The sequence below is a fragment of the Bos taurus genome, chromosome 3 (genome assembly GCF_002263795.3).
Source record: "Bos taurus isolate L1 Dominette 01449 registration number 42190680 breed Hereford chromosome 3, ARS-UCD2.0, whole genome shotgun sequence".
Lineage (NCBI taxonomy): Eukaryota > Metazoa > Chordata > Mammalia > Artiodactyla > Bovidae > Bos > Bos taurus.
Window position 1 is genome coordinate 105,597,917 of NC_037330.1, and position 111,689 is coordinate 105,709,605.

The 111,689-nt window shown below is 41.4% G+C and overlaps 4 protein-coding genes and 2 pseudogenes across 14 annotated transcripts; 1 reads left to right on the forward strand and 5 right to left on the reverse strand.

Moving 5' to 3' along the window:
- Window positions 1–16,430: 16,430 nt before the first annotated feature.
- ZNF684 (zinc finger protein 684) lies at window positions 16,431–46,476 on the reverse strand. Of its 7 annotated transcripts, none has more exons than XM_010803675.4 (6): window positions 46,354–46,476; window positions 45,455–45,512; window positions 24,324–24,360; window positions 19,508–19,634; window positions 19,090–19,185; window positions 16,431–17,995 (listed from the first exon to the last, which is right to left on the reverse strand). In XM_010803675.4, the coding sequence occupies exons 3-6, from the start codon at window positions 24,336–24,338 to the stop codon at window positions 17,091–17,093; spliced, it is 1,143 nt and encodes a 380-aa protein (XP_010801977.1). In that variant the 5' UTR covers window positions 24,339–24,360; window positions 45,455–45,512; window positions 46,354–46,476; the 3' UTR covers window positions 16,431–17,090. The 7 variants fall into 7 exon arrangements, with proteins under 7 accessions (XP_010801977.1, XP_059741169.1, XP_005204864.1 ...); XM_059885186.1 differs by lacking the exons at window positions 45,455–45,512; window positions 46,354–46,476 and adding exons at window positions 21,805–22,130; window positions 26,237–29,156 and having other exon boundaries at window positions 19,090–19,191; XM_005204807.5 differs by lacking the exons at window positions 45,455–45,512; window positions 46,354–46,476 and adding an exon at window positions 26,241–29,156 and having other exon boundaries at window positions 19,090–19,191.
- Window positions 31,152–32,026, reverse strand: LOC107132342 (large ribosomal subunit protein eL33-like; annotated as a pseudogene).
- On the reverse strand, window positions 34,612–46,476 carry EXO5 (exonuclease 5). Of its 3 annotated transcripts, none has more exons than XM_059884773.1 (3): window positions 46,385–46,476; window positions 45,455–45,512; window positions 34,612–36,569 (listed from the first exon to the last, which is right to left on the reverse strand). In XM_059884773.1, the coding sequence occupies exon 3, from the start codon at window positions 36,542–36,544 to the stop codon at window positions 35,432–35,434; it is 1,113 nt and encodes a 370-aa protein (XP_059740756.1). In that variant the 5' UTR covers window positions 36,545–36,569; window positions 45,455–45,512; window positions 46,385–46,476; the 3' UTR covers window positions 34,612–35,431.
- Window positions 46,477–60,091: 13,615 nt separating this feature from the next.
- Window positions 60,092–77,380, reverse strand: ZFP69 (ZFP69 zinc finger protein). 2 transcript variants are annotated; one of them, XM_015466300.3, is made up of 6 exons: window positions 76,788–77,380; window positions 75,109–75,588; window positions 73,120–73,205; window positions 65,780–65,906; window positions 65,334–65,429; window positions 60,092–61,457 (listed from the first exon to the last, which is right to left on the reverse strand). In XM_015466300.3, the coding sequence occupies exons 2-6, from the start codon at window positions 75,233–75,235 to the stop codon at window positions 60,322–60,324; spliced, it is 1,572 nt and encodes a 523-aa protein (XP_015321786.1). In that variant the 5' UTR covers window positions 75,236–75,588; window positions 76,788–77,380; the 3' UTR covers window positions 60,092–60,321. The 2 variants fall into 2 exon arrangements, with proteins under 2 accessions (XP_015321786.1, NP_001095533.1); NM_001102063.1 differs by lacking the exon at window positions 76,788–77,380 and having other exon boundaries at window positions 60,099–61,457; window positions 65,334–65,432; window positions 75,109–75,495.
- Window positions 77,381–77,607: 227 nt separating this feature from the next.
- ZFP69B (ZFP69 zinc finger protein B) lies at window positions 77,608–97,227 on the reverse strand. Of its 2 annotated transcripts, none has more exons than XM_059885189.1 (3): window positions 96,608–97,227; window positions 84,535–84,661; window positions 77,608–80,181 (listed from the first exon to the last, which is right to left on the reverse strand). In XM_059885189.1, exons 2-3 carry the CDS (start codon window positions 84,566–84,568, stop codon window positions 79,061–79,063), a joined length of 1,155 nt encoding a protein of 384 aa, XP_059741172.1. In that variant the 5' UTR covers window positions 84,569–84,661; window positions 96,608–97,227; the 3' UTR covers window positions 77,608–79,060. The 2 variants fall into 2 exon arrangements, with proteins under 2 accessions (XP_059741172.1, XP_059741171.1); XM_059885188.1 differs by lacking the exon at window positions 96,608–97,227 and adding an exon at window positions 92,852–93,867.
- Window positions 94,111–94,949, forward strand: LOC107132343 (60S ribosomal protein L37a-like; annotated as a pseudogene).
- Window positions 97,228–111,689: the final 14,462 nt, after the last annotated feature.

The window sequence follows — 111,689 nt, forward strand, 5'->3', positions numbered from 1 at the left end:
CCAGGTGTTAAATGTCTTAAAATGTCATCAGAACAGGATGGACAGCACGGTAGCTCTGTCCTTGACAAACGCTCAATCTTCCTGATCTCTTTGCCCCTCCTCAGCCTGTTTTCTGAAGTAGACACCTGCTCCTTATTGAATTCCATGGACTGTCTCTGACAACGTATCAGAGCCCCATATTAAGGTTTCTATAGAGAGCCTGGGAGTGGGGGCTCGGAGCCTGTGGGCTCACTCACTCCTATGGTACCATGTCCGAAAAGGGGGTGTACATATTACTTACAGAGCAGAGTGTTCCAGAACCAGAAACATACTTTCAGTGAGGAACTGCTAAGTGAAAATTAATTTTTATATTCTTTAAACAGTACTTGTCCACATATTCGATTGGCTCTGAGTAAGGGCGATCAGAGATGGCTTTAACAACTCAAACTGCAGAGCTCTCTTCTTGTGCGGTTCCTTAACTCCTCTTAATCATGACCTCAGGAAACTGTCAGCATCAGGACCTTAACAGGATGTTCCAGACCCCACTTTGCCATGACTGAGACTCCGAATCAGCCAACTTCGAGGAAGCCCAGATTCCATTTAGAAAAGGACAATAAAGTACAGCAGTTCCAAAAACCTGGAACTTAGATGCTTAGTCAGGCCTTCTCACAGAAATGCTGAATCTAAGCCTCCTGGAGTGGTACCCAAGATAACTATATTTTTAACAAGCTGCAGTTGATTCTGATGCCCACGCACATTTGGAAATCACTGATACGGATTCAGATTAGGCTATAAATTGCATGTTTATACCATTCCATATGACCATTTACAGTAAATAAGCTGATGCCAGAGACAGCACAAATTATTTCAGTGACAGACTGAATTTATGCTGATGTTTCTAATTTAATCATCATTGCTCTAAGGACAACTTAACCAGTATCTTACTTAACTACAGAAATTTCTCAATCTGTCTTTTTCCATATATAATAGACTCATACCAGACTCCCCTTATCAAGTTGTATGTTCCCATACCAAACCATGTTTAAAGCTTTAGAAATAACATCATTTAAAACTGAGTTGTGGCTGCTTGTCCCCATTACTTTTCATTTGTGGTCATCACCTATCTCATCTTGGGTGATGTCAGAGAATCCTTTGTTAATATTTCTTTTGGCAGCTGATGTGCATTTTCAAGTTTCTTAGATTTTACCTCCTACTTCAATCAATTTATTGGTAGAAATTTCTGTATTCAGTAGGTTCAGCACACTAGTAAAATGCCACCTAAGATTTTGTTTCTTTTTCTTAACCTTATGCAAACACTCCACAGAGCAGTAATTCTCCAACTTTGGTATACATAATAATCACCTACAAGGGGAGGAGGAGCTTTTATAAATGCAAATCCTTGGTCCCCCCACCTGTAGACTGATTAGATATGGTTGAAGCCCGATAAGATGATTATATACACTGACGTTTTCATGCACCAAATACTAAGGTATTATTTACACTTAAATGAAGCAGGGCAAAGGCTAATAGTTTTGCAAAGAGAATGCACTGGTCATATCAAACACTCTCTTCCAACAATACAAGAGAGACTCTACACATGGACAGCACCAGATGGTCAACACCGAAATCAGATTGATTATATTCTTTGCAGCCAAAGATGTAGAATCTCCATTCAGTCAGCAAAAACAAGATCAGGAGCTGACTTTGGCTCAGATCATGAACTCCTTATTGCCAAATTCAGACTTAAATGGAAGAAAGTAGGGAAACCACTAAGCCATTCAGGTATGACTAAATCAAATCCCTTACAATTATACAGTGGAAGTGATAAATAGATTAAAGGAATTAGATCTGATAGACATAGTTCTATGCACAGAGGTTCACAAGTTGCACAGAAGGTGATCAAAACTGTCCCCAGGAAAAAGAAATGCATAAATGCAAAATGGCTGTCTGAGGAGCCTTACAAATAGGTGAGAAAGGAAGAGACGTGAAAGGCAAAGGAGAAAAAGAAAGACGTACTCATCTGAATGCAGAGTTCTAAAGAACATTAAGGAGAGAGAAGAAAACCTTCCTAAGTGATCAAGGCAAATAAACAGAGGAAAACAACAGAATGGAAAAGACTAGAGACCACTTCAAGAAAATTAGATATACCAAGGGAATATTTTATGCAAAGATGGGCACAATAAAGGACAGAAATGGTATGAACCTAACAGAAGCAGAAGATATTAAGAAGAGGTGGCAAGAATACACAGAACAACTATACAAAAAAGATCTTAATGACCCAGATAACCACGATGGTGCAATCACTCACCTAGAGCCAGACATCTTGGAGTGCAAAGTCAAGTGGGCCTTAGGAAGCATCACTATGAACAAAGCTAATGGAGGTGATGGAATTCCAGTTGAGCTATTTCAAATCCTAAAAGATGATGCTGTGAAAGTGCTGCACTCAAGATGCCAGCAAATTTGGAAAACTCAGCAGTGGCCACAGGACTGGAAAAGGTCAGTTTTCATTCCAATCCCAAAGAAAGGCAGTGCCAAAGAATGCTCAAACTACCACACAATTGCACTCATCTCACACCCTAACAAAGTAATGCTCAAAATTCTTTAAGCTAGGCTTCAACAGTACATGAACCGAGAACTTCCAAATATTCAAGCTGGATTTAGAAAAGGCAGAGGAACCAGAGATCAAATTGCAAACATTTGTTGGATCATCGAAAAAGCAAGAGAGTTCCAGAAAAACATCTATTGCTTCATTGACTATGCCAAACCTTTTGACTGTGTGGATCACAACAAACTATGGAAAATTCTGAATGAGATGGGAATACCAGACCACCTTACCTGCCTCCTGAGAAATCTGTATGCAGGTCAGGAAACAACAGTTAGAACCAGACATGGAATAACGGATTAGTTCAAAATTGTGAAAGGAGACTTCCTGCTTGAAGTCTATTCAGAGTACATCATGTGAAATGCCAGGCTGGATGAAGCACAAGCTGAAATCAAGACTGCTAGGAGAAATATCAATAACCTCAGATATGCAGGTGACACCACCCTTATAGCAGAAAGCAAAGAGTAACTAAAGAGCCTCTTGATGAAAGTGAAAGAGGAGAGTGAAAAACCGGCTTAAAACTCAACATTGAAAAAACTAACATCATGGCATCCAGTGCCATCACTTCATGGCAAAAAGATGGGGAAAAAATGGAAACAGTGAAAGAGATTTTATTTTCTTGGGCTCCCAAATCACTGCAGATGGTGACTACAGTCATGAAATTCAAAGACGCTTGTTCCTTGGAAGAAAAGCTATGACAAACCTAGACGGTATGTTATAAAGCAGAGACATTACTTTGCCAACAAAGGTCTGTCTAGTAAAGCTATGGTTTTTCCAGTGGTCATGCATGGATGTGAGAGTTGGACCACAAATAAAGCTGAGAGCCAAAGAATTGATGCTTTTGAACTGTGGTGTTGGAGAAGACTCTTGAGTCCCTTGAACTGCAAGGAGATCAAAGCAGTCAATCCTAAAGGAAATCAGTCCTGAATATTCATTGGAAGGACTGATGCTGAAGCTGAAGCTCCAATATTTTGGCTACTTGATGCACAGAGCCGACTCTTTAGAAATAAGACCCTGATGCTGGGAAAGATCAAAGGCAGGAGGCAAAGGGGATGACAGAGGATGAGATGGTTGGATGGCATCACCGACTCAATGGACATGAGTTTGAGCAAGCTGCAGGAGATGGTGAAGGACAGGGAAGCCTGGCGTGCTGCAGCCCATGGGGTTGCAAAGAGTTGGACACGACTGAGCAACTGAACACCACACTCACCTTGGGTAATTCCAATATAGGTGATCTGCAAACCACACTGTAAGAAATAAGAATACTCACCTAAGAAATGTAAAAGTGGAAAGTTCACAAATATCAAGGCAAGGTTTTAGATATCATCACCCTGGAAAAGAAGCACTGTGGACCTACCTCCATGATTATTTGTATTCTTGGCAGAATCTTGTACCACTGGACAAGTCATGATATGAACGCAACTCTTTGTGAGGTTTTTTCATTCTCCTTATGGGTCCATGGTGTCCCATAGAAATAATTCTTTTCAGCGTTCTCTTTATTGCTTCTTCATAAACAGAACCTTAAGGTGACAGCTTCTGTATCTTGTAACATTAAAAAGCTTGACAAATAACACTTTCATTTAAATTTCACTTAGGCTATTAGTATGGTTTATTTTTTATGTGCAACTTCATTATGAGTGTATATCCATTATGAGTATATTCATTATGTATGTTCATTATGAATATAAATTCATTATGTGTAACTTCATTATGAGTGTTGAAGTTTTGGGTGAACTCTCCCCCTCTCCACAATTGTCATATTTGTAATAGGTGTCTCTGCTGCATGTCTGTAACTCACAGTTTTGACAGTCCTTATTATCACATCGATTATAAAGGATTTCTCTTCCATGTAGATTCTAATAAAGGTATTTCCTTTCTGACTGAAGTCCATATCACACTCATTAATATCAATTTTCTCTTGTGTGGTTTCTCAGATGAATATGAAGTGTTGAAGCCTCAGAGGAGCCTTACTGCACTCATCCCATTTATAGAGTCTCTCTCCCTATGGGCCCTCCCTCAAATGCCAAGTTTCACACTCCTAAAATTCTTACCATGCATACCACATCAATATACTTTCTCTCCTGAATGGGAATGGGGGGCATAATGGAGAAAAGTGGAGCATCTGGCGAAGCCCTTACTGTGCTCATCATGTGGATATGGTTTCTCTCCCATGTGGACTCTGAAGACATCTAAGGCAGGCAGCTCTTCAATAACTCTCACCACCTTTACGTTCTTCATAGGGTTTCCCTCCTCCACAGACATTTTCATGATTGCAAATATTTTTCTACTGGCTGATACCCTCAACCCACTCAGACCATTCACAAGGCCCTTCTACTATGTGAACTCCAAGACCGTCAAAAGCTTTAGGGTTCCCAGCTGGTGCTAGTGGTAAAGAACATGCCTGCCAATGCAGGAATCACAGGCAATGCAGGTTTGATCCTTGGGTTGGAAGATTCCCTGGAGGAGGAAACGGCAACCCACTCCAGTATTCTTGTCTGGGAAATCCCATGGAAAGAGAAGCCTACAGTCCATGGGATCGCAAAGAGTCAGACACGACTGTGCACGCACACACAATCACACAATCATCTAAAATGGGTGTATAGTAGGAAGCTTCTGACTTGGCTGCCACATTCATGCCTCCAGGTAAGTAATCACAGCCTTGGATAATCCCTTCATCTGGAGTTCGGGCTGGACCTTGCTTCTAACAAGTAGAATAAGAAATACTAGCAATGTTAATTTCCCTTTCATTTGCTTAAACTGAAATGGTTATGAATTAGGGTTGTTATTATACTTCTGTGACTAGGTTACAGAAGACTTCTGTCTTGCTGGTCATTTCTTTCTGGCTCTCCTTGTGTTTAGATGTGCAAACATCACAACCTAATTTTAGGACATTTTTATCCACCCACCCCTCTCAAGTAACTCCACACCATTAGCAGTAAATCCTCTTTTCCGCTTTTAGCCCTGAGCAACCACTGATTTACATTCTGTCTCTTCAAACTTGCCTATTTTAAGCATTTTATATAACTTGAATCAAGCAATATGTGATATTTTGTGACTGACTTCTTTCACTTAGCATATTTTCAAGGTCCATCCATGTCATTACATGTATCAGTACTTTATTTCTTTTTATAGCTGAATAATAGTTTCCAGGTGGTTCAGATGGTAAAGAATCTGCCTGCAATATGAGAGACCCAGGTTCGATCCCTGGGTTGGGAAGATCCCCTGGAGAAGGGCATGGCAACCCACTCCAGTATTCTTGCCTGGAGAATTCCATGGACAGAGGAGCCTGGGCCATAGTCCCTGGGGTCGCAGAGAGTCAGACATGACTGAGTGATTTAACAACAGAGTGATTTGGTGTGATTCCGATCTGATCCGATCCGATCAGTCGCTCAGTCGTGTCTGACTCTTTGCAACCCCATGAATCGCAGCACGCCAGGCCTCCCTGTCCATCACCAACTCCTGGAGTTCACTCAGATTCACGTCCATCGAGTCAGTGATGCCATCCAGCCATCTCATCCTCTGTCATCCCCTTCTCCTCCTGCCCCCAATCCCTCCCAGCATCAGAGTCTTTTCCAATGAGTCAACTCTTCGCATGAGGTGGCCAAAGTACTGGAGTTTCAGCTTTAGCATCATTCCTTCCAAAGAAATCCCAGGGCTGATCTCCTTCAGAATGGACTGGTTGGATCTCCTTGCAGTCCAAGGGACTCGCAAGAGTCTTCTCCAACACCACAGTCCAAAAGCATCAACTCTTCGGCGCTCAGCCTTCTTCACAGTCCAACTCTCACATCCATACATGACCACAGGAAAAACCATAGCCTTGACTAGAATGAACCTTTGTTGGCAAAGTAATGTCTCTGCTTTTGAATATGCTATCTAGGTTGGTCATAACTTTCCTTCCAAGGAGTAAGCGTCTTTTAATTTCACGGCTGCAGTCACCATCTGCAGTGATTTTGGAGCCCAGAAAAATAAGTCTGATACTGTTTCCACTGTTTCCCCATCTATTTCCCATGAAGTGATGGGACCAGATGCCATGATCTTCGTTTTCTGAATGTTGAGCTTTAAGCCAACTTTTTCACTCTCCACTTTCACTTTCATCAAGAGGCTTTTGAGTTCCTCTTCACTTTCTGCCATAAGGGTGGTGTCATCTGCATATCTGAGGTTATTGATATTTCTCCCAGCAACCTTGATTCCAGCTTGTGCTTCTTCCAGCCCAGTGTTTCTCATGATGTACTCTGTATATAGGCTAAATAAACAGGGTGACAATATATAGCCTTGACGTACTCCTTTTCCTATTTGGAACCAGTCTGTTGTTCCATGTCCAGTTCTAACTGTTGCTTCCTGACCTGCATACAAATTTCTCAAGAGGCAGATCAGGTAAGGTGGTCTGGTATTCCCATCTCTTTCAGAATTTTCCACAGTTTATTGTGACCCACATAGTCAAAGGCTTTGGCATAGTCAATAAAGCAGAAATAGATGTTTTTCTGGAACTCTCTTGCTTTTTCCATGATCCAGCATATGTTGGCAATTTGATCTCTGGTTCCTCTGCCTCTTCTAAAACCAGCTTGAACATCAGGAAGTTCACGGTTCACATATTGCTGAAGCCTGGCTTGGAGAATTTTGAGCATTACTTTACTAGTGTGTGAGATGAGTGCAATTGTGTGGTAGTTTGAGCATTCTTTGGCATTGCCTTTCTTTAGGATTGGAATGAAAACTGACCTTTTCCAGTCCTGTGGCCACTGCTGAGTTTTCCAAATTTGCTGGCATCTTGAGCGCAGCACTTCACAGCATCATCTTTCAGGATTTGAAATAGCTCAACTGGAATTCCATTACCTCCACTAGCTTTGTTCGTAGTGATGCTTTCTAAGGCCCACTTGATTTCACATTCCAGGATGTCTGGCTCTAGGTCAGTGATCACACCATCGTGATTATCTGGGTCGTGAAGATCTTTTTTGTACAGTTCTTCTGTGTTTTCTTGCCATCTCTTCTTAATATCTTCTGCTTCTGTTAGGTCCATACCATTTCTGTCCTTTATCGAGCCCATCTTTGCATGAAATGTTCCTTTGGTATCTCTGATTTTCTTGAAGAGATCTCTAGTCTTTCCCATTCTGTTGTTTTCCTCTATTTCTTCGCATTGATTGCTGAAGAAGGCTTTCTTATCTCTTCTTGCTATTCTTTGGAACTCTGCATTCAGATGTTTATACCTTTCCTTTTCTCCTTTGCTTTTAGCTTCTCTTCTTTTCACAGCTATTTGCAAGGCCTCCCCAGACAGCCATTTTGCTTTTTTGCATTTCTTTTCCATGGGGATGGTCTTGATCCCTGTCTCCTGTACAATATCACGAACCTCATTCCATTGTTCATCAGGCACTCTATCTATCATATCTAGGCCCTTAAATCTATTTCTCACTTCCACTGTATAATCATAAGGGATTTGATTTAGGTCATACCTGAATGGTTTAGTGGTTTTCCCTACTTTCTTCAATTTAAGTCTGAATTTGGCAATAAGGAGTTCATGGTCTGAGCCACAGTCAGCTCCTGGTCTTGTTTTTGCTGACTGTATAGAGCTTCTCCACCTTTGGCTGCACCTAAGTTTAATTAGCACATAGAATAAAAACTCTGTAAAACAAAGTTTCACTTAGATCTGATGGATATGCAGAAAATTACTCTCATTCACATGTCTTTGCTCATCATTACCCTGCAAGAATGCTAATGAGGATAAACAATCCCAAGCTCACATATTTAATCGAAAAACTTATGCTTCCAAGAAAAACCTGATTTTGCGAATATAGGTTTAAGCTCAACACTGTATCTAAGCTTCACAAAAATGTCTGAAGAAAGAGCTTAAGGACTCTACAAAAATTTCACTTAAAATCATTGTGAATTTTTAAAGGGAATACACAGAATGTATGTAATGTCAAATTATAAGAGTTGCTGAGTACTTCAAGGAAGCAGACAAGATCTCAAAATAGCTTGATATGATACCTATGCTAGTCACCTGGAAATTTCCAAATGTGTCTGAGATATCTCTGAATCGATTTCCTAAACAAAAAGGTAATGACTGATTTTAACAATAATACTGACAATTTAATTTTATTTTAATCAGTAATATTGATTTTTAAGAATCTTCTTCCAGAAGTGTTGCAAAATATTTTAACACCTAGCTTTTAAAAACTAGGTACTCCAGTTATATGCTGCTTCAGCTAGGCTCACTTCTACTTATGAAGTTGCTCCAGCAAAATAGGATGGCTTTTATTTATGACTATCTACTTGGAGAAATGCCTCTTTCCATGTACTAAGTGCTAGGAGTAATACAGAACACAGCTGCTTCCTTTCTTCATTGTCTGGTTAATCAGGATCAAATACATACACACACATATTTTGCATAGAGACAAAAACATATTACATGATGTGCTCAGCTGAGCAGAGCAGAAGACTTCATAACCGTCCCTGACTATTATTTAAGAGGAGGCTCAAGAAGGTTCAGGCTCAGGAACAACTGCTGCAACTATTCGCAAGTGCCCCAAAATGGTTAGAGATCAAGTTCATACTGCTGACCTTCATTTCCATAAGAAACCATATTATTTCACTTACGGTTGGCAGTTCTGTATATGGTGATTTTAGGCTTTGAAGAGACAATGATGGTGTTTACCAAAGATATTAATAGATATACTTTTTCTAGAAGGGGTTAAGTTTTATTTATATATTTTTTATTTTAGTAAAATATACATAACATAAAATTTACTGTACTTAAACCATTTTTAAGTGTATGATTCATTGGTATTAAGTATGTTCACAATGTTGTACAACCATTACAACAGATATAAATCAGTATAATATGAATAGCACATATGTCAAATCTATAGATATACAAATTTCTAAAGCAATGCAGACATTTGTATAATTTGTGTGAACATCACAAATCAGGGGGCAGAGTAGATATGCAATTACAGTCAGTTTGATGCATAATTATTCAATTTTTTCACAACTTACTCAATTTTACTGTACAGTAAAGTTGCCTATAGCTCAAAATTTTCCATAACTGTTTCCAAAAAATTAGTAATATCACTCATAGAACATGAATTTCAGACGTGCTCTTCCACATTTATTCAACAGATAGGGTTTTTCTCATAATGAATTCTTTGCTGCTTTAGTAAAGAATTTACTTTACTAAAAGGCTAATTTTAAGTTTTCCCACATTTACAAAGCTCTCTTGTTTTTATGACTTCTTTGAGAGTTGGACTGTGAAGAAAGCTGAGCGCCGAAGAATTGATGCTTTTGAACTGTGGTGTTGGAGAAGACTCTTGAAAGTCCCTTGGACTGCAAGGAGATCCAACCAGTCCATTCTGAAGGAGATCAGGCCTGGGATTTCTTTGGAAGGAATGATGCTAAAGCTGAAACTCCAGTACTTTGGCCATCTCATGCGAAGAGTTGACTCATTGGAAAAGACTCTGATGCTGGGAGGGATTGGGGGCAGGAGGAGAAGGGGACGACAGAGGATGAGATGGCTGGATGGCATCGCTGACTCGATGGACGTGAGTCTCAGTGAACTCCGGGAGTTGGTGATGGACAGGGAGGCCTGGTGTGCTGTGATTCATGGGGTCGCAGAGTCGGACACGACTGAGCGACTGATCTGACTGATCTGATCTGATGGATAACAAGATATGTCTTCTGGTTAAAAGATTTCCCACATGTGCTGCCTTTATTTTGTTGCTCTATGTGAGTTACATTAAAGAAGATGTGAGCTCCTGATGAAGGCTTTGTCATATTCAGTGCATTTGTGAGGTTTCTTGCCTGTGTGAATTCTCTGATGCAAGCTCAGCACTGACAAGTCTGCAAAGGCTTTGCCACATTGTCTGCCTTGGTACAGTTTCTTGCCTGTATGGATTCTGGAGTGTTTAGGGATGATCTGTACTTGAATGTTTTCCCACGTTCCTTACATTCATATGAGTTCTTGGGTGTGTGAGATTTCATATGTTCAATTTCATATGTTCATATGTTCAGTAAGGCCAGGTGAGTAATTTCCTGCACTGACCACATTCGTAAGGCTTCTCTCAGTGTGAACTCTCTGTTGGATCTTGAGCTGTGTTTCATGCATAAACACTTTCCCACAATCACTGCACACAAAGGGTCTCTCTCCACTATGAATTTTTTTGATGAGCTGTAAGATGTCCCTTTTCGGAGAAGGCAATGGCACCCCACTCCAGTACTCTTGCCTGGAAAATCCCATGGATGGAGGAGCCTGGTAGGCTGCAGTCCATGGGGTCGCTAAGAGTCGAATACGACTGAGCGACTTCACTTTCACTTTTCACTTTCATGCACTGGAGAAGGAAATGGCAACCCACTCCAGTGTTCTTGCCTGGAGAATCCCAAGGATGGGGGAGCCTGGTGGGCTGCCATCTGTGGGGTTGCACGGGGTCGGACACAACTCAAGTGACTTAGCAGCAGCAGCAGCAGCAAGATGTCCCTTTTTTACAGTTCATGAGGTTCTCACAGCAAGTACACTGGGGTGGTTTGCCATTCCCTCCTCCAGTGGATCACGTTTTGTCAGAACTCTCTGCTATGACCCATCTGTCTTGGGTGGCCCTGCACAGCATGACTCATAGCTTCATTGAGTTACATAAGCCCCTTCGCCACGACAAGGCAGTGATCCATGAAGGGGATTGGAATGCAAAAGTAGGCAGTCAAGATATACCTGGAGTAACAGGCAAGTTTGGCCTTGGAGAACAAAATGAAGCAGGGCAAAGGTTAACTGAATTCTGCCAAGAGAATACACTAGTCATAGCAAATACCCTTTTTCAATAACACAAGAAATGACTTTACACATGGACATCACCAAATGGTCAATACCAAAATCAAAACTGATTACATTCTTTGTAGCTGAAGATGGAGAAGCTGTATACAGTCAGCAAAAACAAGACCTGAAGCTGACTGTGGCTCAGATCATCAGCTTCTCATAGCAAAATTCACACTTAAACTAAAGAAAATTGGGAAAAACAATAGGCCAGCCAGGTATGACTTATATCAAATCCTGTGTGAATTTGCAGTAGAGGTAATGAATAGATTCAAGGGGCTAGATCTAGTTAACAGTGTGCCTGAAGAACAATGGATGAAGTCCATAACACTGTACAGGAGGCAGTGAACAAAACCATCCCAAAGAAAAAGAAAAGCAGGATAGCAAAGTGGTCATCTGAGGAGGCTTTACAAATAGCGGAAGAACAAAAAGAAGTGAAAAGCAAGGGAGAGAGAGAAAGGTACATCCAATTACATGCAGAGTTCCAAAATGAAACTAGAAGAGACAAGAAGGCCTTCTTCAATGAACAGTGCTTAATAATAGAAGAAAACAACAAAAAGGCAAAGACTAGAGATTCTTTTCAGGAAAACTGGAAACTTCAAGGGAGCATTCCACCCAAAGAGGGGCACAATAAAGGATAAAAATGGTAGAGACCTAGTAGATGCTGAAGAGATTAAGATGGAAAGCATACAGGGAAGAACTGTATAAAAAAGATCTTAATGAACTGGATTACTACAATGGTGTGGTTAGTCACCTAGAGGCAGACATTCTGGAGTACCAAGTCAAGTGGGTCTTAAGAAACACTGCTGTTAATAAAGCTAGTGGATGGAATGAAATTCCAGCAGAACTATTTCAGTCCCTAAAGGATGATGCCATCAAGGTTTTGTATTCATTATGTCAGCAAATCTGGAAGACCCAGCAGTGGCCACAGGACTGGAAAAGGTCAATCCTCATCCCAATCCCCAAGAAGGGTAATACCAAAGAATGTGCTAACCATTGGACAATTGCACTCATCTCCCATGATAGTAAGGTCATGCTTAAAATCTTGCATTCTAGGGTTCAGCAAAATGTGACATCAAGAACTTCCAGATGTCCAAGCTGGGTTTAGAAAAGGAAGAGGAATTAGAGATCAAATTGCCAACATTCGCTGGCTTATAGAGAAAGCAAGGGAACTTCAGAAAAACATCTATCTCTATTTCATTGACTATGCCAAAGCCTTTGTGTGGATCATGACAAACTGTGGAAAGCTCCCAGAGAGATGGGAATACCAGACCATCTTACTTATCTCCTGAGAAACCTGTATGCGGGTCAAGAAGCAACAGTAAGAACCCTGTATGGAACAACTGATTGGTTCAAGATTGAGAAAGGAGTATGACAGGGCTGTCTACTGTCACCCTATTTAATCTATACACTCAGCGCATCATGAGAAATGTCGGGCTAGATGAGTTACAAGCTGGAATCAAGATAGGCGGAAGAAACATCAACAACCTCAGATATGCGGATGATACATACCACTCTAATGGCACAAAGCGAAGAGGAACTGAAGAGTCTCTTGATGAGGGTGAAGAAGGGGAGTGAAAGAGCCTACTTAAGACTAAATATTAAAAACAGTAAGATCATGGCATCCACCCCCATCACTGCATGGCAAATAGAAGGGGAAAAGGTGGAAGTAGTGACAGATTTCCTCTTCTTGGGCTCCAAAATCTCTGCAGACATTGATTGCAGCCATGAAATCAGAAGACAATTGCTTCTTGGCAGGAAAGCAATGACAAACCTTGACAGCATATTGAAAAGCAGAGACATTACTTTGCCGTCAAAGGTCCGTGTATAGTCAAGGCAATGGTCTTCCCAGTGGTCACATACAGTTGTGAGAGTTGAACCATAAAGAAGTCAGAACACTAAAGAATTGATGCCTTCAAACTATGGTACTGGAGAAGACTCCTGAAAGTCCCTTGGACTGCAAGGAGATCAAATCAGTCAATCCTAAAGGAAATCAACCCTGAATACTCATTGGAAGGACTGATGCTTGAAGCTGAAGCTCCAATACTTTGGCCACCTGATAAGAAGAGCCAACTCATTGGAAAGACACTGATGCTGGGAAAGATTGAGGGCAGGAGGAGAAGTGGGCAGCAGAGGATGAAACGGTTGGATGGCATCACTGACTCAATCGACATAAGTTTGAGTAATCTCTGGGAGATAGTGAAGGAAGGGAAGCCTGGCACACTGCAGTCCATGGGGTTGCAAAGAGCTGGACATGACTTAGTGACTGAATGACAACAACAAAAAAACAAGAGACCATGGTTTCTTCCTCATTGTGGGTGAGTTTAACCCATTTTCAATTAATATTATTGATATGCTTTTGTTTCTACCTTTTTTTTTTGGCAGGGGGACTTTCTATTTATCATGCCTTTTTTTTGCAACTTTCACCTTTCCTGCTTTGTTGGATTTATGAAGTTTTCATTATTCCTCTCTTCAGATTTTTAAGTTATACACTTTATTTCTGTTCTTCTAGTTACCATTACATTTTTTCACCTTATAAGGCCTTATCCTTTTTCAGAACTCAAGGATTCCTAATTTCAGATCTCCCTTTTTCCACATTCTGTGTTTTCTTCTTTTCATTATCCTTTTCATATTTAATTCTTAAAAACTACCATGTATGATATACACAGAAAAAATGGAGCAGATTAACTGGCGGAAAAAAGGCCCTAAAAGAGAACGAAAGGATTTTTCAGTGATCTTTTTATAAAGTTAAACAAGAAAGAAAACCTCAATGTATGACAAACTCTTAGAGGTGGGAAAAATTGAGGGGTTTCTCCCTTAGACTGTGTATGGCTGTTTCAGCCAGAGAATACGGAGTAGGGAGTTCTGGGAATCTGAGATGTTTGGATGGAGCTGAGCATACTTTTGGTTTTCTTCTTGTCAAAATCTTGTACAGCTTGACAATGAGGTCAGTGACAAAAGCTTTCAAGGCGGCAGTTTATATTTGTCTAGTATTGGAAATATATTTTTAACTTGCTTATTGTATTCTCTCTTTCACTTATGCTGCTGCTGCTGCTGCTAAGTCCCTTCAGTATGGAAGGGAGCAAATTAGAGAACCTAGATCACAAGCTTGCTGATGTATTACAATTAAAACTCCCTTATTTTAGGGACTTCTCTGGTGGTCCAGTGGCTAATGTTTCATGTTCCCAAGGCAAGGGGCCCAGGTTCAATCCCTGGTCAGGGAACTAGATTCCACATGTCACAACTAAAGATCCCTTATTTCATTCACAGATCTTTACACACTTCTTGCCACATCTTTACACATTTCTTGCCTACACAGCTGCTCTTCCAAGGGGACCTCACATCATGCTGACAACAATAGAGCTCCCTGCTTGCTGCTGCCAAGTCGCTTCAGTCGTACCCAACTCTGCATGACCCCATAGACGACAGCCCACCAGGCTCCCCCGTCCCTGGGATTCTCCAGGCAAGAACACTGGAGTGGGTTGCCATTTCCTTCTCCAGTGCATGAAGGTGAAAAGTGAAAGTGAAGTCGCTCACTACTTCCTCTTAAAATGTGTCCTCCTCCTATAGTCTTAAGTAATTTGGAGTTTCTCAGATGAGAAGCATGGGCATGGGAAGGGGAGATAGGATGGGAAGGGGAAGCACTAAGCAGGGCAAAATGAGGATTTCATGTAGGAAATGAGAAAACTGTTAAGTTGAAAAAAGGCAAATTCCATGACTATAACTACTTAAAGAATTCCCAGTACTTCCCTGGTGATCCAATGGTTAAGACTCTGCACTTCCACTGCAGGGGGTACTGGTTTGATGCTGGGTGGGGAACTAAGATCCTCATGCCATGTGGCCAAACACAGAATTCCCTGTGTGGCTGGCAAACTGATTCTGAAGACAATTCCAAAATAAGGTAACAGAGATTTAGGGAACTTGAAAGAGTGTAAACAATATGTAGTCTCCTAAAATAACTGGCAAACTGTTAAAGAAAAAAAGGTATTTGATGACATTTGTTAAAGATGACAAATGACAAGGCAGACTTTCTTCAGGACCAGCGTGATAGGCAGAGGGACCAGTGCAATGGGGTTTTAGTCAGGCTCAACTCTGAATATACTGTGGACAAGTGGGTATTTACAGCCAAGGAGTAGGTAGGGGTCAGTGAATGGAAAATTATTAAGAGAAAACATTAGGGAAAAGAAGGGAAAACATTAGGGGTAAAGGAGGGTTCTGGCTAAATCATCCTTACAGGATTCTTGCCGAAACAGGCCAGGGTAATCAGACGTTACCTGAAGGATGATGGAGGATGAGAAATCTGATCAGACACTCAGGGTGGAGAGTTCTGTTTAAAATGACTAGCAGGGTTCTTGCTAAAAATAGATTTTTTTAAGGAAGCGTGCAGGTGAGCCTCAGAAAGTTTCAGGAACCTGACTAAAGTTTAGTCAAGCAAAAAAATATTCAGTAAAAGATTTAATTTAGATCCTTAAGTTCTAGTGTGCTTGTTCAAAACAGCACGAGTATTCATTTATAATCATCACTCAACGTTACTCTTCAAAACATGGTTAATGAAAGGAAAGCAATGTAAAAAAGTTGTGACTGAGCCTAAACTTGAAAAGGCCTGATTTCTGAATTTCGGATCAAGCTGTTTGGCCACAACTCAAAAAAAGGCATAAACATTTTTTGACATGATCAAGGAATATTGTGTACAATTATAAAAACTGTAGCTTCAATAAAGATTGGTTCATCCTTTTAAGGGAATATTTGGAATTTACCAAATGTCACGTTCCAAAGTGAAGTTGCTAAACTAAACATAACAAAAACAGTGCTCTTTTCAACTCAATTAAAGGGCCTATGGAAATTTTCCATGTGCTGTCACATGGAAAATGCCAGGCAGTTCTAAGAGTTAAACCTGTATCAATCTCTTAACAAGAAAACAAAAAATAGATCCAAAAATTTGCTCCCTGAAAGTTGCAAAGTATCACAACACCCTACCTTACTAAGATGAAATTCAGATGATACCCTAGGTGACTATGCTTACACCTCAGGTGGACACATCAATGAAAAAGAACAGGGGTATCTGAAGTGCAAATGTTTTATTTACATACTTCTTTAAATACTTCCTTTTCCACAACTGAGCACTTAGTGTATAGAATACAACTGCTTTCACCATCTCAACTGATATCTTGTTAAGTTATACACACATGTAATTCTATATATCTTTATAACAAGTTTCAGAATTAAAGAGGAGACTCTGAGATTCAGTAACACTGCCACACCCATTAAAAGCGCCAGTGGGTGGATGAAAATATTACTGAGATTCATACTATATCTTAAACCACATTTTTTCACTTGCATGTTACTATTCAGATTGGAAGAAAAAGTGATATTTACTTCAGAAACTCTTGATAGATATAATTTAACATATAAACTTTTTATATTCACACTTGCATAATTATATAATTTGTTATAAAAATAATCAGAGATGCTGAATGTAGTTTTCACTGATTCCTTGATTGTTTATGTTTTCCAAGCTCTAAGTTTTATCATTATAAATTAACGTTTTCTGTGATCTTTCCTCTAAAAACTTTATCACTTCCAGAACATGACTGGCATTGATTTTTTTTAATGGGAATTTATTCTTTCAGTTCCTTCAAATTGTTGCATTTCTCCTCACCATGAATTCTCTACTCAATAACTTATCAAATATTAAAGCTTTCTCATATTCATAAGTAAATATTACATATGAATTTTCTGATGTACAATAAGATTTGACTTCTGGGAAAATGGTTTCCCACATTTGCTACATTCATAGGGCCTTTCTCCTGTATGAGTTATCTGATGTCTAAGGAGATGAGACTTCTTGATGAAGGCTTTGCCACATTTAATACATCCATAAGGTTTCTCTCCTGTATGAATTCTTTGATGGGTAACAAGCACAGAACTGTTGCCAAAGGCTTTGCCACATACAATGCATTGATATGGTTTCTCTCCTGTATGAAATTTAGAGTGTTTATAAAGGGACGAACTATACCTAAATGTTTTCCCACATTCCTTACATTCAAATGAGTTCTCAAGTGTATGCGATTTCATGTGTTGATTAAAGGAAGAATTCCAAGTGAATGATTTTCCACACTGACTGCATTCATAAGGCTTCTCTCCAGTGTGGAGTCTCTGATGGACCACGAGTTGTGCTTTATGTGTAAACGCTTTTCCACAATCACTGCACACAAAGGGTCTCTCTCTGTTATGAATTTTCTGATGAGTCGCAAGGTGTGCCTTGCTGCTATAGGCTTTCCCACAGTTGTTGCATTCAAACAGTTTTTTTCTTGTATGATTTTTTTCACGTCTAATGAAATTAAATTTCTTTTTGAAGGCTTTCCCACATTCATTGCATTCATCAGCGTGTTCTCCATTATAACATCTATTATAATTATGAAAGTCCAAAGTAGGCTGCAAACTCTTCCCATATGACTTACATTTATATGATTTTTTTCTTGTAGGATTAAGACTTGTGCTCATATTATAACCATGAAGTCTCTCCACAGTCAGAATTTTATCAAACATGAACAAAATTGAATTTAAAAAATTGTCTTTGCTTTTCTGGTGCTTGTCTGATTCATCAACAAGTGGGCAGTCAGCTTCTAAAAAGGAGTACAATGAAATGTTCCTAGTTAATTTTTGCCATTGACAGTCATAGAAAGAAACTTGATTTCAAATCTAGTCTCATTCTGAAACAAGTATGCTTTCACCTTGCTCCTGAACTTTAAGAGTAAAACTGCTAGGGAGGAAAAAGGAGACAGAATGACAGTGAGCTTAACTTGTGACCTGGGGGGGAAAAAAAAAAACAACAACAGTAAAATAGCATAAGGTAGTGAGGAAAGTACAAAGAAAATCAAAAAGTTGCTTAACAGGATGTATGGTCAACTCACAGAACAAAGACAACCCACTACGGAGATGTGATCAATGGACAGGGAGAGGAACAAGAGACAATGGAGTTAAGGGGAAATTAGATTTGGAAGAGGGAGATCAGAATCAGAGTCCTCACTACATAATTCCTAGATCACCCTGGTAGAATACCTCCCTTTTTTTCTGCATTCATATCTCTTTTTTCCTCTTGGTCAGCTGGCACAATATCAGTTCCCTTCAGGAACATTTTTGTATCTACAGTCCTCTGCTGCTGCTGCTAAGTTGCTTCAGTCGTGTCCGACTTATGCGACCCCATAGACGGCAGCCCACCAGGCTCCTCCATCTCTGGGATTATCCAGGCAAGAATATTGGAGTGGGTTGCCATTTCCTTCTCCCTCTCCAGTCTTCTAACCTTATCCAAAAGAGGTTGGTGGAGTAAGACTGCAAATCCACATAAGCTGACTACATTATTAGAACTAGATGTATGGAAAGATCTGCCATTGTGTTGAGAAGGAAAGAACAATGAGGATTCTAGGAATTGAGAGAACCAAGCAAGCACTTCGATGCAATGGGCAGTGTGAGGAGTCAAAGTGGAGTGGCAGGACATCCTCCTACACAAGAGCTGAGGAAGAGAAAGAGCAGCCACGTGGGAGAGGGGAACTGAGGGTGTCATCTGGGGATCTGACGATGTCAGATGCATGTCAAATGCACCCAGTCACTTCCAAAGGTATGTGCTTCCTAAAAAGTGTTTCAAAGGTGCCAGTCCCTCACTCACCAACTGGGACCCCAATTTCAAAGACTCCCATCTTCCTGGGTTTCTCTGACTCACCTGGAGAGCTCCAACGTGAGTTCTCTCCCTCCACCATCCAAGGTCCTTGTCCTTGCTCCACCTTGAATATCACTGTTGTTTCAGTAACTGGACACCCTGTTCCTGGGAAACAACACAGAACTGGGGACAAAGTGCCAGGAACAACTACCTCATAATTCGGGTTTGCCTCTTGGTGTCTTAGGGCCTGTGAAGGCCGACAAATAGGCTTCAGAACAGAAAAGACCCTTCTTCACTTAGGAGACAGAAGCATAAACACAGCACCTGATCCCCAAAGGAGATGAAGAATCTTTGACTAATGAAGTTCAAGGCCAAACTTGCTAATGCTTCAGAATGTTCACAGCTTTCACAGGTCTTAAAGGAAGGGTACTGTTAAAACATTCTGAGTTACAACTAAAAAGTTACCACCCACTGTCCTTACCCACTGAGATGAGGTTTCTAAAGTTCTCCAACATCACATCCCAATACAAGGTTCTCTGATCACAGTCAAGCAGCTGCCACTCCTCTGGGGTGAATTCCACAGCCACATCCTGGAGTGTCACTGATCCCTGTAATAGTACATGGATCTTCAAACTAAAGTGTGCATCATTCGGGGACTTGTAAGAGTCATGGCAGCCTCTTAGGATCATATCATGTTCGTTGGTGAGTTTTCAAAGTTATGTATGAAAACTACTATACACCCGATTCAGAAATATACTTTGTGATAGAAACAAAAATTATATTAAAAATATTCAAATAGTATCAGAACAATTCAACAGCAGAAAGAATAGTTTTTTAAATGAATGGTGTTGGGACAGTTGGATATCCACATGCAGAAGAATGAAGTTGGACTCCCTCCAACCCACACACCTCATATCATAATAAAAGAAAGTGAAGTTGCTCAGTTGTGTCCAACTCTTTGTGACCCCATGGATTGTAGCCTACCAGGCTTCTCCGTCCAAGGGATTTTTCAGGCAAGAGTACTGGAGTGGGTTGCCATTTCCTTCTCCAGGGGATCTTCTCGACCCAGGGATTGAACCCGGGTCTCCTGCATTGTAGGCAGAAGCTTTTACCCTCTGAGCACCAGAGAAGTCATCATAATAAAAATAAACTAAAAATGGATCAGAGACCCAATGTAAGAGTTAAACTACAGGTAACTCTTGAACAACTTGGGGGTTAGGGTGCCAACCCTCCCCACAGTCAAAAATCCACATAAGTTTACAGACACCTCCATATCTGTGGTTCCACAACCATGAATTCAATGAACCAGAGGTCATGTAGTACTACAATATGTATTTACTGGAAAAAACCTGCACCTAAGTGGACCCACACAGTTCAAAGCTGTGTTATTCAAAGGTCAACTGTATATAATTCTTACATGAAAACAAGGGAGTAAATATTTATGACATAGGATTAGGTAACGGTTTCTTAGACATGACAGAGAAAGTGTGATAAAAGAAAAATAGATAAATTGGAATTCATCAAAATTAAGCATTTTTGTGCTTCAAAGGACACCATGAAGAATGTGAAAAAGACAACTCACAAAATAGCAGGAAATATTTGTAAATCATATATCTGAAAAGAGAATTGTCTCTAAAAGAAAAAGAATTCTTACAACAATAAAAAGAAAACTCAATTTAAAAATGGGCAAAGGATATGAACAGACATTTTTCAAAAGACAGATATGATCCAAAAGCACATGAAAAGATGTACAAATCAAAATCACAATGAGATATCACTTTACATCCAGCAGGATGGCTAAAATCAAAGGCAGACAATGACAAGTTTTTCACAAGGGTAGGGAGAAACTAGAACTCTCATACACTGCTGATGGAATTGTAAAATGGTGCAGCAACTATGGAAAACAATTTAGGAGTTTTTCAAAACATTAGAGTTACCATATACCCAGCAATTTTTCCTAGGTATATACCCAAAAGAGTTGGGAACATGCTGCTAAGTTGCTTCAGTCGTGTCTGACTCTGTGCGACCCCGTAGACAGCAGCCCACCAGGCTCTCCCGTCCCTGGGACTCTCCAGGCAAGAACACTGGAGTGGGTTGCCATTTCCTCCTCCAATGCATGAAAGTGAAAAGTGAAAGTCAAGTCACTCAGTCGTGTCAGACTCTTAGCGGCCCCCTGGACTGCAGCCTACCAGGCTCCTCCGTCCACGGGATTTTCCAGGCAAGAGTACTGGAGTGGGGTGCCATTGCCTTCTCCAAGGGAACATATGTCCACACAAAAATCATACACACATGTCCATGGCAGAATTATTCATAGCAGGCAAAAGTGGTAACAATATGGGTATTGAGCAAGTAATAAATGAATAAACAAAATGAGGTATATCCACATGATCCAATATTATTCAGAACTAAAAAGGACTCTATGACATAGATGATCCCTGAAAATATTGTGCTAGGTAAAAGAAGCCAGTCACAAGAGATCACATATTGTACAGTTCAATTTGTATGAAATTTTCAGAATAGGCAAATCCATAAAAACATAAAGTAATTCAGGGCTGGGGGAAGGAAGGAATGGGGAGTAGCTGTTAATGGGTATCGGGTTTCTTTTGAGGATATGAAAATGTTCTTAGATTAGTGATGACAGTTTCAGAATTGAGCTAATACACTAATTTTAAGGTGGTCAACTTATAATAAGTGAATTAAGTCTTAATAAAATTATTTTAAAATACTGCTTATATGTTCTTCACTCATTCACTCACATAATATTTAATGAGGACATACCAAGTATAGTACCGCTGCTGCTGCTGCTAAGTTGCTTCAGTCGTGTCCGACTCTGTGTGACCCCATAGACGGCAGCCCACCAGGCTCCGCCGTCCTTGGGATTCTCCAGGCAAGAACACTGGAGTGGGTTGCCATTTCCTTCTCCAGTGCATGGAAGTGAAAAGTGGAAGTGAAAAGTGAAAGTGAAGTCGCTCAGTCGTGTCCGACTCTGTGCAACCCCATGGACTGCAGCCCACCAGGCTCCTCCATCCATGGGATTCTCCAGGCAAGAGTACTGGAGTGGGGTGCCATTGCCTTCTCCGAGTACAGTACTGTTTTTCTTAGTACTAGTGATACAAAAAAGAAAAAAATTATTACTGCCCTCAGTAATCTTACAGCCTATTAAACACTACAAAATAAATGTATAAAGGTAATTAGATGTTAAATAGGCTATAAAGTTAACAGGCTAGACTTATATAAGCATAATAAAATAGAAAAACACAGATTTTTATATGATAAAATATATCCTCTTAACCATGAATCAAAATCATTTTTAATTTAAACTGAAATTAAAAAGGCACATAGCAACATTTCTATCACAAAGAGATAGTTAAGACCATATAAGGAAGCAAACTAAAACCTACAAGCTTTTTTTTAATGCCACAGAAATATTTTTATTTAGAAGAAATATAATTTTGTAAATGAAATGTAACTGGAAAACAGTTATGCCTATTTGTTTTACTTCAACTACAAGGGCAGAGTTGAGCAGTTGTCAGGGAAGCCATATAGCCTTAAAGCCTAAAATATTTATTGTTTGTCCCTTTAATGGGAAGAGTATTATAAATTCTTTAAACTGTTATGTTAAAACCATGAAATATATTATTGACAAGTATAAAAAGAGGATATGAGGGGAAAAGTTCCCAATTTATGAAAACAATCTTAGTAAGCTAAGAATCCTTAACTTGATTAAAAATAAAAAACCAAAGAACAACTATCTACTGGAATATAAGACACTGGAAGAATTCCCATTAAAACTGGACCAGAAAAGACTCTGGCTAGCAATTATATTCAAAATTATAGTAGTAGAAATCCTGTCCATTGCAATAAGACGAAAAAAAAAACCAATGGAGATATGCAAATAAGGGACAAAACTCCATTTGAAGAGTATATGATGGTCTATCTAGAAAATCTAAGACTAAACTAAAAAACTCTTAGACTTAGTAAGAGTTCTGTAAGTTGAATAAGGTCAAACAGACAAATCTATACTTTCCTATGCACCAGAATAGCCAGTTAGAAAATATTATGAAAAAAATATTCATCCCATTCTCAATAGCAACTTAAACCATGTGTAAGAATAAACATGATAAGAAATGTATAAGAATTTACATACATAAAAACCTATACAACTATAATGAAGGACCAAAATAAAAATGCAAATAAAATGAAGAACTCATTATTGAAAAGTTATGAATTCTCTCCAAATTTATCTAAAAGTATAATGCAATCACAATAATGATACCTAATCTATCCCCTGGGTCGAGAAGATCCCCTGGAGGAGGGCATGGCAACTCACTCCAGTATTCTTGCCTGGAGAACCCCCACAGACTGGCAGGCTACAGTCCATGGGGTCGCAAAGAATCAGACACAAATGAGCGACTAAGCACAGCATAGCACAGCACACATGGACTTGCAAACGGAGTTCTTGGCACTATGTTCCCTGCTTATTCTAGGGAACACTCTTAAGGTCATTGGAAATGGGATGTTATATTTATCACAGAATTGTTATTGGCAATACTGTTGCTAACATAACCTCTTTGAAACATTATTGTAATATTTTCTTTGGAATTGTAATATTTTCTTTGGACAACTGTGCTAGGAAAGATTTTACTTATCAGGGGAATTGTTCGGCTTTATGATCCTGGACAAAGCCAATACTGTGGTTGGCTACCCATTTTCTATGATCACCAGTGGGTACACATATGAGGCTCTGCTGCTGCTGCTGCTAAGTCGCTTCAGTCGGGTCCGACTCCGTGTGACCCCATAGATGGCAGCCCACCAGGCTCCCCCATCCCTGGGATTCTCCAGGCAAGAACACTGGAGTGGGTTGCCATTTCCTTCTCCAATGCAGGGAAGTGAAAATGAAAGTGAAGTTGCTCAGTCGTGTCCGACTCTTAGCGACCCCATGGACTGCAGCTTGCCAGGCTCCTCCGTCCATGGGATTTTCCAGGCAAGAGTACTGGAGTGGGGTGCCATTGCCTTCTCCGATATGAGGCTCTACCTAAATGCTGAAAAACCTTATAACCTGGATATCAATTTATCAATTTTCTGAATTTCCTATTGGACCTGATCTATTCAGTCTACATTCTCCCTAACTATATATAATCTCCTTTTTATATGGATTTTTAAAAAAGAGCTTTGGACCTCCTGCTTTCTGAGATGGTGCACACTCTGTCTACGGACTGTGCATCTCTCTAAATAAATCCACTTCTTACCCATCAAAAAAAGAGACAGATTTTAATAACAATAAATGGACGCCTTACCTTGAAGTTGATCATTTCTGCCTCTCTGCACAGAGATCTATGAAAGTAGAAATGGGGAAGAGAATAAAGACATGAAATACCAGGACTGCAATGGAGAACCCTGCTCTACGGGAACAGAAGCACATACAGTGCAGTCTGAGAAAAGGCCACCCTGTGAGAGAATGATGTTTCCAGCAAGTCAGAAATGTCCACATTTTATAAGCAATGATCTTATATTAGTAGGCTGTACATTTCTATCCTACTGACCTAATAGCAAATCATTAACCTTAACCAGTGGCAGGTTTTTTTCTCCCAGAAATTCATTCTAAGTAGATAATAATGAATGAGTTAAAGTGATAACTAAAAGCCTCATCTCTCAAGCTCAGTTATCTTTGGAAGTCATTCCTTCCTGTGATTCTCTGGCCTCTGTTCTGTAGGTGGATTGGGTAAGAGATCTCAAATTAGGTTTTATGAAGAGGCTGGATGCAGGTAAAGTGGGGGAGGGATTTTTTTTTTAAGCTGAAGTCTTAAACTGAGACTCTAAATCTCAATCTCTCTCTCTCAATCTCACCATCTCCTACAGGCCCAACCTGGGCTTTTTGAAATTCCAACCAGGACTGCTCGAGCCCTAGAAAGGCTAAAATGTGCAAGAGGCACTCTCAGCTTTATTTACAATCATCACTGGAAAATCTGCAGATTCACCAAGGGTTCTTTTTTTAAAAAAACTTTATTTTGTATTGGGGTATAGCCGATTAATAATATTGTGGGAGTTTCTGGTGAACAGCAAAGTGACTCAGCCATACACATACCATGAGTTGTTTTTTTTTTTTTTTTTTTAATGACAAACCAAAATTTACTTAGCATATATAAAAATATTTCAAAAGAAAAATAAATCCAATGATTTGTTTTGCAGGTTCTTTTCAACTCGCAAAAAGGATGAAATTTGAAGGAAATTCATCTGGAGTTTAACTCTCAGATCATCTATACTAAACTGCCTGAGTCCAGGCAAGTTAAACTCACCTTTCTGCTTCAGTTAACTCATATACAAAATAGAGATAATACTTACTTCAGATGATTGTTGTGAGTGTTGACTAAAAAAATATAGTCACAATCTGAAAGTAGAGAATTATTTTATTTGGTGGGAATGTTAGCCTGGGAGACCGCATCTCAGTAACTCTGGGAAAACTGCTCCAAGGAGGCAGGAGAGGAAGTCAGGCTATACACAAGTTTGCAACAAAGGAAGCAGGCAGGCTGAACCTCAAATATCAGTATCCCATTCTTTGTATGGGAAGATGCAAGCCTCTGGGCTCACTGAATTCATTCCTTTCATATTCACCTCAGCTATCTGGGGCTAATCCTGTTTCCCTGTTCACCTTACTTCTGGCATTCTCCCAGCTCCAAAGCAATCACCGTGGGGCGGGGGGCGGGCAGCAGCTTCTGCTGGTTCGCAGTTTTAGCAGCCCTCATTCACATTTGGAAGCCACGTATCACTGATAGCTGTGACATTTCTTGTTTATTAATATGGCAGGAGGTATTTTCATTTCACATGAAAATACCCTAAAGCATGCACCTAAGTTTCTCTAAAAATGTTTTCTTCCTAGATCCCTGAAAATGGTTTACTATTTCCTTTTGTAGGCTTTAGTAGGGCCAAAGGTGCTTTTGTCATCAGGAAAGATGCAGTTTAAAGCACAAGAGCAGGAATGCAAACTGAACTTGCTCAAGCCGCAACTGGGATCTAGGAACCCACGGAGTGGCAGTTGGACCCTTCCCTAGCTTTCTCTGAACTACTCCAGAATCGGACAGGACCCACACACCCAAACTGGAAGTCACCGCATGTGAGGGTTTTCACGTTTTATTTTCGTTGGGTAAGCCAATAAAGCGGTCCCTTTCTTCCTGCCCTTTCCTTGTGTCCCCCAAGTTCTGTAGAGTCATACTTGCCAGCTTTGCACCGCCACACTCCCAGCTCCGGCTCTAAGCTGGAGATCAGGTTACGGAGATCTCCCAGATCCGGGAGATACCCCAACTTTCACTTCATGCAGTACTGGTTCAAAAATTACAGAATACCGGCTACCACCCCACTGCGCGTGTCCGGAAATAACTCTTCGCCCAGAGTTCCCAGGCTCCCGCGGGGTGCAGGCTATTCATCCAATACTACATTTCCCATAAAGCCTATGGAGCTTATTTCTGGAATGCGTCGGTTCTGCCTCCTTAGAGGGAGACTCCAGATCTGGTATTTCTGGGGCTGCTTGAAGAGACATGCTCACTTATAAAAGGGAGATGTAGATACCATTTTTGTTTAAAAGCTATAGACCTCAGAATTTTTAAATACTGGAAAATCTAAGTCAGCAGTTTGCTAAGAGAATAATTTGCCTTTACTCAGTTCAGTCTTTTCTAGTAAAACAGTAGCTTAGGTCAGAAACATGAAGAGGACCCAACAAAGAAGACTGAGACGGAATAATCCCGAGGCAGATGGAAAAGGAGGAAGGTTTGGATCTGCAAAATCAAGGGAAGAGAACGTTTCAAGGAGGAGGGAGTGATCCATTGCATTAACTGCTGCTGATAGGTTAGGTAGGATGAGAAGTAATAATTGACCATTGGATCGAGCAATTCGGGGATGGCTGAAACTTGCCCTTTTGGTGTACTGATGGAAGTTTGATGAAGTCTGACAAGAATTAGGAGTGGGATGAAACAATGGGAGAAGGCAAGTACTTATAGACATACTCCTTCAATTTTTTAAAGATGAATAGGAAAGTAAAACTGTCCATTGCAGATGGATTTGGGGTTCAGAAATTTTTTTTAAGATGGAAGAAATTACAGTGTTTGTACCCTATTTAAAATGATACAATGGAGAGGGGGAAATCAACAATACAGGAGAGACAGGACAGTTGCAAGAGCAAAGTCCTTGAGGAAAGAAGGGATAGAATCCAGCACACAATTGGGAGGATCAGTTCTAAGCAAGAGCCTGGGCAATTTATTCATTGAAATAACCGGAGAAGCAGAATCAATAGGTACAGATTTGGTGGGGGGAGAATGAGGATATCCTCCCTGAGTGTTTGTATTTTATAAGTGAAATTGAAAGCTCAGAGTGATGTTAGGGAGAAGGTATTTGAGATATGAGGAAAGAAAAGATAAGAAATTCTGCATTAGACTGATTCTAATTTTTTTTCATATTTCAACATATGTGAAATTGCTGTCTCACAAATGATGACATGCCATAGTTTAATTGGTAGACTTTTTCTTTCCTAGTAATATGTAAAATAATGATGTATCTTATAATCAGTGGCATCTGAGATTCTAATGTTAGTTATTTAGGAATGTGGGGAAGTGAATGGATTCAGAAAATGAAGTACTATTACACAGCACCATTAAGATCTCACTTGATGCTCACCATTAAGATCTCACTTGATGCTAGTAAGCTCTTGACTTTACTGGCGTTTTCAATGTCATAAACACATATTTTTATATCTTATTTTTAAAAAAATCATTTCTTGACTTTAGCTCACAAGCAATTGTGCCATTTCCTAGCTTTCTTTTTTTTTAAGGTTTTGACTGTGTCCTGCAGCTTTGGTAGTTCTGTGACCAAGGATCAAACCCATGCCCCCTGCAGTTAAAGAGCACTGTCTTTTTTTTTTTTTTTTTGGCCTAACTTTTAATTTGGAAACACTCAAACTCACAGAAAACTTGCAAGCAGAGTACAAAGAACCATTTGTTTAGGACCGCAACAACCTAAAAAAGGAAGTTCAGTTCAGTCCCTCAGTCGTGTCAGACTCTTTGTGACCCCATGGACTGCAGCATGCCAGGCTTCCCTGTCCATCACCAACTCCCAGAGCTTGCCTAGCATCAGGGTCTTTTTCAATGAGTCAGTTCTTCACATCAGGTGGCCAAAGTATTGGAGCTTCAGCTTTAGCCTCAGTCCTTCCAATGAATATTCAGGACTGATTTCCTTTAGGATTGACTGCTTTGATTTCCTTGCAGTCCAAGGGACTCTCAAGAGTCTTCTCCAACACCACAGTTCAAAAGCATCAACTCTTCAGTGCTCAGCTTTCTTTATAATCCAACTCTCACATCCATATGTTACTGGAAAAATCATAGCCTTGACTATACGGACCTTTGTAGGCAAAGTAATGTCTCTGCTTTTTAATATGCTCTCTAGGTTGGTCATAGCATTTCTTCCAAGGAGCAAGCGTCTTTTAATTTCATGGCTGCAGTCATCATCTGCCGTGATTTTGGAGCCCAAGAAAATAAAGTCTGTCAGTGTTTCCATTGTTCCCCATCTATTTGCCATGAAGTGATGGGACTGGATGCCATGATCTTAGTTTTCTGCCATGTTGAGTTCTAAGCCAGCTTTTTCACTCTCCTCTTTCACTTTCATCAAGAGGCTCTTCTTCAGTTCTTTGCTTTCTGCCATAAGGGTAGTGTCATCTGCATATCTGAGGTTATTGATATTTCTCCCGGCAATCTTGATTCCAGCTTGTGCTTCATCCAGCCCAGCATTTCGCATGATGTACTCTGCATATAAGTTAAATAAGCAGGGTGACAATATACGGCCTTGACATATTCCCTTCCCAATTTGGAACCAGTCTATTGTTCCATGTCCAGTTCTAGCTGTTGCTTCTTGACCTGCATACAGATTTCTCAGGAAGCAGGTCAGGTGGCCTGGTATTCCCATCTCTTTCAGAATTTCCCATAGTTTGTTGTGATCCACACAGTCAAAGGCTTTGGCATAGTCAATAAAGCAGAAGTAGATGTTCTTTCTGGAATCCTTTTGCTTTTTCAATGATCCAACGGATGAAACCAGGAAAATAAACAAATATACCTCCTGCCCCCAACTGGAATCAACCAGACAGCACTGTCCCCCAACACGAGGGGTCCCATGATGCCCCCTCATCCTACCTAAGGATGCTTAGCTGGCACTGGCTGGGCCCAGGCCTGCCTCTCAGAGGTGGTTGACCAACATCTCCAATGGCTTGGGTCACTTTGTGGAAGCAAAGTCTTAATCACTGGGCCACCAAGGAAATACCCCTGGCTTTCTTTCCAAGGAAGATTTCCCTAAAGAGTTGCTTCTTGGTTCTGCCTACATTTTCTCACCTCCAGTTCTCTCTTAAATCCACTCTAACTGGCTTCTTGACCATAACCACACTCCTAAAACTGCTCTTGTCCATTTACCAAGGAAATTCCACTTGAAAAACTAAATGGGTTTTCTTTGTCCTCATCATATTTGACTTCAACAGCATTTAAGATAAATGACATATTTCCTTATTTTGTTTTTTACAACATCTCACGAAAGATAATTTCTCCCACCTCACTAATACTGTTTCTCTATTTTCTTTATTGAATAATCTTCCTCTACCTCCAAATGTTGGAATACTTGGCCTTGGGTCTTTTCTTTTTGAAGTTTTCCTCAAATGGTCTCATTCAGCCCCACAATTTTAAATACCATTTATTTGATGACAAATTTCTTTGATTTAACTGACACATCTGTATCTCCACCCCTCATCTCTCCCCTGAATTTCTGAGCCCTAATTCCTTATGCCTACTTGAAATCTCCCCTTAAAAGCTACCTTCAACTTCACATGTTCAAATCAACCTATTAATCCTGTCCCCACCCACACTCCCACTATAACACTTCTCCTAGTTCAATAAATGTATCATTCACCTGGTTACTTGAGCAAAAATTTAGGAGCCATCCTTCATTTCTCTTATTCCTGTTTCCTTTCTTTGATTTATTTGTATTTGGCTTTCATCCCCAGTTCTGAATCAGAGCTCCTAAAACTCTTGGAATTTCCTAAGATATGAGAATGAGCATGTCTTTTGTTATGTTAATGAGGTGACTTTTGGACAGCACCTAAGGATGAGGGCTGACTGTCCGGAAAACCAAACCACATGATTAGAGGGTTAGAACTTTCAGTCCCACATCTCCTAACCTATGGGGAAGGGAGAGAGGTTGGAGATTGAATCAATTGCCAATGGCCAATGATTTAATCAGTCACGGCTATGTAATGAAGACTCCATAAAACCCCAAAAGGGGACTTCCCTGGTGGTCCAGTGGTTAAGAATCCACCTGCCAATGCAGGGGACACAGGTTCAGTCCCTGATCCGGAAGATTCAACATACTGCAGGCAACTAATCTGTGTGCCACAACAACTGAGACCATGCACCCCAGAGACCATGTCCTGCAACAAGAGGAGCCACCACAATGAGAAGCCCACACAATAACTAGAGAGTAACCCCTGCTCACAACCAGGTTGGTGAACACGTGAAGGTATGGGGAGAGCCATGTACCCATAGAGGGCATGGAAGATCTGCACCCTTTACTGATACCTTACGTTATGCATCTCTCCATATGGCAATTCTTGAGTTATATCCTTTAATAATAAACTGGTAGTCTAGTAAGTAAAATGTTTCTCTGAGTTCTGTGAGCCATTTGAGTAAATTAATCAAGTCCAAGGAAGAGGTTGTTGAAACCTCCAACCTATAGCCAGCAGGTCAGAAAGACAAATAGGCAACCTGGACTTGTATCACCGAGCAGGGAAACTTCCCTCCCATTTTCTGGGTGTTTGTCTAGACTTCAGTGTCATTTCTAAATATTTGGGAGAATTCAGCAGTAAATCATCTGGGCCTACAGCTTTCTTTGTGGGGAGGTTTTAAACTACAAAATCAACCTCTTTGTTGGATATAGGGCTATTATTTAGGTTGCAAATTTCTTCAGAGAGCTTTGGTAGTTTGTATCTTTCAAGGAATTTTTCTATCATCTAAGCTGTCAAATGTATTGGCATAAAGTTGTTCTTACTATCCCCCCCCTTTTTTTTTTTTAACAAATCCACACTTTTTATTTACTTTTCAGTAAGTTTAAATTCTCAAAGGGTACAGCATCACATGATGCTGTGTTCAATGTCTTCAGCAGGAAGGTTGCTTTGGAATTTGGCAGGAACCATGCCACTGTTTCCATGAGCTTGAGTTATCTTTCCCCAGATTACTAAGGTTTTCTGCCAGGAAATACTGTGTTGTTCTTTGCTTTGTACACAGAAACACATCTCTTGCCTAGACAGAATTCAGTTTCATCCCGAGCATATACACTTTCAATTTTCAGGAGAGCTGCATGCTCCCTCTGGTTCTGTAGACCCCACTTATAGCCAGAAAAAATGGCCTTGGACCACAGCCTTCCAGACATATTTGTCAATTTAGAAGTCCTGTTCCTAGCAGGCCTCCACAGGATCCAAGATGGCTGCATAATAATCCCTTATTTTCTTTTAATATCCATAATATTTGTAGTGCTGTCACCTCATTCCTGATATTGGTCATGTGTCTTCCCTCTCCCCTCTCCCACCCTAATTGCTCTGGCTAGAACTTGTCAGTTTTATTGATCTCAGAATCAGTTTTTGGTTTCATTGATTTTTCTCTATTATCTGTTTTCTATTTTATTAATGTCAGCTATGTTGCTCATTTCATTTTTATGGTTTCTTTGAATTTGATTTTCTCTCCTTTTTTTAGTTAATGGGGACACTGAGGTCAGTAATTTGAGATCTTTCTTCTTTTCCAATTAGTGGCATTCATTTCAGTTCAGTTCAGTTCACTCGCTCAGTCCTGTCCGACTCTTTGCGACCCCATGAATCACAGCACGCCAGGCCTCCCTGTCCATCACCAACTCCCAGAGTTCACTCAGACTCACATCCACCGAGTCAGTGATGCCATCCAGCCATCTCATCCTCTGTCATCCCCTTCTCTTCCTGCCCTCAATCCCTCCCAGCATCAGGTCTTTTCCAATGAGTCAACTCTTCACATGAGGTGGCCAAAGTACTGGAGTTTCAGCTTTAGCATCATTCCTTCCAAAGAAATCCCAGGGCTGATCTCCTTCAGAATGGACTGGTTGGATCTCCTTGCAGTCCAAGGGACTCTCAAGAGTCTTCTCCAACACCACAGTTCAAAAGCATCAATTCTTCGGCGATCAGCTTTCTTCACAGTCCAACTCTCACATCCATACATGACCACAGGAAAAACCATAGCCTTGACTAGACGGACCTTTGTTGGCAAAGTAATGTCTCTGCTTTTGAATATGCTATCTAGGTTGGTCATAACTTTCCTTCCAGGAGTAAGCGTCTTTTAATTTCATGGCTGCAGTGACCATCTGCAGTGATTTTGGAGCCCCCAAAAATAAAGTCTGACACTGTTTCCACTGTTTCCCCATCTATTTCCCATGAAGTGATGGGACCAGATGCCATGATCTTCGTTTTCTGAATGTTGAGCTTTAAGCCAACTTTTTCACTCTCCACTTTCACTTTCATCAAGAGGCTTTTGAGTTCCTCTTCACTTTCTGCATCTGCATATCTGAGGTTATTGATATTTCTCCCGGCAATCTTGATTCCAGCTTGTGCTTCTTCCAGTCCAGCGTTTCTCATGATGTACTCTGCCTATAGGCTAAATAAACAGGGTGACAATATACAGCCTTGACGTACTCCTTTTCCTATTTGGAACCAGTCTGTTGTTCCATGTCCAGTTCTAACTGTTGCTTCCTGACCTGCATACAAATTTCTCAAGAGGCAGATCAGGTGGTCTGGTATTCCCATCTCTTTCAGAATTTTCCACAGTTTACTGTGATCCACACAGTCAAAGGCTTTGGCATAGTCAATAAAGCAGAAATAGATGTTTTTCTGGAACTCTCTTGCTTTTTCCATGATCCAGCAGATGTTGGCAATTTGATCTCTGGTTCCTCTGCCTTTTCTAAAACCAGCTTGAACATCAGGAAGTTCACGGTTCACATATCAATTAGGTATCCAATTAGGCATTTAGTGTTATCAATTTCCCTGAAATATACTGCCTCCCACACATTTTTGTATATTTTCAAGTAAATATAAGTAATTTCTCTTTTTGTGATATCTTAGAAAATGAAGATCATGGCATCTGGTCCCATCACTTCATGGGAAATAGATGGGGAAACAGTGGAAACAGTGTCACACTTTATTTTGGGGGCTCCAAAATCACTGCAGATGGTCACTGCAGCCATGAAATTAAAAGATGCTTACTCCTTGGAAGAAAAGTTATGACCAACCTAGACAGCATATTGAAAAGCAGAGACATTACTTTGCCAACAAAGGTTCGTCTAGTCAAGGCTATGGTTTTTCCTGTGGTCATGTATGGATGTGAGAGTTGGACTGTGAAGAAAGCTGATCGCCGAAGAATTGATGCTTTTGAACTGTGGTGTTGGAGAAGACTCTTGAGAGTCCCTTGGACTGCAAGGAGATCCAACCAGTCCATTCTGAAGGAGATCAGCCCTGGGATTTCTTTGGAAGGAATGATGCTAAAGCTGAAACTCCAGTACTTTGGCCACCTCGTGCGAAGAGTTGACTCATTGGAAAAAACTCTGATGCTGGGAGGGATTGAGGGCAGGAGAAGAAGGGGACGACAGAGGATGAGATGGCTGGATGGCATCACTGACTCGATGGACATGAGTCTGAGTGAACTCCAGGAGTTGGTAATGGACAGGAGGCCTGGCATGCTGCGATTCATGGGGTCGCAAAGAGTCAGACACAACTGAGCGACTGAACTGAACTGAGGGTACTTTAGTGTGTAATTTAGTTTGCACATAATTTTTGATTGTTCAGATATCTGTCATCAAACTCTAACTTAATTCCATTGTGATCAGATAGCATACTTTGTATGACTTTCATCCACATAAATTTATTCAGATTTGTTTTATGGCCTAGAAATAGTCTATTTTGATAAATACTCTATGTTCACCTGAAAAAACAAGCATCTACAGAAGATTTTTTATGTCTAATCACATACACCCAACACATGTATTTGATTTATATTTAAATGTATGATTTAAATATATTTAAATATATGATTTTTGATACATCCACAAAGTATCTTGAAGAACCTTATCCAACTTCCTATTGATGGTTATTTTGAGATTCAGAATTAACAGGTATGCATGTAAGACCAATATTTACTTTCTACTTTATACATTATTATAGTGTTTGTAGTAGGAAAAGATAGGAAATAGCTTAAGTATATATAAATAGAGGTCTAGTTAGATAAACAGTATATCTTTACAATGGAACCCTTTGCAGCAACTAAAAGGAAGGAGGTGAACTATAAATACTAATATGAAACAACTCTAAAGTACATTGATAAGTAAAAGAAACAAGGTGTGTTGAAGTTGAAAAATATTGTATATCTTAAGTGAGATACCAAAAGCACTAATGAAACATTCCAACTGGTCTTCAGCAATATTTTGTTCATCAAAAGACACCATGACAGAATAAAAAGGCAAGCCACAGACTGGAAAAAGATACTCCCAATAAAGATATTCAATGAATGTTGTGTTTATTGGAGACATTATTAAAGAACAGCAGAAGTGAAGTTCAGTGGAATTAGAGCTACTGAGGCTGGGATAACAATTCTTAGCTTATTCGTGGTCCACATTCACAGATTCTGCTTATGAGGCTTAATCAGTATTCCTAGGATACTGACCTGGAATTCAATACAGCTCATTTTTCACTTCATCCAGACCTCCAGGACTTAGACCCTCCCCTTGTTCCCAAGTCAACAGAACCATCTGCATTTTTAGCTTCCACATGTGAGGATCTGACAACCTGGTGGACTGTGACACCACTGTAATATTTCCAGTTTCAGATCCATCTGAGATAAATCATTCTGCACCATGTTAGCTTTTACCATGTCAGCTCCTCCTTTGGAATACTACTTTGCTCTCATTTACTTTTAAAAGCTATTGACACAGTAGAATATTATTCAGTCTTAAAAAGGAAATTCTGGCACATGCTACAGCACCTTGTAGAAATCTTGATTGAGAAAAACATAGGGAAGAGACTTAAAAGAAATGGAAGAATCTTAAGAAAACAATGATTGTGCTCAAGCCATGATAAGCATTTGTCTTTTTGGCGACCTGTGGCAAAATTCTAGGGATAGTATAATCCCAGATCTCTCCCACTCAGCCATGAGCCAGGGTCTTGGATTTGTGAGGTTAGAGGCTGAGGAAATATGAAAAGAACCAAAATAAGAACACTGTCCAAGAAATTCAAGCTTGGTTGAAGAGACTGGGCCTCTTTAACTCTGCTGAGTACATTAGATGCAGGAAACATCCAAGTTCTTGAAGGCACATCTTCTGTTCATTTGGCCTTTTTGACTTGTGGCTCTAGCGTGGCACTGATCAACCCACCGCTCTTCTTCCACTCACAGATATCTGCATAGTTGCACATCCGGCATTTCCAGGCCTCCTCCACATCAACCCCTTGAGGCTCTCGGTGGCCCATCCAGTAGGTCATATAATGCTGTACTTTGCTTCTCACCTCCTTCTCTGCAAAGGCCACCATCTCTGTACCTAGCACAGTGGCAGTCCCTTGGTGGACATACTCAATTTTCAGGCTATCAATAAGTGGGAGGTCAGACAGTGTTAGAGACAAGAAGACCAGTTCTATGAGGTCACCCAAGGACTTCACAGAGTAGCCTCCCTGCTGGGCATGCCTCAGCACTGAAGGTCCCAGTGGCTTTTCTGGATCCAGTTTTGTGTGGTGGATTAAGCTAGCAGCAGTCACTTTCCCCTGTACCATGGCATCAAAGATATATTTGTACAGGCTGACTTGAAAATAGTCTTTTTTTTTCTGAGCATCTGAAGGGAGCACAGGGTTCCCACGGGTCTTGAGTTCAGTCAGTTCCAGTTCCCCGCTGGCTGTATAGTGCAGCTCATCAATCACACCAACAAGAAGCACACCCTCCACTTCTGCAAACACTGGAAACTCTCTGATGCGCCCTTCTGACTGCAGGGTAGGAATCATTGATAATATGTTCAGAAACTTAACTGCCCAAGCATCTTCTTTACTGGTGATGGGGATACTCACAAGATCATGAACTTCTAGTTCTCTAGCTAGATGGATGCTGGCACCAGTATCCAAAATCGCTGATTTCTCAGGTGTCAAGAAACCAGAAAACTCCTTTCCATATACCATTTGCTGTTCACACCAGTTCTGAGTAGACAGGTCAGTGACATACAAATATTTCAGATGAAATCGCTCCATAGGTGATGAGACATCCAATCTTCGTTTCCATTTTGGTGACCTTATGAGCTTGTCATCCTTCCCAGGTAATTCATAAGAAGGACCAGGCTTGCTAGCTGAAGCACTTGACTCTTGTGTATCCTCCAGGTCCAAAAGTTCTGAGTCACTCAAGTCTGAGAATCCAGAAGCCTCTTCTGACACCGTCTCCTCTTCCTCAGTCTCTGCCATGGCACAGCTCTGGATTGGGCAAAGGCTGTACACATCATATTAAAGAAATGCATTATCCAAATGGAAAATTTCTCAAAAGCACTTTTGAATTCCAATGAGAAAAAGATTCACAACTAATTATTTATATATAGTCTTTAAAGATGCTTATTAATTTATGAACAATTAATAATGCTATAGAGTTGTAGCACACATGCAGTTTACAATAAGGCTCACTGTATCATCCATATGTGAATACTTGGCAAATATTTTTTAAGTGCAAAATAGTTTTATTCCTAAATCTGGCACTAACATATTATGTGACTTTAAGCAAATCACTTTCCTCATCCTCAATTTCTCCATTTAAAAGGAGATTTAAGGTTTGTCCTTTTTCCTTCAAAGCTCTCCTGGGGCTTCCCTGGTGGCTCAGTAGTAAAGAATCTGCCTGCCAATGCAGGAGACATGGGTTTGATCCCTGGTCCAGGAAGATCCCACATCCTCAGAAGCAACTAAGCCTATGTGTCACAACTATTGAGCCTGTACTCTAGAGCCCAGGAGCTGTAACTACTGAAGCCTGCGTACCCTAGGGCCCGTGTTCCACAACAAGAGAAGTCACTGCAAAGGGAAGTCCATGCACCGTGACTAGAGGGTGGCCCCTGCCGGCTGCAACTAGAGAAAAGCCTGCACAACAAAAAGAACCAGCACAGCCAAATATAAATTTAAAAAAAAAAAAAAAAAATATATATATATATAAATCTCTACTGCCTTGGGATATTATTTCATTATTTTAAGTAAATACAGAACACTGTAAATGTTGTACAATGTCTGCCAGTTTATCATGGACTGCTTCTACAATTCCTCTAAATACAAAGTCCTTAGCTAGGAAAACAAATCTCAATACCAAAGTGTTCCATGAGGAAAATCAGCTCTACAGTGACTGTTTCAGGAACACGGTGTGGCAAAATTTAAAAACTAACTACAGATAAATGCAAATAGACCTACCCATATACAAAGTAACAGCATACAGTAGTAGAGGATATTCACAGCAACATGCAGAAATCAGTTGTTTTTCTATTTGAGACATATTAATACTTTACCTTTACTGCCTTTATAAATTCCTCCTAACATTATAGAAATTGATGTTTCTTGCTAAGTTTTATTTTCTCTCCCCACAAGAAATTAGCTTATGATGGAAAACATCTGTCAGTGAACACTCTTAAAATATTACTGTATGAGCATGCTTGCTAAATCACTTCAATCATGTCCGACTTTTTTCGACCCTATGGACTGTAGCCCACCAGGCTCCTCTGTCCATAGGATCCTCCAGGCAAGAATACTGGAGTGGGTTGCCAAGCTCTCCAGCAGGGGATCTCCCTGACCCAGGAACTGAAACCAGTTTGTTATATCTCCTGCATTAGCAGGTGGATTCTTTACCACTAGCACCACCTGGGAAGCCAACAAATATTACTGGATTTTGCTACAAATAATAGTGGATATTGGGAATTCCCTAGCGGTCCAGTGGATTGGGCTCCATGCTTCTACTGCAGGGGGCACAGGTTCTGTTCCTGGTTGGAGAACTAAGATCCCACATGCTGCACTGCACAGCCAAATGTGCTAGACACTGAACCAAGTGCTTCACATTTAACATCTCACTACTTTACTACAGGACAAGTACTCCCTCTCTTTACAACAAGCAATTTCTCAAACGCAGGAGATAGAAAGAATAGAACAATGAACACAATCTAGTTAGCAACTGTTGATATGTTGCTGTATTTGCTTCTTTCAGGTGCTTTTTGTTTTCAGTTTAACTATTTTAATATAAATTACAGGCAGCATAATGCTTCAAATATAAATGCTTCAGCATACATTTCCAAAGAAGACTTTTACATTAACTACAATATTATCACACCTAATAAAATAATTCCCTAATACTCTAGTCCATATTCAAATTTCCCCAAGTGCCCTAAAAACATCTTGACATTGTCCAGATTCCAGGCCTGCCCACAGCATAGTAAGTCAGGCAGCACTTTAGATAAGAAAGGGAGTGGGTTTTGGAATTCTTGAGCCCCTGGAGGTCTGGCCAACTGCTCAGGGTATAATGAAATTCTGTGACTCAAGATAAACAGTATTGTGAAAAGAGTAAAGTAAAACCAGAACTGCATTCGTTCTTGAAAACTGATAATATATCTGTTTGCGGCCTGGATTTTTAAGTGGGACCTCCCAAAACTGCAGTTTGAAGTCTCACCTGTGGAGTGGATGCCCTACCTGGGATCTTCTCCCACCTGGGACTCCAGGCTGCTATATAAGGAGGGACTTTGCAGTGCTGTTTATATCTGGATGTTGGCCAGCCCAACTTGGTGATGTATGTCCTGTTACTTTTCTCTATTGTTTCTTTTGTTTGTTTGTTTGTTTCTTTTCTTTTAATGGCTGTATATTGAAATTAAGTCAGATAATCTCCTATAAAAAATTGAATTGTGAGTAACACGTGGTTTCTTTTGTTAATGAATCCTTCAAACCTGAAATGAAAGTAAAACTTAAAGCAAAATATAAACTGGCACTGCAAGCAGGATTCATGAAGCAAAATGCCACAAGAGATTAAGATTAATGAAGTTTTTAATTCCTGGATGGGAAGATTTGCCTTATTGCTCATTAGCTACTGAATGGGGCGTATCCACCGGATTGCGTGAGAACTGAGACCCCAAAATAAGCATGCCAAAACTTTAGAATTTATTGAATGTTTGCAGCTCATGCCAATTGAGAAAGGATAAGAATGTACTGCCCTGGGTCAGACAGGCTGGATCTACCTCTCTGCCTATTGTAAGGTACATGAAGCCAAATTAAAACTGGCTGAAGAGAAGTCAAAACTGGAGAGAGAATTATGCAATTCGCAAGGACAATTGTCCATGTTACAATGTCAAAGATTTATTTTAGCTGATCAAGTCCATTTTCCAGTTGGTAGCCGAAAAAGTCACTATAAAGGTTGCAGAAACTATGAGCCATGCTGTGTAGGGTCACCCAAGATGGACTGGTCACAGAGAGTTCTGACAAAACATGATCCACTGGAGAAGGGAAGGCAAACCAGGTCAGTATTCTCGCCTTGAGAATCCCATGGACAGTATGAAAAGGCACAAAAATATGACACTGAAAGATGAACTCCCCAGGTCGGTAGATGCCCAATATGCTACTGGAGATCAGTGGAGAAATAACTCCAGAAAGAATGAAGAGACAGAGCCAAAGCAAAAACAACACCCAGCTGTGGATGTGACTGGTGATAGAAGTAAAGTCTGATGCTGTAAAGAACAATATTTTATAGGAACCTGGAATGTCAGGTCCATGAATCAAGGTAAATTGGAAGTGGTCAAACAGGAGATGGCAAGAGTGAACATCAACATTTTAGGAATCAGTAAACTAAAATGGACTGGAATGGGCAAATTTAATTCAGATGACCATTATATCTACTACTGTGGACAAGAATCCCTTAGAAGATATGGAGTAGCCTTCATAGTCAACAGAAGAGTCCGAAATGCAGTACTTGGGTGCAATCTCAAAAATGGCAGAATGATCTGTGTTCATTTCCAAGGCAAACCATTCAATATCATGGTAATCCAAGTCTATGCTCCAACCACTAATGCCAAAGAAACTGAAGTTGAATGGTTTCTATGAAGACCTATAAGACCATCTAGAACTAAAACAAAAAAAGATGTCCTTTTTATCATAGGGGACTGGAATGCAAAAGTAGGAAGTCAGGAGATACCTGGAATAACAGGCAAGTTTGGCCTTGGAGTAAAAAATGAAGCAGGGCAAAGGCTAAAAGAGTTTTACCAAGAGAACACACTGGTCATACCAAAAACCCTCTTCAACAACACAAGAGAAGACTCTACACATGGACATCACCAGATGGTTAATACCGAAATCAGATTGATTACATTCTTTACAGCTGAAGATGGAGAAGCTCTATAAAGTCAATAAAAACAAGACTGGGAGCTGACTGTGGCTCAGATCATGAACTCCTTATTGCCAAATTCAGACTTAAATTGAACAAAGTAGGGAAAACCACTAGACTATTTAGGTATGACCTAAATCAAACTCCTTATGATTATAAGCGGAAGTGACAAATAGATTCAAGGGATTAGATCTGATAGATAGAGTGCCTAAAGAACTGTTGATGGAGGTTTGTGACATTGTACACAAGGCAGTGATCAAGACCATCACCAAGAAAAAGAAATGCAAAAAGGCAAAATGGTTGTCTGAGGAGGCCTTACAAATAGCTGAGAGAAGAAGAGAAGCAAAAGGCAAAGGAGAAAAGGAAAAATATACCCATTTGAATGCAGAGTTCCAAAGAATAGCAAGGTGAGATAAGAAAGCCTTTCTCAATGATCAATGCAAAGAAATAGAGGAAAACAATAGAATGGGAAAGACTAGAGAGCTCTCAAGAAAATCAGAAATACCAAGGGAACATTTCATGCAAAGACGGGCACAATAAAGGACAGAAATGGTATGGACCTAAACAGAAGCAGAAGATATTAAGAAGAGATGGCAAGAATACACAGAAGAACTGTACAAAAAAGATCTTCATGACCCAGATGACCACGATGGTGTGATTACTCACCTAGAGTCAGACATCCTGGAATGCAAAGTCAAGTGGCCTTAGGAAGCATCACTACAAACAAAGCTAGTGGAGGTGATAGAATTCCAGTTGAGCTATTTCAAATCCTAAAAGATGATGCTGTGAAAGTGCTGCACTCAATATGCCAACAAATTTGGAAAACTCAGCAGTGGCCACAGGACTGGAAAAGGTCAGTTTTCATTCCAATCCCAAAGAAAGGCAATGCTAAAGAATGTTCAAACTACTGTACAAATGCACTCATCTCACACGCTAGCAAAGTAATGCTCAAAATTCTCTAAGCTAAGCTTCAATAGTACATGAACTGATAACTTACAGATGTTTAAGCTGGATTTAGAAAAGGCAGCGGAACCAGAGATCAAATTGCCAACATCCGCTGGATCATCAAAAAAGCAAGAGAGTTCCAGAAAAAAAACATCCACTTCTGCTTCATTGACTATGCCAAAGCCTTTGACTGTGTGGATCACAACAAACTGTGGAAAATTCTTCAAGAGATGAGAATACCAGACCACCTTACCTGCCTCCTGAGAAATCTGTATGCAGGTCAAGAAGCAACAGTTAGAACTGGACATGGAACAAGAGACTGGCTCCAAATTGGGAAAGGAGTATGTCAAGGCTGTATATTGCCACTCTGCTTATTTAACCTATAAGCAGAGTACATTATGCAAAATGCTGGGCTGGATGAAGCACAAGCTGGAATCAAGATTGACAGGAAATATCAACAACCTCAGATATGAAGATGATACCATCGTAGTGGCAGAAAGTGAAGAGGAACTAAAGAGCCTCTTGATGAAAGTGAAAGAAGAGAGTGAAAAAGGTGGCTTAAAACTTAACATTAAAAAAATTAAGATTATGGAATCCAGTCCCATTATTTCATGGCAAATAGATGGGGAAACTGGAAACACTGACAGATTTTATTTTTTAGGGCTCCAAAGTCACTACAGATGGTGACTGCAGCCATGTAATTAAAAGACACTTGCTCCTTAGAAGAAAAGCTATAACCAACCTGCTGCTACTGCTGCTAAGTCGATTCAGTTGTGTCTGACTCTGTGCGACCCCATAGACGGCAGCCCACCAGGCTCTGCTGTCCCTGGGATTCTCCAGGCAAGAACACTGGAGTGGGTTGCCATTTCCTTCTCCATTATGTGAAAGTGAAAAGTGAAAGTGAAGTTCCTCAGTCTCGTCCGACTCATAGTGACCCCATGGACTGCAGCCCACCAGGCTCCTCCATCCATGGGATTTTCCAGGCAAGAGTACTGGAGTGGCTTGCCATTGCCTTCTCCGATGACCAACCTAGACGGCATATTAAGAAGCAGAGACGTTACTTTGCCTACAAAGGTCCATATAGTCAAAGCTACGGTTTTTCCAGTAGTCATGTATGGATATGAGAGTTGGACCACAAATAAAGCTGAGCGCCGAAGAATTGATGCTTTTGAACTGTGGTGTTGGAGAAAACTCTTGAAAGTCCCTTGGACTACAAGGAGATCAAAGCAGTCAATCCTAAAGGAAATCAGTCCTGAATATTAATTGGAAGGACTGAGGCTGAAGCTGAAACTCCAATATTTTGGCCACCTGATGTGAAGAACTGACTCATTGGAAAAGACCCTGACTATGGGAAAGATTGAAGACAGGAGTAGAAGGGGACAACAGAGGATGAGATGGTTGGATGGCATCACTGACTTGATGGACATGAGTTTGAGCAAGCTTTGGGAGTTGGAGATGGACAGGGAAGCCTGGCGTGCTGCCAGTCTATGGGGTCACAAGAGTCTGACACAACTGAGAGACTGAACAACAACATGCTCTTTCAATCTAAACAACCCTGAGGCTGACAGGGAAATTAAAATGGAGAAAGTCTTGTTCAGGCTTCAGGAGCAGGAGGGCAGGCCCCTGACCTGGCTTCTGACCTGCATGGACACTGCCCAGATTCAGTGCCTACCCACAAGCATAGTAAGTCAGGCAGCACTTTAGATAAGAAAGGGAGTAGGTCTTAGAATTCTTGAGCCCCTGGAGGTCTGGCCAACAGCTCAGGGTATAATGAAATCCTATGACTCACAAGGTAAAACAAACAGCATTGTAAAAAAAATTAAAGTAAAACCAGAGCTGCATTTTTGCACACAAATATGCGGGAATCCCTGAAACTGCAATGTGAAGTCTCACGGGTGGAGTGGAGGCACTGCCTGGGACCTTTTCCTAATTGGGACTTCAGCTTGCTATTATCGAGGAACTTCCCAGCACTGTTTAAATTTGGATATTGACCAGCCCAATTTGGTGATGTATGTGCTGTTACTTTTCTGTATTGTTTCTATTTCTTTTCTTTAATGATAGTATATTGAAATTAAGTCAAATAATTTTCTATTAAAAAAACCTGAAATTGTGTATAATGAGTTATTTCTTTTGTGAGTAAACCCTTCAAACCTGAAACGAAAATAAGACTTCCGGCAAAACAAACCCTTCATAGGAAAAAAAAAAAGTATGATCAGTCCACTAGTATTTGACTTTGGGTGCCCAGGAAAATAACTTGACATAGAATTTAAGCCGATTGAGGTTATAAGCCAAATTTCCTCCTTGCTACTCTAATGAACAATAAAAGAGATGCATTCACCAACTCCCATGGTAAAAGTTTAACATTTGGTACCTTGAAAATGGTACAAATATTAGTTGTCATTGTACTTAACTAACTTTTAAATAGTCTGCTGCTGCTAAGTCGCTTCAGTCGTGTCCAACTCTGTGCGACCCCATAGACGGCGGCCCACCAGGCTCCCCCGTTCCTGGGATTCTCCAGGCAAGAACACTGGAGTGGGTTGCCATTTCCTTCTCCAATGCATGAAAGTGAAAAGTGAAAGTGAAGTCGCTCAGTTGTGTCCGACTCTTCACAAACCCATGGTCTGCAGCCTACCAGGCTCCTCCGTCCATGGGATTTTCCAGGCAAGAGTACTGGAGTGAGGTGCCATTGCCTTCTCCATTAAATAGTCTAAATTCCCCCAAAGAAAGAAGACACAGATAACTGGAAGAAAAGTTATTTGCAATAAACAAAGGCAATACAATGCTCAGACTTCTGGATATATCCTATTAAGTTATTGCTTTATAGGATACTTCAACAGTAATAAAACACAGGAGCACATTTGCACAAGTGTCTTGAACTACAAGTGGGTCTTAGATAATGATAGTTTCAAAATGAGTAATGTTATTTGGACAGTTAAGTCCCTGAAAGTGGGAGAGAATCTTTACCCTTCATCAAAAAACAAAAGTTAAAAGGCATGACAGTGCACGGTATCCCAAATTGCAGTCTGCATCTTTTTGACAGGAGACGATTTTACATGGTACATAGATCAACACCTTCAGATACATCTTACTACTACTACTACTAAGTCACTTCAGTCGTGTCCAACTCTGTGCGACCCCATAGACGGCAGCCCACCAGGCTCCCCCGTCCCTGGGATTCTCCAGGCGAGAACTCTGGAGTGGGTTGCCATTTCCTTCTCCAATGCATGAAAGTGAAAAGTGAAAGTGAAGTCACTTAGTCGTGTCCGACTCTATCGACCCCATGGACTTCAGCCTACCAGGCTCCTCCGTCCATGGGATTTTCCAGGCAAGAGTACTGGAGTGGGGTGCCATTGTCTTCTCCGCAGATACATCTTAGAATAAATATAAAGCCTTTAAAGCATCTATCAAATGCATAATTTCATATGCAGTGTTTCTCAGTGCAAGTTTGTTTTTTAAAATAAAAGTTAAAAATTAAAAATATGAGAATAACAATAATACAGGTAGTACACAGGTATGGCATAAATAGGTGGTAAGTGAATAAGATGTTTGGGAAACACCAGCATAGTGTCAAGAGTCTGGAGGTCCTACAGCTCTGGATTCTGAATCTGACTAGGTCAATAGTATTTAGTAGTAGGCTACGTCCCTTCTGAGTACTCTTGGGCAAGTTTTTCATTTTACTGAGGCTACTGACACATCTTTAAAATTAGAGTACTTCTTCCAACACCAGCTTCTTTGGTGGTTTAGCTGGTAAAGAATCTACCTGCAATGAAGGAGACTTGGGTTCGATCCCTTGGGAAGATTTCTTGGAGAAGGGAATGGCTACCCACTCCAGTATTCTTGCCTGGATAATTCCAAGGACAGAAGGGCCTGGTGGGCTACAGTCCATGGGGTCACAGAGTTGGATATAATTGAGTGACTAACACTTTGCAACAGTACTCAGCTGCCCAGATGATAGTGTGATGACACACTAGGAAGACATGAGGTAGTGTATCTATTCCCTCTGTCGAATTAAAATAAATTTTAGGAGAGAAAAAACTTCTACTCACCTGGGACTTGGCTGATCTTCCTCCTCACAGGGAAAGGCAGAATGCTGAACTGACAAGTCTGGGGAAGAGAAAGGAACTCTGAAAGACCAGGTCTGAAATTGGAGAATTCAGATTAGCAACCGCCAGACTTGCTGTGGTAAAAGAGCAACTTTTGGTCTTTTCTCACCCGACCAGTCTCTCACACTGTGGTGTTTCCTCCTCTCTGATCCTCACTGCACAGACTGTTGCCCACCCAGATCCTAGGTAATGCTTGCCTCTCTTTATGGGCAAATTCTCCGTAACTTCTTCGTTTTGCCCACACCCTGGATGCAGACACTCGATCCAATCCCTGCTTCCAGCAAGTAAAAGTGTCAACAATAGCGAAGATCTCCCTGCAACTCCAAGGTCAATTTCCTCTTCCAGCCCCAATCTGGGCTCAGAAGCTCAGAAAGAGATCTCAGATGCAGAGGCTTTTCCTCCCTGACGGATTCCTGATGCCTCCGGAACTGCCACTGGCTTTACCACCAATATTCTGACATGGTCGGTACAAGCCCGGACTTGCGGGTCCCAGAAACTTCTGCTTTCAGCGGGGACCTTCCCACCATCCCCAAACCACTGTCTCCCCGGGAGTCTCAAGCATGCCCAAAAGTTTACTGAGCACTCCCTACAAGGTGCTAGAGGAGCGGCGAGAAGGGGATCGCCGGCTTCGGGAAGGGGTCCCAGCCGACAGCAGGGTCTTCCAAAGTGAGAAGGTCCTCAACCCACAGGAACAGACGAGATAAACCGCTACTCCGGAGCCGTTCCCACCCGGAGAAAGCGACAGGGGGACGTCATAACCGCGGATACAGATCCCAGGGTTCCAAAACGCAACCCCTCAGCCCGCCACCCGCATTCGCCGGCCTTCTTCTAACCCTCCTAACCTTGGATACGCCTCCGAACCCAGGACTTCACCTGCTCCTCTGGAGCTTCGCAACCGCTCCCGGACTCTTTTCCTTTAGGCTCAAGTACTAGTCAGGTCCTCTTTCTTGAAAGGACGGCTTCTCAGGAAAGCCGCCCGGAGACCACGCCCACAACGCCCAGCCCCTGCCCAAGGACCGCCCCCTCCCAGAGGCCTCTGCGGCGCCGCTTAGTCTTAACCGGCTTGCGACTCAGACTGGCAAGCGGCTCGCTGCGAATCGGAGTGGGGTCCTGGTGCGGTTATGCGTTAGCGCTGAGCCTGCGCTTTGCCACCTTGGATTCTGTATATTGTTCTTTGCATCTCGCACCAGCTTCCCCACCCGAGAGAAAAGCCACAAACTCACTTTTCAAAGATGCTGGCACTCGTCTCATCAATGTATTTCTTTTTTCTATTTGCTTACTTTTTAGCTAACCCTTTTGTTAGGAAATGTAACACAATTATATTCTGAACTAGAAAGGTAAGTATAATAATCACTGAACAGACATGTCATCATGGAGAGCAAAAATAGAAAAGTGTCGGGCGCTTCACAAATACACTCCCTGCCTCCTTCCTAAGAAGACCAGTAGTCTGACTTTTTTTTCTTTTTAATTTTGGTTTTATATTGGAGCACTTTTGATTAACAATGTTGTCCTAGTTTCTTTTAGGTGTGCAGCAAAGTGGCTCATACATATACACGTATATATTTTGGGAGGGGGGCTTCCCTGGTGGCTCAGGGGTAAAAGAACGCGCCTGCCAATGCAAGAGATCCCAGTTCGATCCCTGAGTTGGGAAGGTTACCTGGAGAAGGACATGGCAACCCATTCCAGTATTTTTGCCTGGAAAATCCCATGGCCAAAGGAGACTCGCAGGCCACAATCCACCCGGTCACAAAAGAATTGGACACAACAACTAAACAACAGCAATTATTTTTCAAATTCTTTTCCCATTAGGTTACTACAGAATATTGAGCAGTGTTCCTTGTGCTATACAGTAGGTCCTGGTTGGTTATCTATTTTAAATATAGCAGTATATACATGTCAACCCCAAACTCCCAATGGATCCTTCCCCCCACTACTAGTCTGACTTATATGACAATCGTTGTTTTAAAAAACACAGTTTTTATAACATATTTGCAAACTTGATTTGTGACAAAGGTGGCCTCACATAGCAATGGAGGAATAAAAGCTGGTCTTTTCAGTGAAGGGTCTGTGACAATAGGGTATCCTTATGGAAAAAAAATGAGACACTTACCTTATTTCATCACAAATATCAATTCCAGGAGGATTTAAGACCTGGATACATTTTGGACTTCATAATAGGGAAATATTTCTTTTAAAAAATACATGAACACTTACTCAGTTGTGTCCACCTGTTTGCGACCCCATGGACTGTAGCCGACCAGGTTCCTCCGTCCATGGGATTTCTCAGGCAAGAATACTGAAGTAGTATTAAAAAAAATGTTAAATAATAAAGAAAACTACAAAGGACATTTTGGATCTGTTGAAGAAGTTAAATGTGACATATATTAGATAATTATATAACTCAACCAATTACCAACATCCTGAGTGTGATTTTGTGGCTGCATAGGAAAACATCCTTGTTCTTGGAAATGGGAAAGTTGAGGAAAATCTTCTTAAGTGAAATAGGAGTGGGCGTTGCTTATTGAGGCTGGAGGTTTCTGCCTCCTCCCAAATGTAACTTTCCTTCACCAAGATGTAATTCCCAATGTTGTGAAAGACCCTCCTCCACTCTTTCACATATGGACCTAGTCTCTTCCAATAGAGTTTGAGGAGGCAGTACTGCTGGGCGGAGTCAAGCAAAAGGGATTGAGAAATGACCACACAGTGGGGAAAACATATGTCCAAGTTAGCTGGATAATGTTCCCCAAAGCTTTCATTCTCAAATTTCTGAAAATATTACCCTTTCCCCAAAAGGCTATCATAAGAAGCCTAGGTTTTTAAGGTCTGTGTGTGTGTGTGTGCTCAGTGGTATGTGACTCTGTGACCCCATGGATTGCAATCTGCAGGGCTCCTCTGTCCAAGGAATTTTCCAGATAAGAATACTGGAGTGGGTTGCCATTTCCTACTCCAGGGGATTTTCCTGACCCAGGGATTGAACCCATGTCTCTTGGGTCTCCTGCGTCGGCAGGCAGATTCTTTACCATTTGCCTCGATTTAAGGTCCATCTGTATACAAAAATCATTGATTTAGATCTTCTACCTCCAGGGATGTCTGTAATCTAGGAAATACTATTAGGCACAAATCATGTTTCCTCTTTCCGTCTTACCTTCCTTGCTCTTTCAGAGCATAGAATTTGTACCTCTAAACCACACTGATTACATTCTTTCATTTAAATGTTTATAAGAGTGTTCTCTAGAATTCCACTGTCCAACACGTTAGCCTCTAGGCACATGGGGCTCTTAAGCATTTGCAATGTAGCTAGACCAAAATGAGATGTGCTGTAACTATAAAACACTGTATTTGTAGATTAAAAAAAAAACTAATAATTTTTATTTCAATTACATGTTGAATTATAATATTTGGATATAGTATATCAAATTAAAGATATTTAAAAATTAATTTTATTTACTGCCTTTCATTATATTTGGTTGCTAGAAAATTTTAAATTCCTTATATGATTTGCATTTTTATTTTGACTCACATTACATTGCTCTTGGACAGTGCTCTTCTTGAGCATCAGAATATAAGGGCAGGGAATTTATCTTACTCAAGTCTTTGTTTGTCACAAGTGCTAGAACAATTATTGATATAATTGTTACATGCTTAAGAGAAACCCACTGATGATATTCTGTATTTGAGAATCTCTTCTTCCCTGTGTTAGGATCAGGCTCTCTTCAGCAAAACACCAGTTTCTGGTAGTTGAAAACAGCATTGCTTAGTTAGAGAAAGCCAGAAAAGGTAGCCCTAAAGCTAGGAATTTTCCACAGTTTATTGTGATCCACACAGTCAAAGGCTTTGGCATAGTAAATAAAGCAGAAATGGAAAATTCTGAAAGAGATGGGAATACCAGACCACCTGAACTGCCTCTTGCGAAATCTGTATGCAGGTCAAGAAGCAACAGTTAGAATTGGACATGGAACAACAGAGTGGTTCCAAATAGGAAAAGGAGTACGTCAAGGCTGTATATTGTCACCCTGCTTATTTAACTTCTATGCAGAGTACATCATGAGAAATGCTGGGCTGAATAAAGCACAAGCTGGAATCAAGATTGCCAGGGCGAATATTGATAACCTCAGATATGCAGATGACACTACCCTTATGGCAGGAAGTGAAGAACTAAAGAGCCTCTTGATGAAAGTGAAATAGGAGAGTGAAGAAGTTGGCTTAAAGCTTCAGAAAACTAAGATCATGGCATCTGGTCCCATCACTTCATGTGAAATAGATGGGGAAACAGTGGAAACAGTGTCAGACTTTCTTTTTTTGGGCTCCAAAATCACTGCAGATGGTGACTGCAGCCATGAAATTAAAAGACACTTACTCCTTGGAAGGAAATTTATGACCAACCTAGACAGCATATTAAAAAGCAGAGACATTACTTTGCCAGCAAAGGTCCATGTAGTCAAAGTTACAGTTTTTCCAGTAGTCATGTATGGATGTGAGAGTTGAACTATAAAGAAAGCTGAGCACTGAAGAATTGATGCTTTTGAACTGTGGTGTTGGAGAAGACTCTTGAGAGTCCCTTGGACTGCAAGGAGATCCAACCAGTCCATCCTAAAGGAAATCAGTCCTGGATATTCACTGGAAGGACTGATGTTGAAGCTGAAACTCCAATACTTTGGCCACCTGATGCAAAGAACTGACTCATTTGAAAAGATCCTGATGCTGGAAAAGATTGAAGGCGGGAGGTGAAGGGGACGACAGAAAATGAGATGGTTGGATGGCATCACCGACTCAATGGACATGAGTTTGAGTAAATTCTGGGAGTTGGTGATGGACAGGGAGGCCTGGCATGCTGCAGTCCATGGTGTCGCAAAGAGTCAGACACAACTGAGCGCCCGAACTGAACTGAAAGCTAGGAAGTTAGGGGACCTGTGTTAAGAATGTAAGACTAAGCCATGCTTCTGCTAATACAGGCCGCCTCAGATGTAGGACATTTGAACCCTTGACTCAAATAGGGTTTATTCATTTATCAGTTCGAAAACCCAGGAGCTCTAGCTTCAAGTGAGGCTTGATCCAGGTCTCAATCAGTGTGATCAGAACTGAGTTTTCGCTCTCCAGTTTTTGGATCTGTTTGCTCTGTGTTTCATTTATATGCAATCTTCCTCCTCTTCCTCTGTCAGTAGCTTCCAGGGCCACTTCCAGGTTTTTGTCCCGTGGAAAAAACAGTCCATTCCCTAATATCTCAAATATAAGTCCAGAAATTGTCCAAAAGTTCAGTTTTCATTCCAATCCCAAAGAAAGGCAATGCCAAAGAATTCTCAAAATACCCCACAATTGCACTCATCTCACACGCTAGTAAAGTAATGCTCAAAATTCTCCAAGCCAGGCTTCAGCAATACATGAACTGTGAACTTCCAGATGTTCAAGCTGGTTTTAGAAAAGGCAGAGGAATCAGAGATCAAATTGCCAACATCCACTGGATCATTGAAAAATCAAGAGAGCTCCAGAAAAACATCAATTTCTGCTTTATTGACTATGCCAAAGCCTTGGACTGTGTGAATCACAATGAACTGTGGAAAATTCTGCAAGAGATGGGAATACCAGACCACCTGACATGCCTCTTGAGAAACCTAAATGCAGGTCAGGAAGCAACAATTAGAACTGGACATGGAACAACAGACTGGTTCCAAACAGGAAAAGGAGTACGTCAAGGCTGTATATTGTCACCCTGCTTATTTAACTTCTGTGCAGAGTACATCATGAGAAATGCTGGGCTGGAAGAAGCACAAGCTGGAATCAAGATTGCTGGGAGAAATACCAATAACCTCAGGTATGCAGATGACACCACCCTTATGGCAGAAAGTGAAGAGGAACTAAAAAGCCTCTTGATGAAAGTGAAAATGGAGAGTGAAAAAGTGGGCTTAAAGCTCAACATTCAGAAAACGAAGATCATGGCATCCGGTCCCATCACTTCATGGGAAATAGATGGGGAAACAGTGGAAACAGTGTCAGACTTTATTTTTTGGGGCTCCAAAATCACTGCAGATGGTGACTGCAGCCATGAAATTAAAAGATGCTTACTCCTTGGAAGGAAAGTTATGACCAACCTAGATAGCATATTCAAAAGCAGAGACATTACTTTGCCAACAAAGGTCCGTCTAGTCAAGGCTATGGTTTTTCCTGTGGTCATGTATGGATGTGAGAGTTGGACTGTGAAGAAGGCTGAGCGCCGAAGAATTGATGCTTTTGAACTGTGGTGTTGGAGAAGACTCTTGAAAGTCCCTTGGACTGCAAGGAGATCCAACCAGTCCATTCTGAAGGAGATCAGCCCTGGGATTTCTTTGGAAGGAATGATGCTAAAGCTGAAACTCCAGTACTTTGGCCACCTCATGCAAAGAGCTGACTCATTGGAAAAGACTCTGATGCTGGCCTGGCGTGCTGTGATTCATGGGGTCTCAAAGAGTCGGACACGACTGAGCCACTGAACTGAACTGAACTGAACTCAAACTGGGGCTATATACTTGTCTTAACCAGAGTCACCAAAAACAAAACAGAGACTGAGGCAAGGATTAGATGCTTTTTTTTTTTTTTTAGGTACAAACCCAGGACTTCCCTGGTGGTCTAGTGGTTAAGACTTATGCTTCCAATGCAGGGGGCGTGGTTTCAATCCCTGGTCAGGGAACTAGGTCCCACATGCAGTGTGGCGTGACCAAAACACAAAGCAAATCTGCAAATCCACGGTACCAAAGGTAAGAAAAGAAGGAAATGTAGCCAACAACAGTGTGAAGCAAACTGAAGTGGTACAGCACTGGCTATTGTGTCATGTTGAGCCATCGTCTTCCACAGTGATTCCGGAGTAATTTTATAAAATTAAAATCCCATCTAGGAAAAAACCCAATAGGATAAGATCTAGATCATTATTAATAAATTCAGTCAAGAACTCAAGTGTTCATCTAAAATTTCATAAATTTGGGGTAGTATTTGCCATGGTCTGTGTGCAGGTTGAAAGAGAATTTCAAGACATGAGGTAGAATGAAAGGAGAAAAGAGTTTATTAGTGCAGGAGATACTGTTAGAACAGTGGGGCAGCTCAAGGGAAAGCTGACCCCATTTGCAGGCTAGTAGCCAATTTTTATAGCCTCCAGAGAGAGAAAACTCCTCCTGGAAGGGTGGCCTTAGGCAACTGGTTAGGATGCCATAGGGTGGGTAATAGGGTGGGTATTTTACCTCATAGGGGGCCCGGGAAACGGCCAGTGTAGATCAGGAGGCTTATGGCAACAACTGTTATGGGGCTTGATTAATTCTGGAAATTTTTGTCCTGTGACCTTGATAAAAGGCTCCACACCTGTGACCTTGGTAAAGGGCTCCATAATCCCATCTCTTTTTATTTCTGGGCCAAATATTTGGCCTGCTCATGATGAACTGACTACCTACCCCATCTCAGGTCATGGGGACACAGGTCACTGGGAAAGGGATGATGACCATTCCTAGATTCTTCAGGCTTAACAGAGACATCGTGGGGTCCTGGGTTCCATTGCCTGCTCTCTGACAGGGTGCATTTACAGAGGCAGATGAGAGTCCGCAGAATGACAAGGCAGCTTGTTCAAGCATTGTCTGAGTGTTGGTCAGGTGATATTCTTGTTCTGCTATCATCTGGAGATTTATTTGTTGTATTCTAGAAGAAACAAATTTACCAAAAAGTTTGAAGATACATGGCCTGAAGATTAATAGAAGTAGAAAGGCTGCCAAGCGGCTTAGAAGAGGGCCTAGCCAGAACCAGAACGAGACATTGATCTGTGGTATTAAATGTTTCTCTAGGTATGAGAAGATTCAAGAATTGGACTCATGAAAATCTTTACCTTAAAGTATGAAAGCACCTCCCATACAGGGACTCTTGGGGATTTCCCTCCACCACTTGCTTGTTGCTTTCTCCTCAAACCCTCTGCAAACAGGCAAATGGCTATGAAAGCAATTGAGAAACTCTGGCTAGGGTTACCCTCTGGCATGTTCCAAAGGCCCCGTAGCCCACTGCACCCCAGTAGCTGTCACCCAAGTGGGTGAGGGCTCTCCTCTCCTCTTTCTTCCTTAGGCTGAGGATTAGGCCAATTGATCATGTGCTGGCATGGGTCAGGCACTTAAAAGACATCACTGCACCTGCTACTTGAAGACTCCTGTGACAGGATAAGGTGGCCATAGAATGGACCAGGCTACAGGGCATCCACCCTCAGCAAGACAACTTCCATGCACCATGAGGCATATATTGGTTCAAGCAAAACACTAAGCCCACTTCCCTGGCCACCACCTTCCCGGTAGGACTAAAAGACAGATTCCTCAGCCTGTCTTCCCTGTTATTTTCACTTCTCTTTCAGTCCAGATTGATTTACAGGAGCCTAGGTATTGCCTCTGAACCATCCCAAGTGTGCCTTCCATGTTTCAGGAAATCGCCAATTGGAGAGTTATCCATTGGTCCTGGGAATCTCTCTCTTTTCTGTCTGTCCGTGCCTAAGTCACATGGTTGGTGCCTTAGCCTCATGGTTTACACTTAGGGGTCACCTCTCACTGTTGGATGCAACTGTTGGGATGGTCAGCCATTTTGTGCCACTAGTTGAATGGAGGGCTCACTGGGACAAAAGGGATGACTTTGAGTCAACTAGTGACTCTCAGTATCCCCATTCTACAGCATATAGGCTAAAAATGGGTACTAGTACATCCAGGCAGAGAAGGCAATGGCACCCCACTCCAGTACTTTTGCCTGGAAAATCCCAAGGATGGAGGAGCCTGGTGGGCTGCAGTCCATGGGGTTGCTGAGAGTCGGGCATGACTTCACTTTCACTTTTCACTTTCATGCATTGGAGAAGGAAATGGCAGCCCACTCCAGTGTTCTTGCTTGGAGAATCCCAGGGACGGGGGAGCCTGGTGGGCTGCCGTCTGTGGGGTTGCACAGAGTCGGACACGACTGAAGCGACGAAGCAGCAGCAGCAGCACATCCAGGAGCCTCCCTCAGGCTCACCTTTGGCTACATTCTCAGGAACTGGAAAAATTTGAAAATCTAGACTGACCTCAATAAAAATTGGAGGACCAAGAAAACTGATCTCTTAATGGCACACTAAAGTATACCTCCATCCTCCAACTTGATCTCTTTTGCCGAAAGCAGGGAAAAAGGACTCACTCAGAAGTCCCTTATGTTCAAATCTTTATGACCCTTAATCAGAACTTTGTTCTGGGTACACATGCCACATGTCTTTCTGTTGCCGCCTTATCCCCATGCCCACCCCCCATCCCCATCCCTTTGTCTCCCTCTCCATCGGATCTCCCAGATGACCCCAACTTAACTTTTCCTGTCCACATTTGATCTTTATCGTTGCAGACAAGGAAGGGATTTTGAAGTTCCCTTTGGTCCAGGACTTTCTCCTAGCCTGAGGGATCAAAAAACTCTAACATTCTAAAGAATCCCTTTCTAACTTCTCTCATCTCTGGGGGTGAGGGTGTTGGGGGGAACCAAGATTTCCATACTCCTTCAAGTTCCCTTACTCCTCCAGATTCTTCTGATCAAACTAAGACCCCACCTCCCCAGAGGGACAATCCTTGCTAGGACAACATTTTATCAGTCAGTCTGCCCCTGTTAACAGAGCTGATCTGAGCACTCTAATTTAAATTTTAGCTATTAGACCATGATCACAGAAGGGAAAAAAACAATATGACCAGGATATTCTTTAGATTCCAGAGAAAACTGGTTAAAGTGAAATCTTTCTGAAATTATAAAACCAGTTTTCCTAGCATGTACAATTAGAAAAATCCAGGTTGTTAAACAGAAATATGCCTAGGAAAAGCCTGAAGTTAACTCTTATCATGTCCTTGAGATACACAGCCCACATTTTCTGAGACTTCAGCCTTTGGTAAATTGGTAGAACTTCAAGTCAAGGGAAAAAAGGAACAAAGAGACATTTTAAATCTCAAGTGAAAAACTATGATATCAGATCTCTGTCTCTCTGGATTTATGTCTCAGTGTATGTCTTAGTCTTTGGATAATATTGCTGAGGTTAATTTGTAAATGAGCTCTAATTTAATTGGCCTAAAGTAAGTACCTATAAATCAAACAATTCTAAATACAAGAGAAATTAAGCTAAAGGTTTCCAGGTTCATGTGAATGGGGAATAGTCAATATTAAATTAATACCTGGTATTTAATGTTTGTTGATCTAATTAATATAGACATATCTTAAGAATAATCAACATTAAGCATAATACTTTTATTGTACCTGTTTAATATAAACTAAAGATGAGCTTATTATATCTGTTGCAAAGTTGTCCATAAGGGAAGTAACTCAAGACCTCTTTATTTAAAAGTGAATGAACTTTTAAGGAAAGAAAATGTGAGGTAAGCATTTTTAGGTAAACTCTATTAAAAATATGCAAAAGCAGAGACATTACTTTGCCAACAAAAGTCCTTCTAGTCAAGGCTATGGTTTTTCCTGTGGTCATGTATGGATGTGAGAGTTGGACTGTGAAGAAGGCTGAGCGCCAAAGAATTAATGCTTTTGAACTGTGGTGTTGGAGAAGACTCTTGAGAGTCCCTTGGACTGCAAGGAGATCCAACCAGTCCATTCTGAAGATCAGGCCTGGGATTTCTTTGGAAGGAATGATGCTAAAGCTGAAACTCCAGTACTTTGGCCACCTCATGCAAAGAGTTGACTCATTGGAAAAGACTCTGATGCTGGGAGGGATTGGGGGCAGGAGGAGAAGGGGACGACAGAGGATGAGATGGCTGGATGGCATCGCTGACTCGATGGACATGCGTCTGAGTGAACTCCGGGAGTTGGTGATGGACAGGGAGGCCTGGTGTGCTGCGATTCGTGGGGTCGCAAAGAGTGGGACACGACGGAGCGACTGAACTGACTGACTGATTAAAAATAACTTTGTTTTAGTCTCTGCAGATTTTGGTAACTTGAATTTCTAGGGTTGTGCTAAATTAAGTGTTGGAAGTTTATTGAATAGCTAGGTCACTCCCAAGTAAAATAAGATACTGAAACATTAATTACTAAACATTGGCTTCCTTTTACAGAGAAACTAAAGATATTTTGAACTATTAATGAATATGTTTGGTGCCATCCTGAGATGTTCCCTATAAGAAAGGAAATGTTTTTAGAAATTATCACTGGTTATTTTCACCAATCTACAGAAAGATAATATAAAGGACAGTTCATGGTTATTTAAGAAAAGTAGGATGTTTTTCTAGTAAAGGAGGTATAAGCTTCACACTTGTGACCTTGGTATAAAGCGCCACAGTATTCTCTGAAGATGTGCACAAACTAAATCTGGGAGGATGAGTAGGAGCTAACTAAACAAAGAAGTCAGGCAGAAGGAGGAAAAAATAGCATAAATGATGAACAGAAACCATAAGAGCATAGAATTTAGAGGACCATAAGATGTTTTGTCTGGAGAGACGTATGCTTGGGGAGAAATTTGGGAACCACTGCTAGAAAACTAGGCAATGCTCTATACCAAGTATTCTATTAAGGAAATTGACCTTTACTTTTTATGAGAAACCACTGAAGGATTTCTAGCAATAATTTGATTAGTTATATATTTTAGAATGACTACTTTAGCAGCAGTGGGGAAGATAGATAAGTCCAGATTAGATATAGAAAAAATAGTTTGGAATCTAAGCAATTAGGAAATGATAAGAGCCTGATTAAAGCCCTGACAATGGAAATAGAACAGAGGGTATAAACTGATGAGGTCCTAAATAGAATGTATAGGACCTGGTGACTGACTGTCATCAGACTGTGACTGATTGTCATCAGTCTGTGACTGATCGTCATCAGGTGACCCTGATGCGGGGTGGGGGAAATGGATGAGAGGGAGAAGTTTAAACTGGAGAATTGAATGAGTGGTGATACCACTTCCTGGATTAAGGAATACAGATTTTATCCCCAAAGCTGAGTTGAGTTTGGACATGCTGACTTTGAGGTTTACTATGAAATATCCAAGGGGAGATAATGCTGGAATGTTGAAGATAATGACGTGGGTTCAGGAGAGATTTGTAAAATGTAGATGTAAGAAGTGTTGGGATGGTAACAAAATCAATCAGACAAAATGTCTAACTTGAGAAAAGAATGTGCCTAAGGACATAACTCTGGGGAAGAACATTCACAAGACCAACAGAAGTGCCTGGCGGACAGATTGAATGAATGAATAGGCAGTGATAAAAGGCAAAACTAGTGGGTAGGTTCTGAAGCATAATTTATGAAAGATGTCCCTGGGGCAATAGCAGATCTAAGAAGTAAAATTCTTAGAATGATGAAGTGCAGCTATGGTCAGCCATTAAGGGCAAGTGTTTGGAGAACAAAGTTAACAAATTTAGAGGAAAACATGATTAAAAAAATACGACTCAGGTGAAAAGATGTGAGTAATTCAAGAAGGGGATTCTTCACTTCTTCATCTATAAAGGGAGAAGTTTCAATCAGGTGGATTCCTAGACCCTTTCCAGCTCTTAAGTTCTGATCTGATGAGCCAGCATTGAAGAGTGAGTAGGATCTGGAATTCTATGAACAGTAACTCTTTCTTTTGCTCTCCTGCCCCTCCAGCCCTCCTCTCCCATTCACCATCACACCCTCCACGTGGTTCCCACAGACGCTGAGATCTCTGCTTACAATTGATTTGTTTAGGGGAGGCAGCTGACCTAGCTGGGTCAATACAAGACCTTCCTCAGGATTTTGAGATAAAAAGTAAGGAAGAGAAGACAGTTTTTCTCTGGGTAATGAAAAGGGAATATATGTAAAATCTAAAGTTGATGATAACCGTGATTTGAAATGAGGTATTGGGGGTGGGGGAGGGGGGCAGCTGAAGAATGAAGACACAAGAAGCAAAGATCAGAGATGGAGAGAAAACTGCCTGGGTTTTCCAAAGCATTTCAGATCTCTGTCTCAGACCACTGTTATAATGTATCACTGCCCTGAATTCCATGATACCCCAATATCCTTCTATTAACATCCCCCTTTAAGACTTAACTAGCCTTAGTTGATTTCTGTTACTTGCAACTTAAAAGATTCTCATCACACAGAGTCGGACACGACTGAAGTGACTTAGCAGCAGCAGCAGCAGAGCTCATATGGGAAAGAGAAAAGTAAACGGAAGGTGAAGCTATAAGGTAGACTAGATGTAATGAGTGCCAGGCTTTGGTTTATAACTTGATTAGTGGCTGTGGTGATGGAGATGGGAAATCCATCAACACTCTACAGAATCACTAAAATTTTAAATAATAAAACTGCCAAAATGAAAAGTGAACATCTACAAAATCACTGTGGTCCTTTCATTGGCACTCAGCTTTCACAATGTAATAAGCAATGTCAACAAATTAATTAATGCTCTCATTAATTAATGTTTATTAATTAGAAAGTCACGTCCTATCTCATTTCTGTCTCCTTCCACAAGTGAACTGTAACTCACTAACATAGCCATAAAATGCTATGTATGGTCAGTTGATCCTTTGTAGTTTAGCCTGCCATCTTAAGTATCCTGACTGAATTGTCCATTTTCCTCCATTCCAAACAAAGGTGTTGTAGCCAGGATTATACTTGCTAAGGCAGGTGGATCAGTCTCTTAAGTGACTATACTTCATCAGACAGTTCCAACCTCAGAAGTTAGGGACTGGAGCAGTTGGTGGAGAGATGTTTTCTTCTCCAACAGAGACTGGTTGCCTTGGCTGCTATTTGATAAGATTCAGCTAATGCTGACTCCAGGGATGGCAAGTACTGCTCTTTTGGGGGATGAGCTTGGACTGTACTTCTAGGCTATGTTATTGAGATAAACTGATACTTCTTTAATGGATTATAAGGCTGCTGGAGATGCTTCAGTACCAGATATGGCTCCCACATGGCTTCTCTATCTTGCTAGTAGGGAAATAAATTGGTCCAACCTCTCTGAAGGTCAGTTTGGCAGTATCCATCATACAAATGCACATACCCTTTAGCACAGAAATTCCCATTCTAGGAATTTACCCTCTGCATCTTCTTACATGTGAGCAACAAAAAAAATGTGTAAGAGTATTCACTGCAAAATTATATAAATAAAAGACTGGAAATCCAAAAGGTCATGTACAATGAAATGGCTAAATAAAGTACATTCAAACCATGGAATACTATACAGCTGTTAAAAAAGAACAAGTAGGCACTCTGTTTACTGATACGGAATAACCTCCATGATACACAGTGAAGTAATAAAAGTAATATGCATTTGTCTAGGGAGCTGCCATTTATGCTTAAAAGTAAAAAAAATGTATGCTTGTATTCTCTTGGATTTAAACAGAAAGCTCTCTAGAAGGGTGTACAAAATATGAGTTATAAAAAATGGCTGCCTGTAGGTAGAATTTTGTGTGGAGGATGGAGAAAGAAGGCCTTTCACTTACAAAACTGACCATACCTTTTGAAATTTATACCATGTGAAGGGTTTCCCCATTAAAAAAATAAAATTTTAATTACAAAATTAGGGGTGGTGGTGATGTTTTAAACAGTAGTTTCCAAATGCTGGTCTGTATCTGTGAATGCCCAAGAAAAATAATTTATTAATCTACCATGAAGTCATAAAAATAATGATGTACAAAATTTTCTATATTGTTGAATTTAATTGAAGGGCCATCTTTTATTCTCGATAAAGTAACTCTGTGTGGAGGTATTAGTAAATAGTAGTTATCAACGTAGTGTTTATTTACACAATGAGCAAAACTAGAAGTTGGCATCATTATGTCAATTCCTCAAATTTAGAGTCCTAAAATTCAAAGCACAGGGTTACTGATTTAGATTTAGCTTTTGTTCTCATGGTGCATAATCTGTTTTCAGATATTATTTTGGAAGACATTTCTCCTGTGTATTTCATGGTGTCGAGTTAGTGATGAATTATAGCTGAAGGCTTTTCCACATTCATTACATTCATAAGGTTTTTCTCCTGTGTGATGCCTCTGATGTTTTTTAAAGGATGAATCATGCCTGTATGCTTTTCCACAGCGGTTGCATTCATATGCTTTCACTCCTGTATGAACAGTTTTATGGTTGCTAAGGTGTATCCTCTGCCTAAAGGCTTTCCCACATTCTTTACATTTGTAGGGTCTCTCCCCAGTATGGATTCTCTGGTGATGTGTTAGATAAGCTCTATGACTAAAGGTTTTACAACATGCAGTACATGCATAGGGCTTTTCCCCAGTATGAATTCTTATATGTTCACTAAGGTGTCTAATCTGTCTAAAGGTTTTCCCACATTCATTGCACGTAAAGGGTTTCTCTCCAGAATGAGTTCTCAAATGCTGGATCAAGCTAATGTTCTGGCTGAAAGCTTTCTGACATTTATCACATATGTAGGGTTTCTCCCCAGTGTGGGTTCTATGATGCTGATTAAGAGATGAGCGATGTCTGAAGGCTTTGCCACATTCTTCACATTCAAAGGGCTTCTCACCAGTATGGATTCTCTGGTGTGTGGTAAGGGATGCACTTTGACTGAAGGCCCTACCACATTCCTTACATCTGAAAGGTTTCTCACCAGTATGAATTCTCATGTGTTCAGTAAGGTGAATGGGTTGTTTGAAGGCCTTTTCACATATATTACATTCATAGGTTTTTACTCTTATGTAACTTGTTGGATGATTAATCACATCTGATTTGCATTTGTTTCTCTTTCTAGGTGTGTCACATTTACGGAGCCTCTGTTCTATAACAACATTTGAACTCACAATATTTTTGCCAAATTTGTAAGTTTCTTGGCTTCTCTTCTTATGGGTCATAATGGTTTGTCTCACATTTCTTCCATGGCGATCCTGGTGCTTTTCTAACTCATCATCATATTCTGAGACTTTCTTCAATGTGGAATAAATGACATCATCCCTCATGAACCTTTCCATCATCATGCCATGATATAACTGTTCTTGTAAAATGTTGTATTTTGCATTTGATGCACTGGTTTCTGTTTTACTCTTCAAGTCTGAAAGAAATGGAAAAAATGCAAATAACTCATATTCATTTTGCTTTGAAAAATCAATTATTATACTGGGTATGGAATACAGATTTAGATAACAATACATGTGAGGTACATGAAATTTTGAGTGTATTTATTTTTTTGCATGAGGCATCTGGGTTCTTAGTTCCCTGACCAGAGATCCAACCTGTGCCCCCTGCATTGGGAGCATGCAGTCTTAACCACTGGAGCACCATGGTAGTTCCATGAAATTCTGAGTGTATTTAAATATGGTTATGTAGCCTGTAAAAGTAATGGGAAATTAAGACACAATGAACAAGGTAAAAGTGTGATTTTATATACAGAGTAAAAATTTGAACATTTTAATCTTCTTCTTTCTATTAATACTAAAAAATGATATTTCAGGGCTATGTCTTAACAGTGTCTTTTTAACTGATAACTATTTTTGGGAAACATTCTCAGAAAGATAAAAAGATTTCCCCCTTCCCACTCCAGCTAGTTCATAAAACAGGTCTGAGGGAATTCCCTGGCAGTCCAGTGATTAGGACTCCAAGCTTTCACAGCTGAGGGTGAGGGTTCAATGCTTCATCAAGGAGCTAAAATCCCACAAGATATGCAGTGTGGCTAAAAAATAAAAAAACAGAATAGCAATAAAATGTATGTCCTTCAGGATGAATCTGACAAAAGATGTGTAATGTATACAAGACTTTTATGGGGGAAAATCCTGAAAATTTATTTTAAAAAATTAGAAAATATCAATAAGTGGAACAATATACCACGTTCCTGGACAACAGGACTCAATATCATAACATTAATTCCCCTCTAAATTGATCTATAGATTCAATATCTTCCAATCAAAATACCACCAGAGAATTTGTGTGCGTGTAATTGATGCACTCATTATGTAATTCATATGGAAAAGCAAGGGGCTAACAATAGCCAGGACAATTTTGAAGAACAAGATATTGAATCTCACTATGAAATACAGTAATTAAGACAGTCTGACAGAGTAAGGATAGAAAATAGAAAAATGGAACAGAATAGATAGAGCCCAGAAATAGACTCAGGCATATAAAGAAACTTGGCAGGTGACCAAGTAGCATAAACTATTCAATAAATGGTTCTGGGGCTTATTATCCACATGTAAAAAGTTAAACTAGAGCCTCACCTCACACTATATATAAAATATATGCAGATTCAAATCTAAATATGGAAAACAAAATTTTAAAGATATAAAATAATATATATTTTTTCTATAAATCAATAAGGAAAAAATAATAGAAAGATTTGCAAAGGATATAAACTGGTAATTTATAGAAGGGCTTCCCTGGTGGCTCAGACTGTAAAGTGTTTGACTGTAATGCGGAAAAGAAATCCTGGAAGGATGGCCAACAAACATTAAAAACATGCTCTCTCTTATTAGTAATCATGAAAATGAAAAAACAAGACACCACATTCAACCACTGAATTTATAAAAATGTGAAAGTTTGACAATGCCAAGTGTTGACAAAGATGCTGAGTTCTAGAACCTCTCGAAACTCTCAGATAGGAGCACCAACTGGTGTAACTACTTTGAAGAACAATTTCCTGAAACATAAAGGTATATCTGCTCCATGACCCAACAAGTCTGCTTCTATCAAATATCTCAGAGAAATACTTACACACTTACACAAGAAGTTACATATACAAAGTTTTATTGCCTTATCTCTGTAACCCCCAAATTTCTATCATACAGGAAAATGGATAAATTGTGCTTTATTAACTCAATGGAAATGAATGATATGGATAAATATGAATGAATAATATGGGTAAATATCAACAGTGTTGAATGAGAAAAGCAAGTGGAAGAAGTACATATACCATTTTTTTAAAGAGTAAGAATATGCAAAACAGTATTATAAGTAGTAATTTATGTGCTATAAGTCACAGCAAGATCCTCTATGATCCACCTCCTAGAGTAACGGAAATAAAAATAAAAATAAACAAGTGGGATATAATTAAACTGAAAAATTTTGCATAGCAAAGGAAATTATAAACAAGGTGAAAAGAAAACCCTCAGAATGGGAGAAAATAATAGCAAATGAAACAACTGACAAAGGATTAATTTCCAAAATATACAAGCAGCTCATGCAATTCAATACCAGAAAAACAAAACAACCCAATAAAAAAGTGGGCAAAACACCTGAATAGACATTTCTCCAAAGAAGGCATACAGATGGCTAGTAAACACATGAAAAGATGCTCAATATCACTCATTACTACAGAAATGCAAATCAAAACTACAGTGATATATCACCTCACACTGGTCAGAATGGCTATCATCACAAAATTTACAAGCAATAAATTCTGGAGAGGGTGTGGAGAAAAGGGAACCTCTTGCACTGTTGGTGGGAATACAAATTGATATGACTACTGTGCAAGACAGTATGGAGATTCCTTAAAAAACTAGGAATAAAACTACCATATGACCCAACAATCCCACCACTGGGCATATATTCTGAGAAAACCATAACTGAGAAAGACACACATACCCCAATGTTCACTGATGCACTATTTAATATAGCTAGGACGTGGAAGCAACCTAGATGTCCATCGACAGATGAATGGATAAAGAAGCTGTAGTACATATATACAGTGGAATATTACTCAGCCATAAAAGGGAACGTGAGTAAGTGCTAATGAGGTAGATGAAACTAGAGCCTATTATACAAACTGAAGAAAGTCAGAAAGAGAAAAAAAAATTGTATATTAACACATATATAAGGAATCTAGAAAGAGGTACTGATGCACCTATGTTCAGGGCAGCAATGGAGATGCAGACATAGAGAATAGACATATGGAAATAAGTGAGGGGGTGGGGAGAGGGTGGAATGGATGGAGAGAGTAGCATGGAAACATATACACCACCATATGCAAAACACACGGCCAGTGGGAATTTGCTGTATGACTCAGAGAACTCAAACCAGGTCTCCGTGACAACCTAGAAGGGTGGGATGGGGGGGGAGGTGAGAAGGAAGTTCAAGAGGGAGGGGACATATGTATACCTATGGCTGATACATGTTGATATATGGCAGAAATGAACACAATATTATAAATACAATTATCTTTCAATAAAAAATAAATTCAAAAAATAATATTATATATTTTGGGGGAATATACACATACAATACAAATATGAAGACACATATAGGAATGACAATGTTTAAAGTCAGAAGAGTTGGTTATTTCACAAGCAAAGATGGGAGTACTGGGATTTAAACTCTGTTTCATTTCTTAATCTAGGTAGAAAGTACATAGCAATTTATTGTAATGTCCTCTGCCTTTCTGAATGTCTAAAATATTTTGCAATAAAAACGAAGTTTAAGAAGATTGTTAAAGATCACTGGATTTGATGAGAAGGAATCCCATGGTCATTTTTCTTGCAGGATTTTCCATAAAACATTTGTTACAATAAATAAGGATACTTTAGTTCAAAGGAGAGTGAGAATCAAAGTTAAGATTATAAAATGAAAGTTGATGAAAAGTGGAAATAGGATGCAAGAGAGAAGATTAAAGATCTGGAGAATGCAGTGAGAGTCCTGAAAAGAGATCTGCTTTCTGTGAGAAGAGACTACTACGTACATCTCAGAGCATGGGGAAAGGAGCTTTCGATTGGCAGACTTTAGGATATTGAAGAAAGAAGGAAAACCTTAATGAAGAGAAGACTTATCTCCCCTCCAACTCCAGAGACTTCTGCTAGGTCAGATGAAGAAAAGGACTGCAGACAGAGGGATGAAATCTAGTTCAGAGCATGCCTGTCCACCCGATCAGCCTTTCCGCAGCCTGGGAAGATGCTGGGCACTCTGGCCTACATATTAAAAGGCACCATCTGCCTTGGCTCACCTGAATTGGGATCTCCTGGGCCTTCTTTCTCTGTCATCCATGGCTCTTCTCCTTTCTCCAACTGGGAAATCACACTAGGTTTGGAAAGCTGACAACCTGCTTATGGAGTGAAAAAAAGGGTATGAATATTTATGTTGAGGTCAAAGAACCATCCCTGGGATGTAGTTTCAATCCTCAGGTATTTAGGGTCTCTGAAGATGGAAAGGGGCACCATAGCATGTTTTCCTATTCTCGCTCTACAAAGTAAAGTGTTCCCCGAAGGGAAGAGATTCAGGTATGTTCTGACTTGATTTTCAAAGGTAGGCAACATCCATCTCCAACACAGAACCCAAGGCCAGACTCCAGGGAATCTACCGCTTTTAATAATTTAGGAATTATTAATACTAAATTAAATATTAATCCTGTTAATAGGCAGGATTCTGGATGTATGTGTAGCCTGTCCTTACCCACTGAGACCAGATTCCCATAGTTCTCCAGCATCACCTCCCGGTACAGATTCCGGTGAGCAGGCGCCAGCTGCCCCCACTCCTCCTGGGTGAAGTCCACAGATATGTCCTTGAAGGTCAACAGTTCCTAGAATATCCAATATATTCCTTTTCAGCCTGAGACCACCTCCATCAAGATCCAATATGTTCTGACAGTCTTCTGAGAGATTCTAAATTAGTTTTACTGGGAGTCTCCTCTGGATCTGTTTGGTAATTCCCTGGAGACTATCATAAACAATATATGAAAGGACAGATGGTTATTATATGTGTCTTAGAAAAAAACAAAATGAAGCAGGATAATGGCACCAGAGAGAACCACAGTGAGGATGGGGAAGATCTTTCATGTAGGGTGTTAGGGTAAGTCTTCCTAAAAGGGGGATATTCAAACAGAGACATGAACTCAGTAGGAAAGAGCCACATGGAAATCTGAGGGGAGAGCATTCCAAGCAGGAACAAAGGACCTGAGGAGTGCATGTCCTTGGCTTGTCTGAGGAGCAGGAGAGTGGCCAGCATTGCTGGAGGCGGGCAAGTGGAAGTAGATGAGACCAGAGGGTCCAGGGGACGGAGAGAGAGGCTTTCAGTACTTACTGTCACAAAGACCAATGCATTCCTCCAGGGCTGAAATTCTGGGGCCCTGCTGGAGTTTAATGCAAGATGAACAAAACGGTTTGGAACTGTGATCGAGCTCTTCCTTAGCTCAAATACTGAACAGATAAAAAAGGATCAGCCCTTCAGCACTGATGGCATGGGGTGCTAGTAGCTGGGTTAATCAGAAGTGAACTCAATCAAGGACCCTGGCGGTGGAAGGTCCATACCTTCCAGTGCAGGGGGTATGGGTTCAGACCCTGGTTGGGGAGCTAAGATCCCACATGCCATGCAACCAAAAAAAGACAAAAAGTGAATTCAATCAAACTAAAGTGCATCTCAGCCAGAGCTCAGCCACAGCTCTAGGAAAAATATGAATAATCAGTCCCTCACCTTAACCACCAGTCAAGAGGAAAAGGCTTAGAGTTTTCTGCAAATAAACAGAACAGACAAAACAAACAGACTATATCTATCTATCTATACATATATACATTTATTTATTGTTTATTTATCAAGAGAAACTATTCCATAGCCCAGATATTCATGCTTCACAATTAACAAACACAGGTCAGGGATGAATTTCATGCAACTCAACCCAAAGAAATTTTTTACATTCTGAAATCATTTTGCACTCTGAAAGATACCAGCCTTTCTCATCACCTTAAAATTTTTCACAGAACGATACTTTCTGCAGAATCTGCATATGCCTGCATTCTTGTTGTTTGTTGTTAAGTCGCTAAGTCACGTCCGACTCTGCTGCCCCATGGACTGCAGCACACCAGGCTCCCCTGTCCTTCACTCTGTCCTGGAGTTTGCTCAAACTCATGTCCATTGAGTCAGTGATGCCATCCAACCATTTCATTCTCTGTCGCCCCCCTTCTCCTCCTGCTCTCAATCTTTTCCAGCATCAGGGTCTTTTCTATAAATCGGCTCTTCTCCTCAGACGGCTAAAGTATTGGAGCTTCAGCTTCAGCATCAGTCCCTCTAATGAATATTCAGGGTTGTTTTCCTTTAGGATTGACTGGTTTGATCTCCTTGCTGTCCAAGGGACTCTCAAGAGTCTTCTCCAGCACCACAGTCTGAAAGCATCTTCCGGGCTCAGCCTTCTTTATGGTCCAACTCTCACATCTACACACAACAACTGGAAAAACCACAGCTTTGACTAAATGGACCTTTGTCAGCAAAGTGATATCTCTGCTTTTTAATATGCTGTCTAGCTTTGTCACAGTTTTTCTTCCAAGGAGCAAGCATCTTTTAATTTCATGGCTGCAGTCACCATTCACAGTGATTTTGGAGCCCTGCTTTGGAGCTCCTGCTTTGGAGCAGGAGAAAATAAAACCTGCCACTGTTTCCATTTTTCCCCCATCTATTTGCCATGAAGTGATGGAACTAGATGCCCTGATCTTAGTTTTTTGAATATTGAGTTTTAAGCCAGCTTTTTCACTCTCCTCTTTCACCTTCATCAAGAGGCTCTTTAGTTCCTCTTCACTTTCTGCCATTATGCTGGTATCATCTGCATATCTGAGGTTGTTGATATTTCTCCTGGCAATCTTGATTTCAGCTTGTGATTCATCCAGCCCAGCATCTCACATGATGTACTCTGGATAGAAGTTAAATAAGCAGGGTGACAATATATAGCCTTGACATACTCCTTTCCCAATTTTGAACCAGTCCATTGTTCTATGTCCAGTTCTAACTGTTGCTTCTTGACCTAAATACAGGTTTTTCAGGAGACAAGTAAAGTGGTCTGGTATTCCCATCTCATTAAGAATTTTCCACAGTTTGTTGTAATCCACACAGTCAAAGGCTTTAGCATAGTCAATGAAGCAGAAGTGGATTTTTTTTAAATTCCCTTGTTTTTTCTATGGTCCAACAGATGTTGGCAATTTGATCTCGGGGTTCCTCTGCCTTTTCTAAATCCGGCTTGAACATCTGGAAGTTCTTAGTTCACATATTGTTGAAGCCTAGCTTAAAGTATTTTGAGTATTACCTTGCTAGCATGTGAAATGAGCACAACTGTAATTTGAGCATTCTTTGGCATTGCCTTTCTTTGGGACTGGAATGAAAACTTGACCTTTTCCAGTCCTGTGGCCACTGCTGAGTTTTCCAAATTTGTTGGCATATTGAGTGCAGCACTTTCACAGCATCATCTTTTAGGATTTGAAACAGTTCAACTGGAATTCTATCACCTCCACTAGCTTTGCTTGTAGTAATGCTTCCTAAGGCTGCCTTGACTGCACACTCCAAGATGTCTGGCTCCAGGTGAGTGACCACACCAAAACGATTATCTGGGTCATTAAATCTTTTTTGTACAGTTTTTCTGTGTATTCTTGCCACCTCTTCTTAATCTTTTCTGCTTATGTTAGGTCCTTGCCATTTCTGTCCTTTATTCTGTCTTTCTTGGTTCACTAAAGCAAACTTGTAGAAAGTTGCAACTCCCAGCGATACAATGATTGCTCTAACAATATGAAATTGCAGATGCTTGGCCAGGAGGCCACACATCTGAGGTTTCATTAAAAAACTGGAAGCCATTGTAGTTATTCTCAATACCAATGTCCTTCCAGGCTGATGGGGAAATGGATCTATCTATGCATATTTCATCCTCCACTGTTCTTTTATACAGAATATCTGAACCATAATAAAAAATTATTAGGCAAGTGAAGGAGGAAAATCTGACCTATAATCAAGAAATAAAAACATAAGAAACAAAGACCTAGGTCACCAAGTCACTGTAAGAAGCAGACAAGAAATTTAAAGCAATTATTAAAATATATGTTGAAGAGTTTACAATAAAATATGGATGGAATAGGTCAAAATGTCAGGGTAATTGAGGAGAGATAGAAATACCAAAAAAGAACTAAAAAACAATTCTACAACTGAAAAATACAATATCTGAAAAATCCACTGGATGGGCTTAACATCAAATAGACCCTGATGAAGACAAGATCAATGAAACTTAACACAGGTCAATAGACAGTATTCAAATGGAAGCACCAAGAGAGAAAAAGAAAAAAAAAGAGGGGGGGATAATATCACATGGTCTAATATACATGTAATTAAAATCTCAGAAGGAGAAGAATGAGAAGAAAAGAATATTTGAAGAAATAAAGGCTGAAAAATTTCCAAGTTGATTAAAAAAAAATCAACCTATAAATACAAAAGGCAGCAAATCCTCCACCAAAAAAAAAAAAAAAAAAAAATTCAAAGAATACCATGTCTATGCTGCTAAGTCACTTCAGTCGTGTCCAACTCTGTGCAACCCCATAGACAGCAGCCCACTAGGCTCCCCCATCCCTGGGATTCTCCAGGCAAGAATACTGGAGTGGGTTGCCATTTCCTTCTCCAATGCATGAAAGTGAAAAGTGAAAATGAAGTCTCTCAGTCGTCCCCGACTCTTAGCGACACCAAGGACTTCAGCCTACCAGGCTCCTCCGTCCATGGGATTTTCCAGGGAAGAGTACTGGAGTGGGGTGCCATTGCCTTCTCCACCATGTCTATGCACATCATTAAAACTGCTGAAGAGCAAAGATAAAAGGGAAGATTATAAAAGTAGTGAAAAGAAAGTAGGAAAGGAAGAACAGGAAAACCAGAAAAGTTAGTATAAAATAAACAAAAAGACATGTCACATCTGAGGAAAGAATAAGAAAAATAGCTCACTTTTTATCTGAAGCAATATAAACCAAAAGACAATGGAACATCCTTAAAGTGCTTAAAAGAAAAAAATTGTCATCCTAGAATTCTATATTCAGTAAAAGATCCTCTAATAGGAAGACCATATAAAGACATTTCTAGATCGCCAAAGCTGTGAGAATTCGTCATCTGAAGAACCGCACTACAGGAAATGCTAAATGATGTTCTTTAGGCTGAAGGGAAATGATGTCAGAAACTTAGAACCTAAAGGAAGGACTGAAAAGTGCTCCAACTGGTAAAGTGAAAGAAAGTCACTTAGTCGTGTCCGACTCTTTGTGATCCCTATGGACTGGAGCCCAACAGGCTCCTCTGTCCTTGGAATTCTCCAGGTAAGAGTACTGGAGTGGGTTGACATTTCCTTCTCCAGGGGATCTTCCTAACCCAGGGATCAAACCCAGGTCTCCTGCATTATAGGCGGATCCTTTACTGTCTGAGCCACCAGGAAAGCCTGCACTGGTAAATATGTGGGCAAATATGAAAGGCTCATTTTTTTTCCTTTTCTTAATCTCTTATGAGACAGTTTACTGTTAAAGGAAAAATAAGGACATGTATTATAGGCTATATAACATGTAAAGTGAAAAGCATGATGACAACACACAAAGAATGGGAAGAGTAAACAGGAAAATATGATTTTCATATTCTTTGTGAAACAGTATAATAGTAATTCAACTGTGACATGTTTAAAATGCATATTGTAATGGCCAGGACAACCACTAAAAACAAATCAAAGTATAGCTAAAAAAGTCATTAGAAGACATAAAATAGAATACTAAAAAACTGCACAATCCAAAAGAAGGCAGGAGAGGAAGAACAAAGAAATGAAGGAATAGGTTTGACAAACAACAAACAAAGGACAAGAATATACACTTAAATTACAAGCGTATCAGTGATTGCCTGTGTGCTCAGTCACTTCTGTTGTGTCCTACTCTTTGTGGCTCTATGGACTATAGCCCGCCAGGCTCCTCTTGTCCTTGGGATTCTTCAGGCAAGAATACTGGAGTGAGTTGCCATGCCCTCCTCCAAGCGATCTTCCCTACCCAGGACACTGAACCCATGTCTCCTGCGTGTCCTGCATTGCAGGCGGATTGTTTTGGGTTTTTTTGGGCTGCACCGGGTCTTTGTTGCAGCATGCAGGATCTTTAGTTGTGGCATGTGGGATCCAGTTCCCTGACCAGGGATCAAACCCAGGCCTCCTGCATTGGAAGCACGGAGTCTTACCTACTGGGCCACCAGGGAAATCCTGTAGGTGGCTTCCTTACCCACTGAGCCACCTGGGAAGCTCCATATCAATGATTATGTAACTGTTAACAGACTAAGCATGCAAGTCCCAGCTGTATCTAAGAAGGGCCACACTTTAAATATAAAGGCACAAATAAGTTAAAAGAATGAAAAAAGCTATACCATACCAACAATAACTAAAAACACTGGAGAAGTTACATTAAATCAGACAAAGTGGGCTTAGGAAAAAGAATATGATGAGACATTTCCTAAAGATAAATGGTCAGCTCATTAAGAAGACAATAATCCTATGTGTATATGTGCCTGACAATAGAATTTGACTTGACAGAACTAAAGGAAGATATGAACAAAATCACAATAATTAGAGATTTTAACACTCCTCTCACTAAGTGATCGAACAAGTAGACAAAAATTTATCAAGGATGTAGATCTGAACACCTATCAATCAACTTAACCTGACATTTGTAGAGCATTATACCTAACCACTGCCACATACAGATTCTTTCTCCAAGTTTTTATTTTGAGATTGTAGATTTATAAGATAATTTGAATCATAGATTTATATGCAGTTGTAAGAAATAATGCAGAAATCCCATGTACTGTCTCTCTACTGGGGGCCAGAGTTTTGATTGGAAAGGGGCACAAGTGAACATTCTGAGAGGCAGAAATGCTCAACTTGGTTACATGGTGTATAAGTGTCAAAATAGAACCATGTACTTTCTTAAGTGTTTTTCCTATATATAAATTATATCTCAATTTTAAGAAATTTAATCTTTTCCCAGTGCTAAGAATGCCACCAGTATTTTTAACTGTCAAGAGGTGAGAATTAAAGAAAAGTGGAATGCAGAGATAAGGTAACTCTCCAAATAATTAGAATATTACTATTTCTTCCATATTACTGGAAATAGCCCTGGAATGCATTTCAATCCTAAAAGATGTTAGCACCTGAATTAGCTAAAGAAAATGGCATCATAAAAAAACCTAAAAAAAAAAAAAAAAAATCACGGAGTAAGTAAATACCAGAGATAAGTTCAAATTCTGTACCATCCAATTTCAAAACCCAAGTTCTCAGTCAAAACTCTTCTGTCCTCGGATAATGTCCCCGCTTTAATAAGTCTTCCTTTCACTTTACTCTACAGTTTTCCTTCTCTGTTTCACCTGTGCGGCTACCAGGTGGTGAGGACATGTTTCCATGTTGTAACTGCCCAGCCTGTCTAATGTGTGTGCTCCATCGCCTGACCATTTCTTCTCTGCTCAGGTCTTTAGCTGTTATTTGACCTCTGCTCATGCCACTATTCTATGGGCCACTTCATGGAGTGATAGATGTCACCCATTTTTGAGTATAAAATACTCATGAAAACTGAGGTTTATCTTAGATCCCAAATGGTACCTATTGGTTTTTATGGGTTAGAATTAAATCATTCATTTTGCTTTCTCTACAAAAATTTGTATTAGATGTTGGCTGGAAAGAAATATTTAAAAAAAAAATATTTTTTGGCCACACAGCATGTGGAATCTTAACGCCCCAACCAGGGATCAAACCTGCACCCCCTGCAGTGGACGTGCATACTTGTAACCACTGGACCGCCACGGAAGTCCGAAGAACGTTTTCTAAGAGGAGGGAAACTGCCACCACTGTGGACCAGTTTTCTGTACAAGACAAACTTGCGTTGAGTTCCCTGGTTAAATTCATTAGCCTCAATATACCCAACTCCCCAGAAAAGGGCAAATTATAATCTTAAAAACTAAAAAGCATGTCAAGAAAGTGACAGGAAACTCCAACCCACCTGGGAGTCTGTTGTTGGGGTCCCGGGGGTCAATTCATCCTTTAAACTTTCTCCCTGGGTCTCATCAGCATCCTGAGATAGCAGAGCTGAGGAAGGAAAAGAGGCAGAAAGTTTGCATCTTACCTTACCCCATTAAACAGAAAAACTGCCTGCAGTTCTGCTGAAAACAGCCCTTCTCTGAATACACTCACAAAGAAAGACATTCAGAGCGACTCAAGAGCAGACTGGAGTCTCCTTAATGAGGAGGCCCTGCAGTGCACTGACTGGGGTATTAATGTTTCCCAATGGTCAATGCTGGTCCAAAAACACTGACCTACCAGGCCACTCCTCTGTTCAGAAATCCTCAAAGGTTCCCCACTTACAAGCAAGAAAAATCCACACACTACCCACAGACTTCATGGCACTCTACAATCTGCCTGAAGCGTATCTTCCGAGCATTAGTTTCCTCTAACCACCACCCTTTATCTGTGGGACACATGCACTGGCCACATTCTTAACCCTCAGTGAGACTAGAACAGTCTCCATTCTCTGAACCACTCTTCAAGGTCCCCACTTTTGTATTTTTTTCCCAACTCTTCCATAAAAACGATAGACATCTTTTAAGGCTCAATTCAGTGCTATCTGCTTTGTGAAAATTTCTCTGATAAATACAATCAGAAGAATTTTCCTGTCTCTTGTCTTCCGTAAGAATTTTACCATAAAATGTATTTAGGCTACTTTCTCTTCTTTCCATCCGGGTATGTGTGTATCTCTGCTGCTGCTGCTGCTAAGTCACTTCAGTCATGTCCAACTCTGTGCGACCCCATAGACAGCAGCCCACCAGGCTCCCCCGTCCCTGGGATTCTCCAGGCAAGAACACTGGAGTGGGTTGCCATTTCCTTCTCCAATGCATGAAAGTGAAAAGTGAAAGTGAAGTCACTTAGTCGTGTCCAACTCTAGCGACCCCATGGAATGCAGCCTACCAGGCTCCTCCATCTATGGGATTTTCTAGGCAAAAGTACTGGAGTGGGGTGCCATTGCCTTCTCCGGTGTCTATCTCTATCAATTAATAATTAGCATTAGAGATCATTATTCATTTTTCCATCCATCAAGATGCTTAACAAAGTCCCTGTCTGACTCTTGAAGTATTAAAGATGAACTAAGAGACCCCATGCTGCTCCTGCTACTGTTGCTAAGTTGCTTCAGTCATGTCCGACTCTGTGCGACCCCATAGACGGCAGCCCACCAGGTTCCCCCATCCCTGGGATTCTCTAGGCAAGAATACTGGAGTGGGCTGCCATTTCCTTCTCCAATGCATGAAAGTGAAAAGTGAAAGTGTCCCGACTCTTAGCAACCCCATGGACTGGAGCCTACCAGGCTCCTCCGTCCATGGAATTTTCCAGGCAAGAGTACTGGAGTGGGGTGCCATTGCCTTCTCCAAAGAGACCCCATGAGATATGCTAATTCCTCTGTCCATCCATCTATCCTGACCCGGCCAACAAATACTGTGTAACCTTGGACATGCTTCCCACTGAACTCAAAACAGTTCAAGGTAAAGTGAGAGTAGCCAAGCATGTCATTCCTTCCTCCTAGCGGGAGAAGAAAAGAAAGAAAAAGCATTGGTTTGGGACTAGACTGAGACTAATAAAGGAAAACCACTGGAGGGCTTAAGGGGGTAGAAACCTTTGACTCTAATGTCTGTAAATCACACTTATACAGCTGCTGGTGGGGAACACCCTGAATTCTGTCTTCCTGTCCTGTGTTTATTCAAGGACAGGAGATGGGAGCAGCATGGAGCACACGTCGCAGGGACCCAGTGCTTAAGAGCCCAACATTTTCTCACACAGCTATCTCCTTCCCCAAAGCCCCAAGCACGAGCCCCAGGAACCTAGTCTCTCCCAATTTTCTCCCCCCCCAGAGACCACTTCAATGATGTTTGTACCTATTTTCCCCAAGCAGATTGAGAACCCTTCTTCCTCCTCCATCCCCCATCCATCAGCCTATTCTCACCTCCTCCTTCAAACATCTTGGTCACATCCTCCCACAGGGGCGCCCCCTCCTTGGCGTTCTCTGGATGGTGCAACTTCACCCATGTGCTGGCCTCGGTGGGCAGGGTGATCAGGAGCTGCTGCAGCATGACGATGCCTCCTGACTGACCTTGTCCACTTCTGGTGAGCAAATGGCCAGAGCCTCTGCTTAGATGCCTCACAGTTGCGTGGTCCTCCTGTGATCTGTCTCCTGCCCTCAGGATTCTTGCGTGTGCCTGTGGCACCAGAACCTAGGGGCTCCTAGAGGCTGATGTGGCTCTCACAGCTCTGAAAAACTGATTCCTCTCTAAAATTAAGTCCTGCCTGCTTGCAGGTGGCTGGTTGAGTAGGTCTGAGTATACGCCTCTTCATATTCTTCTAGAGGAGCAAAAGGCAGGGAGGAGGGATCCACAAAACTGATCATACAGATAGAACTCCAGAACTTGCAGAAACATACTTAAAACTGAAAAAGATCCAAAAACAAAGATTTAGTATCAATGTGAAAATAAGTATAATCTATGCTTTAGATGCAGCTCTAATTTCTAGTTCCATACACACTTTCACAAACAGCACAAATACACACAAATACCAAAGATACACAAACATGCGCAGACCTTGCCTTGACTTTCCTCTTTGGAAGCTCCAATACTTTGGCCACCTGATGTGAACAGCTGACTCACTGGAAAAGACCCTGATGCTGGGAAAGACTGAAGGTAGAAGAAGAAGAGGGCAACAGAGGATGAGATGGTTGGATGACATCACTGATTCAGTGGACATGAACTTGGGCAAACTCTGGGAGATGGTGAGGGACAGAGAGGCCTGACATGCTGCAGTCCATAGGGTCACAAAGAGTCGGACACGACTTGACAACTGAACAACAAGCTGCATGCATCTTCTGCTTGGACACAGACTTGGGAGTTAAGAGGGCAAGCTTAGGAATCAGACAGTCTGGGTTAGAATCCCAACACGGGCACTTAAAAGCTCTAAGACACTTCAGTTCTCTGAGTTTCCATTTCATCATCTAGAAAATGCATCTAAGAAGTGTACTTCTTTTAGGCTTGTAACAATGTTGGGAATACAGTACCTTAATAGACATTATTATAAACCTTTTGCTTTAATGTGCAACCACAACACTACTTTTTAAAGTAATCTTTAAAACAATTATAGATCTGAATTTAAAGTTTCAAGTATCTCAAATATAGTACTTCGAATATAATGAGAAATATTGGAGAACTGCTCCCGGCAGGAAATTTTGGAAACCGCCTATCTTTTCGCGGAAGCCCTTGACATCTGAACAGGCGCCTCTACAGCGACCAAGTACAGTGTATTAGGGCTTCAAGAACAATCCTAGTCCTAGCTCCCTGAAAAGGGAGCTGGCCCAACTTTTTGAAGTTTGTGGGGCAGGGTGTTTGGCTTCTTGTTTTCAGCTGTGACTGATGCAGAGAAAGGAGCTGTATTGGAGCATATGAAAAATATCCTGCCCCCAAATATATGAAAAGTAAAATGGTTTGTTACCCAAGTGGAGAAACTTTCCAATCTTATTCCCGAAATGGTTAACGACAGAGAAGCTTCATTTCGAGTATGCCCCTTCTCATTAGTCCCAGACATGCCTCTGTCGGACCTAAGAAACTGCAGACACAGACAGCGTAGCTTCCTACTCACCAGAGAGGCCATGGACGCTGGTACGACCAGAGATGGGAGGCGTGAGACAGCCGGTTCTTGAGGCTTTCAGCTCCAGAGGGTGTCTCTTTAGAGAAGGACCGGTAAGAGATTTTGTTTTTTCCCAGCCTTTTATAGACAGACCACATCGACATCCAACACAATGACTTTTTTAAAAAACGCCGAACATTCACGCAGGCTTCCTTCTGAAGCCCAAAGGACTATCGGCCTCCAGACGGGACCAGGGCTCCTTTCTAAATTTCTGAGAGGCGGCCTAGGGCGGGTGCTGAGGCACCAGATAAACCCACAGCCCCTCCAACGGCACTTTCCCAGCCACACCCCCGGGAGCTGGGCTTTGGGGACCCGCAAGGCCAAGGGAACCCTGAACCGGCTTCCAACGGACCCGGGCTAGGCTACCGCTCGCCCGCCGCTGCTTTGATGCCAGGCCGGCGGCAGTGGCGAGGCCCACCGGCGCCCCGCCTCCTGGGCCTCAGGCCGGGTGTCCCGGCCCCTCCGCAGTAGCGAAGCGCCGTTGCCCGCGCCCCTGTTAGCCTTCGCCCAGGTCCGGGTGCTGCCCCCGGCGCAGCCGCAGTGCTATCAACCCTGGTACCCTCAAGTCTTCCGGCGGCTCGGCCCGCCCCGCCGCCGGCTCCGCCCATCAGGAACGGCGAGAGTCCGCCCTCTCCGGGGAGGCAGGCGCTCCCGAAAATCCGGAACACAGATTCCGCGGAGCGCGCCTGGGCACGCCGCCCCCACGACTGCAGTCCTCTTTGGTGGGACCCTAAATGTGTTTTTCTAAGGGCTGTTTCAAAGAACTTCTCGCTCAAAAGACAACACATTTTTTTAATTTAATGCCATACATTTGGCAATTGGAAAGTAAAAGACAATTAAAATGCCATCCACCAATCTTAATAAAAAGACATCAATATGTATTAGGAATTATGGTCTAATTTTCTTAGGTGTAATAATGGCATTGCAGTTAAGTCTTAAAAGAGTGGTGGTTATCTTTTAGAGATACATCCCAAAGCACTTGTGGATAAATAAAAAAAAAAAAGCATCATTATGAACTAAAGTCTACATAAATATCTCCATAAATAATTCCTAGGCTTCCACAACAGCATTACAATTGTGATTTTAAAAAACCTTTTTGCAACAAAATACCAAAGAGATTGATAAGGAAACAAGACTTTTGGCATAGATACAAGTGAACATACGAATATGACATTAAATGGTAGTCTAGTGTCAGTATTAATCATTGTACATATATTCATTTTACATAGTGGGATGGGCAAATTACAATCCTTGGGCTAAATGCAAACCAACACTTGTCTTTTAAATAAAGTTGATTGGAGCAGTTATACCAATTCATTCATGTCAGTGGTTCCCAACTAGGAATTATCTTGCCCTCCCCAGGTCTGGGGAAATTTCTGGTTGTCACTGTGGAGCGGGGAACTACTGACATCCAGTGGCCAGCTGCTACTGCTGCTAAACATCCTACAAAGCAAGATAGCCACCTACAACAAAGCATCCCAAAACATTAGCAGTGCCACAGATGAGATACCCATATATTGTCTCTGGATACTTCTGCACTAAAATGATAGAGTTGAGTAGTTCTGACAGAGGTCATATGGCCTACAACACCTAACATGTTTATTATGTGGCCCTTTACAGAAAACATTTGCCAATTTTTCTCTATGAAACCAAAAAATGTAAGTACCTCATGTTTAGCTGGTTACCTATTAAGTCTAGAAAACGCTCTTTAACATTATTTCTAGAATGAGACAATTGACATTTTTATTTCTACCTCTTCTAGCCATATAAAGGGCTATAGTAAAAAGTTATATTTTATTCTGATTCATTAAAGGGATATTTAAATCCGTGACTCTCAAAGTCAATCACAGATCACTGGCTTGTCATGATGATTTCACTGCCCCACAGTGAAATGAGAAAAATAAAGACAAATTTGGGAGATTTCCATAAAACTAATTTAATGTAAGAGACTGTTCTCTATAATTATAGTCTTCCTATATTTTAAAATAATAAAACGCCCTTTCTTTTCTGAAGCAATGCTGATAATAGGTAGTTTGTTTTTTTAACACAGCAAAATTAGTAATTGTAACATTGGGTCAAACCATTAAAAAAAAAGATTCGTTCTTGAAATCTGAAAGTCAGAAAATCCAAATTTAGAGGCTTTTGCTCCAATTGGGGGATTCTTTGATGTTGAACATATTTCACATACCATTGCTGAAGGTGTTTCTTAAGTGTGTTTTGCAGTGTCAAATAAGTGGTGAACTACAGCTGAAGGCTTTTCCACATTCATTACAATCATAGGGTTTTTCTCCAGTATGAATTCTCTGATGTTTGGCAAAGGATGAATCATGCCTAAAGCCTTTCCCGCAATGACTGCATTCATAAGGTTTCACTCCAGTATGGACTCTCTGATGGATAGAAAGATGTATTCTCTGGCTAAAAGCTTTTCCACATTCCTTACATTTATATGTTCTTTCCCCAGTATGACTTCTCTGGTGTTGAGTTAGGTATATGCTGTGGCTGACAGTTTTACTGCATACACTACAAATAGAGGGTTTCACAGCAGTATGAATAATCTCATGTTGCCTGAGGTGTCTAATATGGAAAAATGCTTTTCCACAGTCTTTGCATGTAAAAGGTTTCTCTCTGACATGAGTTCTCAGATGCTGGATCAGTCCAATGCTTTGACTAAATGCTTTCTCACATACACCACATTCACAGGGTTTCTCCCCAGTATGAATTCTGACATGTTGAGTAATAGATGATGGATGGCTGAAGGTTTTCCCACATTCCTTACACTCATAGGGTTTCTCCCCAATACGGATTCTCTGATGTGGAATAAGGGATGAGCTTTGGCTAAAGGCTTTTCCATATTCTTTACATCTGAAAGGTTTCTCTCCGGTGTGAATTCTCATGTGTTCTGTAAGGTGAATGAACTGTTTGAAGATTTTTTCACATATACTACATTCAAAGATTTTCATTCTTGTATAATTCCTTGAATGATTAATCAAATCTAAATTGCATCTACTTTTCTTTCCAGATATGTCATATCTATGGTGTCTTTTTTCTGGAGGGCCTACTGGTCCTATAACTTTTGAGCTTATATTAATATTTTTCTCAAATTTGTTAGATTCTTGGCCTCTCTCCTGAGTGAGCCTTTTCTTGTGGATCAAGGGGATTTGTCTCTCACCCATTCCTTCGTTCTCCTGGTAGTTTTCTAACTTGTGACATTTGGAGATTCTTCCCAATGTGGAAATCAAGGTGCTTCCTCTCAGGAACCTTTCCATCATCAGGGCATGGTGTAATTCTTCCCATGAAATGTCATTCTTTAAAGTTGTCTCTTTGGTTTCTGTTTCATCGTCCAAGCCTGAAAGAAATCCAAAAATATAAATGACCCATATTCACTGCACTTCAAAAATAAATGGCCACAGTGCAAAGAGGAGGGAAAAATAATATATACTAGGTACAGGAGGGCTGAATAGTCTTCAAATAGGATCCTGCCACCTAGAGAGCTAATATGAAAATAACAAAGTGGTCAAAACAAAGAAGCTGTTAAAAGAATACGAGATAGGACTTCCCTGATGATCGAGTGGTTAAGAATCTGCCTTGCAGTGCAGGGCATATGGGTTTGATACCTGGTCAGAGAACTAAGATCCCACATACCACCAGGCAACTGAGCCCACAATTGGAGATAGCATGCTACAACTAAAGAGTCCATGTATCAGAACAAAAGATCCCTCATGATGCAACAAAGATCCTGCATGCGGCAACTAAGAACTAACACAGCCAAGTAAATAAATGGAACTCTGAGGAGTTATACAAAATGAAAGACTTTTTAAAAATGTATGTGAAAGTGACTTTGAAAACTGAGAGGAGTTCATCCATGAGAACTACAAGAGGAAATGGACTAAGAAGAAAACATCACTATAAGGGCAAATATCAAGAGATAAGACAGGAAGATAAGAATTTTAACACAATATCTCAACCTCCTATTTCTATGACAAAATTTTATTTACTTAAAAAATTTAAGTACCTCATACATTTTGCATGCTCAAATAAAACATTAAATAATATAGAAATGCATTCACTAAAAAAGGGTAGCTTCTGTCAATTTCATCTCCATTTCCTTTATTCTCTTAGGATTATGGAATGAATCTGTTCAGACATTTCTCAATAATATATGCATGTAAATATGTGCGTTTGTGTATATATGGTCATAAATATAATTCTGCATGTTTTTTTAACTCAACTATGTCTTATGCCCCCCCATGTCTGTACATTTAGATTTATAATATTCTTTATAACAACTGCATTCCACTTAGTGAAGTAGTGAAAGTCGCTCAGTCATGTCCGACTCTTTGCGACCCCATGGACTATACAGTCCATGGAATTCTCCAGACCTGAATATCAGAATGGGTAGCCTTTCCCTTCTCCAGGGGATTGTCCCAACCCAGGGATCGAACCGAGGTCTCCGGCATTGCAGACAGATTCTTACCAACTGAGCTATGAGGGAAGCCCACATTCCACTTATAGACATATTTCTTTGACTTTTCTCTACTGAAAAATATTTAGGTAGTCTCCATTTTTTCCCTTTATTTTTTATATATAAATTTGTGTATGCTTCTGTCAGTGTTTCATAGGATTTACTAAAAAGAAATTATTAGGTTATGGGTATATGTGCTATTGGTGAATATGGGTGCCTTTCACTGGATTTTTATCTATCTTCATAATTATTGTCTATATAAGAGGTGAAAAATGGTTTCTTAATTTGTGACAAAATATTATCTATACTGTAAAATCTTAAAAGATAGAGAATGTATATATATATATAGGGTAAATATATCCATAGTACACATGACACAGCATTTTCAGATGTGATTTTTATAAATCAGATGAGGGAGTTTCCTGGATTTTTACTCTCTACTTCTATCCAACTATTCTGGACTCTATCATCCTAAAGCATCAATAGTTTCTGTTCACAGCAAACTTATTCTCCAGGATGTCCAAGCTCATTTTAGTCAAAGCACAAACAAAGTACTTGGTAATAGCAGGATAAATTTTGGACTGGACTCAAAAAGCAAGTAGAGATATTTGGATTACTTATTATAGGGGATAAGGAGTCACTTAACTTCTTTTTAGGGTAAAAAAAAGATAAATGAGATGTTTTGAGTGGTCCAATCTAGCAGTAACATTCAAAATGATTCTGAAAAAGAAAATAAGATATCCACAAATGCAGCTGGAAATTCTAGTAATTGGCATGGAATAATGGGAACCTGGCTTAAGAGTACATCAACAGAGATGAAGAGTAGAAGTGGACTGAGTAGGTAAAACCAGAGAAGAAAACATGGAGGATGGGGGGGAAAACAAAGTAGAAAGCATGATACATCCTTGCTGATACAATGATTTCTAGTCTTAGAGGCTGAAAGGACAGGAGGAGTCAGGATGAGAACTTAGTTTGGGAGAGATAATTGCTTCCAATTTTGGATGTACTGCGCTTGAAGTAACAACAGTGTGTCTATATAGAGATGTTCCAAACACCAGGGAGATGAGGGAATAGAGTTCATATGAACATGTATGACACAAATGAAGATATGGAGAATACAGATATCAAAGGGATAGTTGAGAACATCACAATGCATCTGTGGGAGTTTGTGTAGAAACAGGACAGCAGTGTAAAAGAGAGAGGCTCCTCAGGGATTGTGGCAGAGACTGTTAGCTGTTCATTGAAACATCTCCTTATTTTTGGACACACAACTATACTATACTATACTTCCCAATCTTCCCTGAATTTGAGTGAAGTAACAGGTCTCTCCCATTAAGTGAATAAGAGTGAAAAGTGATGTAAGCCATTCCAGTTTGGCCCATAAAAACCACCTAAATGAACTCCTCTGTGCTTTTCCTCTGTGCTGCGCTGTGCTGTGCTTAGTCGCTCAGTCATGTCTGACTCTTTGCAACCCCATGGACTGTAGCCCGCCAGGCTCCTCTGTCCATGGGGATTCTCTAGGCAAGAATACTGGAGTGGGTTGCCATGCCCTCCGTGTGCTTTTCCTCCACTGCTGGCCAAACTCAGATGATGAGGAGGCCCTCAAGAATGACAGAACTACCATGTGGAAGGAATCTCTGTCCCTGAATGCAAAGTGGTAAAAAACTGTCCACTGAACTAACCAACTTCCCCGGATCAATATATGAGCAAGAAAGCCCTATTCAGTTTGAGCCAAACTTGAGCGTCTATATGCTACAGTAGGTTAGCCTAACCTAACAAAGACATAAGTGATACACCTGCATTAAGAAGGAGATCGATGAGAAGCACTGAAGAAGCAATAAGAGAGACAGAAGAGACAAATATTATTAAACTAGCTGATGGAAGAAAACAATACCATGAAGGTGGTGAGGTCTACATAACCTAATGCTTCCCTGTAGGAAAGCACCATAAGAACTCAAACCGTGGAGGCAGCATGATTAGAATTCAAACACGGATTCCACCTAATAGTGGCTAAACAATCATGGACAGATTTCTTAACCTAAGCACCTTCTTTATCTCATTTGTAATATGGGGTTAAAGTAGGTACAGGACTCATAGAAACCAGCTTGGAAAACAGTGTCATTTTTACTATTCTTAGAAGTCAAAGACTATTAAAACCCACTGGATTTGCTAAGAAGGAATTCTGTGGTGATTTCTCAAGGAGTCATGTATTATCTGAAATAGAAGTTAAATGACCCAAGTTAAAAAGAGAATCAAAATTGAAGGGATAGTCATAGAATATAGGGAAAAAATTTAAATGGAATCATCAGAAAAAGTCATGATAAAATGACTTAAGAATCTGGTGTAGGGTGCTGATATTTTTTGAGTGTTTGTCTTTTGTTGTGTTTCTTTTGTTTGGTTGGTTGGTTGATTTTTTTGGCTGCACTTCAGCATGAAGGATCCTAGTTCCCTGACAAGGATTGAACCCATGCTCCTTGCAGTGCAAACACAAAGTCTTCACAGATTCTTAACCACTGGATTACCAGGGAAGTACCAAGAGCACTGTTTTAAATGAGGAGAGATCCATGGATATCTGAATGTACAGGAGAAAGAAACTATGATCAGGGCAAGGTTTAGAATGCTGGAGAAAGCAAGAAAACCACAAAAGTCAGGTCAGAAGAAATGGTAAAGGCAGTTAACCCTGAAGAGAAAGCCATCTCTTTTCCTCTGACTCCAGAGAAACTAACGAGAAGAGGCAAGTGTAGGAAAGGAGGGACAGAGTGGTAATCGAGTTTTTTGTGGGTCTCACCCAGGTGACTGCAGCCTTCCCCACGGCCTGGAGAAGCCTTTAAGCTGAACTCTCTGGCAAACGTAAGGGCTCCACCTGCCTTGCTCTTTCCTGGACTTGGACCTCCTGAAACCTCTCTCTTCATCAGCCATGGCTCTTCTCCTTTCTCTAACTGGGAAACCACACCAGGTTTGGAAAGCTGGTATCCTGCTTACAAGAAGAAAAAACTGCATGTGCTGAGGTCAGAGAGGTATCCCAAGAATTTAGAGACAGTCATTTGTTAGTCAGGCCTTCTGCAGAGTAGAGTAGAAAGACCAGGGCAGAAAAGACCACAGCAGTTCTGACTTGCTGTTCAAACGAACTAGAAATTTCTAACACAGAACCCAAAGCTGAAGCAGAGCAGTTCAGTTAGAAATAAAGATTCTTATTCCAATAGGCAGATTCTTCTTACAAAGGGAATCCACCCTTACCCACTGAGACCAGATTTCCATAGTTCTCCAGCATCACCTCCCGGTACAGATTCTGGTGAGCAGGGGCCAGATGCCCCCACTCCTCCTGGGTGAAGTCCACAATTATGTCCTTGAAGGTCAATGGTTCCTAGAACATCAAATATATTTCTTTTTAGCCTGAATCAGGAAGTTGTTTTCACTTTCTCTATATGCTAAGAGATTGTAGCCAAGTTTTCTTGGACCCTGGACCCTCTTTTTTTTTTTTAGCAAATCTATCACAGAGGTGGAAAAACAGCCCTCAGCAGAGATTCTCCTCAGGTCTGCTGCTGCTGCTAATTAATCGTTTCAGTCGTGTCCGACTCTGTGTGACCCCATAGACGGCAGCCAACCATGCTCCCCCGTCCCTGGGATTCTCCAGGTAAGAACACTGGAGTGGGTTGCCATTTCTTTCTCCAATGCATGAAAGTGAAAAGTGAAAGTCAAGTCGCTCAGTTGTGTCTGACTCTTCGCGACCCCATGGACTGCAGCCTACCAGGCTCCTCCGTCCATGGGATTTTCCAGGCAAGAGTACTGGAGTGGGGTGCCATTGCCTTCTCCACCTCAGGTCAGATAGGTCTATATCAATCTGTATGAGAAAGCCTGCCACACGTGGGAACCCATCTTGTCGGGGGACGTCCAACTTTAAGGAACACAACATGTTGCACTTTTCTTCCTTTGCATGCCATTTCTCAAGGATTCTCTGTTCCTTTTCAGTTTCTATTCCAGGAACGAGTAGAGCTGCATGCAGTTCTCAGGACTGAGATCATGGGAAAGGGTACCTGCTTGGATTCCTTCCAGTAACTCCCTTCAGTGACTGTTTTCAGCGTTAGCAACCTTGTATATATTAGACTATCCATTTTGTTACAACTGATGAAATTTCACTCTTTGTAATAGCTGAGTAATCATTTTACTAAAGATATATATATAAGCGTGCATTTCTGCTAATAAAATACCCTTGCTCCACTAGAGACCTGGGTCCCCCGCATCCTTCTTTCTGTCTTCATTCTCATCGGAGCATGGAAACCTACCAAGCTCACTTTCTTGCCTGGGCTTTCAAGACCTCCTTGAGAGGACGCCCTGTGCCTTCGTGAGCGATACAAGTCCTGTGTATGGGCTTCATTGGTTTTCCATGTAACCTGAGAGATCCTGAGAGATACTGCTCTCTCTCTCTCTTCTTTCTTTTCCTCAACTCTGGTCCACCAGGTCCCGGTCTATAAAGACCAACACCATCTCTGTTGTGTGAAAGGCTAGAAGGAGATCTCCTTGTCATTCAGCCTTCATCAGCTCCTATGGACAGTCTTTTGAAAACCATTTGGCTGATTCTCTGATGGAGGTTACAAAACAATGCAGGGAGCGTGTAAGTTGTCTCTTCCAACTCACAGTTTGGCTGAAGGCAAAATACTCATGAACTGTATTAAAGAGGGTTGTAGAACAGTATATAGTAATTTAAGGGCAATAAAAATCAGGAATATTTGAGAAAGAGGAGAGTCCAAAAGGAGGCTAAGGCCACAAGACAAGACAGGGACCCTGGTTGGGCTGAAAGAACTGGTTATAAATCAGAACATTTCTACATGAGTAAGACCCTTAGCTAGGGATTTCTGTTAGTAGGAAAAGTATGTGAGAATAGCACATTTTTGGAGGGAGCATGAATTGTGCCTTGTAAGGAAGATCCCTTGACCAAAGCGGACACTGTATTGGGAAGTACAAGGGCCTGCTGTGAACAACCTACACAAATAACCATTTGAGTTTGTTTTTTTTTTAATATTACCAAATGGGAAGAGAACTCAGAAGCCAGAAGGCTGAAATAATAACAAATTCCTTAAGTATACAGACTATTTTAATGCTTTTAATGGATTGTAAATAATTCTGGAATGTATTTCAGCCCTATGAGGCCAACACTAGCATCCACATTTAACCAATGAGAAAACTGAATTTGAGCAAAGTTAAAGACTTGCTGTTAGTCACTCAGTTGTGTCTGATTCTTTGTGACCCCATGAATTGTAGCCCACCAGGCTCCTCTGTCTGTGGAATTCTCCAGGCAAGAATACTGGAGTGGGTGGCCATTTCCTTCTCTAGGGGATCTTCCCAACCTAGTGATTGAACCCGTGTCTCCTATATTGGCAGGCGGATTCTCCTACATTGGTCTGAACCATCAGGAAAGCCCCAAAGACGTGAGACTAAACCCTATACCATGTGATTTTGGAAGCTAAGATCTCTTCACTTTAAAACTCTCCTGTTCTCTAATATCTCCTTCTACGTTGGTTTTCTAATTCTCTAACTCTCTTGAGTTTCCCTGTGCTTCTGGGGTTTGGTTGTACAGAACTTTGCCTGCTGCCAGTACCACCGGCTTTCTAATGAGCTAATGTATGACTCTTGGAAGCTTTCCTTCCTATTCTGCTCAGCCTATTTCGTTTCTGCCCTTTGTGACCTGTCAGCAGCTTCTCTACTCACTTCTCTATTCGTCTACAATTCTGCTCCCGGACATGACCAAAGATCCTCTCTCAAAGGTCTTTAAGGAAGTGCATGCATTTCCAAGAATATCAGAACCTCACTCTGTTCATTTTAAAATGTTGCTTAAAATGTTTTACAGTGCTTGTCTTTCCCCTGGATGACATCTTGTGAATTTTAAGAGCAAGAATTACAGGGAGCTCCTTGGTAGCCTAGTGGTTAGGATTCCGGGCTTTCACTGCTGTGGCCCTGGGTTCAATCCCTGGTCAGGGAACTCAGATCTTGCAATCTGTGTGGCATGGCCAAAAAAAGAATTACTTTATGTACTTTTTCCACATACACACACACACACAAACATGATTTTTTAATTTGTTGGATAAATGGCTAGAGGTTTGCTAGAAACAAGAGGGTTCTTTAGGAGGGTTACTACTGGTGGGGAAATTACCTGTAAAATAAATCCATGCAGGCTGATTTCAAACAGGCTAAGAAAATCCAATCCAAGAAGTCAAGCTAAAGAAAATCAAAGTCCAGGGCTCTTAAAATCTAAGAGACAATTTCATGAAAGTGACAGGAAACTCCGACCCACCTAGGATTCTGCTGTCAGGGACCTAGAGGTCACTTCATCCTCAAAACTTTATCCCTGGGTCTCATCAGCATCCTGAGATAGCCAAGATGGAAAAAGGAAAAGAGCTATGAAGTTTGCACCTCTGCAAATCCCCCTAAATAGAAAAACTTCCTGCAGACCTGCTGAACACAGCCCCTCTCTCAAACATTCACAAAGAGGGACATTCAGAGCCACTCAAGAGCAGACTGGAGCCTCCTAATGGGAGGATCTGCAGTGCATTGATTACAGGGTTAATGTTTCCCAATGACCAGTGCTGGTCCAAAAGCACAGACCTACCTCAAAAATCCTCAGACGTTCCCCACTACAAGAAAGAAAAATCCAAACACTTTATCATATCATAGACTTCAAGATCCTCCACAAACAGTCCAAAGCTATTTCTCCAAGTATTTCTTCCCCTAAACACTGGACACACCTACCACATAATCCACTCTTTGAACATACCTAGATATTAATAGCACCCAGCTCAGAACTTTCCCCCAAGGCCTACTCAGTGAAAAACCGAGGTATCCTTCTGGATCAGTTCAAGTGAAGTTTTATCAGATCCCCTTAATGCGAAAAAAACGTCCTCTCCCCTGTATTCCCCCAAAGCTTGGTTTTTCTCTCTAATCTGGTATCTCAGGCTGCCTCCTATTATATTTATTTTCATAATTATATCCTTCAATTGAGTATTAGTATGAGTATATGTGTAGAAAGTTTATCTGGTTCACTTTTTCCCATCTGCTAGTTAAGTATAACACCCTGCCAGGCTACTAGAACTCAAGAAATACTAGCTGAATTTGACATGTTAAAAATATGGGGCTTCCGTGGTGGCTCAGTGGTAAAGAATCCGCCTGCCAATGCAAGGGACATGAGTTTGATCCCTGGTCTGGGAAAATTCCACATGCCACGGAGCAGCTAAGCCAATATGCCACAACTACTGAGCCCGTGCTCTGCAGCCTGCGAGCTGAAACTGCTGAAGCGCCTAGAACTTGTGTTCTGCAACAAGAGAAGTCACTACAGTGAGAAGCCTGCACACCCCATCTAGAGAGTAGGTAGCCCCCCTCACCGCACCTGGAGAACACCTGTGTGTAGCCACAAAGACCCAGCACAGCCATAAATAAATAAATAAATCTTTTAAAAAATATATATGAACTAGGGAATCCCCTGGTAGTTCAGTGGTCAGGACTCTGCACTCTCACTGCTGAGGTTAGAGGGTTAAATCCCTGGTCAGGTTAATTAAGATCCCACAAGATGCAAACAAATGAAAAAAGCAAAACAAAACAACTTGTAATTAAAGCACATGAGATAGTAGGGCTAACAGCGACCTCCAAGAGGGCTCACGCCAAGGGGCACTTTCCAGGATTGCTGCTGCCAGTACCCCCATCCCCCTGGAGACCCACTTCTGACCCATGTCTCTACAGGAGACCCTCCAACACTAGCAGTGCTCCCTTGAAAGATAAGGATCTTAAGCATCACACCTTAGAATGGAGATTTCATCCATTAGGAAAGACACCTCCAAAAACTCTCTGTATTATATCCCTAGAAAGGCTCCTAACAGGTATTGCTAACCAATCCTCGTGCTGCTACACTCCAGGGAATAGACTCCTGGAGTCACGTGACACGCCTGAAAAAAGACACTAACTAGAAATGCACATCCTCTGGTGACCTAAAAGTAAGTATTTCCTAAAACTGAAGCAGACAATATCACGAGAGATAGGTGAGACAGCTTTCCCAACATATCCAGACCAGGACTGTTGGAAGTTCATCACTAAAGCTGTAATGATGACACAATGCTTCAGATAATCTCCAGTGTCTATGATCTTGATAACATAAGTACTTGAGATAAAAAAAATGCCTGAGAGTTCTCCCTCCCACCCCTTCGTTTTACTCAAATTGACCTTAATAGGTTTCCAACGTGTACACTTTCCCTCTGATGTAAGACACTATTCCCAGAAAGAACTTTCTTGACATTGAGGGACAAAAGGGCTGATGAAACTAGAAAACCTGACTCTTGACTAACCAAGTTTCCAGAGGAAGATCTTGGTCAAAAGGAGGAAATGTAGAAATTACAGAAACCTTTAAAAAAGGCTTCCCTAGTGGTTCAGCTGGTAAAGAATTTGCCTGTAATGCGGGAGACCTGGGTTCGATCCCTGGGTTGGGAAGATCCCCTGGAGAAGGGAAAGGCTACCCACTCCAGTATTCTGGCCTAGAGAATTCCATGGACTGTATAGTCCACCGGATTACAAAGAGTGGGACACGACTGAGTGACTTTCACTCACTCAATTAAATAAAACTGGGAGACCAGAAGAGGGAGCTCTCATACTCTGCAATGATAGCAGAGTCCAACAGGAAGAAGAGACTCCTCTTCTTTCATGGCAAGCATTCAGCCAGCAAAAAGCTATGGACTATTTTTAACTATAGCTCTTCCAGCTTCCTTTTTCTCTATAAAAGTATTCTCCTATCCTTATCATTGGGGACTTGTACATGGTTCACAGTAGTTGCAGACCACAAACTGCAATTCTCTGCTGATTCTGAATAAACCCATCTTGGTTGGAGAAATTTTTTTTAAAGCACATGAATTATTGTCCTTGTATTTTTCCCTTAACTTTTTATCATGAATACTGAACACCCATATATCTTCCACCCGAATTCAATAATCACTGCTGCTGCTGCTAAGTCACTTCAGTCGTGTCCAACTCTATGTGACCCCATAGACGGCAGCCCACCAGGCTCCCCCATCCCTGGGATTCTCCAGGCAAGAACACTGGAGTGGGTTGCCATTTCCTTCTCCAGTGCATGAAAGTGAACAGTGAAAGTGAAGTCCCTCAGTCGTGTCTGACTCTTCACGACCCCATGGACTGCAGCCTACCAGGCTCCTCTATCCATGGGATTTTCCAGGCAAGAGTACTGGAGTGGGGTGCCATTGCCTTCTCTGCAATAATCACTAATGTTTGCCATATTTACTTCATTTATCTATATTTTTTTCTGAGCCATTTCAGAGTTGCAGATATCATAGGACTTCCTTGGAGGTCCAGTGGTTAGGACTCCACACTTCTCCACTGCAAGGGGCGTGGATTCAATCCCTGGGGAGGGAACTAAGATTCCACATGCTGTCATGATACCTCCTCCCTGAATACTTCAAAGACTCTTCTCCTGCATAACCATAATACCATTTATCTCAGTTTAGAGAGTTAATAATATCCATCCAAATATTCAGTAAATATTCAGATTTCCTCAACTGTTCCCAAACTATCTTTTATCCTGGATTTTTTTCCAAACCAGGAGCCAACCAAGGTTCACACACTCAAAGTGGCTGTTATTCAAAGCCTCTCTTACTTTTTTCACGACAGTGGCTTTTAAAACACTGGTATCGTCTTACTGTATCCTCATGGTTAGGTTTATCTTACTTCTCCATCCCCTATATTTTCTTTAAATCAGAAGTTCAGCCTTTAATTTGGATCAAGTTAGTTATGACCAACCTAGATAGCATATCCAAAAGCAGAGACATTACTTTGCCAACAAAGGTCCGTCTAGTCAAGGCTATGGTTTTTCCTGTGGTCATGTGTGGATGTGAGAGTTGGACTGTGAAGAAAGCTGAGTGCCGAAGAATTGATGCTTTTGAACTGTGGTGTTGGAGAAGACTCTTGAGAGTTCCTTGGACTGCAAGAAGATCCAACCAGTCCATTCTGAAGGAGATCAGTCCTGGGTGTTCTTTGGAAGGACTGATGCTAAAGCTGAAACTCCAGTACTTTGGCCACCTCAAGCGAAGAGTTGACTCACTGGAAAAGACTCTGATGCTGGGAGGGATCGGAGGCAGGAGGAGAAGGGGACGACAGAGGATGGGATGGCTGGATGGCATCACTGACTCAATGGACGTGAGTTTGAGTGAGCTCCGGGAGTTGGTGATGGACAGGGAGGTCTGGCGTGCTGCGATTCGTGGGGTCGCAAAGAGTTGGACATGACTGAGCAACTGAACTGAAACATTTTAGGAAGGGATATATTATGGGTGATACCATGTGCTTTATATTACATGACCCAGAAGGCACAAAATGTCAGGTCATCCCATCACTGGAACACTTGGTTAAGATAGTGACCACCAGATATTGCCACTGGAAAAGTATGTTCTTTCCCTGACATTTAGCAAGTGATTTGTGGGGGGTTATAGCTCAGATGGTAAAGAATCTGTCTGCAATGCAGGAGACCCTGGTTCAATTCCTGGGTCAGGAAGGTCCTCTGGAGAAGGGATAGACTACCCACTCCAGTATTCTTGGGCTTCCCTTGTGGCTCAGCTGGTAAAGAATCCGCCTGCAATGCGGGAGACCTGGGATTTTCCCTAGGTTGGGAAGATTCCCTGGAGAAGGGAAAGGCTACCCACTCCACTATTCTGGCCTGGAGAATTCTATGGACTGTATAGTCCATGGGGTTGCAAAGAGTCAGATATGACTGAGCGACTTTCACTTAATCTCATTTGTGGGGGTGAAACTTTGACACCTTGGGAATATCCTATTCCCCATCAATCTTCCAATTATTTCATTTATAGTAAAATATCCCACCATTCCTTTCAAATTCATTACTGGAAGGTATTTTCTGAAAAGGATTTAAAAAGCAAGGTCAATGCATCCTTCATTCCCATAATAATATAATTTCAAAGTAAGAAAATCAGTGTCTTAATCACTTCCAATGTTGACAGATGAGTTTTCTCCCCTCTTCTTCCTCTATTTTAAGTATCATCATGAATGTGTGGAATTTTACTTATTTAAGGTGTTACAATCAATCTGGATACTTAAACTGTCCCCAGTTTGAACAGGGCTGTTGCATCCTTTAAACACAGGTCTATTAGTCTCTGAGCTCTTCCTTGCTATTTGAGCACAAGATACTCCATCTCACCTGGTACTTTCCCTCCTGCCTTCTACTTCTGACCTACATACCCGGCACCTGGACAGGTCATTTGTTTGATTCACATTTCCTCACTGTAAAATATGGAAAATCAGGCAAGTTCTCCCAGCCTCATACACCCACGAGGAAGTTGAAAAGAAATAACATACACAGTCATAACACTGAAATACTGGTTTGGAGCTGAGTTAACCACTACTATTTAGGAAAACCTCAGGCCAGGAGCAATAAAGAACTCCAGAGACTTTTTACCCAACTGCCTCCCCAACAGATGCTTCTGCTCAGATGTCTACATTCCTTCCCACTCTGGAGGATGGTGCTCTTCCTCCCTCCCACCCAGCAGTCTAGTCTCACCTTCCTCTTTAAACATCTCAGTCATGTCCTCCCACAGGGGTGTCCCCACCACCGTCTTCTCTGGATGGTGCAGCTTCACCCAGGTGCTGGCCTCAGTGGGCAAGGTGATCAGGAGTCACTGTAGGATGATGACTTCAGCACTCCTTTCTGGGGAACTCTGGCTCCACCCACAGGGCAGAGTCCTGACCGGGCTTCTCCACTTTCTGATGAGGAAACTGCCAGAGTCTCTGACAGGAGGCTTTACAACTGCACAGGTGTCCTCCACTCTCAGGAACCCAGGGAACAAACAGCACCAAAATCCAGAGTCTGGACAGTTTTACTCTCTAGGCTCTCAAGGAACACCTCCCATCCTTGCCTCCATCTGTCTCCTCAGCAGGCAGCTGGAGGCTCCAAGTATTTATTCCCAATCACCACAATGGGCAGAAAACATCAGTGTTAGTGAAAGGATCTAGGAAGTTCAATCACATGGTCAGAACTTACACCAATCAATGAAAATTTCTTTTACAACAGATACACAGAGATCATGGATAGACACAACCCACATGGTCCAAAACACTGCTGATGTCTAGAAGCATAAAGGAATTAATAAAATCCAATTATTTGTTTAGGCAGTCCTACCTTTAAAGTTATTTAACTTAGTTAACTTCTATGCAGAGTACATCATGAGAAATGCTGGGCTGGAAGAAGCACAAGCTGGAATCAAGATTGCCGGGAGAAATATCAATAACCTCAGATATGCAGATGACACCACCCTTATGGCAGAAAGTGAAGAGGAACTCAAAAGCTTCTTGAGGAAAAGAAAGAGTGAAAAAGTTGGCTTAAAGTTCAACATTCAGAAAATGAAGATCATGGCATCTGGTCCCATTACTTCATGGGAAATAGATGGGGAAACAGTGGAAACAGTGTCAGACTTTATTTTGGGGGGCTCCAAAATCACTGCAGATGGTGACTGCAGCCATGAAATTAAAAGATGCTTACTCCTTGGAAGGAAAGTTATGATCAACCTAGATAGTGTATTCAAAAGCAGAGACATTACTTTGCCAACAAAGGTCCGTCTAGTCAAGGCTATGGTTTTTCCAGTGGTCATGTATGGATGTGAGAGTTGGACTGTGAAGAAAGCTGAGCACTGAACAATTGATGTTTTTGAACTGTGGTGTTGGAGAAGACTCTTGAGAGTCCCTTGGACTGCAAGGAGATCCAACCAGTCCATTCTGAAGGAGATCAGCGCTGCGATTTCTTTGGAGGGAATGATGCTGAAGCTGAAGCTCCAGTACTTTGGCCACCTCATGCAAATTGTTGACTCATTGGAAAAGACTCTGATGCTGGGAGGGATTGGGGGCAGGAGGAGAAGGGGATGACAGAGGATGAGATGGCTGGATGGCATCACTGACTCGATGGACATGGGTCTTAGTGAACTCCAGGAGTTGGTGATGGACAGGGAGGCCTGGCATGCTGCGATTCATGGGGTCGCAAAGAGTCGGACAGGACTGAGTGACTGAACTGAACTGAACCTTTAAAGTAATTTGGAAATTATAAATTTGGAAAACTCAGCAGTGGCCACAGGACTGGAAAAGGTAAGGTTTCATTCTGATCTCAAAGAAAGGCAATGCCAAAGAATGTTCAAACTACCATACAATTGCACTCATTTCACAAGCTAGCAAAGTAATGCTCAAAATCCTTCAAACGAGGCATCAACAGTACGTGAACCAAGATATTCCAAATGTACAAGCTGGACTTAGAAAAGGCAGAGAAACCAGAGATCAAATTACCAACATCTGCTCTTGGGCTCAGACCTAGGTTGTGTTAAAATGGCGAAATGCACCAAGAAAGTTGGAATCATGGGCAAATACACCACCCGTTATGGTGCCTCCCTCAGGAAAACAGTGAAGAAAACTGAAATCAGCCAGCACGCCAAGAATACCTGCTCCTTCTGTGACAAAACCAAGAAAGAGATGAGCTGTGGGCATTTGGTACTGTGGTTCCTGCATGAAAACATTGCTGGTGGTGCCTGGACCTTCACACCACTTCTCCTGTCACAGAAAAGTCTGCCATCAGAAGACTGAAGGAATTGAGGACCAGTAGAAGCACCACCATTTGATAACGTTGGTAGCCTATAGTAAGTGAGTTGATTTATGTAACTAAATTACTTTGGCTTGTTAATTAAAAAAAAAAAATTCCCCAACATCCACTGGATCACAGAAAAAGCAAAGGAATTCCAGAAAAACTTCTGCTTCATTGACTACACTAAAGCCTTTGACTGTGTAGAGCACAACAAACTGTGGAAAATTCTGAAAGAGATGGGAATACCAGAGCACTTTATCTTCCCCCTGAGAAACCTGTATGCAGGTCAAGAGGCAACAATTAGAACCGGACATGGAAAAACAGACTGGTTCAAAACTGGGAAAGGAGTACATCAGGGCTGTATATTGTCACCCTGCTTATTTAACTTATATATGCAAAGTACATCATGCGAAATGCTGGGCTGGATCAACCACAAGCTGAAATCAAGACTGCCAGGAGAAATATCAATAACTTCAGATATGCAGATTATACTACCTAATGGCAGAAAGTGAAGAGGAACTAAAGAGCTTCTTGATGAGGGTGAAAAAAGAGTGAAAAAGCTGGCTTAAAACTCAACATTCACAAAACTAAGATCATGGCATCTGGTCCCATCATTTCATGGCAAATAGATGGGGGGAAAGTGGAAACAGTGACAGACTTCATATTATTGGGCTCGAAAAGCACTGCAGATGGTGACTGCAGCCATGAAATTAAAAGATGCTTGCTCTTTGGAAGAAAAGCTATGACCAACCTGCTGCTGCTGCTGCTGCTAAGTCGCTTCAGTACTGTCCGACTCTGTGTGACCCCATAGACGGCAGCCCACCAGGCTCCTTTGTCCCTGGGATTCTCCAGGCAAGAACACTGGAGTGGGTTGCCATTTCCTTCTCCAATGCATGAAAGTGAAAAGTGAAAATGAAGTCGCTAGACAGCATATTAAAAAGCTGAGACATCACTTTGCTGACAAAGGTCCATATAGTCAAAGCTATGGTTTTTCCAGTAGTCATGTACAGATGTGAGAGTTGGACCATAAAGAAGGCTGAGCAATGAAGAATTGATGCTTTTGGACTGTGGTGCTGGAGAAGACTGTTAAGAGTCCCTTGGAAATCAAATCAGTCAACTCTAAAGGAAATAAAACCTGAATATTCATTGGAAGGACTGAAGCTGAAGCTCCAATAATTTGGCCATCCAATGTGAAGACTGGACACATTGGAAAAGACCCTGATGCTGGGAAAGATAGAAGGCAGGAGAAGGAGGCAACAGAGGATGTGATGTTTGAATGGCATCATCCACTCAACGGACACCAGTTTAAGCACACTCCAAGAGATAGTGAAGGACAGGGAAGCCTGGAGTGCTGCAGAGAGTCAGTCAGACAGGACTTAGCGACTGAACAACACTTTTAAAGTGGTCTGCGATTTGTAATCAAAAAGGATCTGGGTTTGAATACAGCTCCTTCACTTGTCGGCTGTGGCAAGCCACGTAATCCCACTGATCCCGTTTCCTCCTCTGTAAATGGAGATGATAAACCTTTCTCCAAAGATGGACCGGTCTGGCCCAGCCCTCGCAGCCTTTGTGTGAGCCTGACTCAGAGGCTGGGAGCACACCGCGAGCCACAGATGACATCGGGCTGGGCGGAGGCGGCTCTTACCAGTTTGTCCGCTTTCCAGACCCAAGGGAGCCATGGCTCACCCGTCTCACCTGCTCTGACCGCACTCCCTAGCCCTCCGGCGGCCGTGGACCGGTCACCGCGCAGGGACAAGATGCTCCCACGTAGCGCAGCCGTGGCCGATGCGCCTGCGCGACAAGCAGCCTCGGCGCGCGGTTCCCAGCGTCCTCCGGGGCTGCGGGCGCCTGAGGGGATGCTCTCCGGCGTGCGCCCCGGGATGTGGTTCCATCACTGTGGTTTGTCTGCAGCCTGGGGCTAGAACCCAGCGTAAGGCAAGCCCGCTCCTGTGGAAGGAGACAGAGCCTGTCTTCTCGCCAGCCCGGACTACTGAATAGAACCAGCTCTCCTCTGCCGGGCATAGACTTGTGAATGTTTCCGCGGGAATATTTGAAACCCTTGACAAAGGAAAACATCTGTATCTCTTTTTTGTAGAAACAACATTGGTATAAAATGACCATACCACTTTCATTTAATATGTACATAGAAAAGACTGAAAGTGGAATGGAATCCAGTGTTTCATTAAAAGAGTCAGACACGACTTAGTGGCTGAACAACAACGATTAGTTTTTTGTTCTAGTATTCAAGAAGTCCTTACGTTAATTGCTTTCCTTATTATTTCTGAAATACCACAAAATACAAAATAATTCTTACCTATAATTTCACCAAGTAGGGTAACCATTGCTAACTTTTGGTGCACAGACTCACCTACACACACACACATACACACAGCATTTTTTTCATGTCTTTTATGTATTTTCTGCAGAAATGATTATACTCTAATGCTGTTTTATCTTCTACATCAATAGCTTACAAAAGCAACAATTTAGAAAACAGAATAAAGCAATGTCATTGCTAGCTGTTATGAACTGAATGTCTGTCTCCCCAACCAGTCCCACAAATTCATATGTTGAAACTCTAACCCCCAGAGTAGCTATATTTGGAATAAGAAAGTACAGACCTTCCTAAGCTTATGATGGGATTGCATCTAGATAAACCCATAGTACATTGAAAAATACCAGTAAGTCAAAAATGCATTTAATACACCTCACCTAGCTTAGCTTAGCCTACCTTAAATGTGCTTAAAACACTTACATTAGCCAGAGTTGGCCCAAATCATCTAGCACAGAGCCTATTTTGTAATAAAGTATTGAAATATTTCATGTAATTTACTGAATACTGTACTGAAAGTGAAAAACAGAATGGTTGTGTAAGTGCAGAATGGTTGTGAGTGTATTGGTTGTTTATCCTTGTGATTGTGACTGTCTGGGAGCTGAGGCTCACTGCCACTGCCCAGCATCACGAGAGACTATGCTAGCTCAGGAAAAAAATAAAAATTCAAATTATAGTTTCTACTGAATGCATATCACTTTCACACCACTGTAAAATTGAAAAATCATAAGTCAGGGAGGGACTCACTGTAATTAAGACTAAATGAGATCATAAGGGTGGGACCCTGATCCCATAGGATTAGTGTCCTTTTAAGAAGAGACAGCAGAGGGCTTAATCTCTCTCTGAAGGCAGGCACTGAGGAAAGCTAATACGAGGATTTAGCAAGAAGTCACTATGTACAGCCAGGAAGAGAGCCCTCACCAGAAAGTGACGCTGCCAGACCATGATCTGGGACTTCTAGCTTTCAGAATTATGAAGAAATAAATGTCCATTGTTTAAACCACCCAGTCCAAGATATTTTCTTATAACAGCCCAAGCAGACTAACACATTAGCATGTAGTATTTAGAGTATGAAGCTTTGTTCCAAGTGCATTATATATTTTAACCAATGTGGTCCTCGTAACAACCTCCTGAGGTAAATGCTATTATTATTCCCAATTTGCAGAAAAGAAAACTGAGGTTTGGAGAAGTTAAGTAACTTTTCCTGCATCATACAGCTTGCAAGTGATAAATCCAAGCAGTCTGCTCTTCTACCTGCTACTCAACAAAACCGTGGCACAAAATATAATAAAACGTTAACGGTAAAGTCTAGGTAGTTGTACATGGATGCTCACTGTAAAGTCTTTCAACTTTCCTGTATGTTTGAATGTTTTCATAATAAAATATTGCTAAGAATAAATAAGAATTATGCAGGACCTTATCAATAAAGTCACAAAAATTACTGATTTAAATGGAAAGAATAGTGATGTACATCATGTTCATGGATTGGAACTTTCTAAATATGTCAGCTTCCTCCACTTTAATGCTCCCCAATAAAAATCTCAACTTTTCCTTTTAATAAGTTAAATGATTCTAAAGTTTACCAGGAACGGTAAGTATTCCAGAATGGCCAATAAAATTTTCCAACAATAATGATGTCAGACTTGACCTACCAATATAACTTATATAAATTGTTTTACCAATATAATACAAGGCTTGATAATCAAGATAAGATAAAACCAGCACCAAAATATACTCTTAAATTAACAAAATTAAACTAAAACCCATTTAATATATTATAAAAGTGGAATTTCAAATTAGCAAACTGATGATGATTATTCATTAAGTGTTGTGAAGACAACTAGTTAGCCATTTAGGGAATTAAATACCAAAATTGGATGGCTTGTTGTTCAGTCGCTCAGTTGTGTCCGACTCTTTGAAACCCCATGGACAGCAGCAGTCCAGGCTTCCCTGTTCTTCACCATGTCCTGGAGTTTGCTCAAACTCATGTCCATAGAGTCAGTGATGTTATCCAATCATCTCATCTTCTGTCACCCCCTTCTCCTCCTGCCTTCTATCTTTCCCAGCATCAGGGTCTTTTCCAATGAGTTGGCTGTTCACATCAGGTGGCCAAAGTATTGGAGTTTCAGCTTCAGCAAAAGTCCTTCCACTGAATATTCAGGGTTGGCTTCCTCTAGGATTCACTAGTTTGATCTCCTTGCAGTCCAAGGGAGTCTCAAGACTCTTCTCCAGCACCACAGTTCAAAAGCATCAATTCTTCAGTGCTCAGCCTTCTTTATGGCCCAACTCTCACACCCTTACATGAAAGCAAAAATGAAAGATGCTCAGTCATGTCAGACTCTTTGCAACCCCATGCACTATACAGTCATGGAATTCTCCAGGTCGGAATACTGGAATGGGTTACCTTTGCCTTCTTCAGGGGAATCTTCCAACCCAGGGATCAAACCCAGGTCTCCCGCATTGCAAGTGGATTCTTTACCAGCTGAGCCACAAGGGAAGCCCAAGAATACTGGAGTGGGTAGCCTATCCTTTCTCCAGGGGATCCACAAGGGAAGCCCAAGAATACTGGAGTGGGTAGCCTATCCCTTCTCCAGGGGATCTTCCCGACCCAGGAATTGAACCAGGGTCTCCTGCATTGCAGGCGGATTCTTTACCAACTGAGCTATTGGGGAAGCCCATCAGTACATGACTTCTGGAAAAACCATAGCTTTGACTATGTGGACCTTTGTCAGCAAAGTGATGTCTCTGCTTTTTAATACACTGTCTAGGTTTGTCATAGCTATTCTTCGAAGGAGCAAGCATCTTTTAATTTCGTAGCTGCAGTCACCATCCGCATTAATTTTGGTGGTATTATTTGCATATCTGAGGTTATTGATATTTCTCCCAGAAATCTTGATTCCAGCTTGTGATTCATCTAGTCTGGCATTTTGCATGATGTACTCTGCATAGAAGTTAAATAAGCAGGGTGACAATATACAGCCTTGACTACTCCTTTCCCGATTTTGGACTAGTCCGTTTTTCCATATCCTGTTCTAACTGCTGCTTCTTGACCTGCATACAGATTTCTCAGGAGGCAGGTAAGGTGCTCTGGTATTCTCATTTCTTTCAGAATTTTCCAGTTTGTTGTGCTCTACACAGGCAAAGGCTTTAGCATAGTCAGTGAAGCAGAAGTAGGTGTTTTTCTGGAATTCCTTTGGTTTTTCTGTGATCTGAGGAATGTTTGGAATTTGATCTCTGGTTCCTCTGCCTTTCTAACCCAACTTGTACATCTGGAAGTCCTTGGTTCATGTACCACTGAAGCCTAGCTTGAAGGACTTTGAGCATAACCTTACTAGCATGTGAAATGAGTACAATTGTATGATAGTTTGAACATTCTTTGGTATTGCCCTTCTTTAGGATTAGAATGAAAACTAATCTTTTCCATCTGTAAATTTTATTCAAACCACCATTGCTATTCACATTTCTATTACAATGTTTGGCCTTATTCTTTAGAATTACCATTTTCACCACTGATTTCTGATAGGGTCAAAAAGAAATTAACATTATGACAGAGTGAGGCCCAATTTCAATTTATAATTATTTAACTTTCTAAGTATTTTCCATCACAAGTAATTGTCAAGTTCCAGCAGAAGAATGATGGAAAAAATGCAGGAGGAATCTATGCTAGCACTCATAAGTATCTATACTATCAGCGCTTCCAAGCACTTACAATGGTAAGGAGCTGATGCTGTTTGTGTCGTATGCATACCTTTTAGACTTTCCAGTGTGCTTCAGCGATGCCAGCTGCCTGTATTTGCATCTCTGCAGCTGGGCAGGGAATTAACACTGATTACCCTCCAACTACCCCCACCACCAGGCTTCCCAGGTGGCTCAGTGGGTAAAGAATCTGCCCGCAATCCAGGAGACACAGGAGGTGTGGATTCAGTCTCCAGGTTGGTAAGATCCCCTGGAGGAGGGTACAGCAACCCACTTCTTGCCTGGAGAAGCCCCATGGACAGAGGAGCCTGGCAGGTTATAGTCCATGGGGTTGAAAAGAGTTGGACACGACTGAGCAGACATGTAAGCACCCCCACCAGCAGCCTTCGACCAATGATTCTCATCAGTTGGTTTGACAGTACCCAGACTGCTCACCACTAGATGGCATGATTCTGAGGTTATTATGCAGTTTCCCAGAGTTTCAGTGAGATTAAACTCCAGTATCCTACAGAGGGGGCTTCCCTGGGAGCTCAGATGGTTAAGAATCCACCTGCAATGCGGGAGACCTGGGTTCGATCCCTCAGTTGGGAAGATCCCCTGGAGGAGGGCATGGCAACCCAGTGTTCCTGCCTGGAGAATCCATCCCCATGGACGGAGGTGCCTGGCAGGCTGCAGTCCATGGGGTCTCAAAGAGTCAGACACAACTGAGTGACTAAGCACACAACACTCCTACAGAGGTAACTAGCTTAATAATGTACCTTTTACTGGCTACCTTTCTTTCCACCTTCTTCTCCCATTTCCTATTGGTATTTCCCAAATAAACTACTTGGGCCCAATCCTTTGTCAGAGTATGTTTCTGAGAGAACCCAAATCAGACAGTCACTGAAGGCATGAACAATGATCCTACAAGTCATACGGTCTTTGTATTTTTTGTTTTTGTTTTGGCCACACTGTGTGGCATGTGGGATCTTAGTTCCTGGACCAGGGACCTAATCTTCACCTCCTGCAGTGGAAGAGCAGAGTCTCAATACCTGGACCACCAGGGTATTTCCATGCGGTCCCTGTAAAGTGAGTGCCTTTCCAGTGCACATTACCCTCATCCAAAGCAATAAAATCCTATATTCTATATTTAACATACCAATTCTATTCCTAATACACATGAAAAATAAATACAAGCACATTTACAACTTGTGTACTTTCACATATGGGCGAGGGGGGAGGGACAGACAGGGAGTTTGGGGTTAGGAGATGCAAACTATAACATATTGAATGGACAGACAGCATGGTACTACTGTATAACACAGGGAACAATATTCAATGTTTTGGGATAAACCATAATGGAAAAGAATATCAAAAAGAATGTATAATCTGTATTACTGAGTTAATTTGCTATGGAGAAGAAATCAACACATTTTAAATCAACCACATTAAAAAATTAAAAATAAAAATTGTCTTTCAGCATCACAGTCACCCCAGCATTGAGCTTCTGCTTCCAATGAATTTATTTGGTTTATAAATGAACTTGTCACTCCACTTAAATAATTCAGGATTTTGCTGGAGTTCTTTCTCCTCAAAGGAACAACCTTCACTAACACATGAGAGTAAATAGATGATCCTCTTTCTTCTCTTGTCCTCTCTGGAACAATCTTCCAGGATCTATTGCTTTCGCTAGGAGGGTGGGTACTCAAAGTTAATGCCCTTTCTCCATTCTGGGAGATAGTGGGACAGAATAAAGCCATCTTCTTCCTGCTTTCCTTAAACCCTCACAGGATTCATAAACCAGACTGAACAGTTTTATGATAATTTTTATAGTAGAGTCAGGAAATTCTCAGAATCACGATCGTAATTAACTTGACGTCTCTTAAAAAGAAAGTACTTGGCACTTTGAACTTCACAGGGACTGTAGTCACAACCCTCATCCTACAGGTGTTCTTTTCCTTGAGGCTGTCAGTCCATGACTCTCTTCCCTGGGAGAACTACACCCCTTTCCAAAAGAAGGGTCTCATCCCCTGTCCTTTCTGCCTTCTTAGTCCTTGTCATATGGTCTTAAGTTCTAGTTAAAGGGAGCAGATGGAACACATGTATTTAGCTCCACTCCCTCACAAAAATCCCATCATAGCTGCAGAAAAAAGGACTCAAAACCAAAGGCATAAACCCAAGGATACATTGAATGCTGCTGCTGCTGCTAAGTCGCTTCAGTCGTGTCCGACTCTGTGCGACCCCAGAGACGGCAGCCCATGAGGCTCACCTGTCCCTGGGATTCTCCAGGCAAGAACACTGGAGTGGGTTGCCATTTCCTTCTCCAATGCATGAAAGTGAAAAGTGAAAGTGAAGTCACTCAGTTGTGTCCGACTCTTAGCGACCCTATGGACTGAAGCCTACCAGGCTCCTCTGTCCATGGGATTTTCCAGGCAAGAGTACTGGAGTGGGGTGCCATTGCCTTCTCCAGATACATTGAATAGAGAAGAGAAAAACAAAATTCTGGCAACTGAAGAACGAATGGATGAGTGCTGACAGCCTTATGAGTCCTGAAAAGGCTGAATCCTTAGTGAGCAGCAGGAAAGCCAAGAAGCAACCTAATTTACATTCCAGAACCTCCAAAAGCAAACAAACTGGTTGCCTAGGGGTCCCTCTGAAAATGGGGAGTTCAGGCAATGCTAGCTGAAGAACACTGGTTGTAAATCTGTTAGAAGCGGATTCTCAGTGTCTCTACACTACTCCAGTCAGGTGACTGTCCTTTGACCATCTCTGCAGGAGACTGGAGGAGTCCTTTAAGGAAAAGATAAAACAGAGGGGTCTCTGAACTGAAGAAGAGCAGGCAGAGTTGAGGGATGGGCACTATGCTGGGAATACAGGGAACAGGGCAAGGATATGTGAACATTTACACACTAAACTTGAGACTCCCAGTCTTCTTTCCAGAATGCTTCTACCCAGGTCTATACTCCCTGGGCAGCAAATTTGAAAAACTTCTCCAGTGACTCCACCCGGCCAAAGAGAAAAAGATCTAAAGATACTGACATTGAAGGTTCTCCAAGGATATGCAGGCAGACCATTACTCGGTTCAGTTACGGGCAGCTCTGGTCCCATGTGCTGTGTGTGCTTAATTGCTGAGTTGTGTCCAACTCTTTGAGGCCCCACGGACTGTAGCCTGCCAGGCTCCTCTGTCCATGGGGATTCTCCAGGCAAGAATACTGGAGTGGGTTGCCATGCCTTCCCCCATGAGATCTTCCCAACCCAGGGATCGAACCCAGGGCTCCCACATTGCAGGCAGATTCTTTACCATCTGAGCCACCAGGAAAGCCCATGGCACCTGGGATCTCCTGATCTGGCATTCAATCCACACCAAGGCCAAGTAGGAAGAGTTGCTTGCTGAAGAGAGCTTAGTTTCGAAAACCATAATTGCCTCCTTGGTGATTCTTTTTTATTTCAAATATTTATTTCTGTGGCTGCACCGGGTCTTCGTTATGGCATGCAGTATCTTTAGTTGCAGCATGTGAACTCTTAGTTGCCTGACCAGGGATAGAACCCAGGCCCCTGCTTTGGGAGTGCAGAATCTTAGCCACTGGACCACCATGGAAGTCCCATTATTGGTTCTTTACTTAGGGCTTGTAAGAGGGTCCATACAGTATCCTGATCTACTACTGATCTACCGAATTGCAAGAGCTGAGGGAAGAAGTGCCTATAGCCTGAATAAGAGAAACATCTGTCGTTCTGGGCTCTACTTGAAATAGGCAGCTTTTCATATCACTCCCAAAATCGGTTGGGTCAATACATCTGACAATGGTGTATGTGCTTCACAAATCCAAAGGGACTCATCTGGTGCAGCACTTCTTTTTTTAATACAGAGGACAGAAAACAACTTGTTCCTTCCTTTAAAAGGATCAGCCCAACATGCCTCAAATAATTCATTGATATGGCAGGATTCCTTACAGATTGGTTTATATGACAGATTGCCTATTAGTTCCTGCTTAAAACAACAAAAATATTTTATTGTTTCTCACAGTTTCTGTAAGTCAGAAATTCAGACAGGGCACAGAGCAGACAGCGTGTCTTTGCACCATGATGTTGGGAGCCTAACTGGAAGATGCAAAGGCAAAGAACTGGAATCATCTGAAGGTTATTTATTGTTACATGGCTCAGAGGTTAAAGCATCTGCCTGGAATGCGGGAGACCTGGGTTCGATCCCTGGGTTGGGAAGATCCCCTGGAGAAGGAAATGGCAACCCACTCCAGTACTCTTGCCTGGAGAATCCCATGGAGGGAGGAGCCTGGTAGGCTACAGTCCATGGGGTTGCAAAGAGTCGGACATGACTGAGTGACTCCACTTAGGCCTGGCCAGAGCCATTGACCAGAAACCCATACGTGACTTCTCCATGTGGCCTGAGCTTTCTTAAAAATATATTGGCTTGGTATGAAGGGCAAGAGTCCTGAGAGAGAGAGAGAGAGAGAGAGAACCAAGAAGAAGCCACACAGCCCTTGTATAACCTTAGCCTGAGAAGTGAGGCAGTATCTGCCATATTCTGTTGGTTAAGGCAGTTATAAAGATCTATTCATGTTCAAAGGAAGAGAAAATAGACCTCTTCAGTGGAAGGCCAATGTCACGATTATAAGACGAGCATGTGGGATGGGGTGTATGCCAGTGAGGCCATCTTTGGAAAATACAATCTCCTGTGGAGAGACAGCCAAAGCCTCTACACACTGAATTACTGCATAGATCTAAGAGACGGCACATTCCTCAGATTGGGTAGTAAACTCACACTGCTGTTCTATCACGTGGAAGCAGATTGTTTCTGATATTTTTGTTTATCAGGATAAATTACTTCTCCCAAAGTATAATGTTAATAGACCTATGTCACACCACAAGCATTATCCTGATTAAATTCAAAAAGGAGATGCCTTCCAGAATAGCACCTATAATGAGGATAGCCCAGTTTGGAGGTATTAACCCAGAGCAGTTTACCATAATTTACTGTCATTCTCCCAGACCCATCCATCTTTTGCACCAGCTAGACTTCAAGTTAAATGGACCTGTGGTCTCCTAAATTTCCCCCAGAGATGTAATTCTGTTATTGGTTTGTTATTTCAGTAGGGAAGAGTTCCAGGGGCTTCCTCTTCCTCCACTGTTTCCTCAACAGTCCTTACTTCGCAGGTCAGCAAGTCAATGTAAGAAATCTATCCATTGCTAAGGACATCTTTTTCCAACTGGACACTCAGAAACTTGGGGGGAACTGCTACAGGAGGGGTTTAAGGTTCCACTTGGCCTATGGTGAGGCTGACTTAGGTCAAAACTCCATCATTACCTGATCACCACATGCTTCCACTCTGACACATGGACAAAAATACTCTAAGTAGGATGTAGCGAGAGCTAACAGTTAATGTCTAACTGCTGCCCAAGATTTGTGGTTTCCCTACTGTATTTACCCAGATAAAATGGTAGTGCGTCCCTTGGGGGAAAGCCAGAAGATAAACATTACACATTAATAGGGCTTTTACAGCTCCATCCTCAAGAATACCTGTCTCTCCATTATTCAATAGGCTGTGAACTCAGGTCTAGCAACAGAATATAAGGCTATATATCTATCTTATTGACATCTGTCTCCAAACCCTGAGAAAATTTGGCTATCCAGATCAAGTGGGGCTTTAGTGAGCTGCCATTTGTCCAGGTCCCTAGCTTCAATTAATTAATCATCTCCAAAAATCTTGGTATCCATTCTGATTATCATAAATTGCAGGTGGGCCACTGTTAAAGGCTATTATTGGAAATGCTCAAGTCCACTGAAAATCGGAAGTACACTTCACTAGTATTCTTGGCCTATAGAGAACACCTACTAAGTCATGTTTTCATGATTCTAGTACTTCTATAACAAAGTATGTCTCACCATTGGGTAAAGGGAATGCCTTCAGTGTTTTATCAGGTTGGGAAAAGGAATGACATATTTGGTAATTCGTCCCAGAATTCCTTGAGTTTTGGAATCTTTTCTCTACATTATACAAAGGAATTTCTGTCCTCCTAGCTTTTAGGATTGGCCAATATAAGGTTTGTATGCATGCTTATATGTTTAGTCGCTAAGTCGTGTCTGACTCTTTGAGACACCATGGACTATAGCCCCCTAGGCTCCTCCGTCCATGGAATTTTCCAGGCAAGAATGCTGGAGTGGGTTGCCATTTCCTCCTCCAGGGGATCTTACAGACCCAGGGATTGAATCCATGTCTCCTGTGTCTCCTGCATTGGCAGGTGGATTCTTTACCACTGAACCACCTGGGAATACCCTAATATAATGTTTAGCTTTATCTATTTATAATATATCCAAGGGGACTTCCCTAGTGGTCCAGTGGTTAAGAATCCACCTACCAATGCAGGAAACCAATGCAGGAATCCGCCCTGGTCTGGGCGGATTCCACATGCCTCGGGGCAATTAAGCCCATGCACCACAACTACTGAGCCAAAGCTGGCATGCTCTAGAGCCTGTGCTCTGCAACGAAACCCACTGCGATGAGAAGCCCACACTCACTGCAACTACAGAAAGCCTGTTCGCAGCAACGAAGACCCGGCACAGCCAGAAATAAATAAATAAAGATATTTTCCCTTACTCTGAGATAAACTTTTCTTCTCTCTTAATTAAATCTTTTGATAGTTATTAATTTTAATCTAATCAAGGTATACAGATGGCAAACAAACATATGAAAAGATATTCAACATTATGTATTAGGTAACTATAAATTAAAACAGCACTGAGATCCCACTACACACCTATTCAGTTCAGTTCAGTTCAGTTGCTCAGTCGTGTCCGACTCTTTGTGACCCCATGAATCGCAGCATGCCAGGCCTCCCTGTCCATCACCAACTCCCGGAGTTCACTCAAACTCAAGTCCATCGAGTCAGTGATGCCATCCAGCCATCTCATCCTCTGTCGTCCCCTTCTCCTCCTGCCCCCAATCCCTCCCAGCATCAGAGTCTTTTCCAATGAGTCAACTCTTTGCATGAGGTGGCCAAAGTACTGGAGTTTCAGCTTCAGCATCATTCCTTCCAAAGAAATCCCAGGGCTGATCTCCTTCAGAATGGACTGGTTGGATCTCCTTGCAGTCCAAGGGACTTTCAAGAGTCTTCTCCAACACCACAGTACAAAAGCATCAATTCTTCGGCGCTCAGCCTTCTTCACAGTCCAACTCTCACATCCATACATGACCACTGGAAAAACCATAGCCTTGACTAGACGGACCTTTGTTGGCAAAGTAATGTCTCTGCTTTTGAATATGCTATCTAGGTTGGTCATAACTTTCCTTCCAAGGAGTAAGCATCTTTTAATTTCATGGCCGCAGTTACCATCTGCAGTGATTTTGGAGCCCCAAAAAATAAAGTCTGACACTGTTTCCCCATCTATTTCCCATGAACTGATGGGACCGGATGCCATGATCTTCGTTTTCTGAATGTTGAGCTTTAAGCCAACTTTTTCACTCTCCTCTTTCACTTTCATCAAGAGGCTTTTTAGTTCCTCTTCACTTTCTGCCATAAGGGTGGTGTCATCTACATATCTGAGGTTATTGATATTTCTCCTGGCAATCTTGATTCCAGCTTGTGTTTCTTCCAGCCCAGCGTTTCTCATGATGTACTCTGCATATAAGTTAAATAAACAGGGTGACAGTATACAGCCTTGACGTACTCCTTTTCCTATTTGGAACCAGTCTGTTGTTCCATGTCCAGTTCTAACTGTTGCTTCCTGACCTGCATATAGGTTTCTCAAGAGGCAGGTCAGGTGGTCTGGTATTCCCATCTCTTTCAGAATTTTCCACAGTTTATTGTGATCCACACAGTCAAAGGCTTTGGCATAGTCAATAAAGCAGAAATAGATGTTTTTCTGGAACTTTCTTGCTTTTTCCATGATCCAGCGGATGTTGGCAATTTGACCTCTGGTTCCTCTGCCTTTTCTAAAACCAGCTTGAACATCTGGAAGTTCATAGTTCACATATTGCTGAAGCCTAGCTTGGAGAATTTCGAGCATGACTTTACTACATGTGAGATGAGTGCAATTGTGCGGTAGTTTGAGCATTCTTTGGCATTGCCTTTCTTTGGGATTGGAATGAAAACTGACCTTTTCCAGTCCTGTGGCCACTGCTAAGTTTTCCAAATTTGCTGGCATATTGAGTGCAGCACTTTCACAGCATCATCTTTCAGGATTTGAAATAGCTCAACTGGAATTCTATCACCTCCACTAGCTTTGTTTATAGTGATGCTTTCTAAGGCCCAATTGACTTCACATTCCAAGATGTCTGGCTCTAGGTGAGTGATCATACCATCGTGATTATCTTGGTCGTGAAGATCTTTTTTTTACAGTTCTTCTGTGTATTTTTGCCACCTCTTCTTAATATCCTATTAGAATGGCCTAAATCCCAAAACACTGATAACACCAAATGCTGGCAAGGATGTAGAGCAATAGGAACTCACTCATCTCTGGTAGGAATGCAAATGGTTCAGCCACTTTGGAAGACACTTGACACTTTCTTACAAAACTAAATACACACTTATCATATGATTCAATAACCATGTTCCTTGGTAATTACTCAAAGGAATTAGAAATTATGTCTACACAGAAACCTGCACACAGATGTTTATAGCAACTTTATTTATAATTGCCGAAACTTGGAAGCAATCAAGATGTCCTTCAGTAAATGAATAGATTAAAATAAATTATGGTACATTCAGACACTGAAATATCCAGCACTAAAAAGAAAGGAGATATTAAGCCATGAAAAGACAAAAGTGCATATTACTAAGTGAAAGCAGTCAATCTGAAAAAGGCCACAAACTGTATGACTCTAGGTATATGACATTCTGGAAAAGCCCAAACTATGGAGACAGTGGGGGAAAAAAAATCAGTGGCTTCCAGGAGTTACAGGGGAGCAAGGGATAGAGAGGCAGAGCACAGAGGGTTTTCAAGATGTGAAACTATTCTGTATGATACTATAATGACTACATGTCATTGTACCTTTGCTAAAACCCAGAGATTACACAACACCAAAATGAACCTTAATGTAAATTATGGATTTTGGATGATCATGATCTATTGCTATGGTTCATTGTAACAAATGTACTCCTCTGGTGCAGAGTGTCAAAAGTGGAAGAGGCTAGGTGAGGGACAGAGATAACTCTATACCTTCTGATCAATTTCATTGTGAACCTAAAACTGCTTTAAAAAATATATATATTTTTTAAAGTCTTTACCACGGAAATTTCCAGAGCCATTTCTACTTGGATATTTACATTCTAGAAGTACAAGCGCTGATGTGACATGTGCTTTCCCAAGCTCATTGTAGCGTTTCTGTGCTGCACCTGTTAGCATCTCATGTGCCTCATGAGATACTCTTCTGAGTGGCTTCCTTTATCCCACCCCCTAGTAACTTGGCCCTTGTTCAGCTCTTGCCCTTCTCTGGTCCCCTAGATCTGGTCTTGTTTCTCAAACACGTTGTCAGCAAGGCAAGGGTGAGCTGCCTGAATCTCACATCTGACCGTGTCACTCCACTGTTTACCACAGTTCAGGCTAAACTCACTCCTGGGCTGTAGGAAGCCCCCCGTGATCTGGTCCAACCCCAGCTAGGTCCCTCCTCTCACCACACCTTGACTAGTATCAGACCTTAGAAACACAGAACTGCCTGGGCCTCTTGGAGTGTTCTGTGCTCTTGCAGGTCTCTCTCTCTGATCACATGGTACAATCTGCCTGGGCTGTTCTCCCCACCTCCATGCCACTCGCTGGTGAACTCCTAACTTGCCCCCAGGACTCAGCTCAAGTGCTCTGTCCTTAGGAAGGTTTCCCCAACCTTCCTAGCTCCCATAAAGCATGTCTAAGAGATTCGAAGTCTGTTGCCCCGTGATTCTGTGAGCGTCTTAAGAGCAGGGACTATGATTCATTTTTTTCTCTTCAAAATGTTTTTCCTCATCTCTTCAAATTCTAAAAGCTGATGGACCTTAAGGCTCAGTCCTCTCCTCTTCATGCTTTCTCCTTAGATGACTTCACCTTGTCTCGTGGCTTTACACACCCTGATGAATCTCAAACCAATACCTCCACCAAACCATTTTCAATGCAGACATCCACCTTTGCTCTCTTTTTACAGATCTCCACACAACTGGCTCCTTATTCAGGTCTCAGTTGAAATGTAACCTCCTTCTGACTGCTCCACCCAAATGGTCCCACACCCACCCTCTCCCCTAATCTTGCCTTACCTTGTATTAATACCACCTGAAATCAAATCATTCATTTACTTGTTTATTGTCCATCTCCCCTACCACACTATCCTATGAGAGTTTTGATTCACTGTTTTATTCCAGAGCCTAAGATAGTGCTGGGCACATTGAAAGCTTTCTTTAAAAACTTTTTGAATGAATTGACATAGGCCTGGCATGTAGTATTTGCTAATATTTGAGGGCAAATACCCTGTGTGCTGAATGTACCACAGGAATTGCTTCATTTTACACAAGCCCCGTTTTACACTGATACACAGGGGTTTAGTATCAGCTTTACACTGATACACAGGGCTTTAGTAGCCAGGTCACAGAGCAAGAAGGGATATGAACACTGGCAGCTTGGCTCAGAGCTTTCGGAGCCATTGTGCTATCCTCTCACACCCTGAAGTATTCAAAAGGTGTACTCGAAGGACGGGAAGGGGGAGGGGTCTCAGTTTTTCTATTGTGGGGGGTACTTCTGGTTCCGATGAGTTCCGATGGTCCGGGACTCCAGCCGGTACGGACATCCAGAGT

What these genes read in the sequence shown, in the direction of transcription:
- ZNF684 (XM_005204807.5), bottom strand. An exon ending in TAGAAACCTCATCTCAGTGG is followed by an intron (nt 19,192 to 19,507) that starts GTAAGGACAGTG and finishes GTTGTTTCCCAG; the next exon opens with GAACAGGGTGTCCAGTTACT. An exon ending in CTCACGTTGGAGCTCTCCAG is followed by an intron (nt 17,996 to 19,089) that starts GTGAGTCAGAGA and finishes ACTCCTTTTTAG; the next exon opens with AAGCTGACTGCCCACTTGTT.
- EXO5 (XM_059884773.1), bottom strand. Translation starts at nt 36,544, where the DNA reads ATGGCAGAGACTGAGGAAGAGGAGACGGTGTCAGAAGAGGCTTCTGGA.
- ZFP69 (NM_001102063.1), bottom strand. Translation starts at nt 75,235, where the DNA reads ATGCTGCAGCAGCTCCTGATCACCCTGCCCACCGAGGCCAGCACATGG. An exon ending in CCCCAACAACAGACTCCCAG is followed by an intron (nt 65,907 to 73,119) that starts GTGGGTTGGAGT and finishes TGGATATTCTAG; the next exon opens with GAACTGTTGACCTTCAAGGA. An exon ending in TGGGAATCTGGTCTCAGTGG is followed by an intron (nt 65,433 to 65,779) that starts GTAAGGACAGGC and finishes TCACTCCATAAG; the next exon opens with CAGGTTGTCAGCTTTCCAAA.
- ZFP69B (XM_059885189.1), bottom strand. Translation starts at nt 84,568, where the DNA reads ATGCTGGAGAACTATGGAAATCTGGTCTCAGTGG. An exon ending in TGGAAATCTGGTCTCAGTGG is followed by an intron (nt 80,182 to 84,534) that starts GTAAGGGTGGAT and finishes GATTTCTTTCAG; the next exon opens with GCTTGGACGATGAAACAGAA.